The 144179-nt window shown below is 41.8% G+C and overlaps 1 protein-coding gene and 1 pseudogene across 3 annotated transcripts; one reads left to right on the top strand and one right to left on the bottom strand.

Moving 5' to 3' along the window:
- Positions 1-37421: 37421 nt before the first annotated feature.
- On the bottom strand, positions 37422-109060 carry SIAH3 (siah E3 ubiquitin protein ligase family member 3). Of its 2 annotated transcripts, none has more exons than XM_081128548.1 (2): positions 108784-109060; positions 37422-43496 (listed from the first exon to the last, which is right to left on the bottom strand). In XM_081128548.1, the coding sequence occupies exons 1-2, from the start codon at positions 108916-108918 to the stop codon at positions 42828-42830; spliced, it is 804 nt and encodes a 267-aa protein (XP_080984674.1). In that variant the 5' UTR covers positions 108919-109060; the 3' UTR covers positions 37422-42827. The 2 variants fall into 2 exon arrangements, with proteins under 2 accessions (XP_080984674.1, XP_080984675.1); XM_081128549.1 differs by lacking the exon at positions 108784-109060 and adding an exon at positions 107601-107722 and having other exon boundaries at positions 42421-43496.
- Positions 109061-122091: 13031 nt separating this feature from the next.
- Positions 122092-124306, top strand: LOC308552436 (calpastatin pseudogene; annotated as a pseudogene). The gene has a single exon. The product of its transcript is annotated as a calpastatin pseudogene (transcript).
- The last annotated feature ends 19873 nt before the right edge of the window (positions 124307-144179 follow it).

Raw genomic sequence — 144179 nt, forward strand, 5'->3', positions numbered from 1 at the left:
ATGACGCACTAGATCAAATGGAATTAACTGACATTTACTGAACATTCCACCCCAAAGATACAGAATATATGTTCTTCTCAAGTGCACATGGGACATTCTCAAAGACAGACCACATGTTATGACACAAAACAAGTTTCTATAAGTTCAAGAAGATTGAAATCCTATCAAGCATCTTCTCAGGTCACAATGGCATGGAATTAAAAATCAACTACAATAAAAACACAAATGTTCAAACACATGGAGGCTATATAACATGTTATTAAACAATGAATAGATTACCAAAGAGATCAAAGAAGAAATCAAAAACTTCTTGGGGAAAAAATGAAAATGAATACACAACAACCCCAAATCTATGGAACACAATGAAAGCAGTCCTGAGAAGGAAATTCGTTTCACTACAAGCCTACCTCAAAAAACAAGAAAAAACTTCTAATTTTCTAACTCTACAACTAAACGACTTAGGAAGGGAACAACCTGAAAAGCCTGAAGTAAGTAGGAGGAAGGAAATAGTAAAGATCAGAGCAGAAATAAATGACAAAGACTAAATAAATAAATAAAAATACAAAAGAGCAATGAACCTAAGAGCTGGTTCTTTGAAAACATAAATAAAGATTGATGCACCTTTAGCCAGACTTACCAAGAAACAAAGAGAGAGGGCCTAAATAAATAAAATCACAAATGAAAGAGGCGATATAACAACTGACCCTGTAGAAATACAAAGGATCATAAGAAAATACTATGAACAACTATATGCCAACAAACTGGACAACCTGGGGGTGAAATGGACAAATTCCTAGAAACATACAATCTTCCAAAGCTTAATCAGCAAGAATCAGAAAGCCTGAATAGGCTGATAACAACTAATGCAGTAATCAAAAAACTCCCAGAAAACAAAAGCCCTGGACCAGATGGATTTACAGGCAAGTTTTACCAAACATTTAAAGAAAAAGTAACACCTATTCTTTTCAAACTGTTCCAGAAAGTTCAAGAGGAGGGAAAACTCCCAAGCTCTTTTTATGAGGCCAGTATTATCCTAATCCCCAAACCAGATAAAGACACCACAAAGAAAGAAAATTACAGACCAATATCCCTGAGGAACGTAGATGCTAAAATCCTCAACAAAATATTAGCAAACCAGATCCAGCAATACATTTAAAAAATCACACATAATGACCAAGTGGGATTTATCCCAAGGATGCAAGGCTACTTTAATATTAGCAAATCAATAAATGTGATACATCATATAAACAAAACGAAGGACAAAAATCATCTGATCATATCAATAGATGCAGAAAAAGCATTCGACAAAATCCAGCACCCATTTTTGATAAAAATTCTCAGCAAAGTGGGAATATACCTCAACATAATAAAAGCCATATATGACAAACCTACAGCTAACATCATACTCAATGGTCAAAAACAAAAACCTACAGCTAACATCATACTCAATGGTCAAAAACAAAAACATTTCCCTTAAAAACAGGAACAAGACAGGGATGTCTACTTTCACTACTCTTATTCAACATAGTACTGGAAGTCCTTGCCACAGCCATCAGGCAGGAGGAAGATATAAAAGGTATTGGAAAGGAGGAAGTAAAACTGTCATTATTTGCAGATGACATGATATTGTACATAGAAAACACTAAAGACTCCACCAAAATTCTACTAGATTTGATAACTGAATTAGGCAAGGTAGCTGAATACAAAATTAACATCCAAAAGTCAAGAGAATTTTTATATACCAACAATGAACTCTCAAAAAAAGAAACTGAAAAAACAGTACCATTTATCATTGCAACTAAAAAATAAGATACCTAGGAATAAACTTAACAAAGGATGTAAAAGACCTGTACTTGGAAAACTACAGGACACAGAAAAAAGAACTAGAGGAGGATATAAACAAGTGGAAGAATATACCATGTTTATGGGTTGGAAGAATTAATATCATTAAAATGTCCATACTACTCAAAGCAATCTATAGATTTAATGCAATTCTTATTAAAATACCAACGGCATATTTCACAGATTTAGAACAAATATTTCAAACATTTATATGGAACCAAAAAAAACCCTGAATAGCCACAGCCATCTTGAGAAAGAACAGAGTTAGAGGGATCACTTTACTGGATAGCAAATTATACTACAAAGCCATTGTAATCAAAACAGCCTGGTATTAGTACAACAACAGACATATAGATCTATGGAACAGAGCAGAGACCCCAGAAATAAACCCATGGCATTATGGTCAGTTAATATTTGACAAAGGATACAAGAGCATACAATGGAGTAAAGACAGTCTATTCAATAAATGGTACTGGGAAAATTGGACAGGTACATGCAAAAAAATGAAACTATACCACCAACTTACTCCATACACAAGAATTAATTCGAAATGGATGAAAGACTTAAGTACAAGTGGTGAAACTATAAAAATCCTAGAAGAAAACATAAGCAGTGAAGTCACAGACATCTCACATAGTGGAATTTTCACTGATACATCTCTTAGGGCAGGAGAAACAAAAAATTTTAAAAAGGGACTACATCAAACTAAAACATGTCTGCACAGCAAAAGAAAACATCCTCAAAATACAAAGGAACCCCATGGTATGGGAGAACATATTTGCCAAGGATACATCTGATAAGGGGCTAATTTCCAAAATGTACAAAGAACTCATACAATTCAACAAGAGGAAGGCGAAGAATCCAATTAAAAAATGAACAAAGGACCTGAATAAACACTTCTCCAAAGAGTACATACGGATAGCCAAGAGGCATATGAAAAAATGTTCAACATTGCTAATCATCAGAGAGATATAAATTAAAGCCACAATGAGGTATCACTTCACACCTGTCATAATGGCTACCACCAACAGATCAACAAATGACACATACTGGCGAGGATGTGGAGAAAGGGGAACCCTGGTACCCTGCTAGTGGGAATGCAGACTGGTGCAGCCACTGTGCAAAACAGTATGGAGGTTCCTCAAAAAATTAAAAATGGAGCTGCCATTTGACCCAGTGATTCCACTTCTAGGAATATATCCTAAGAATCCTGAAACACTAATCAGAAAGAATATATACACTCCTATGTTCAGAGCAGCACAATTTACAATAACTAAGTCCTGGAAACAGCCCAAGTGCCCATCAGTAGATGAGTGGATAAAAAAGCTGTGGGACATTTACACCATGGAATACTATGCAGCTGTAAAAAGAAGGATTTTGTACCCTTGGGACAGTATAGATGGACCTGGAGAATATTATGTTAAGTGAAATAAGCCAGGCAGAGAAAGACAAATATCACATGATCTCACTTATATGTGGAACCTAAAGAACATAATAAACTGATGAACAAAATAGATTCAGTGATATAGAAGCATGGAACAGACTGACAAATCTTAGATGGAAGGTGGGGGTGGGTGGGTGGGGAGAGATTAACTATAGAATTTATGTGCATATATACATTACCCACGGACACAGACAATTGTGTAGGGAAGGCCTGGGGTCAGAGTGGGTGGAGTGGAAGGAGTTAATAAGGAAAAAGGGGGACCTCTGTAATACTTTCAAAGATAAAGATAAATGAAAAAAAGCTGGGATAGCAATACTCATATCTGACAAAAATAGACTTCAAAATGAAGTCATAACAAGAGACAAGAAAGTCACTACATAATACTAAAGGGATCTATCCAACAAGAGGATATAACCTTGGTGAACATATATACATCCAATATAAGAGCACTTAAATATATAAAAATCTTCTGGAGGACTGTAAGAGACAGATCGACAGCAATACAGTCATAGTAGGGGATTTTAACACCTCACTGACTTCACTGGATAGATCTTCCAGACAAAATATCAACAAGGAAAGAGTGACTCTAAATGACACACTAGATCAGGTGAATTTAATTGACATATACAGAACATTTCACCCCAAAGCTACAGAATATACATTCTTCTCAAGAGCACATGGGTCATTCTCAAAGATAGACCACATGTTAGGACACAAAACAAGTCTCTAATGTTCAAGCAGATTGAAATCATATCAAGCATCTTCTCGGATCACAGTGACATGAAATTAGAAATCAACTACAGTAAAGACACTCAAAACTTTCAAACACATGCAGATCACATGATCTCACTCATATGTGAAATCTAATGAACAAAAGAAACTGATGAACAAAATAGATCTAGAGACATAGAAGCATGGAACAGACAAATCTCAGAGAGAAGGTGGGGGTGGGAGAGTAGGTGGGGAGAGATTAATGAAAGAACTTATATGCATATATACATAACCCATGGACACAGACAATAATGTGGAGAAGGCCTCAAAGGAGGATGTTGGGTGGAGGGGTACAATGGGGGGAAAAGGGGACATCTATAATACTTTCAACAATAAAGATAAATCTTAAAAAATAATATAAAATAACAAACCAACCCTATAGCTCTATATGTGTGTTATGATCAGTAGAAAATATCTTAATTTTTTAGACAAAATAGATTTATGTACTTACATATCTATTCAATACCCAGGCTAGAAACCAGAGACCTGCACAAGAATGTTTTTTTCCTTTTCTCCTTCATGTGATAAATCATCGAATTTTGCCAGTTTTTCCTCCTCAGTGTTTCTTGAACTTGTCCCTTTCTCTTTATTTGTAAGGCAACTCACTACCAGTGTGGGCCCTCATCATCTCCTGCCTAATCTATTGTGGTCAAATCCTAAATAAATCCATTTTTCACACTGCAGTCAACATTTACACCATGGAATACTATGCAGCTGTAAAGAAGAAGGATCTCGTACCCTTTGGGACAGTATGGATGGACCTGGAGAATATTATGCTAAGTGAAATAAGCTAGGCAGAGAACGACAAACATCACATAATCTAAAACATTTAATAAACTGATGAACAGAATAGATTCAATGACATGGAAGCATAGATCAGGCTGACGAATGTCAGAGGGAAGGAGGGGGGTGCGGGGGAGAGATTTACCAAAGAATTTTTATGCATATATGCATAACCCAAGGACACAAACAATGGTGGGGAGAGGGACTGGGGAGGAGGGTGGGGACCAGTGGAAGGGGTCAATGGGGAGAAAAAGGGACATCTGTAATATTTGGAATAATAAAAAAATAAAAATAAAATAAAATACAACTCTGACTATATCATAACCCTCTTCCAAAGCTTTTAATGGCTCTCTATTCCTTTTTGTGGACCTTCCTGACTAGTATGCTGGGTTAGGTTACAGGTATGCAGAAATATTAATCCTTTTAGCTCAATGAATAGCCCAGTTGTGAGCAGTCCCATTTATTTACTCCCATAATCCATGTAGATATCACTTACTACTGTTCCATGATGTGAAAAGTCTTATGGAATAAAATCCATGGTTCTCAGACCACTGTCCTCTCACCAGCTCTACCTCCTGCTACTCCCTGACTTGTGCAGTAGCAATATGGAACTGTCTTCAGCCCTCTGGGTGTTAATCTTTTCCCATGCAGTTCTCCATGTCTAGAACATTCTCTCACCTCTTTTGCAATTCTTATTCATCCTTCAAGACTCCATTCAAGAATGATCTGCTTCAGGAAGCCTCCCTAACCTTCAAAGTTAGGCTGAGGGGCCCTCTTTTGTGTCTCCCTATCCCTGATCTTAGCATTCTTTTACCAGATCACTCCCATATTACCAAGCAGTAGTTTGTTTTTGTGTCTGTCTCTCCTTCCAGTCTGGGAGGTCCTTGTAGACAAAGTTAATCATCTATGAATTCCTACCAGCTGGCACAATGCCTGGCACACAGTAGGCACTCGGTAAATAAGAATCCCAAGGGGAAAGATGGAGGACAGCTATGATGCTCACTTATCTGCTGGCATCTTAGCCAAAAATACAATGCTTTCATGTCCTTTGCTAATGGGGTCTGATTTAAATTGTCCACCAGCAATAGATTTTGAGGCATTCAGCCCCAAATATCAGAATGCTAAAGTCAGTATTATAAAAAACAGATATAGTTGAACATGCTTCTCTAACTCTCAGAAGTCTTCATTGCTTTTGACAACAGCAGATAAGAAACATGTCACCCCAAGCACAGAGATGGAGAAGTGAGAACTGCTGCATTAGAAAGAAAATTGCCAGACACAGAGATGCACTGTGGTTTATACCACCACCTCTGAAGCCTTGAAGATTTAGTGTTGTTTTAGTTGTTAGGGTTTGTAGACTATTATTGCGAGTAAAGAACCATTTCCAAGATTATACATGTGTAAAGAGATAGGTATAGAGTAAAAATTAGAGAGTGACACTGTCAGTTGTAAAGACCAAAAGATTGTAAAAATCTCACATCTTGATCTTGAAAACACACACACACACACACACACACACACACACGCATACATCACATGAGTTTGGAGAACAATCTCCCTTTAGAAATCTGATTTGTTGGAGCCCAGTCACTGTAGAAATGTTCACCCAGGGCTGTAGGTTTAGAGGTCTTCAACATGGAGATATGCTCTACAGGCATCATTAGTAGACACAATGGTTACGTGTCACAATGGTCACTTTGCTTCACTGACCATGTTGGTGGAACAATGGTCAGGGAGGAAGGCCATGATGCTTCTGGATATTTGAGAAAGAAGAAGGACAGAGAAGTTACAGCAGTAATTTTCAAAATGAGGCCTTTTTGTTAGGGAGGAATTGTATCTATATTATTATATACTACTGGAAGATATAATCAGAGAGCATGTCTGTACATCATCTGTTAGGGACAACAGATCCTTGCAGTGTTAGCAAGGGAAGATGTGATCATCACAGCCTCACTCATTTGTCTCATTTGGGGGAGCTCCAGGGGCTTGCCAATATTCACATTCAAACTAGCTACGCATTTTCCAACATTAACTAATTTTGGTATCCAAGAACTGATATACTACAATGTAATGAAAAAATCTGTCTTAAATAGAGAAAATGGAATGTGGCACTATGACAAAAAATGTTACTATGGTTGTGAGGGGAGAAATGACCTGCAATCTTATTCTAACCCTAAACTTTACCACAAGCTACCAAAATTCTGCTATCTCTGTGCTTGTATACCTGATAGAGACTGCCCAGACACCATGGCTGACATCTTTCAATATGTAAATAGTTTTGATGATATGTGTATGCATAGCTGAATTGAGTTATCATTCATCATAAAGAGCTACAGTGCAGCAAGCTAGAGCACAGTGTATATATAAAAATATATAGCATATATATGCACACATTTTATATATGTGTATGTGTGTATATTTTTTTCAAGAAAAATGAAAAGCATTATCTTAAGTTCCAAAACAAAGAGAGGAACTGACCAAAATATATGTTGTGAGTTAAAAAAGCATTCTAATGAGGCATATACCAATGGGCTTGCATTTATTCAGTTATTAAATAATTTATCAAGTATTTTCTAAACACCTAACTATGTTCCAGGCTTTGTTATAAGTACTGGGCATTCATTGAAGAGGAGGACAGACATGGAGTTTACATTCTAGTAGGGGAGACAAACAATAAACAAGTAATCACATAAGCAAGGTGATTTTAGCTAGTGCTAAATGCTGTGAAGAAAGAAATAGGAACTGAGCCGCTAGACTGGAAGGAGTGGCTGGTGGTTTTAGAAAGGATCGTCAGGAAGGGCTTCTTGGAGACTTCATAAACAAGGTCTGAGATGTGCAGTTCTTTAGTTGTATTCCTCTGTTGTTATACAGAATCCCTATTCATGTGATGGGAAGGTGTGGGGTCGGGGGGTTCTGTAGTCATATAGTGTCAGCCTTCTGATGATCCTGGGCTGTGATCTTCACTAGTGCTTCTTAGTTTTCCTCTCTTTAGGTGGGATAGGATGACTAGAGGGGACTGGAATTGGATATGTCCCTTCTCCAAGGTAGGTTAAGCTCTGATAAAACAATTTCTCCTTTGTTAAGGAGAACAGATATTCTGGTGTCTTTCAAATTGGCTACTTTCCTCTCCCCCTGCTGGAAGCATGAGGGGATTTTTCTCTGATCTCCATTGTGAAAATATGGTGGAGCCCCTAGAGGGAAAACTCACAAAAGTGTGAGGGTCCTCATGACTGGGTCCCCCTGAGAAATGTCCACACTGGGCCTCCAGCAATGCATCAACCCCACTTCCGATTTTACTGTCCCAGAACCAGTTCTCATGGAAATTTCAGCTCTAGTAAGTAGTTATTCTCTGTAGCCTCTTTTTTGTTTTACCAATTTAGGGGGCAGTGGTTTTGCCTGCAGTTCTCTGATGAATCTAAGAAAAGTTGTTAATTTTCCATTTGCAAATATTTTTTCTGTGAGAATAGGTGGGAATGCAACTTCCAAGGTCCTTACATCCTGGACTGAAAACCAGGGGTCAGAAAGCCTCTGAGATATTTGAGCTGAGACCTAAATAAAGAGAAGGATCTGCCATGTGAGGAATCAAGGGAACTTTTCCAGGCATCAGAATGGCACATTCCAAGGCCTTGAGGCAGGACCAACACGGCATGGAGACCAGTGCGGCTGAGCTGAGTGGTGAGACAGAAGGCGAGAGGAGATGGGCTCAAGGTGGAGGCACAGATTAGAACATGGAAGACTGGAAGGTCTTACATTTTAAATGGAAATATTTGTCTCCGAGATATAAATAAAAAAGATTAAATAGCATGCTCCTGATTACTTCTGCCCATACTATGGAGATAGAAAATTTACAGTGGATATTCCCCACGTCACTTCCCTTTTGTATTTGTCCCCTAGCACACTAACGTGACCCAAACAAGCAGAATGGAACAGGACACTTATTTGCTAATGAGGATCCCTCATTCCAGTAAAGGAGCATGTGCAAAATCTGGGTACAGTATGGTTTGCAAGGAAGGCAAAGAGAGTTCCCTGGCTAGGCCTTATCTTTGAGGGTGACTAGAACTGAGTGTTGGGATGGTGGAGAGCCCCTCTTCCTGCCCCTTGCTTCTACAGATGAGTATGCTGTGGCCTCAGGAAGTTGGTTAGGTGGCTGCACAGGAACAGGCTCATTCAGGTAACAACATCATGGCCCTCAGATTAGCCTGTCCTGTTGTGTTGTGTGTCCTGTTGTCTGTCCTGTTGTGTGTTTGAAGCTTCTGGCTCCAAACAAGGAAGCATAGGAGCCTTGGGGCGTGCCCACAGACTCCACCTGCTCAATCTATTGGAGAGCCTAGAGAGAGCTTTGGTCTCCACAAGTCAGACCTTGCAGTCTGCTGAAATCATCTTTATGGTAATTTGGTTGTCCTGCTGGCAGAGGATCTCCTAACCTTGACTAAGCACTCCTTAAAAAGCTGAATGCGTTTAACAACCTGGGTTTATACAAAGCAGCACACAAGCAATTGCCAGGTAAATTTGATGTACACAAAGACTAGATGCAGATTTTCAGATGAGAAAAATATTTTACTCCAGAAGAGTAGTTTTTGTTTTCTTTCTGAATTATTTGAGTAATGGCCCAGGGCAGGGGTGGTGTGGGAGGTGTTCTGGCTCTCTTCTATTTGTATCCTGCAGACTGCATATCACTGAACACTGTTTTAAGTGTTCTGAGTGGCAAATCTTCTATCTATAACAATCATTTTGCAGACCAATTTTAGTTCTTGTAGTTGCATATTTAAGTATTTATTTTTCCATTTTAGTTCTATTATTTCTATATTCCATCACTCCCCTTTGTTATGTTAAACTTTTCTTCAATATTTAGAAATTCTGACATTCTCTCTTAAGTATGTCCTTGCACTATAGATTTTATTCCTTTGAATTTTCCTCATGATCCACCCTCCCAATCTGGGACCTCAAGAATGTTCGCATTAGCTTTCCACCTTCTTCCCAATGTAGGAATGCGGGGCTGGTGGGGAAATGTGCAGCTGCAACCTGCAAGACAGTCAGCTCTCCAAGAACACAACTAAAGTCTGATAGCTCAAGGGTAGACTTCTTCCTTGCCTTTTCCAGCTTCTGGTGGCTCCAGGCATTTCTTGGTTTTTGGCCACATCACTCCATTCTCCACCTCCATCTAGAGGAGGAGAAGGAAACTGATGTTCTCTGTGTCTGAGTCTTCTCTTCTGTGTCTTATGAAGACTTGTCATTGGAATTAGGGCCCATCTGGGGAATCCAGGATGATCTCATCCTGAGATTCTACCTTAATTATATTTATAAAGATCCTTTTTCCAAATATAGTCACATTTACAGATTCTGGGGGTTAGAACATGGACATATATTTTGGGGGCCACCATGCACCCCACTACAGTGGTCATCTCCCTCTTTCTCTCTCAACTTGCTGTCTTGGTTTGAAATTGCCACTATTTAGAAACACAATTGAAATTTAAGCACTATACCTCTAGATGGCTCCTATTAAAAAGTAAAATATTCCTGAGAATGGTCACCTGAATATATAGTGCCCATTAGTACAGGGTAAAGAGCAGGGTCCTGGGTGAAGAGGACAGATGAGGCCAATTTTAGTAAAGCAGTAAGAAACAGGAATGGCCTGGTACATGGGGGCACTGTGAAGTTTAGGACTGAAATATGTTTAATTGAGGAACTTGACTACCAGCAGACCAACCTATGAAAGGACACTTTGAGAAGTTAGGGAATCAAATATGGGGCTTAACATTCTTATTATTGCATCATATTTATGCTGGGCTCACCTTCCTGGGCTCCATAGGGAAATTGACCACCTTCTTGCTCTCATATATTTATTCCTGGATCACCCCATAGCAAGTGTAGAGTCTGCAGCAGAACTGAGTTGGACTCTTAAGCATGAACAGGATGTCAGTAGCCATTTAACCCATCATAAAACAATCTATGAGCTGAAGGTCACATACCTAATGAGTGGAAAAGTCTATAGGTCCCTAGCCCCCAGGTGAATGTTTCCCCTACTACATTTGGTTATCTCTAATGATTTCAGTGGATTTTAAGAACATGTTTCATGTATACAAATCTTTCTGTTAGAATTGGAATTTATTCAGACAACCAAATGACATCATAAAATCTCAAATTTGTAGCAATCCCAATGGTGTATATTGCTTGCTCCCCAGGGATTATGCTTTTGAACTCCCTATTGTTTCTTACCTATAGTTTATAAGCAATATTGTAATGAATAAATAAGTGAATGTATGAATAAATAATTTAAATAACCTTTTCCTTAATGTAAGAACCCAGGGTAGCAAATATAGCTCAGAGGAATGGAAGTCTCATTTCAAGCCACTTTATTTCTGTTGATAAACAGGAACCTCAGATCTACTAATAGAACTGTCCTTGCGGTTTGTTCTATGAGGCTGCATAGAGCATTGGGTAATCATTTGTGTTCTGGAGCCAGAGAGAATAAGTTCATATTCTGGTTATTCCATTTAATTTGCTGAGGGTTTTGGGCCTAATTACTTAACTACTCTAGGACTCAGTTTTCTCATCTGTAAAAGGTGGTAGGGGGCAATAATAGTTGCTATCTCTTAAGGCTTTTGGCAGGATTAAACATAGCAAACTTAATGGGCTTGAGTTTTCAGGAAGTGTTCATTGTTATGACTTCTCTCAGGAGCAATGCTATTCACCAGGGAGTTGGTCAAGATTAGATGGGTTTGAAGGACAGGAAGTATTTGGTCAATACAGGGCTCTCTGCACTGGGGTTGGGATAAAGAGGTAACAATTCTTTAAGGATCCAGTTTTGCCAACCTGGCTCTCCTCTTGAGCATTTCCTCCCTGTATTCCTCCAGGCTCTGAACCTGTCTATGGCTTGCTCTCCCTGGAGACCAGCTTTATGTGCAAAAGTATTACAATGAAATCTATCAGTAGAAAGATTCCCTCCAGGCTCTCCAACCACATGGTGTGGCACTTTGGTAATTATGTGTGTTGTGTGGAGTGTGAGGCATTATACAAATAAAAATGCCATAAACTTTATAAAAGTGAGGATGAGTATGGAAATTATTCATGATGGCAATAATTTCCAAATGCAAATTGAACAGTTTTCTTTTGATCCTGAACTATGGCAACAAGCTAACAGGGATCTTTGATCCTTTGTAAGTGTCTAGAGAGATTGTGATATCTCCAGGATGGGATAATAGAGACTCATCAAGACTTCTAGCTTTAGGAAATTGTTTAATCTCCATTCTCAGTGGCTGCGGCTTTGAGGCAGCTGTGACTGAAAGGTCCCAAGTGCTATTGAAAACAGCTCATCAGTTCAGAACAAAGCTGATTATGTAAATTGTGCATTAAGATGCAGCTCCAATTTAATTTTACTCTGTAAATAAATATCCCATTAACACCCATCTGTTGAAAGTCAGGTAAGGCATTCTCCAAGACTATATGGCTAGGGCCCCAGTGAATACTCCATAAATGCTGACAGGGGAGGGATTAGGACATCCAAACTCACTATGTAGAACTTTATTTCTTCTTTAAATGGCAAGTCAGCTATAAAATCAATTTAGAGCAAGAAGAAGCTCTGATTGGCCAAGAAAGATACTGCATCTATTTCTGGTCCTGCTCTTTTGAAGGCACATGAAAGCTTTCTCTGATTGCTGTTGCAGAGATCAATAATGATTATGGCTTGCCAGTTCCCTCCAAAAATAAAAACATTTCAGCTGATGAGAAGTGAACACTAAATTAGCACCAGCTCTTTTTGCTTCAGGGCAATTTACCCAGTCAGAAATGCCACTTGTGAGAGTTGCCTGTGCCACACGGGCGCAGCTTCCCTCCAAGTCTGCAGTGGTGGAAAATCCCTCCCTGCCTCTAGAAACAACCAGAACCGGCAGCAGGAGTGCAGGGAGCTGCCCTCTTCTCTCAGTTTCTTCTACCATAACTACTCATAGCCCTCCAGCTCTAGGTAAACCTTTTGATACTTCCATGGTAGCCTATTAATATCAGGTACTCCCAAAGGCATAATACTTGGTCATTATTGGCTAATATTTTGGTGGAAATGAATTGCCAATCTGCTGCCAAAGGGTAGGTATGAACCTGCTGTGTTTCTGGATGGTGCTGCTGGTGGTGGTGACGGTGTGGGAAAAAGGTGAGGATTGGGATTAGCACAGGGCTGGGGAGAGTCCTGGTAAGACCCATGGTGGGCTACATACTCTAAACCTCCAAGGCACTGTTTTCCAAACTGTTGGTCACTTTTTCTGTGTAACTGACTATTACAGCTGGCTAGGGGCATCCCTGGAGGGTATGAAGCAGAAGACCTTCAACTGAGACTACTATGCCCAAGGCCACTAATATAAATTATGCTTTCGTGCATATTGCAAAAAGAAAACACCTCTGAACAGAAAAAAATTAAAAGGTGCCTCCTCTTCCCAGTTAATTAAACCTTGAGTCAAGGCCATGGATTTAGAAGCAACTGGTACATCTCCTCCACACCCCTCTCCCTAAATTATACCCCTTCAGAGGCCTGGTCATCTGCCCCACCTTTTGTACCAAAGGGTTGGGACTGAAGCTACTTCTTCCCCTTTTGTTCTTCCTGTCTTTTTAAAAAATATGTTTTTATTGATTTTCAGAGAGAGAGGAAGGGAGAGGGAGAGAGAAAGAAACATTGGTGAGAGAGAAACATCAATCGGTTGCCTCCTGCATGGCCCCCACTGAGGACTGAGACAGCAACCTGGGCATGTGCCAGGAATTGAATTCTTGACCTCTTGGTACATGGATCCACACTCAACTACTGAGCAACACCAGCCGGGCAACTTATTCTTTCTTGAATCTTTGGTACTTCTTGATACACAAGGATGCTCAATAAGTATCTGAATGAATGAATTTTGTTAACTTTCACAAAACAATTTCCTAAACTGTTTATATTTTTAATAGCACTGTGACTAAGAGTCAGAAGTAGCCTATGTGTCAGCCTTTGTGCTGCTATTGAAGAGCATCGAGTCAGTCACTGACATGCTTCTTGGTGAGAGATCTTCAAGAAATCAGTTGGACATGTATTTTGTGATACATGTGCATGTATATCATTTAAAAATGTAGATTTTATTATTATTCAGGTATGGTGAAGTCAATAGATTAGGAGATTACTACTACTGAAAAGACAGCTTGTTACTAATAGTTCCCAAAAAAGGGGGGGCATGCCATACCATGAAGGGCCACGCAGGAAAGCACCAGGGTGGGTCAGGAGCAGAAGGACTGAGGGGAAAATGTGAGCAAGATCCTTTATTGTGGCATCTGCAGGAAATGCAAAACATGGCAGGTTAAACAGGTTTAGGATTGGCTAATTTGAATAATTTCCAAGGGTTCTGGTATACAGGTACTGTCCCCAGTTGTTTGATAACTGACATTGAAGGATTAGACTCAGTGTGTGAAAGCTCAATTGGGAAATGATGGGGTGTGGTCTTTGGATGGCTTAGTTTTATAAAAGTTAATAAACAGAGACCTCATTTAAAATGGAGCTGAAAGGCTAAAAGAGAGAACTCTCTTATATACATGTCACTCAATGCACACTACTGACCTTAACAGGAATAAACATACCTTGGATCTTAGCCAGGAAGTGATACTACATTACCACCTCAGGAGGAAGAAAAGATTCCTCCTTGCCCAGGAACAGCTCAGCCAACGGGAGACTGCAGTAACACAGCCAACGGGAGATTGCCCTAACGCAGCCAATGAAAAGTCACTATACTTGGAACTTTCAGTTTCCTCCAGTGGACTCTTCCTTTACAACAGCCTTTTCCAAGTCCATGAAAGGGTGTTTCTTGCCTTTGTTTTCAGACTTGGGAGTGGTTCACCGTTAGCATGTCCCAAATTGCAATTCTGTGTTGTTCCTGAATAAAACCATTTTGCTGTGGACAGTTTGTATATAAAAGAAATAGTAAAAGGCATTTACTATCTCTAGGAACTATCTAGCTGTTCTAGGGGCTGTCCCTCCAGAGTCAGCCAAGCCCCAGATATCAAAGTATCTGAAATATAGGAAATAAAAAGGCATTATTAATACATATATAAAAGACCCCGCTGAGTTGAAAGGTGCCATTTCAGTCTCTCAGGGCCTAATAGAAAACCAGGACTTAGATGCCCTTTACTTGTAAGTGTTAAAAAGTGTTTTTTATCTCTTGTCTGGGGTATTGAAGGCAAAAATGCAAGTCCAGAAGTCAGAGACCTGAGCTGTATCTGAGCTATTGAAGTGCCATCCCCAGGAGGAACCCTGAAGAAGAAGCTCCTGAATCTTTGGATGAAAAGCAACAGAGCTTTGTACCCTAAAAAGGGTAAATGTTACTGAATATAAATTTTACCTCAATCAATCTGACAGAAAAACATAAATGAATAAACAGAGCTACCCTAAACTTTCCAGGGATGAAATAAGGGTTACTTAATTTTCTTCCATTTCCACTTGGGCGAGAGACAAAACTGGAGGAGGTGAGTGGGACTGAGGATGCAGGGATCACTATCTGCCAAAACTTCCTGGCATGGATCAGGCTGCCAGTGCTTCCCATCCTGAATGCCATGTGATGGGCCCCTAGCACCTTGGAGAGCAGCTGAAGGGCTATGAAGGGAAGCACGTGGTGGTGTTTGTGAGCACAATGAGCTCTTGGAGTTCCTCCAAAGTGTAGGATGTTTTGGTGACAGATACTCAGAAAGTCAAGTGGGCCTGAATGTTACCTGAAAAACGTCAATGCACCATTTGGTTATTCCTTGAGCTTCGCTACAACTCAAACTCATGGTCATTTTACAAAATGGGACAATAAGTACAATCAGAAGTTAAAAATGTGTCTAGAGATATTATAATCTTATACTGAAAACAATATATGGGTGTTCTCAAAAGATAGCATGTCAATAGAAACTGCTTGCACGCAGAAGTCATATTACATTAGGATGTTCTATATGTAATGGAATCCTTTACTGGATTATTTTATAAAGTGAAGAATAATTTTTGAAAATAAAATAATTATCCTCTCACTTGCTTACCTTGTAAAAGTACTGTGTTGAGGGGAAAGTTTGTTTTTTCTGAAAACTGGAGATGTCTCTAATGAAACGATTCTGAAGTCTCATCTATCTCATCTATTGAGCCACCCATCTCAAATGGCACTGGAGTTTAATTAAAGAATTTAAATGTTTAAAAAAAATTAGTCTCCATCTCAAAAGGTCTCAACATTTCAATTTGTCCTACAGAATGGGCGATCTGTGAATATTATGCTGCAGAGAGAACTTTAAAAATGATGGTATCTAGAGCCAAGGGTAATGGACACTTATCACCAATAGCTAATAGTGAACACTGGCTTTGTGAATCATACAGCACCTGGGCTGATGCATGCGTGCCGTTGGTGCCAGCGTGGTGCTTTACAGTGAAGTCTGCCAAGGCGTTGCCATCTGAATGATTGCAGCAGAATGGCTAGCAAATTCTTTGAGACTAACTAAAAAATATATATTAAAAATCTGTATTTTCACTTAAAATACTTTTTATAGTTTGAAAAGATCCTTTAGATGTTTATTCAGATTTACCTGTCTAATTAAAAAAAGATATTCACTGATGGCTTGAAAAAGTGAACTAATGATAATGTTAACAATTCATTGACAATATGAGGAACTGGTACTTCTATAGTGCTTACGATGTGCCAGGCATTGTTCTAAGCCCTTTACTTGTACTGATTTGTTAATTTCTTACAACAACCCTATGAGGTAGATAGCATTATTTTCTCTTCACAGATGGAAACAACTGAGATTAGGCAATTTGCCCACTAGTCACACAGCTAGTAAATGATGGAGTTGGGATTTGAACCCAAGCGTTATAGCCCGAGTGCATGCTTGTAATCCTGACATGATGTTAAGTGGGAGGACTGGTGGAAAGGCAGTACTTCTTTGCTCCAGCTAGTTACTTTCTTTTCAATCTGTATTGCTATCTACTGAGTATCCTATCCTATAAGGAGTCACGGCATATATCAAGTACAGAAAGTCGTTCCTCTAGAATTGTAAGAGTGTCCATAAATTCAAATAGGCTTCAACAGTGCTTTGGGATCTTCATACTGCAAATCTCCAGAAACAGAATTCCTCTTAGAACACCGAAAATCTTAGCGATCCATAATTCCTCATATTTCTGGCAAAGGCTCCCTGTTATCTCAAAGCTCCCATTTTTTCACTTGTTCCTGGTTCAAAATCTTGGTTGCTGAATCAATCAAATAAGCTAGAATATGCTGCAGTAACCAAAACTTCCAAATCCCAGTGGCTTAAAACAATAAAGTTTTATATTTCATGCATGATACATGCCCATAGGTCATGGGTGTGTAGATAGATACTTGCATGTTATATGCCTATCCCAGGTTTTCAAGGGTCTCTGTTCATAGCAATCATTCAAAGACGCAGGAGAAAGAACAGTCACCATCTTGAAGTCGACAGTTGCCATCCAGAGAAAAAGAATGTCCTGGAAGTTCTTGCACCTATAATTAAAGATTCCCCCTAGAACTAACACATTATACATAGGTCACAACTGGCCCATGGGCCCCCCCAGCCACCAGAGACCAGGAAGTGCAATCCCATGTGCCCAAAGTGAGGTAGAACAAACAATAATTGGCAAACAGCGTTAATGCCCTCCATGGGGCTCAGTGTGAAAATCTATGAGAAAGAGGATTTCAGAAAGTGCTCAATATACTAATCAAGGTCTGCTGAGATCTTGGTAGCACAGAACAGGGATCAGTGCCAAGCTTTAACTGAGTCTGACTTAAATACATTAGATTAGAAATCATTCAATTTAGCTGGTTGTTTTCCTGATTTCAGTGACTGCACCATCCATTTTTCTCTGCTTCCCTCCTTCCCTCATCCTCCATTCACCTGCCAGTCCCAAGATTGTAATAGTGATGCAGTTAAGTTGGCACAAAGCAAGGCTTCAGGGCAGCTTTTATTCATAGTGGTTTAAAGGGTTGAATGAAACCATGATTACAAAGGGTGAAGAATAAGAATATATTTGTAAACATTTTATGTGCCATCCACTGATTTTGTTTTCACAAGAGGGTGCTCCATGGAACTCCTTCCTTACCCCTCACTCAGTAGAATCATTTAATTTTGCCTGTACTATTTTTGGTGTGTATGAGATGCCACTCTTCAGCAACACATTAACCTAGAGCAGAGGAGGTAAGAGACCTGTCACTACTTCTCAGTTTGACTGATTGTGGGGAAAAGGCTGAACTGCAAACGTGATTGATCTTGGTGTGTTCTCCACAAGAAAAAAGAGGAAAGGGAATTAATTTTGGAGATTTGGGTTAAAGTTTTAGTGACACCACTTATTGGCCCATGTCTTAAGCAGATCTCTTTCTTCATCCTTTGTAAAATAAAAAATTCAGTGTCAACAATGGCTCAAAAAGTTTGTCTCTTTAAGCAGACATAAGAAAAATACTAGCCTGCCATGACCTTGTCTTTGATTCTGAACTGTTAGGAACTGTAGTAGGATTATTATGGCAATGAACCCATAAGAGCTCTGCTTAGGTTCAATACACAGAGCCCAGGAGACACCATGTGGGCATGAACTTGTCACCCTCTCCCCTTCAAAGAGCCATGGTTAAAGTATTTTGACCTGTGGTTCATATTTAGGGGGTCAATAAATAAATAGAGATCACTAGTAAAAAGACCTTTCAAAGTAGACTGAGGTGGGGTGGGGCCTGATATTGTCATGTTATTGAGTGTAAAAAACCTGATTTTAAAAATTAAGACACCTAAATGCATCAAAAGCAAGAAGGGAAGAAAGTTCAATTAAAGTGATTACTTTTATTCCTTCATTATTAAAGAGAAACACACAACAGTGCTGGGTGATTACACTCCACTGCATTTTTTTTTTTTTTTAATATCTCTTTATTGACTTCAGAGAGAGGAAAAGAGAGGGAGAGAGAGAGATAGAAACATCAATGATGAGAGAGTCATTGATCGGCTGCCTCCTGCACGCCCCCAACTGGGAATCAAGCCCGCAACCCGGGCATGTGCCCTGACTGGCAATCGAATCTTGATCGCCTGGATTCTAGGTCAACGCTCAACCGCTGAGCCACGGCCGGCAGGGCTCCACTGCATTTTTTAAAAAATCAAATTTTATTTAAATAAAATTAAGCTATATTTATTGTTTTCTGTTTCATTAGAGTAAAAAGTATGACAATGGTATGTGGTCAAAACAGAGACTCGTGAGTTCTAAGTAAGTCAGTAAATCACCAAGAATCACCAAGAAAGAAAGATTCTTCCATTTTATTAGAAGCCCTAAATATTAAAACTGAAATTGGTAAGCCAAAAATCAAAGTAAATGCATGTTGAGTGGTGGGAAGAACACCAAATTTTTGAGAACAAGTAAAGGAGGCATTTCTCACATGCCAATTGTTTCTGATTGAACTCTATATGAGTGGTCAGCAGTCCCTGCTCATATTGATTAAATGGCTTTCTGCTTAATCAACTCTCCATCAGTTATTATCTATGCTCTCACCTGTCAGCCACAGTGAATAGTGAAATGGCATTCTCTGGCTCCTCCTCAGGCCTTCACAGCTGACATAAAGTTCTGAGGGTGGTAGAAGAAGACCCCAACCTTTACAGAGGTTGAGAAAATCTCCTTATTGGTGGCCAAGTGTCCCCATTGTAAATGTCCCCTGGAAATCACACTCTTTTTTGGGATACTGGCTTATGTGAACCTGATGTGAAAGCTTTCATCCCATCACACCTGATGTAGGAGCAGCTGTTGCCTGTGGTGAGGAGGCAGATCCAGGAAAGATGTGGATAAGTTGAAAGCTATTTCTGCTCAACAGCAATATCCTCTGCATTAGCACTCATGGCAGCTCTGGGTGCCAAAGGGGGAAAATCTGGGGTCACTTCCAGTCCCATGACTCCTTATGAAGGGTGGGTTGGAGGTGGTCTCACGCTACTGACACCTTCTAGCCACTCAGTATATCACTTCTTTGAGTGGAGTCCAAGTAGACCCATGCTGCACTGGATGAGATCCTTATGGGTTGAGTTATTGAGAGTCTTCTATGTGGTTCCAAAAAGCAAGGACTACATATGGAGGTGGTTTCTCTCAGTGAAAGTGATTGTGGTGGTTTTAAAACATGGCCACTAGTTGTTGGACTCATCTCCTGTTGAGAGATGGGGTCTATGTCCCCTCTCTTATATCTGAGCAAGTTCTGTGACCATGGTGTACCAATAGCGAAAGATGAAGTGATGCTATGTCACTTCTAATGTTAGGTCATTAAATGTCATGCAGCTTCCACCTTGTTTGTGGAAACACTTATTCTTGGAGCCCCAAGTCACCATGCTGGAGAGGCCACATGGAGGCCTTTCAAATGACAGTCGCAGCTGAACAACCCCATCCTTCAGCCTTTCTAACCCAGGCAACCAGAGCTGAGAGTGGGTCCTCAGGCACTGGGCAGCAGCTGTGCCCTTTCCAGGTTCCTGACATATAGAATCCTTGAACATAATCAAATGACTGTTGTTTTGTGCCAATAGGTTTTGGGGTAGATTGGCAGCAACACATAACCAGAACAGTAGCATATGGGAAATATATCAGCTTTGGAGTCAGTTATAGGTGACTCCAAATGTCAACGCCCACTTGGCTAACTCTGTGACCATAGATAGGGTCTGATACAGCTTTAAAGTGGGGGAAATCACCTGTATTTCAGGTTGATGTGAGAGTTAAATGAGGTAATAGCATGTATTACATCGTTTATAAACAAGGCCTATCATGTATTAGGCATTAGCAAAATTCTTCATTTTCCTTTTCTTTTCTTCCCTCCGCCTTGGGAAGAAGAAAACAGTAACTGGTTCTGTCTGTGTTGGAAATGTGAGAATTACACATTGTGATCCCAAAGTGGGTCACTCTACATCAGGGCTGACAAGTCTTGTCCCAGTGACCTGCCTGCCTCCTTTAACTCCTTTAGACAGGGCCTGCTCTCTACAAATTTAGACTAGCCCGGGCCCTGGTTCAAAGTCATTAGTCAATAAGTGTTGAAGAAATGTCTACAAGCAGGAACCTGAACCTGTCTGTATGGCTTCATAGTGAGTTAGGGGGTGTACAGAAATTGTGTCTCTAAGAATTAAGCTTGACTTTTAAATGACAGCTATTAACAAGACCCAAACTTTGACACTCATCTGCCAGAGGTCAAATCCTGGCTCTATTCTTTATTGGCTGTGTAACCTTGGGCAAGTTACATAACCTCTCTGTGCCTACATTTCTCCATCTGTCAAAGGGGAAAAGAATGATGCTTGTTGTGATGAGTAAACACTATGCATAAAGCACCTACAGCAGTTCCTGGCTCATGGTAACCCTATGTTATTGCTCCTCAAATTATAGTCCTTGGGACCAGGAACATCCACATCACCTATGAGCTTATTAGAAATGCAGGAGTTTCAGGCCTGAACCCAGACTGATCAAATCAGAATTTGCATTTTAACAAGATCCACAGGTGATTCATTTGCTTATTAAAACTTGAGAAATACTGCTCTAATAAACCTTAGCTCCTATTATGGTGTGGAATTGGCATACATTTGGAAAAACATCTTCCTAAAAATTTTCTGCAGCTCCAACCTTCAGGGTTTTACAAAGTGAGATGGCCTTGGGGATTAGGCCAAATGAACAATGCCAAGAGCCACCATACACATGTTCAGTAGCACCCTCTTCTTCCCTTCCCGCTGTACCCCACCCTTCAGTATTTCTCCTCTACTCGCTTGCACTCTAATGCACACCTTGCCAGGTGGCTCCTGGTTTATTCTTGGGCCTATAGTTCAGGTGTGGTTTATTGACCAGTGCTCATTCCAGGTAAAGGAGAATAGTATCATCTGTAGGATCCCATCCATGGATATTTGCTTTACATTCGTCGGGGACATCCTCTTTGTTACACTTGTCAGTGCACCTATAATTTTATCTCAAACTATGAATCCATTAAAAAAATGTATTCCTAGTGTAAAGCTTCAGACAGCCTCACAGTTAATACCTCTGCCACTGTCATGCAAAAATAACCATCGTGGCTTATTTGTGAATTGGTTCTTTCAGTAATATACACCTCTCTAACTACATACATATCACTGGGGACAGTTATGCAAATGGTTTTTGGAGTGAAGGTAATCCTTGTAAAATTACTACAAGATGACTTCCCATTAAAATTTTTATTAATACTTTAAAAAGCATATTACTCTAATACATTTCCATTAATATAGTCCAGTATTTTAATAGTCTTGTCTGCATTTAATACTTTTGCATTTTGTGTTTTAATACCTTTGTGCAAGACAAAGCAGTACAGAGGGACTGAAATAGAGTAAACATCCTGACGGGGGTTCTGCACACCTGTCCCATTCCCACAGCTCACTAACTCTAAAACTAACATGGCAATAAAAGCAGAAGAGCCTTAGAAAAGATTTGGGGAAAATGTCATCTGGGAAATCAGCAGGTTCCGCATCAGGGGCCCTGTGACCCTGTGTTGTCATGTGACGGAGAAGGGCCCTCCAAGGCTGGGAATGCAGTTTCTCCCATGGCATGGTGGTGGTGGCTGGGTCTTCCCCAGGAGCAGCAGGCAGGCTATGGCCACGGCGCAGCTCTTTGGACCTTGTGAAAGCCAGAGAGGCATCGTCCACTCCTGCGTGGAGGCACTCTAACGCCCCCCTGCACCATGGACCCTGCGACGCCTCCTCTGCCTCACATAGCCATAGGTTCCTAAGACACTGCAGATGCCAGATATGAAATGGTTTGAAACAAAAAGGGAGGAAGGAGTGCCCACCTCACCAAGGCACCTGTATTCATGCTGCCTGCTTCTCCTGTTGTGGTTTAATGATTCAGTTGTGGCAAAAAAAGCTGCATGTCTTAATGTCCCTAAAGGAAGTCATTCAAATCTGCAAAACCCCCACCCCAGCCCACAGAAATATGAAGGTTTTTCTGGGCCAAATTATCTCCCTTAGTACAGATATTATTATTTTAATATAATGAAAAAATGCAGTGACATAAAGGGCTTACAGTAGCTCCATCATTCATCCTTTCAAGCCATGCAAGTATATTTAGTGAACAAATAGAATAATCAGAGAGCCCGGGACAGGCTGCTCCATTATTCAGGTTATTAGGGAATCAGAATGGGCAATGTTGACTTTCTTATTATAGCTTTCCAATTAGTGGGAGGGCAATGGCAATAGCCCAGCTTGGGGTCTCTAAGGAGATGTCTGAAATTCTACATGCAGCTTAAAGGGATAGAAGGAGTTATCAAAGCTGTGATGTGTGCTAATCTTCCCCTTTTCACCAAGGGATTAGGTGGAGAGTTGTGGATTTGCAGTTTTAATCAGAGGAGCTGCTGGAACTTTTATCACAGCCTCTGAATAATGCCCGTGCTCCTTCTCTTTCTGATGGAGCAGGTCACTGGATCCTTTGTGCACAGGATTTGGGATTACCAGGGCTTTCTGGAACTGGCAGCCGAGAGGTCAGCTGTTTCCCACTCTGAGTCCAACGAACCTTTCCTCCATTCCTGGCTCTGTGACACCCTGTACCTCGGCCAAGAGTGTGATTGAGTACACCATACTTGGCTGGACACCTCCTGTGCTCCAGCCAGTCTGGCTGCTCCCCCTCCCCCCAACTGTGCCCACTGTCTTCCCTGGAATGTTCTCCTTACCCCCCTCTTAGGCCATCACACTTGGCTGTCTCTTCTACCTCTGAGGAAGCCTTCTACATGCGTCTCCTTCCTCTCAAGGCTCTAGTAGTCTGTAAATATGCCCTTTCTTCTTTAAAATAAAAAAGTGTGCTAAGATGTGATTATAAGAGCAATTTATTTTAGAAAATGTTAGTAATACAGAATATAATACAAACTACCATATAATTTTGCTACCCCCAAAGGTATTCATTTTCAGCTCTTTAGCAATGGTTTTCATACATGCATATTCAGTTACTTCTGTCACTTGACAGTGCTGTGAGCTTTTTCTCACATCATTAATTTTTCTACAGCATCATTTTAAATGGCAGAGTAGTGTTTTATTATGTGGGTATCTTGCTATAGTTTTAAAACCCATTCCTTATTTTTGGCCATTCAATGTTTTTTTAGAATTTCTCTCATGTAAACTCCCCAGTGATGAATATGTTTGTACATATCTATTATTATTGCCCGAAGGTAAGTTCCTAAAAGTGGAATTGCTTAGTTGCATGCCTATTTTAAAGGGCTTTCACCAATGCTGACATTGTATCCTCTGTAATTATTGTTCCAACTGCCTTGGGCCCAACAAGCAATTGAATTGTTATGACTGCTTTCTAGTTTCATGAAGTAAACCTGCAGGTTCCTGAAGCGTGGAAACCGTACCTTCTCTTCGTGTCCCTACATCAAATACTGGGGACTAGGTCTCTTGTCCATACCCAGCCAGTAAAGTCTGGACCAGGTTAGGAACTCACTCTTAAGGGTGTGCAAAGTGCAGGGTCAGATCTGGTCTTTATTTACAATTCTAATATTTTCCTTCATGGATTTTTTTTTTCATCTGTTTTGATGTTTTATAAAAATATTGCATTAAAATATTCTTTACCTTTTTCTCAATCCTCACCCGAGGATATGTTTTTTATCAATTTAAGAAAGAGAGGAAAAGGGGAGCGGGGAGAGAGAGAGAGAGAGAAACAGGGATGTGAGAGAGAAAGACATCGATCAGTTGCCTCCCTTACTCGCCCTGACAGGGGATAGAACCTACAACATTTTTATGTACTAGGTAGAATGCACCAACCAACTGAGCCAGCCAGCCAGGACAAAATATAGTTTATCTTGATTACTGATTTTTTGGCATCCCCTTAAATTTTGCACCTGAAGTGAATGTCTCACTCTCCTTACTCTCTTCCTGGTCCTGTGCAAGCTTACAAGGTCTTCTCTAACCCACTGCCACTTGCAAGGCAGGGCCTTGCCCTATTGCCCTGAATGAGCTGACCAGCTGCAGAGCAGTCTGTGTTTATCTGGTGCTCTTTTTGCAGTAGTGAATGTGTCTCATCCCTTGTAGATAGATGCACTTGATGAAAATGACAGTTCTGAGGTTGGAGTCAGCTTTGGCCCCATGTGTTGCTTTTCTACAGGGTGTCTGATGCTCCAGAAGAGAGAATGACTGATCTAAGACAACAGAATGAGGGCCATGCTTCTGGGTTCAGGGCTTTCCATGACCAGAAGTTTAATTTTGGCCAGGAGGTTTAGTAGCGCCCCAGTGATCCTGCCTTAATCCTCCTGCTTTCTAAATCCCCAGGGTATCCTGCCTCATGGTCTCCATAATAAATTGATAATAATTATGATGAAACAATAGACATTTATCAAGCACTTCCTGTATGCTCAAGAGAGCACAGCCAGGAGAAGAAGGAGTCCTTATTTAAACTCAAATCACCTTGCCATGGCAAAGTGTTTACACGCCATGGCTCTGGGTTTTTAGCCCTACTGTGTTCTAATTTGGCTATTTTCAAAATGGGTGACTTTGAGCAAATGACTTAAGCCACCCTAAGAGAGTCCCAGTCTCCTCAGCTATAAAATGGGAATAACATGAGAGCCCATTTTATAGGTAGTGCTTTGCAAATAAAGTACCAAGCCCAGTGTTTGCACACAACAGGTGATAATTCAACATCAGTTTGTCAGAGGCAGTAGTGATACCCCCAAATTGGTTCTCTCCTTCTTATAGAGTACTGGAATCTTCCTTTTTTTTTTTTTTTTCTGGGCATATGGCTATGCTGAATAGTGACTCCTCTTCCCAGCACCTACAAGCTAGTGTGGTCATCCTAATTCCAACCCTTTAAAGAATCATAGGCTTAATTACAGTGTGGAAGGGGCCTTAGGAATCATCTCTCTTTATTATATGATGTGTGGTTTGAGGCCCAGAAGACAGCCATCACCGGAGACTATTCAGAAATGCAGAATCTGAAACTCTACCCAGCCTGTGGAATAAGAACTTGCATTTTTACGAGATCCTCAGATGATTCTTGAATAGCCTAAAGTTTGAGAAGCAGTTATCTAATCCAATGCTCAACTCTCTCTCCCTCCCCAGTTTACCTCCTCTCCTACCTCTTCTATTGCACACTGTCTTCTTTGAGTGTTCACACCTGGCACTCTTTCCGCTCTCCTATCTCTTTGATGTCCACATCTCCCATGGGGCAGAGGAATAGGATAGATTGATGCCACATTCTTAAAAAGTTGCTTTTCCTCTAATCTAGGTTCTCAAGACGCTCCTGCCTTGCCTCACATTCTAGACGTCTCCAGTTTGCCAGGCTGGGCTTTGACTTATATAAGAGTGGTTACAGCTTGTGTGGAACCATGGTTACCAATCTCTTCAGTGACTACAGTGTTTCCAAACCCACAAGAGAGGAAACATGTCCCTGGTGGGCCCTAGAGGAGATTACTATCAAGATAGGTGGGTCTTCTGTTAGGCATGGAGAGGGAGTTCAGGTGAACCAAAGAGCTAGAATAGTTGAGTGACAACAGAATTGGGCCAATGTCACACCAGCCAATGTTTAAATCTACCAACAGGGACCCAGGATACTACTAGAAAGGCCAAGAGGTGAATCATGTGGAGTTACCTTTCCAGAGTTTGCAGAAGTCAAGCTGTTTTTTTGCTTTATTTCTTTGTACTTAACCTTTTGCACCCTAGTCTTCAAATTCAGCTTGATTGAAAGTAGCAAATGTTAATTAAGTGCCTGCTATATGCTGGGCAGTGTGCAGGGTTGAAGAAGTGATGGTTCTGGCCTTTCTGTTCACAAATAGAGACAGACATTTGTGAATATCTGGAATGAAAGGGGACCCGAGAAGGAGTTGGTATAGACCCAGAAATGACCGGGGAGACAAGTCCAGCACCTGGGAAAGTGGCAGACACCTTGGCTGTCCATCCAAAGGCATAGGTCTTGCTTCTTCCTGGCTAAAATCAGCCTAATTTTGTTCAAGTATTGGGAGATCATGGGATTCAAGGGAATTGGATTTTTTGTAGCTTTGACTGCCTAAACAGGATAATGAAGAAAAAGGATTTTCACTTTTTCGTAAACATCACTATTGGAAGTAATCATATTCCTTTTTCATCTTTTAAAAAATATATGTTTTTATTGATTTTTTTTAGAGAGAGGGGAAGGGAAAGGGAAAGAAAGATAGAAACACTGATCAGCTGCCTCCTGCAGGCCTCCTAATGGGGACTGAGCCAGCAACCTGGGCATATACCTGGTTGCAGGTTCTATCCCTGGCCCTGGTCAGGGCACGTGCAGGAGGCAACCAGTTGATGTGTCTCTCTCACATCGATGTTTCTCTCTCTGCTCCACCCTCCCTCCCATCCATTCTCTCTAAGAATCAATGGAAAAAATATCCTTGGGTGAGGATTACCAAAAAAACAACAACAAAGGAAAGAAAAGCAGCAGGAGGAACTTCATTGTGATGGCTTTACATGCCACACTCAAGAGTTAAAATTGCCTTTCAAGTCAGTGGGTGCCATTGAAAATTTGGAAGGAGGAGAGTAACATGGTATGGTCTGATGTGTGCTGTAGACTGATCATCTTTCTTGTGGTGCAAAGAGAATGATACCATTGTAATTAACCCAGTTATTAATTAACAGGAAAGGAGCAAAGGGAAGGCCAGATAATATAGGCATGCCATTTGCTAGAAAGCTGCAGTTTAACACTCTCTAGGTTTGTTCCCCACAGATCCTGGGGGATGGGACTGGGCAAAGAAAGAATAGACACATGTCCAGTAAGGTCTGAATGACATAGGAAAGGTGGTTACATGTCAGTCACACCTGAAGCAGGTCATTGGACATAATAGGCATGGCCGCTGCAGGGGTACAAAATCTGAGATACATCAGCTCCTGAAAAAAGTGAGCTCTTGCTGTTCTCTCCTGCCCTCTTCTCTCTTGTTGCTCACACCTGACTCATGGCTTTCGGGGCTCTCATGCCCTGATTTGCCTACACACAATGGACTAATGGACTACAATTAGTTTGATGCTACGTTGGATGCAGCTCCACCATGGGTCAGAAACTCTGAACAGTGGCTTTGCTTTTGGCTCTGCTGGATCCTCAGCTGCACATTTTCCAGGACTGGTTTAAGGGAACTAGGACTTTGGAAACCGAGGGATATAATCCCATGCAAATAAAGCTTTCTACCACATCTCATCCTTCCGTGGGGGCCTCTGGAAATTCTTATTCCAGTGGCTCCCCAAGAACCCCATTCCCACTAGCAATGGAGAAGGGCAGACTACAAAATTCCCCAACAGCAAGAGGATTGGAGGAGCAAGAAGTTGGAGATGCAGGGAATGGGGTAGGGGATGGGTGATAATTTTAGTGTATAGGTGAGAATTTGAAAAGAAGCGGTAGGTCTGGAAAAGAAAGTTAAATACAACCTCTAAGAGAGAGCAATATTTGTCAACCCCATCTGAAATGAAGTTCATGAATAATGTAACCAATTTACTCTCATAATTTCAGAGATTATGATACACTAAGTGTAATATAAAGGGGAAACATCAAGAAAGTCATTTACAATCAAACAGCATGCACTTCACTATGAAGTAGTCAAATATTTTTGCCCGTACTAAATTCATTGTGAATTCTACAACTGAAAATACAACATAATATAGTGTGTGTGTGTGTGTGTGTGTGTGTGTGTGTGTGTGTGTAGAGGTAGATGGGGAAATAAAGGTAAGGATTGTGAATTACAACTCATTTGGTGTGTGTTCTATTTTAGAACTTAGAGAATTATATATACCCTAGCCAAATATTACAAAATTTGTTGAATTAATAAAAACAATATCAAGATTTTTTCCCCCCTCAAGGATTTTAAAAGGCATCTAGTCCAGTGTTCCTGGTACACATCATTGCCACTTTATTATTATCAGTTGAATCTAGGCATTGGTTGGCCTTCCAGTAAAACAAAGATAACCTAGTTAAAGGATACATTGGCAATTTAATTATTGTTTTCCAATGATGAGGCCAAAGGATCAGAGTCAGAGGAGGCTTCTGTTGGGCTAAGTTACTTTGAGAAGCCAGTGGGCAGATTGCAGACATCACTCCTTCATTTGGACATGGACAAAAAAATGTGATTTTTAAAAAAAGGTCATCGGTGTGGCACCAGGATGGAAACCTATGTAGGGTTGAGTTGTGAGATTAAAATACTTAGAGGCTGATCTTCAGAGCTCACTCAAAGGCACCACAGACCTGAGCCCCTCCCTCTGTGCCTGCTGTAGAAAAATTTATCTAATTCTATTTTACATCTCCCACCTGCTGGGCTTATTACTTTGATTTTCTACTATTCATGCAATTGTTTAGTACAGCTGAATCAAGCTGACATTTTGATAATAAACTCTAGGATGGGGCAGGCTTTCAAATTTGGTATCTTTTTCCCTAATCTGGTTTCCATTGATTCCGAGAGTTGTTGGAACAGCAGTGGCTCTTTTGCAATTCCCAGGCAGGGACTAAAAACACTCTCTTTGTACAGAGATGACTTAGATTTCTCCACAGCTTCCTCTCCTGTGACAGCTCAGGAAGCATAAATGGGTTGGGGGATGGGGCGTGTGTCCAATGGAAATGTTTTGTAATTTCAAAGCAACCAAACAAAATAGATCCTTCAGAATGGTTTTATTTTCTGGGATGACATGGTCGTGGGCACACAATCTCCTCTTCCTTAACCTGAGTCTGTAGCCTTTCGCATTACCTCATCACTAGCAGAAAATAGGATTTCTCACATACAGATGGTGAAGAGAGAAGAAGCTAGCCTGAACATTAGGTAGAAATTACTTGTCAAGTTTGATCAATTCAGAGAAAATCCAAATCCCCTTTGAAAAAGCACAGTTGATATGGGAAGATTAGTGGAGATGTCCTTATAGGTCCATTGTTTGGCTAAATTGTCTGCATATGCAGCATATACGCTAAATGAATGAAACATTTGCATCTAAATGGTCCATAAATAATTTGATTCTGCTCCAGACAGGGCAATAAACAAGCCCCCTCCCCCAGTTGGACTTGTGAGGTGTGTGTGAGTGTGGACTCCTTTCTTACTGCGTTGACAGTGCTATTATTTGACAAGGCACTGGGGAAGGAGTGCATGAATCCATTAACGAGAACGAATCTCCATTATAAGCTGAGATTTGAGTGAGTTGGCAGAGAAATCTTTCATAATATGCAGGGTTTGGCCTTTAGTTCTCTGGGCAAAAATTTTATAAAAGAAATTAGAAATCAGAGTTGCTGCCACCAAAGCAAGTCTGTTTTGTACATTGGGGACAGTGCGAGGTGTTAATTACCATCTGCTTGCTGCTTTTTATGGGAGCTTTAAGTACCTATGCCTCCCATCCAGCACCTTGATGGATATTTATAGCATGCATTTGGATGTGGGGCCCGTGATCTACTTTCGAATTCATGCTCTGAGGACTTCAGCTACTAAGTGGACACATCTCGGTATTAGGATCACCCTGATCTTCTTCCTCTCCATGTCCAAACTGATGAGTTCCAGCTCTTAATTTGGAAGGCAGGGAGCTTAGCCATGGCACTGACAGTTGCCAGTTTGCATTTGCAGTTATGTCATGCCTGTTATGTCAAAACTGTGACTTTTTATGGCCTCCTTTCATGAGACTTGTGATGTTCTGTTCTTTTAAAGGCTCCCAGGGGAGGGTATACCTTGATTTAAGAAAGCTCAATCTCTTAAATCCAGCTTCTGGTGAAAGAAATATAGAAGAACAATTATTCACTTTGCAAAAGGATTCACAATAGGATTCCTAAAGTAATAAATAGTATATGTGGCACTTAGTGTGTGATTTAGTTCATTTTTCAGAATGAATCTATTGGCAGAATGCAGTCTACTTAAAGGGTTTCAGTGCTTCTTCAGAATATATGCAGCTTGTTCCCAAGCCCACACCAGCACGGGTACAATCCAGAACTCAGAGGATAATCTCAGTGGTGCCTGTGTCTACTCCCTAGTTTTGTTCCTGGTACTCCAAGCCTCTCATTCTTTACTATGACAGCATAGCTTAGCTTGCTAGCTCTGGCTCCAATTCCCTTTCAGGTTGCCTTTCTGAGCAAAGAGCTAGAAAGCTAAGACGTATATTTCTATTTTCTCTGGCATTTAGGACTCTTGGTATAATTTAGAGGTTTGATCTTCTGGCAAGCACAGTGACAGGGAGGAAAAATACTGTGCCTTCTACCCTACTGAGTTCTTAGCTAAGAACCCTGTAATAGTAGATTAATAAGAGAAAAATAAACAGAAGTTTATTAACATGCATACCTTATGCATACATGGAGATGCCCAGAAAAAATAAGTAACTTTCCAAGGTGGCTTAGAATTTAGGATTAAATAAAAGAGGAAGGGGACACAGGCCTCCTAAGAAAGAGTAAATGATTTTAAGGAAAAGCGAATGGGTCCTTAGAAGAATAGATGGGAGGTAGGACAGTTTGTGACAAAATTTGTCTGAGTGTGGCGTCGACTTGTAGTCTCCTCTCCCGTGACAAGTCAATCTTCCCTGGTTGATGAAATCACCAGGGAGGGATCTATGATAGTTGAGTTCCTTCTGGAGGGTCTGTCTTTAGGCAGATAAGGGAAGTTCAAGAAAACCTCTCTCTGCATTTGCTGATTTTTAAGTGCCTACAACTCAACATAATCAATATACCAAAGTGACATATTTTGGGGTGACATGTCCTGAATTTCAACAATCACATTTTGGGGTGGCATGTCCTGAACTTCAACAGTCATATTTTGGGGTGGCATGCCCTGCTACCCTTCCCTGTCCTGAGGCAGCTGGGGCAGAGTTTCTGACCCTAGAGCCTGGTCCCTAGTATCAAGGTATTGAGCAGCACCAGGCCGCAGCAGTGCCATTTCTGCTAGAAGAGTTCTGTGCTGTAGCTGGGTGTTGTCCCTCGCTGCTGTCCCTGGCTGTGTGACTCTCTGGCCCTCCTGTGAACTTCCTAATTTATTTTTTGCTTAACTAACTAAAGTAGATTTTATTGTCCACAACTAAAAATCTTGACTGACATACTCCCTTCCCCGTGTGTCCTGAATGGTTCACATTCAGGGTTGCTGTGTATAGCTGTGCAGATTGGGCTGCACAGCCTCATAGGGCACCTTTCACGTGGGCTGAACAACTCTTTCCCAATTGCTGTCCTCTTGAAAGGCTGTTTTCTGTCCCTGAGCTTTGCTTCTTCCACTGCCTTGGTTTGGGCCTCACTTCACAGCTTATTAGTAGCCACACAAGTACGAAGAGAGAATTTTCCACAAAGATCACAACTCTTTCAGCCCACATGACCTTCTGCAAGAGATTAAACCATGTTTAAGCTATACTTTCTTCTGTCTAGACACTTAGAATAAAATTTCCAGGGCTAGGTGTTTTAATCATGTGTTTTATTTTCTATATTCTATGATAATGCTTTCACATCTTGGGGTCCTGAGGAACTAACTGGGAAGGGACTGCCCCTTCCAAAGTTAGCTAGCTAATTCCTAGAGATGGCAAACAGCCTGCTGCGAGCATGCCTTTCATATGCAAACCAACCAATCCCGAATTCATACCCCAACCCTCCTCCTTTTATCAGGCTTCTGAGGTCCAGAACACCATTCCTGCCCTAAATCACCTCAGAGTTGAGTGTGGGACAAATTAGAGACCATCTTTGTGGCCTAGAGCCCACTGAAATGATTCAAATACACATGAATACCCCCACAATAGAAGCTTTTGCCATTGACTCTTTCCCCTCACTGCCCCCACCTCCTGACCAACCCTGCTTCCTATGTGACCCTGTGGCATGGCTTATCCTCCTTCCTCTTGGGAATTGTAATAAACTTTCTTTCAAAGGCAGTTGTCTTTGTGCCTCTTCTTACCACACTTGATTAAATCAAATCCTGGGTACATCTTAAAACACTGGGAAAGAAGATATTTGAGCAGCGCCACAGAGTGTCATATTACAGTCTTTTTTCTCTTAGGATGAACTGGATTTCCCAAGACAGAGCCCTTGTGTTTTCACTGTCTTCTGCTTCAGGGAAGTTACTCACAGAATTCTCCATTGGTGCACTCCCCCTCATTGTTATAATTAAGCCTTAATGATGAAGTTATGGGAGGTCACTGACTCTCGGACTCAAAGTCCCCTTCATTATTTAGGTCAGAGAACATAGGGGCTATCACAAAGAGAAAGGCTCTCTGTGGCCTTCTAGAATCTCTAGCTCCTCTAGAATCTTGGAGGTGAACACATAGATTAAGATTCTAACAGAACTCTAACTTCATTCTCCTATTTGGTGGAAAGCTCAAAATACCTGTGTAGTTTATTGTTGCTCTACCAAGTCCCTAAACAATTACAGAATTTTAGAGTGACAAAGGACTCTGGGATTGTTCTTTTCATTACTCATTCCTTCTTCATTTAACCTTCTTCCCCTTGAATGAATCCCTTCTATCATTTCCAACATTTGATCATCCCATTGAATCTGTGTGAATGTTAATTGTTTTGTGTTCCAGTCCTGGAGTTGGCAAATCCAGTCTGCTGCCTACTTTAGTAAATAAAGTTTTATTGAAACACAGTCACACTCATTCATTTAGATATTGTCTCTGGCTGTTTTCACACTACTATAGAAAGTGTTTGGCAACCCTTATTCTAGCAGATAAAATGGGCTGGTAGTCTTGGGCATTAATTCAAGTTCTTCAGGGACAATCTAAAGTTCTTCTTCTATGAAGTATTCTTTAACTATATCAACTGCCAACAAGCTCCTCATCAAACCATGTCAGTTAATGATTTCATTAACTCTGTATTATGTAAGGCTGTATTACATAAGCCTTAATCCTGATGTCATGGACATCAAGATTGCTGTTGATAGACAATTGTCCATGACTCTCTCATGTGTCTACACACATAAGCATGAACAACTAATTTGCTTCAGAACTATCTTTTCAGTAATTGTTACTATAAGCATGGAGACGGGAACTCTTTTTAGAGCAAATTCATTTACATTTCTGTATAGTAAAGATGAGGTATTCCCTTCCCAGAAAGATTGGCTTACATTCCAAGGTAAAAACAAAAAAAAATTTCTCTCCCTAGAGGAGAGGGTAAGTAGGTTTGCTAGCAACCCCATATAAGATTAGAGTCTCCTAATCTCAGGGTTTCTCTCCTGCAATGCAGCCCCCCAACACTGTGCACAAGCAAAGCCTGGCCCTCACTACCTCATCCTATTGGAATTGGGACTCAGGGAACTTGCACCAAATGGTCTTATTGTACCCTGGCCAGGTGGCTTAGATGGTTGGAGCATCCTCCTGTACACCAAAACATTGTGGCTTTGATTCCCAGTCAGGGCAGATTCCTAGGTTGTTGGTTAGATTCCTGGATGGGGCACATGAGGGATGCAACAGATCAATGTTTCTCTTTCACATAGATGTTTCTTTCTCTCTCTTTTCCTCTCTTTCTAAAAATTAATGATAATAAAAAAAAATCCTTGTGTGAGGATTTAATAATGTTCCTATTGCTGTAAATAATAAGCTAAGTACATTTGACCTTATTGTCTTCTTACTGGCCAAGTCCAACCTCAGCTACTGGGCTGCTGCTTAGGAACTGCTGGGTGCTTGACAGTTGCTTGATGCCTGTGTAAGCACATTTGCTTTGTCTCCCCAAGTACACTGAGAAGTTCTTTAGGGGAGGGGACCAGAACTCCTCTGCCCTTTGTATTCCTCAGCAACCCCAACATACAGTAGGCATTCAATAAAATTTTGTCACTCAAAATACCCTTTCCTGAAGCATTCTTCGTAGTGGCACACAGAGACTTGGGACTATTTCTAAATTGCCATGACTTCCTTCTGCCCAAGTGCCCTTGAGACTTGGGGATCTAAAGCAATTCTGGTCTTGTTTTAAAGCAGAGGCAAGTTCCGGTTCACCATTATCCACCCAGAAAACAAGCCCAGCATGAATGTGGCTGTGGGGCCTAAGGAAAATGGTCCTACCAGCCCCGAAGCCAGAGGTAATTGAACATACTCTTGGTTCCCCAGATTGGGGACAGAGTTAGCAAGGGGGAACCCTCCCTCCTGAGTGACTGCTCGAAGAATCAACTTGCATCCACAATAAAACGAATGTACTTTATGGACTCTTTCCTCCTAGGTTTGCCAGATTCAGCAAATAAATACCCAGGACACCCAATTTAATTTGAATTTCAGGTAAACAAGAAACCCTTTTGTAGTATAACTATATCCCAAAATTTTCACAAGATATACTAACATTTTTTGTTGTTCTTGTTTATCTGAAATTCAAATTGAACTGGGTGCCCAGTATTGTGTTAAACAGGACTGTTCTCTGCTTTCTCCCCTCCAGAGCCCATTTCCCAGTTGAGTCTCACCCACAGGGTATGGCCTCTTCTTTAATCCAGTCCCAGCAGTACTGGCTTTTCTGATTCTTCTTTTCTACAGAGCACCCTTCCTGGGGTGGTCGGGGCAGAGCTGGATGTTTAGGAAGTGGACACAGACTTTCAGGAGAACTTCCTTGAGTTTCGCTGATGGGCCTAGACCTTATGTCATGGTTTGCGGGAAGCAGGGCCATGAGGTAGGTGGTGAGCTCACCTTTGAATGATCTGGAAGTACTTTGATGTATTGAGGTGCCAAATGTCCTGTTTAATTGTGTTTTATTTTCAAATCTGTAATTCTCAGAATTGTCTGTCAAGTCAGATCTGAAAATCAAGAAACGTCTATCTCTTGTGTGTTAATGAAATTTGAATTAGAACCCAGGAAGAGGCAGAAAGAATAGAAAATTCAATTATCTCCTAGCTAGGTGGTAATCCATGCCCCAACTTTGATCCTTAACAACTGCTTTTCCCACCGGCCCCCTTGCAGAGGGTATGCAGAGTATATCTTGTCTACTTCTAGGCTGATAAGAAACTAGGTTAGTGATTTCCTCCTCTCTTACCCCATAGGCAAGGCTTACGTGGGGCTTAGCTCTGAGCTGCTGGGGAAAGTGGCTTGATAATTCACAATCCCCACGGAGAGAGCTGAAACATGACCCCTGCTCAGGCATTCTAGGGTGATTTGCAGGGGAACAAATGCCTCCCTGGGGAGTTGGTAGATAAGTCCCTGTCAGGGCCAGGGGCAGAGATTGAAATATAAATTATCATCCCTACCTGGCTGGGATTTGCAGGATGAGCCCCTGCTGTGCTCACAGGAAAGATTTACTCAGTCCCTTCAGTGGCACTGGGCTGCGGGTTTGTCACTATGTGACACTCAGCACTGAGGACATTCCACATTGGCCTCTGTCAGCCAGCCCTGGTAACGGGTTGTGTCTGAAGAGCTCCAGCATTCTGCCTGCCGCTGCCCTCCACCTCCAGCCCCAAATGTCGGAGGAAGAGAGTTCTCTCTGCTGCTTGGTTGTAGGGAACCCCTGCTCAGCTCCTTTCTGCTATTCTTTTTGGACTCTATTTCCTGCGTCTTCATCGGACTGTAACTGTGGCCACTTCCATCACCTCCTTTCCCGCCTTCCTCCCTCTTGCAGAAGGACCAGCTCTCTTTTTCATTTGACTTCATCTGTTCCTTTGTTTTCTGTCGCCCCTTTTCTCACCAGCATGCTCAGCTCTGGATTTGAGAATCTAATGGTCAGCCTAACATACCCGCAGCACAATCCCGTGGGGAGAGTGTTAAAAATCAGAATCCCAATACCTCTCTGGACCTCCTGAATCAGAATTTCGGGTTCTGGGGACCAGAAATCAAATACTCTGGATAATTCTTAAGTACACTAAAATTTGGGAACTAAAACTCTAGATTTCAGAGTGGAGCCTGGACTGGGCCACCCTCCCTACCAAACTTCAGGAGGTCAGTTTCTCCCTTCCTTCAGTGGAGTCTCTCTCGAGCACTGGCGACCTCCACTGCACATCTTTGAGGGTATTTTGAAGGTAAGAGCAAATATCTGGGGCACTGTTGGGTGCAGGATTGTCCCAAGAGAGGGTATGGCCTGAAAACTAACCTGGCTCATGAATATTCATGCTGGTCATTTGTCAGCATTGATCACTCAGATCAATTCAAGGCATTCTCTATAAGCCTTCATGAGAGCAGGAGACAGGCTCTGGGAATAAAAGGTTGGGAAGAAGATGGAGGTTAGAATGAATTGACAGGCAATAGGATTAGAACTCTTGCTCAATCCCTATCTTTCCAGTAAGTAACAGTAGCCTGAAATTAAAGAATTAAACCATGAAGGCTCCCTTGACAACTGATCTGATAGACCCAGAAGTAAATTTCAGGGACACCGTCTTCTGGCAGAGGCAGGGGACAGCTGAGATAAGGGGCACGGGAGGAAGGGGGGCTGGAGCAATAGCCCGTTTCTTTCTTTGTAATCCAGTGAGAGAGGCTTGGTACTTCTCAGGGCAGCACCACATGCTGAAATAGTATTGGGAGCAAATTAGTTGCTCAGGCTTTTATTCACCTCCAGTAGCACTTTCTTTCCTACATTCAATTATAACTTTAAAGTGGAGGCAAAAATGAAAAGGGGAGGAAGATAATGAAACATCAGTCAAATGTGGCAGCCGGCAAATTTCTGATAATTGTACTTTCCCTCGTAGTGTTTCATTTCTATTCCCTCATGTTGCACAGTAGCCTGTGGGGAGAACAAACCCCCAACAATAACATAGAACAACTCCAAAGGGTTCAAGGAAACGATATCAAATGCAATTTAATGATGTTTTACATGGGAGACAGGGTAGAGAGAAAGTACCATTCTCAGTTTGCTTCTTGTCTTTAACAGCATAAGAAAGCCTAGAAATTGTATATACATCAATTTAGGCTGATAAAACGATTCTCGATTACCTTTCTCTTTATTTCGATACCTTAAAAAGAAAGGATAGAAAAGGGAGGGGAGTATTTATAGTACAGCATTCAAGGTAAAATATTTTCATACAATATAGGAAAAGGCAAACTCTAACCCATGTAGGTAACCCATGTGACAGCCTGATTTAGGGTGGGGTGGGAGAGGGGGGAGAAATCAATGCTTATCTACAACTCATCTCTTGGACCTCTTTTCATTATTTTTCTTGACTGGCCATTCTCCAGTTTAACACAACAGAGAACTCAACCAATTTTCAAAGGAAAATTTTGAACAAATAACCTGATGGTTTAACAATCTACTAGGAGACTCTGCTCTTATTCTTGATGTTATTTATAGCTGAACTTTAATATATTTATAGCTGAAATTGGATCCAAGTGGAAACTTCAACAAGCTTCACCTCTTTTATGTCTTACATCGAAACCACTGGCATCAGAATAACTGATTCACTTTTGAGCTTGGAGATTTCACCTGCTTCAAGGAACTCAGCCTACAGTTTCCTGTGACTTTTATCCTAGTGGAACCATGCTCTTAATTTAGAAAAAGTATTGCTCTCAGTAGGCTATGAACTGTGAACAGGGTCCTTGTCTGATTGCAATGAAGTGAAGTAGCCAGAGTAGCAAGGTAAGTGCTGGGCTCTGTTCTACATGTGACTCTTCTCTTGACTCACTCCCATTCTGCCCCCTCAACTTTGTGCTATGTAAGGGTCCTACTTTTGTGGTCACCCATTTTATATGGAGTTTGAAACCACTGCTCTCTGTGCCCTTCTCATGTGTTGGATATTTTCAATCTTTCATTTCAAAGTAAAATATTTCTTTAGATTGGGTTTTGGTCTACATGTAAAGATAAGAAAGATGACCTATAAGAACAAGTAACAGGGGATGCCAGTGTTGTAGAGCTTGGTTTTACTTTTTGGATTGGGGTGGCCAATAGGCTGGTTTGTGGAGCCATGATTTTTCTATGAAAGTCATCAGATAAAATTTGCCACACTAACAGCAATAGAGAAGGGTCAGGAGTAGGGCAGGGAATGTTCTTGAAACAGCTTAGAAGCCTCAGAGTATCTTCTCTAGAACAGTTTGTATTTTATCAACAATTTGCTGTTTCACTGGCTTGGTTATCAACTGTGTCCCTGTCAGTGTGGCCACTATGATCTTCCTAAAGTCTCCATTTAAAGTCCCCACCCCACTGTGTGTATTAGAGACTTCTAGGTACTAGTGTGCTGGCTACTCTTTAATGACTGGCTCTCTGAGAGGAAGAAGTCTAGTCTATAGCACTTGCCAATTTCCTTGAAATCATGGTCAATTTCAAGCTATGTCACTAAACATAGAGTTGGGAGATGTGCTGTAGGGCGTCATTATATAGTATGTTCACCATACAGATATGATAGATGAAAATAACCTCTAGAGCACAGAAAATAAAAAAGTAGTGAAATAGGAAGTGATGAGTTTTGAGTATTATCTTTGTTTTATAACTTATTTAATTCTAAATTTATGTAGTTTACTTTTTAATAATGGCTGTGTTTAACATTTGTTTCTCAAATTTAAAAATTTAACAACTGGTATACAAGCCACCTTTAGCACATCATTCTGTCTTGGTCTGGGAAAAGAGAAAGGGAGAAATAAAAGGACATATTTAGTACTAAAGTACTAAAAGGCGTCTATGCCATTCAGACTTAAGATTGATCCTTTTGAGCTTTGGGTTCATGAATTTATTGAAATGACATAGTTGATATTGGTCAGAAGACTGGACATTGGAGCTAGACATGCTGGGTTTCAGGCCCAGCTCTACCATTTGCCAGCTGTGCGACCTTAAACAAGTGTTTAACCTCTCTTAGCTTAGATTTCTTGTGAGTACAATAATGTACTTGCTTCATAAGGTTGTTATGCGAATTAAATGAGATAATAATATACTCTAAGCAGTTGGCCCACTGGGTCACATAGTAAACCCTCAATAAATGGTAGCCATAAGTATTATCATTATTAACCTGATCTATTTCTAAAATGTCCACAGTAGCTGTAGTGATGGGATCTATCTCAGATGCAAGATCATGCAGAAGACAATCTTCTTTGTGTGGCCTGATCTTCATTTCTGCAACAACCATTTATGTAGGGTCAGCAGCAGGGGCAGAAATGTCCTTCTCCCCACACCTTTTGAAAAAATTGTCCTCACAGATGCCTAAAGTTCAATTACTGGTAACTTACTTCTTGCTGTTAAGTGCTGCTGTCTCCCTAGGCCTACTTTTAAAATTCAAATGCTCCTTAGAGGGTGAGTCATTAAATCAGCACCTGGATGGAAATGAGGCAACCAGGTCCCAGGGCTCTGCACAGGACAGACTCTGGGAAATCTAAGAATGAGGAGCCTGGAGTAAGTGATGGGATACATGAGGGTTCCCACATGCCTCCTCCCTGCTCCCTCTTCCAGGTTCACCAGTTCTTCAAGCTGAGATGTCTCTAAAGGCAAACCTCTTTCCCTGCTTCCCCAAGTATCCCAAGACCAAGACCCAGCTGACCCTCAGGCCCACAGTCCACCGATGAGGTGGGAACATTGCTGAATATTTTGGGTCAGTCTTCCTATTAAAGGAAAGCCAAGTTTGAGGTTCCTTTACCGGGTTCTAGTCATGGTCCCAACCACTTGATGTGTGACTTTGGAAAGGTCATTTCATGTCTTTGAACTTTGAATTTTTAGTATATTGAGGATGCTGATGAAGATTAACCTGAGACTCAAATGAGGGAACGCTTTGCAATGAAGAGCTCAATGCAATGTGCTTTGTTGGTACCAATCTCTGTCCTTATTCATTGTTTTCAGTTGGCTCCTTTTGCTTCCATTCTTAACATGTGAATATGGAGAGAAGGCCTTCTTGGCAGTACCATAGATGGACAAAAATAACACATTTTTACTCTTTATTCTAAAGTTTTCCAGGTACTAAAACTATCAGTTCCTTTCTAGGATCACTTATTCATAATAGTCTTGTGAGCAATAACAATAGTGTGAAGTTACTCCCGGTTTGGCTCAGGTAACTTGGCACAAGAAGGCAGAGGTGATGTTTGAGGGAGTCCCAAAGCTCTGTGGACACTAATTATGTTCTTATTGAGGTTTTTGTTTATTTATCTGGGCACCTGATACTACACAAATGCTATTAAAGTGGTTGAGTACCAGAAACCAGGGGAGGAACTGTGGCTTCCAGAGGGAACAGACTTGCAGGCAAGGAGGCCTTAGTTTCCAGGTGAGAGCCTAGAGATAAAGCAAGGGGCCAGGTGAGACAGTCTCTCCCAATGCTGAGTAACTGGCCCCAGCTTGTTCCTGACCATTCATGTGGCCTGAGGGGTAAAGCTGGTGCCCTGGTGGGATGTTCTGACTGTGTTAAGAGAAAGGAGGTTGCAACCTGACATTTGCCTCTGTCAGTGACACAATACTTATTGGCCCCCTTAAGGCTGTAACAGAAGAAAACCTCAGCCCCAGGGTCCCAGTAATCACTGTGTGACTAGAGGAGGCTTAGTTACTAAATCTTCTATTGATTGGCACCACCCTTTGGTGCTTAGGGTGTGGGTTGGTGGCACAGGTGGCTAGAGGATTACCTGGTCACTAAGGGAAGGGTGTTGTGTTTTAGGGTTGATTATTTTTGGTGGGTTAAAGACTGCTAATGGCCAGCCAGGGCAAACTGCCTGAAACTAAGTACTCAGTTGGAGGCCTGCCAGGATCCAGCCAAGGTGGCTGGGTTGAGGGATTGGAGCAGAGATAAATATTTGGTTGGCGAAAAGCCCACTCAGTTCTAATGAGCACTGTGTGGGGCCTGGGTGCCATGCTTCTTCAGCAACTGAAGAGTGGCCAAGGGGAGAACAAAAATGACAAAGAGGAGGGAGAAGAGGGCCTATGAGGAAGCTTACAGATATTCAACCTTGAACAGAAGAGACAACGTTGACTAAACATGCTATTTTCTTCAAATATATGAGAGATTTCCACAGATGTTGACAAATTGTTCTGACAACTAAATAAGAGAAAGCCATGTATGTAGAGGCAACATGATTTTCATTCACACTGCAACAGGGTGCCAAGTGCATACTTGACCAGCGATAACATATGTGTACTGAATGGGGCCCTTGGAGCACTTTAGAAAGTAAAGAAAGGACAGAGGACCCTCCCCGGTGGATGAGGCACTGCTTCAGTCCTCCAGGTCAGAGGACCTGGGCACAGACTCCAAGTTCCTTATGTGTGATGGTGAGTCCTGGTTCTGGTTTATAAGGTACCAAGAGCACAGTGGGTTCTTTGCATGATACAAAAGTGCTCCATACTAGATTGATGGATTTATAATTTGATAATAAAACTCTCTGAGGAGAAAACACCCTCCCAGAGGTGGGAGATTAATTTTATCCTTTGTTTTTTCAGCTGCTTCTCTTTCCCCACATCTTTCCCATCATTTTGTATTACTTGCTCAAAGGAAGGCAAAAGAGATTCTCAAGAAAGCACCAAAAATGTGAGGACTTTGATTCCAGAGCAGGAAAAGATGGCACAGGCTGCGAGCAAGCCCACGGCAACCTGCCCAAAGAGGGTTCAATGTCTGCCCCCTTCCCTGAACCCTGGGATCAACCAGAGGCTCATTGTGTGGTGGCGCCTTCAGCCTGGTGCCCTGGCCTTCCAAAGAGACACCATCTCCTTACATCCAGCAGCAGAGCTCTGACCCTAAGGTTCCTGGGAAGGTGCCAGAGTTGGTTCTTGGTCTGAAACGTATCTCTGAGCTGGCCAGGGCCCCTTCCCAACATGCTGTTCTCACACACTTCAGAGTTAGCTTGCCCTGAAATAGACTGAAAAGAGAAGGAAGAAACAGTTTGGATACCAAGTCTATTTTCAACCCCAACAGTCTGCTTTGTGGTCGCGGTGGCTTTTGCTCATTTTGAAAGCCAGGGAGAAGGGAATTGAGGGTTGTGGCTAATAACCATTCTGATTGAGTCTAATTTAAAATGTTCTATAAAACTATTCCAACTAATCAGGACAAACATCACACAAAGATCTTGAATCACAGGATGTTTACATAATATAATGTCCAAGGCAGACAAATACTAGATACCACCGAGTACCTGAGACAAAAAAGAAAAGAAAGAAGGGAAGAAGAAAGAAAAGGAGGGAGGGAAGGAGAACAAAAAGGAGTGCGGAGTCCTGGAATTTGGAGATCCAAAGGGCACAGGCAGTTTCTTGGTGGAGGGGCTGCTGTGTGTGAGCCTCTGGTGGCCTCTTGCTTCACATCTGGGCTTCTGAGGAGCAGACCTCCGTTGCAGTGATAGCAATTCCAATGGCAAGGCTGCCATTGTCAGAGAAGAGCTGGGCCAGCGAGGTGTTGAGGATAAGACAGTCTCCGTCAGTGATCACCGAGTCCACACACTCAAGGACAGACCTGGGGGTGGCCTCCCATTTGAGACGCCGATGGTTTCTGTTGAGCTCCAGGCGGTAGGTGAAGCAGTCGGCCTGGGTGGGGGTCCCAATCAACATCATAGTGGCAAAGAACTGGGGATGCCCTTCGTGCCTCTCCTGTTTCCTAAGCACCAGCAGAAAGTGGTGGCCGAGGCAAGAGTGCATGATGATCCAGTCAGCAGGGGCAGGCAGGTGCATGTCCGTGGCCAGGAAGACTATCTCAGCTCCCTGAAGGATATCCACCCTGTGCATCTGCCGCAGGTGGGGCACCACCACCTCCAGGTGGCCTTCCCACTGGCAGGAGAACAAGGGGCACATGCAGGGTGTCACCTGAGTGGCATGCAGCTCTGCCTCTTGGTGGTGAAGGTGGTGAGGGTGGGCATGGTGGCGGAGGTGGTGGTGGGAACGGTGGTGGCGGTGGTGGTGGCTGAGGTGATGATGGGGACGGCTGCTTTGCTCTGGCGCACTCTGAGTGACGGTGCGACAGTTGGACACATACTGTAGGACAAAGAGAAGAATGTTAGTGGGGGTGAGGTCAATCTCCCAGCCTGGCTGAGACTCCCTTGGTGTTTAAAGTGTTAAAAGCAGTGTCTTCAGTGAAGGTAGAGAAAACTTTATTTCTTAAAAAATGAGAATTGCTGGACTGTTTCCAAAGTGGCAGCACCATTTTACACTCCCATCAGCATGTATGAAGGTTCCAATTTCTCTGAATTCTTGCCAACACTTGTTATTACCTGTTTTGACAAATATTTTTGAGACAAAATTGTTTTGAATGTTTTGCCAAATTTAGATGCTGAAACATTGTAAATCCTTTCTGTCATTTCATTTCAGAACCTAAATTTACCCAATTAAAAATTAGAAGGTCTTTCAAAAAATTCTATAAGAAGAGATTTTCCAAATCTAATGGAACATTTTTTCGAAGTCTAAAAAGAAAAATGAGAGACACAGTGAATGCTTTGGGTGGTTCAGATTCTGCAAACTCAGTCCAAGAAAATGCAATATTTATGCCTTTCTGATTCTTTAATAAGATACTCAAACAAATAGGAAATTTCTCCCTGAACACGCAGTATGATGGCCATTAGTTGTATAGAACTAAAAAAAAATTTTTTTTTCTTTTTTGATACAGTCCATATTTAAATGCAGGCACTGGAGGTCAATGGATTATTCCTCCCTATTTTATCATTGCTGTTATTTTTAAAACACAATTTTAGTAAGTGCCCATTTGTCTTTTCAGTGCTGTCAGGGCTTGTGCTGTTTTGAGTGACCTTTTCATGGATTCTAAGGCAACTGGTGGGACACAGAACTGGTTATATGCAATAGAGCCAAGGTTCCCAGAGAGGAAACTTCACCTGGGACTCCTGGGACTTTGTCCCACCAGGCACATTTCTGCTCTGAGCCAGGCTCACTGCTCTGGAGCAGCTTCCCAGAGCCTCATCACCAGGCAGTCTCCACCCTGAGACTCTCCTAAGGTTTTGTTCCTCATAGCAGTGTCCCCACAAATGCCCTTAAAAACACCAGGAGCTGTGATGGTACCTTCTGATCAGGTATCAGTAAACATTTATTGAGCACTTGCTATGGCCAGACCCTGAGGGTGCTAGGAGTACAGCCACGAGCAAAATAAATACCATGTTTCTTGGCGTGGGTATACAGACATGAGTATGTGTATAATAATTGTGGTTTTCACAAGGGTCCTCCTTATGACACAAGGACTGTGATTCATATTTTTCAGATGAAGAAACAGGCTTCCTGTAGTAATGTGCCTGAGGTTACAAAGCTGATAATTGAAAGACTGGGACTCATTTTCACACCTCCTAACTCTGAGCACAGCAGCATCCACCCCCTTCCCAGTTATTATTCCCTCCTCCAGCTCCCTCCTCCATACCTTGAGTTCTTTTTTTAATTTTATTATTATTATTAATTAGCCTGCAGGATCTAGGCTGTTCAGTGGAGGCAGCAGCTCTGCAGTGCCCCAGGCAGGAGGCCATCACATGGCAGCCTTGCTCTGGGCTGCCCTCAGGGAGGGAGTGTCCCTTCCACCCTACCTCCCCAAGTCCTTTCTAGACTTCAGGTGCTTTTGGGCACTTGCCTCCTAACCTGACTTTGCTGTATAGAGGAGAGGGCAAAGGTCTCTTTCACACTCACCACCACTGCTGCCAGAGTTTCTGTCTCCCTGGGCTCAGAGTGTGGCTAATAGCTGAGGTCTGGCTAACTTCCCTTTCATTAGGGCATGCAGTGGACACACACACACACACACACACACACACACACACACACACACACACACACGGCGGATGGGATGTCACCCTGGTGGTGGAGGTGACCTGCAGGCAAGTGGGGGCCAGACTAGCTCTGTTCTCAAGTTGTTGGCCCAGCTGCCAGTTTCTGCGTCTCCCTCTGCGAATGCCACAGACCCAGAGAGTGAGCTACAGTAGCTCCTGCCTGTCTCTGGATGGCAGCTACTGAGCATTCTGCTGTCGCCCAACCTGAACACCCACCAGCCCATGAAGGAACAGGCTGTGTCCCAGAATCCTGCTAACACTTACCCATTAGTGTTAAATATAGGGAAGGAAACCAGTATGCAGCATTTACTAAATATTAGGTACTGTGGAAAGTAGGTATTATTTGCATAATTATTACATTTAATTTTTCATAGAAAAGATCAATTTCCTTTTTTAGAAAAAATAAAATTAAATCTGGCTTAGTTCTGCCAGACAGAGAAAGACAAATACCATATGATATCACTTACATGTGGAATCTAAAGAACAAAATAAATGAGCACACAAAATTGAAACAGATTTATAGATACAGAGAACAAACTTATGGATGCCAGAGAGAAGTGTTGGGGGGTGGGGTAAAATAAGTGATGGAATTAAGAAGACCTAAATGGTTACAAAACAGGCAGGGGGGTGTAAGGTAAAGAATAGGGAATATAGCCCTGGCCGATGTGGCTTGGTTGAGCGTTGTTGCATGCATTGAAAGGTTGCTGGTTCAATTCCCAGTCAGGGCACATGCCCAGGTTGTGGGTTTGATACCCGGTCAGGGTGTGTACAGGAGGCAACCAATCAATGTTTCTCTCTCTTACTCCCTCTCCTTTCCTCTCCATCTAACATCAACTAAAAAACCCTACAAAAAATAAAGAAAGAATAGGGAATATAGTTAACAATATTGTTGAATTATTTATGGAGCCAAGTGGACATTCGAATTATCGGAGGGAACACTTTGTAACTTATATTAGTGATTTTCAACCTTTTTCATCTCATGGCACACATTAACTAATTACTAATATTCTGCAGCACACCAAAACATATATTTTTTGCCAATCTGACAAAAAAATAGGTATAATTTTGATTCATTCGCACTGGACGACTATTGTTGTGTTGGCTGTGGTCATTTCCTACTATAAAAAAATAATAATAATAAAAATAAATAAAAATCTGGCTTAGTTCCTACCTACCTGCTGGTGGCATGTATCATTTAGTCAATGAGTGAGGGTTGGGGTTGGGGAGTTCTTCCTATTCGTTGGGATTGTACAAGTCCAGGGCTCACACACTCCATTGGCCAGGTATGAAGGACCATCCCAGGTCCTTCCTCCAGTCTCAGGTCTTGCAGAAGGTCAGCCTCTTCTGCTGAGCTCAACCAGATCTCATCTTGGCTTCTCACGGAAAGCCCCAAACATAGTCTCCTCTCCCAGCCTCTGAGAAGTCCCTCTCTCTCAGTCTTTACAACAATCATGAAAGAAACATATTGTGTTTGTCTTATTGATGAAGAAACTGATATACAGAGAGGCTGAGTCACATGACCAAAGTCACACAGTTTACAAGTGGTGCAGCTGGGAATGGAGCCCAGATCAGTTAAAGGTGGTATAAATCATAGACTAGGAAGATCACAGTCTGGATGTCAGCAGACTCTGGTTTGTTTCAGTTTACTTGTCCAGCAGTGTTGATTAAGTCAGTTTCAGCCATCAGCAAAACATTTATCTCAGAGGGTTATTAGGGAATCAAATGAAATAATGCCTGTCAAACAGCTTTAAAACCACATCAAGTATCACATCAAGATGGCATTTGTGCCCGGTCGGGCCTGGCTCAACAGTTGAGCGTCGACCTAGTATCCAGGCTATTGGGGTTCGATTCCCAGTCAGGGCACATGCCCGGGTTGTGGGCTCGATCAATGACTCTCTCATCATTGATGTTTCTATCTCTCTCTCTCCCTCTCCTTTCCTCTCTCTGAAATCAATAAAGATATATTTTAAAAAAAAAGAATTAAAAAAAAGATGGCATTTGCATTCAGATGTGCTTTTGGGTAAAGACTTGGCAGCCTTCTGCCTCAGTCCATGCCTGCTTGTGTCTCTCTTGGTCTACTGAGTTTTGCACCTGGGGGGTACTCTGGGCTGAGAACAGGCCAACATGAGGGTCTGGAGACCTCAACAGTGAACTTGACCTGGGGCCTCCTGTCCCAAAGCTGACCCATGACAACAAACATTCTGAAATTCCCATCTCAGAAACGATCTCTGGGCAAGTTATTGTCAACATGTCCTTTTCCAGATACTTTTCCATCTTTTCCATCCTATTCTGTGTAGCTAACATCAGAGATGTGAAATCAAAAAGGTGGGAAAGAAATACCTTGATCTCTCTTCTCTGCCCCCAAACTCTTGCCAGGGTTTGCCATTAACCGAACCCAATCAGAGCCCAGAGATGCACTCAGCAAGGGTAGGCTCCCTTTGGAAGTGGTGCTGGGTGAGGTGCACGGGTGGAGAGGGAATGCCCACCTGTATGCAAATGTCTCCATTCTTTCCTCTGTGATGTTATCTGACCGGGCTAGCCCTCCTAGGCTAAGATTTGATGAGGCTGATGGAGGGGGTGGGAAGGGTAAAATTCCCACTTACAATTCACTAAGCCATTCAACAAAGGAATATACACTACCAACAATATGCAACAGGCTGAGAATGCCGAAAGATTCTTGTTCGTGCTTCAGTAGTTCACTATAATTATGTATAATATAATAAAATGCAAAAATGCAGGATGCAGTGGGGGATCTGACACTACAAATGGGGGAGGTAGCTGTTCTAGTTAGTACAAAGTGATATTTACACTGGGCAAAGTGTGCAGGATGGATGCTCTAACAGAATAGGCAAAAGGTTTGCTGACAAGGTGAATAGCAGGTTAGAAGGAGCCAGGTATAAAAGAATAAGGGATAGTTAAGAAACGACAAGTTGCAAGTGGCTAGTAGATGGAGGCCATGGTGCTGGAGAACAGTCAGACTGTATTGCCCAAGACTTGTAAGCTGAGGTGAGGCACCAAGGTGGCATCCAGGCCCAGTAGAAGTCAATAGAGGGGCCCAAGAGATACAACTTCATGCTTTAGGGAGCTCCTGCAGGCAGTACCAGCAGAAACTGTTCTAAGCTGGAGCTCAGGAAGGGGCCAGTCGCCAAGTCCCCACACTAGCCCAGCTATTGGATCCTAGCAATAGTCATTGCGCCTAGACTCTCCTATTGCTTCCTTGTGGCCTCAACTTCCACTAGCCTTTTCCTTTGTTAATTGCTGCAGGGTTTAACAAAGCAGCCGGGGTTGTAATCTAAAGTGACAGAAATGAATGACTGCAAATAGAATGAGACATTACGAACGCATGGAGGACCATGTGCTTGTGGTGCCCCAGGAAGGCATGAAGAATAAAAACAGCATTATTCTTCATTTCTTCCTGCTCCATTTTCTGATGCTAAATATGTTTCATTTAAAGGATCTTTGGATGAGAGAGGTCACAGGGCTGCTGGCAGGGAGAAGGAATTCTTTTAATTGGCAAAATGCTAATCGTTTTGGAAAATGAATTCTAATCTTTCCATCTAATACAGTGGATGTGTGAGTAATTACTTTCCTTCACTAAACTGTTAGTGCAACATTAGTGATTATGCTAATTAAAACTAATGAACTCTTACAGACTGATAAACCCCAGTCAGTCCACAGATGCTTTCCTTCCATTGGCTGTATTTAACTTCCCACTTGGAAGAAAGGTCTTGAATTAACCTTTAGAATATTGTGCAAAATTGGGTTTAAAAATGTTGGGCTTTATGGACTGCATATAATTCTTTTCCCAAGCATTAGTGAGACCATTTCCACTGAGGCTGTAATTGAATTTAAAAACACTTTCTTAATTTGATCAGCCACACTCCCGTGGTTGGTAATGGCTATCCCTCCAAATCCTGGCGTCCAAAGGAGAAACCTGCCCTGGAAAATCATGTGACCTTTTCTCCAGCGTCTGTTCCCTGTACTTAGAGGAAGACTTTGCCCTTCAACTTGTTTCTGGGAACATGGCCATGCTAATACATTTCAGCTGAAGGAGGACTTTGTGCCCAGTTTCAAAGGAAAGGTATTTGCTCTGAGTTTGCTTGGGCCCTTATTTGTGAGAGTTAATTAACTGGGGTTTCCAGTGCTGGGTGAAAGGCAGTGATGCTATGGATACATTCACACACAGAGAGACAGAGCAGATGTGTGCAGTGATATTTCAGGGCAGAGTAAGTGGGATAAAGTCAGGCCTGAACCAAGTTGGGAATCAGGTTGACTAAGAAGAGAGAATAATTGTAACAGCTCCCAGGTCCCACTCAGCAATGTTAGAAAAATCCTCAATGTTTCTGGGAAGAACAGTTAAGGCTGAAGGCTGAGTGTTGCCCACTCCACTTTTCTGGAGTGGGCAACAGTGGAGAGGCTCCCCACCTCTCTTTCTCAAAATGTAGCATGACTGTACATGTGCCCACAAAACCCAGGAGGACTCTGAAAAGCTTCCAAACAGTTAAGAAATAAGTTACATTGAGATAGGAAACAACAATGGTGTTTTTATCACCTGGGATAGGACATCCTCCTTAGAAAGTGTATATTATGCTCGTTTCCCCCAGACTTAGTTATACTTGGTTCACAGATGGATGAGGTCTTCATGTAGACAGTGTGATGATGTCTATAATTTTCTTTAAACTGCTTTAGTGGAGAGAATGTGATAGAAATGTGTACACTTTTAACCTACACTCTAGGGGCTGTCAATTCCCTAATCAGGAATTTACACTTTGAGGTGATCACCTAACATTTTATTGAAAAGGCCACACTCCAGAGATAACAACGACAATTGCCTCAATTAGCATCCATATTTCTGATCCACACCAGATGCTGCTAATTAACATTTCCACTGAGGGTTTCATTGGTGTAAGTTTATTTTTTTTATTTTTTAAAGAAAGGCAGACTGCCACATGCAATGCCTCTTTTGGATATGTCTGGAATCTTGGAAGCTTCACTGTCCTACCTTCTACAAATGGACCTTTAGAGCTTGTTTGGAGGTTCTAGTAGGGGAGTGCAGCTACTGATACCCTTGACTGAAGAAGAACGGTCCTCTCTTCTCGTGGGAAGGTCATCTTCTTCCACCAAGCACACAGCTTGGTGAGGGACACACATGGGGCAGTTAGGGAAGGAAATGGACACCCACTTCATCAGCCAGATCAGTGGAATCAACCCTGACAATCAGTAGGTGACAGATATAGCAGCTAGATTGCCCTCACATCCAGTAGACTTTTTTTTTTTTTTGCCTAGAGTGTAGTTAGTAGTTTGTTAATCAGCATAATAGGTGCTAGAAATTTCTCTGTGATGAAATTCATAGTTTTCCAAGCTATGAAGATTGCTTAAACTATTTCAGAGAGATTCTTTCCTCTAGGGATGGGCCCAGAAGCTTATTCCCTAAGTATTGATGTATCTGTCCATTAAGTCAAGGACTTATGTTGGTCTCATGTCATCTCTAAGGGTATCAAAATCTTGCCTCTGATGTATCACTGCATACACAGTTCTTTACTGCTGATCAAAATTATGTGAACTGAACAAGGAGATATTGGTTGGCAAATACACAGGAGCCTTGAGTTTTGGGTCAAATATGTATTAACTAATTAGAAAAGAGGGAAATGAGTATTAGTGGTAAAAGAGAAAAATAAAAATTTGGGGGGACAAAACTTTTTTAAAAACAAGGTCCATGGGTAAAAAACTGTAAAAAGGGGTCCATACAGATGTCTACACAGACACCAGCCCTCCTGATCAAGCTGGTCACCTTATAAATATAGTCCCTGGCTATGTGAGGGGCTGGGAAGGAATATGTGGGTGACATTGTGAAAACAAAAACTATGACTCAGTCCTTGAGCTCCCAAGGTCCTTCTTTAGTTCCTGGATCCTGGTCCTTGGCTGCCCAATGTTGGCTGACTTACACATGAATAGTTTCCTGCCTGTTGAGCACCTTCAGGATAGGGACTCATTGTTCACATAATCCCACTGCTAGTACAGTGCTCAACATACAACCAATGCATGACACATATTTGCAACACTCTTCGACACACTAGTGACAGCTTCATCTTTGAGGATCATGCTAGTTCATTTCAGGTGGGTCAACCATAGTCCTAACTGGTGTTGTCTGTTTGAGCCCATCAGCCCCTGTAAGACAGGGATGCTGCCTGCCTCCCTCCCTGCCCTATGAGTCAAGCAGCAGTGAAGATCTGTCCATACAATTCACTACTTATTTCAACTCATATTGAAAATGACTAGTAAACACGAATTCATGGCTTTCTCTTTTCAACTAGGATGAAAATCATGGAGGGCAGGGGCTGTATTCAGTTTTCCTAGTGCCTAGTTTAGTGATGGGCAAATTCAGCACTTTGCAGTCTCTGAGGTCTAGTAGACTCTTGCTAAATATTTGTTGCCTGAGTGAATGAATGAATGAATGAATGATTTATAGATGGAACCTTGTTCTGGACCATATCCATGGAAAGGCTGTGTTTAGTTGGAGGCTCTTTCTTTCTTGGCTTCTATAGGAGTGTGTGTGTGTGTTTGTGTGCGTGCCCATGTCAGTCCAAGGCTGTGGGCTCATCAGGAAGGTTTCCTGGCAGCTCCTTACCCAGAGCCCAACAGTGATAAAACATAGAATATTCATTGGGCTCTGACTAAGAAAAGTTGCAGATGCGTGCTCAGTTGCCATCATAGGAAGTCAAGTAAAAGGTTTGAAGAAGAAACTTTTCATGTCAGAGAGGTACTTTCTTTGCTTTTACTTGTTACAGAGATTACGCTAAGCCTCAGGTATTCCCTTTATCAATAGCAGATGGCTTCTTACAAGTTGTTTGGGATGCTCAATCTGTTGGATCAGCCCAGAAAATTTGTCTACCTCCTAGATTGATCTAGACTCACTTTCCCTTCCCACATGTAGCAGGACCATTGACCCAACAAAAGGCTTGATGCACCCATACTTCTTTATTCATTTCCTGTTAACAATCACCAGGAAGTAACATCAACCAGCCTTCCTCCAGCTATACCCCTTCCCATGAGATGAGGTGCTAATGGGTTGTGCCCACCCAGATAAGGCCCCTGAACTGGCCCTTCTAGACACCATATTCCAGATATCCCAGGTCTTGGAATTTCCTACACAATGTCTCTGAGTCAGTTTCCCATAGCCCATGCTGTTCCTGGGATCCAATATCCAGAAGGTGAACCATTAGACATGAGGTACGGTCAATGGGTAACTATTTTGAGGGGCTGTGAGCAGAGCTTGGATGTGTGGCCTACAATGTCCAGTTGCCTTTGCATGAGGTTCATCATAGTGTAGGATTTTGCCTCATTTGGAAGAAAGTGAAACATGTCATTGGATGGGGGCTGTCACCATCCAGATCATTATGAAGGGATCATTTTTAAGGTAAGAAGGTAGAACATATTTTAAGAGTCTCTTACCTTGATTTTTACTTGTAAGTATTTAGACATACAGTATATGGACTTCCACTTGCACTTTTGCCTTGAGCCCTGCAAATATGAGGGGGAGGTCTGCAGTGGAACCACACAGTCAGAGGGATGCTGCACCATTTTCATTTACTCTTTGGCTCTGCCTTTCATTTCATCCACGAGGTTTTGAGCATGCTAATAAGTTTTATGAATCTTGTAGATGAAAGATTTTTTTCTTAAAAGCAACTTTCTGTGTAGTCAAATTTTTATATCTGCAATTGTTAAGTGAAACCAAGTGACTATGTGAGCAGTTTGAAGCTTAAAATTTAATTAACTGAAGATGCATTAACTATGATCATCTTTGCAGGATGACTTCAGGACTGCAGGTTTGGGGTGGCAGTACTTGAAGGAGGTGTTCCTAGAGTGCTGGGAGCACAACATCAGCCAATCTGGACAACCTCAGGTTGTGGTTAACAGTATTGCTCAATAACAAGGATCACTATGGTAGGAGTCAGTGCTGTAACCTTAGAGAGGCAGTGGTTTGCTAAAAATAGTTACATATGCAAATACAAATTTCAGAAGCAGATGTGTTAGCAAGCTATGCATGGGCAGAGGTGTGTCCTGGATAGTCTGAGACATTCTGATGGCCAGGTTACCCAAGGCCTCAGGCCATCTTTGTTTGTCTGGTTCTTTAAGGACATCATCACCAGGAACTCCACAAATTCTGCTCTCTCTATCAGAACTCTCTACCCTTTCTATTCCCTACCCCAAGAGCACACTGTGGCCTGGCTAAATCGTACTCCTCCTGGGGTGTTTCTTACTCTGACTAGGTCAGGTATGTCTGTTATATATTTCCTTTATAATATGCAAACACACTAATTCAATGTCCATTTTTCCTGCTGGACCACGATGTGAGCTCCAGGTGGATGAGCATTACATCTGTTTCTTCCCCACTGTATCATCAGTATCAGCAGTGTTTGGAACATGGTAGGTACCCAAGAAATATTATGGATGGGCTGAATAAATGAGTTTCTTATTGACTTGTCACCCCAACACAATCTAACCACGTCTCAGCATCTGACTGTGACCACCAAGAGCAAGTCATTCTCATCACTTTTCTTGACTACTATGATTAGCCTCCTGGATTATCCAGATAGGCCCTAAACCCAATGACAAGTGTTCTAAAAGAGACAGAAGAGGAGGAGACACAGACACTGAGGAAAAGGCCATGCGAAGACAGTGGTAGACAATGGAGTGATGTGCCCATAAGCCAAGGAATGCTGGGAGCCACCAGAACAAGAAGCAACAAGGAAGAATCCTCCCCTACAACCTTCAAAGGGGATATGCACATACCAACACCTTGGTTTTGGAACTTTGGCCTCTAAAACTATGTGAGAATAAATTTCTGTTATTTTGAGGCACCAAGTTTGTGGTAATTTGTATGGCAGCCTTAAGAAACTAATACAGTACATGAGTCTTCCTCTGTCCAGTCTTGCCTTTTCTCACTAAATATTTTAATGGTTTTCCACACATTCAGAATGAAACCCAAATGCCCTATGATGACCATTAAGAACCAACATACTCTGGCCCCCCGGCTAATTCTCTGACCTTGTTTTGTTTTGTTTTTTTACCCACACTCCCTCACTCCCTCGCTCACTCTGTTCTAAGCACACTGACCACTTGCTATTCTTTGAGCATGCTGTCTACACCTGCCATAAGGCCTTTGCACTGTCAGTTTCCTCTGCTTAGAACACTACCAGGTGCCCACATGACTCATTCTCACACTTTATTCCCATCTCTGTTCTGTAATTACCTTCAGTCTGAGACTGTCCTTCACTTACTTATTAAAAAAAAAAAAAAGCCTCTCCCCATACCCTGCTTTATTTCACTTCATAGCATCTATCAGTACTAAAGTAGTCTCTCTTTATCTACCAGGGATATGTTCTAAGACCCCCACTGGATACCTGAAACCTCCGATAGTAATGAGCCCTATATATACTATGCTTTTCCTATACCAGTGGAACCTCAGTTCTTGAATTTAATTCCTTCCAGAAGCCTGTTTGAGAAGTGATTTATCATTTTTTCCCCATTAGAAATAATGTAAATTGAATTAATCCATTCCATACCCCCAAATGGTTCCCTGTTTTAACCTTTATCAATTGCCTGAGATCACTGTTTCATGAGCACTTTCACACCCTTAGCAGCATCAACACTCTTGATGGCCTCTTTATGTTTTAAAATTGTGCTAATTGTGGTATTTTTCTATCTCTCTCAAAATATCTGGAATTCCCCATTTAATATTTCCAGACTATGGTTGACAATGGGTAACTAAAACCACAGAAAGTGAAATCAGGGATAAGGGGGGAGGCTACTGAATATAATCATATATGTGTGTGTGTATGTGTGTGTGTATATATGTATTAGGTCATCTATTATTCTATGTACTATCTTCCTTACTACAATATAAGTTTCTTGGGAATAGGAACTTGGTTATGTTCACTGCTATCTCTAGAACAGTATCTAGTACCAAAAAAAAAAAAAAATTTTTTTTTAATATGGAATGAACGGATAAATTCCTCTGGGTCTTAAACTTTTTCGGCTTAGAGGACCTGAGTGAAATATACATGCCACCAGAATGCTGGTTTGACTATTCCCATTCCTCCTCCCCACACTTCCCCATTAGAGTTTTGGGCAACTCTGACCTGGTGGATTTCTCACAGCCTCTAATTGCTGATACCATGGAAATGCTGGTGTTAGTAGGGAACTAGGTAGGCAATGGAGAACAATATTTATTCATGTGTGTCCTTGATCCAGGGTGTGTCTGGTTTCCTACCTGAGGACTTGCCTCTGACCTAGATGAGTGAAGCTGGGAATGGCCTCACTGTCAGGAAACACTGTCTACACAGAGATATGGTTGTGGCCTAGAGTCCTTCCAAGGACCCATGTGATCCCCATGCCCAAGTCAAGAGCAGAAGACCAGATCATTTCACACAAAAGACCACCATCCAACAGCAGGCTTAATTCCCAGTGATTTTCTTTAGCAAATTAGACCTTCCTATAACCCTGTCCTTAAAAATAGGAAATGTGCCCTTTGACCAAGAGGAGATGGAAAAACAGTCCAGCAAAGTAGGAAGAAAACATATTTTTAAGTCAGACAAACTAGGATATAAATCCTGGTTTTGCTACTAAAAGCTGTGAGACTATGGACTAATAACCTCTCTATGCTTCAGTTTTTTCATCTAGAAAATGGGAATTGATCCAGAGACATAGAAGCATGGAACAATCTGATGAATCTCAGAGGGAAGGGGCAGGGGGTGGGAAGAGATTAACCAAAGACTTTATATGCATATATGCATAACCCATGGACACAGACAATAGTGTGGTGAAAGCCTGGGGTGGGGGATGGGAGCAGGGTAGAAGGGGTCAATGGGGAAAAAAGGGGATGTCTGTAATATTTTCAACAATAAAGATAAATTAAGAAATAGAAAAATAAAATGGGAATTGTCTCATAGGGTTGAAGAGAGGATTGAATGAGATACAAAGTGCATTGTGTAATAATACCTAGCCCATAGTATGATATCATCATCACTATTATATTATTTTGTTATTTAATAGCTAGCTGATCAAGATGTCAGCTAAGGAAATTCACACTACATAATTTCTAGGCTCATATAGGAATTGGACAAAATCACAGAAATACCAAAGCCCTTTCAAGTCTCCTTTAAAGCTCCCTGACAACTCTCACTCAAGACCAATGTTTCACTAGTAAAAAGCTTTTTACTGAGTATTTCCATTTTATCACCAGCTAATAGATGCTGACTGCAATGTACAGTGTAATTTAATATATGTAAAGAGTGTAGCTTAGTGCTTGGAACATAGGTGGTGCTCAAGAAGTGATTGCTATCACTAACATCATTATCATCATTGTCATTTATTAGCATTTTGGCCAGTGCTGTGCTGCTAGAAAGTTTAGGCAATCCTATGAGCAGGTCTGGCCACTGCCCTCCCAGCACCCCCACTAGTGCACTCCTTTCTCCTCCAGTGAGCATCTGTCTTTCAGGTCTCTCACCCATGGTGGCAGGGCTTCGCAGCACTTTCCCTTAAGGCCAACTTTCCTTGTTTAGAAGCCACTTCATACTTCCTGTATCTTTAAAATGTGTTTCCTGAGAGAAGTTTGTCCTGTGCTTCTTTCTACTTCCTCAGAGCCTCACACACTGCTCATTGCTCCGTTGGCATATGGCTATTAATATGTAGTTGACCAATGAAAATTTGGTAATGGTAGTAATATTCATGTTGATCTGAACCATCACTATAAATAACATCTAAGCAGTCCTGTATGTGGAGGAGTCCCTGAAAAAACAAAGGCATGGCCATACCAGAATGGCAAAAATGAAACAGATCAACAATACCAAGTATTGGCAAGGATGTGAAGCAATCGACACCTCATACATTGCTAATGGGAATATAAATTGGTACAACCATTTTGTGACACTTTTCTGGCAGTATTGACTAAAACTAAATATATGCCAGCCTCCTTGGTTCAGCAATTCCACTTCTGCGCATACACCTGTTGGGAAACAAGTCTCCATTGGGCTTTTGTATTTCTGTCCATCTTGCAAGCAAGGCATTGAATGTCTTTGTTCCATACTATCTTTTCCAGGATGTTTGTATAGAGAACAGCCTTGAAATAAAGAGACAATGTCTCCCTCTGGAGCAAAAGGTAGATTTTCTTACAGCCTTGGGACACAGAGATCTTATTTCTCTTCAGAGCTAAGGGCAGACATCTTACTGTCCACTATAAAAGATTTGGACTCCCTAAACTTTTATAATGCAACCTACTGTGTGTGCAGGCATCATCTAGCCCTCTCTGTATTACCCAGTGTGAATTGGGTCCCAAGGAACAAGTGCAAAAATGCAAATACTCTGGCTGCTGCTATTGCTGAGTAACAAACTGCCCCTCATCTCTGACCCAGGAGTCTCATGTCCTCCACCAGCATCCATGAAACTGGGGTGAGCCTGCAAATAGAGCAAAATCTCATACTCTTTATAGTTACATTCAACACCCATCAGAATGGACATTATGAAATTAAAAAAACACATACACATGAATATTTATAGAAGGATTAACTCATAATAGCCAAAAGTCTAAAAACCACCTAAATGTCCTTTGGATGGATACTTTGTGGTATAGTCACACAATGAAATGCTACACAGTATAACAAGATAATGAACTTGAACTACTACTAAACACAGCAACATGGATACATTTCAAAAACATGTTGAAAAAATAAAAGCTAAACACAGAAGAGTACATACTTAATAATTCTATTTTTATGAAGTTCAAAACATGCAATGGTGACAGAGGTTCACACAGTGGTCTTCTCTGTAGGGGCATATTGACTGGGAAGAGACAGGAGGGAGCCTCTGGAGGGCCAGAAATATTTTAACTCCTGATTTAGGTGATAGTTACATGGATATATCTACATATATAAATAGAGATATGTATATACATATATATGTATATCCATGGAACAATACCCTAAAGATTTGTGCCTTTCACTGCATGCTATACATAAAAGGAGAAAAAAGAGAGAGGATGGTGTATGTGACCATTGTCTCCAGATCACTATTAAATGGTCATATTGTACCAGCCTTAAGAACCCTAGAAAGTCTTTTCTTTCACTTTCACATGTGCTCATTTGACCATCTATTGATCTGGTTGCCCATGATGCCAATAACTAGGGGCACTGGAGGTTGGGAATGAGAATCACAACAGCGATAGGTCCTGGGTATCCAGGGAGAGTAAGAGTCACCTGGGCTTAAAAGGTAGCTGTGGCTGACACTCCCAGGGAGATACAGGGCCTCAAAGCCAGAGGAGAGGCAGTGAAGATATTCACAGCCATGCCTGGAGTGGTGCAGGCCTAGCCCTCTGATTCTAGGGGCAGAAGGCTCTTCTCTGAGACTAGAGTGGGAGCTAAGGATTGAAACTAGTACCACAGCATGCCAAGGGCTTAGGGGAGGCTAACCCCTGACTTTGGTGCATGTCTGGGTGAATAAGTGGCTCCTTCTTTCTCTACATCACAGCCTTGAAAAGCTGCTGACAGCTCTGAGTAAATCCCCATAAGTGAGGTGGGGTCAGGTGTTTTATTGACTCTAAAGCTTTCCCAGTCGCTGGGTACATATTTAATAAAAACCTTAGGCTTGGGGGGAGATGTGGAAAGGCAGAAAGAGAATTGCTACCCCTTGGGCTTGGGAGGTTATCAGTCTGGCCAGTCCCTAATAACTCATTCATCCAATATTCATCTTTAAGTTATTACAGTCACTGTGTGTCTCTAAGGAACACATTTATTAGTGTCTGCTAAGATAATTAGCCCAAATGTACTTCAAGGCAATTGAAATTGTGTCAATAAGTGTATCTCTTTCCAGAATTCACCATGGCTACATTTCCACATTGGTCTTGTTTTGCTCACATTTCCCCCATTGGAGGATGCTCACTTTCTACAAGATCTCAAACTGGCCCAAGGGGAAGGAGATTAATTTCCCAGGCTCAGCGGTCTGCAGGCCGGGAAGGTTGCAGCCCACACAACGCACATAGCTTGGGTCACTTCTGGGACTGCAGCAGGGGCTGGCCTTGATTCCTCTCTCTGCTGCTCCCACAGTCTAAGGAGTGTTGTAGAAGAGAAAGCACGTGCAAACAAACCGACTGACCTAAAGCACTGGGTTTTATGCCCTGTACCTCCATAAATCCCCCATTGCGGCCCTTGGAATTTCACAAGCAGCAGAACTCTTTTTGCTCTTCACCGAGAGAGGGCTGGGCCTGCAAGCCTCAGATATGGCAGCGTGTGCACGAATTACCCAGATGTCTTGTGGAAAGGCAGACGGATTCAGCAGGGCTGGGCTGGGGCTGAGATCCTGTGTCCCCAACCAGCTCCCAGAATGCCCAAGCTGCTGGGTCACAGACCACATTTTGAGGATTGAGGGGCTCGACCAGATATTCCCCGACCACTTCCATCCTCCTAGGTATCACTTTTGGAATCAGATTTGCAGTTCTGAATGACAGACATCCCTCTTACCTCTCTGATTCTTTTACAACCTCCTATCCTTGCGGGTTTCAAAGTACTTTCATAACAGAGGGCTGCCCCATCTGCAAGACATCAACCTGACTTGTCAGTCACACGGAGTCCTCATGCCCAGGCAGAGCTTTGAACACAGACCAACCTCACAGGAGGGGTTGGGGGAAACATAACTCTGAGGGAATTTTTAAGTACAGAATGGGAAGTTGGTTTATTTTCTTTTTTTCACAATATTTAAATTCATTTTTAGGAGAGAGCTTAGCTTTAATTAATAAATTCTCTATTTTTAATGGCTGTCTGTAATCTCTTACTACGTAGTTTAATTGGGTTTTCATGTTCAGAATTTAGAAGTAACTTTCTCCTCTTAGTTTTAAGTAGTAATAATACATAAATAAACAAATACCACCATCTTTGGGAGCATCTATTGATTTCTGTACCGTTCTGCTGTTGTGCAGTGAGTTTTTTCACTGATTCACTCACTCATTAATTCAACAAATATACATTGAGCAGTTTCCATGTGAGGTGCTGGGGATTAAATGGTGAACAAGGCAAACGTGGGTCCTACTAGACCTGACTTTTCTAGTAGGGGGAGAAGATGCTTTCAGGGGTCAGGAAGGGAGTTGTAGGAGAAATATCAGGGTGGTATACTGTCCAGTGTTTTGCAGAGGCCTGAGCACAAACTGCCCTGTCCTCTCTGTTTTCCTTCTCTTAATGTCAAACCCATAGGAGGGGAGGGAGGAGAAGGAAGGTGCCTTGGATGGGAGGTGAAGAAGGAGCTAGAATCCACCTTCAGGGGCTGGTTTCTGTATAAAACGCCTGTAAAGGGAGGAGAATTTGGAAGGGCTTTGTTCTTGTCTTCATATCTCCCTCCATTCCACAGCTGCCAAAAATTCTTCTGTGAATCTAATATCAGAATATTCTGGAAGGAAGCCTTTTTCCATAAAAACACGGAAAGGACAGGTCCTCAAGTCCAGCCCTGCTAATGCACCGGCCTCATGACAAGGACTCAGAAGGGATGGAGTCTCTGCAATTTCTCCCCATGACTAGAACTTGGAATTCCCATTGCATTTGATCCTGGCCAAGCACTTAACAGTAACCCCCTGGTTCATCTTCACAAGTCTTGATCGACAGACCTTAGCCTAGCCATTAAGGATAGGATACATTTCCTGTGCTAAGAAAGGCAAGTGAGGCATAAGTAGTCTAACCCCACTGTGTGTGATGGGGAAGGGGTGGGCCCATGGCAATGAAGACTCATGAAGAACTGAGATGTGGTAACAGTTCTTCCACGCCTTGCAAAACCAAGAGCAACCCTTTTTACTTTTCTAGGCCTTAGTTTCCATGACTGTAAAATGAGAATGATGGTCCCTCTCCACTCCTAGGGGATACGAGGAAGAGATTAAAATGTGTTTCAGCCCGGCAGGCGTGGCTCAGCGGTTGAGCATCGACCTAGGATCCAAGCCATCGGGGTTCGATTCCCGGTCAGGGCACATGCCCAGGTTGTGGGCTCGATCAATGACTCTCTCATCATTGATGTTTCTATCTTTCTCTCTCCCTCTCCTTTCCTCTCTCTGAAATCAAAAAAGATATATTAAAAAAACTGTGTTTCAAATAGTTTGGAAGAAAGTATTATATGAATACAAACCACGGAAGGGCATAAACACAGTTGTCCTGGCTGACACCTGCTGAGGGCCTGTGCCAAGTACATTACACCCTCAGCTCATGTAATCCTCCTCTGGGCGCCAGGAGGTGGAGACTATTATCACCAGCAGTTTGCATACGGGGAAACTAGGGTGCAGAAAGAATGAGGGTCTTTTCTAAGACCTCAGGGTTAGCAGTGGTGGAGCTACATTTATCTTTAGGAGTCTGGCGTTAGAACACAGAAACTGAGCCCCCCAGAGCTTCCTGCCTCCTCTCTGTGTGTGCAGCCGGAGCTCAATGATCTGCCTGTGGATTATCTGCAGCTCATATTTCATTTCATTCCAAGCCGACTTTCCCCTGCCATCCAGTTCAGCTCATTAGCTGGCAAGGGAGCTCAGGGACTTAGAACTAATCCTAATATTAAGTATGGAGCAAAGCATAATTAGGAAGATAAATCTTCTGGGGGAAAAATGTATGTAGCATATTCCAAAGTCAAGCATGGGTGGTTTTGCCCATCTTCTAGATGATCTACACCACTGTTCTCTTTTTCTAGCACAGATAACTGTGAGCTGATGATGTAAAAAATTTTAAAAATATGTTTTTTTCTGATTAGGAGGAAATGAATTCTCATCACAAAATTTTAAGAAAATTCTGAGTAGTATAAAGAAAACTAAGAATGCCACTATTCTGACAGTACCAGTATTAACATTTTGGTGAGTACTTTGTTCAGTGCCTTTTGACCATAAATACCTAAGTATTATATGTATAGTTTTGTAAGCTGTTTTTTCCACTTAATAACTTACGGAACAATACACATGAAAAAAGTGTAGGTTAACGTTATCATTTTTATTGGCTCCTTTAGCCTTGGAGAACTCAAGGAGAGCTAATATGGATGTAGCATAATTTGTTTCATTCAGATCTGGCTAAGAGAGGCACAATTGCTGTATGCATCCAATAATTTATTAGTAAATTTATTTGGCAAACTTGCCAGATAGTGGGGATAAAAAGAAAAATAAGATTCAGTTCAGATCCTCAGAGTTCACTGTCTTATCTCAGAGTCTCTTCATCAATTTCTTTTGTGGCCCCATCTCATTGTCCTCTGTTTCCCCCTCCTCGGTGTGCATGTGGTCCAAGAAGCAGCTTTGTGGCTGGAAGCAGTCAGGCCTTATTTACCGACCCTCCCCCACTTCTAATCCCTTTCCTTTTTTTTTTTTTTTTTTTGCCTCTGGGTTTAACAGTAGCATAAAACTAATTTATAGCTCTTGCCAGGAAGAGGAAAAATTTTCATCTCAGCTCGTCATGCAAAAAGCACTAGCACAAATGAGTAATTGTTGACCCGTGCTACCTATTAGAGATTGTGCTGGGGTCATCTCGAGTGTTGTTTTAACACAAGAAATTAAGGGCTCTGGCAAGGGTTTCCACGAGGACTGAATCAGTAATGAGATAGGACATCACCTTTGTGGGTGACCTCTCCTGGGGTTCTGTCCAAGGCTGGGAGGGGGATGGGACCTCACTTCCATAACTATCCCATAAGAAGGGCAGATCCTGCCTGCATTCACTTTTGATTGTAGGCTCAGGGCCATTCACTACCCCTCCCATCCCCCAAGGATTTTTGTCAATCAGCATATGCCTGTAGGGCAACTAGAATATGCTGGACACTGTGTGAACTACTGTCCATCCACATTGCTGTTTTGTCCACCAGGAAGCTCACCAGCACCTGTCATAAAGCCATATGTTTCTGAAATAAGAGTGCATGGAGTGAAGCAGGCTGCCTTCCTTTCAGTGTCAAATGGCTTGAGTTGTAGGAAAAGCTGTGCAGGGGGTGACCCTTGAAATGGGTCAGAAATAATGGATGAAAGCAGGGTAGTGGGGGGATGAGAGGAGAGCACTCCTGGAGGATGGGGACCAGCTTGAGCAGAGCAAGGAACTACTCTTTTCATGGACTGGTAAGGCCTCGACAGAATAATGAGAAATCAGGCTGGGTAGGAACAGTGTGACCAGATTACAGAGTGCTTTAAAAGCAAGATGGGGGAGGGGGGAAGAGATTTCACAACACTTTTGATTGGTTTGGCATCCTGGATATATGACTATGATACATAAGCTCCACTGAATATGATATGCCTTCTAGTAGGAGTGACTGAAAACTACAATGGAAATATGTGTGTATAAAGCCTTTTAAACAGATATTTAATAACACATTATACTATTCACTGTGATGCTCTCTCTCCAGTCAAGAACTATTACCCTGAACCATCATAGCATTTAAATTAAAGGCACTGGCAAGGGCCCTAGTGTCTCATGTAATTTTCATCCCTAGTGTCTCATGTAATTTTGACATAGGTAAGGTCAGATACATTTGTCGCCCAATTGACAGCATGCGCTGATTCATATTTTCCATATTCTAGGCCTTGGTCTAGGCCAGTGGGTGAAGACACTAGAGGGGCAGCAAGGCTGAGTTTTCATGCGGATTCTGCCTGTCCATGCTGACTCTGGGAGAGGCAAGTAGCAGAAAGGGAAAATGCTTTTTGAAGAGACTGAGACATTATCTAAGAGAATCAACTAGAAAATTAGTACAAAGAGTAGGAAAATTCAATAAAGTGGCAGGGTAATGGGAGTCCAGTTTTTTGTGTGTTTTTTTCCCCAGCCAGTGAGCCCTGACCTAATGGTGGGGTGGTGAAGTTATAGAGTGAGGTGGGGTGAAGTGGGGAAGGAACTACTGAGTGAATGCTTTTTTTGGATCTTTTGGGCAGAAAGGAGAGTGAGAAATGCTTCTAAATTATTAAGCTAATTCTCAGCAAAGGTATTCAAACACTAGATTATGGGGGGACACATTTGCTGTCACCAGAAACCACAGTTTATGTTGTGTGGCAGGCAGTGGAAATGCTCTAGGAAAATGCAATATTTTGAAACATGAGGCCTTGGTGAGCCAGATCTGCATTCAGTATGTTGCCTGCCAAATTCATATGCATTAAGTAAGCTAAAGATGGTGGAACAAAAGTTCTGGAGTGAAACAGTCATAGACCATAATGCTTGCTCAGTAGCATGTGAGCAAGAGTGACTTAATCTTCTAAGCAGTTTGAAAGTGAGGGCTGCACTTTATACACTCTGCCTTATGCGGGTCACTGGTGGGTATGCAGCAGGTGGTCAGGTAGTATCTGTTGGTATGCCTGAAGCTGGAGTGTATGGATTTAGTTTTATTCTTTCATTCATTCATCAAACTTTATCAACCATCTTCCATGTGCCAGAAACTGTGACAGAACTTGATCATAAAATAATAAATAAGACTTAGTGTTTACCACCTAAAGAGAGAACAGTCTGATGGAGGGATAGGCTGGAAAACAGAGAACTACATGTGTGGTCAGTGCTATGGAAGAAATAATTTAGGGTGCTGTGGGAGCAGAGGAGAGACAAGGAGAGCAATGTGGCCAGGGAAAGTCTTATGGAGGAGATGATAGCTGAGCTAAGCCTTGAGAGACAAGTGGGGATTATCTTGTCAAAGAGTAGGAGAGAGGAAAAGGAGATTCAGGTAGACAAAAAGCAAGAACCTGTGCAACAGAATTTAAGGCTACATACAAATAGTTCAGCAATCCTGGGAGGTCAAGGTGGTCAAGGTAGGTGGGAATGATGAAAAATGACACAGAAGAGGCCACTCAGCTATGGATGTCCTGCAAAGAAGTTTGGGTCTTATCATGAAGGCTTTGGTGGGCCATCAAAAAAATTTAAGGGGAATGGGGAGGAGGTTGACATAAACAAATTTCTTACCAAAAAATTGCCAGGTAGATGGAGTGGGATGTGATGAGGGATATAAAATTAGTAGCAGTTTCAAAATGCATATTTAAATCTAATCACATACAACTCCTTTGTAGAGACACATATAGTTGTACACTGAAAATAGATTGACGGTTAAAAAGTAAATTATGGTTAGAACTTTTACAGAGTGGTTTATATATTACATTTAAAAAAAGAATCACTATATTTTATTTAGGTGAGTTCATTATTACTATTAATATTGCTATAAGTACATATTAAAACAATCTATTTCTTAAAAGCAAAGACTCCTTTTACATTGCAAATACTCTATCATTAGCTATAAAGTTGTATGTTCAAGTTTTGTGTAATATATTAGGTATTTTTTAAATTATATTTTTATTTTGAACTTATTTTAGACTTAGAGAAAAGTTGCAAAAACAATACAGAGATTTCCCATGTACTATTAATACAGCTTCACTTAATGCTAATATCCTGTATAAACATCATGCAATTATCAAAATCAGGAAAACAAAATTGGTACAATGCTCTTAGCTAACTATGGACCTTACTCAAATTTAAGACTAAGCTACTTACCCATGTTTGCCCAGGAAATTACTCTAAGTGAATGACAAAAAGTAGAAGAAATGGGCTAGTAAGTAGGTGGAACCTCTGCCAAACATCCTTAATGGGGAATCTGGGTTTAGTGTGCAGGATCTAACTTCTCGTCACACATTTAAATCCTTCTGTTGGGGCTAATGTGCAAAAGTGAGACATACAAAGAGGTTTCCTTTACCCCGAACGAACAATTTGAGTCATTATTAAAGGACAGTGTAGAAATATGAAATGAGAATCAGCTCAGAGAGAGGAAGGTTATAGATATTATAAAACACTGTTTTGCTTCAGCCTATGCAAATATATGTCTACTTTCTCTAGAGGAGATGAATTAACAAATGTAATCTCAGAAGAGATAGAAAATTTAAACATATCAATTGCTAGGAAGTAATAGAGAAAACCATTACTCCTCTCCCACAGCCCTCCCAAGATGCAACCACCAAGCCCAGATGGTTTCACAAAGAAATTCTTTACCACAACTGTTACCAGATCTTTACAAATAGATGATCCATATCCTACTTAAACTGTTAAGCAGACCAAAAGGAGGTCTTATTTTTAGAAAACTATTTTAATACTAATAATAAAATTTCATAAAGATAACACAAAAAGAAAACTATAGGCTAATATCACTTATGAATACCAATGTAAAATTCTAAATAAATAGTAGCAAATAAAATACAGCAGCAGCATATTGATAGAATGATATCTTTGGCTAGGAAGTGATCATATCGGGAATGCAAGGGTGATTTAATATTTAGAAAGCTATTAATATGATTCACCATATAAACAGATAAAATAGCCCCTGGCCAGGTGGTTCAATTGGTTGGAGCATTGTTCCCTACATCAAAAGGTTGTGGGTTTGATTCCCAGTCAGGGCATATACCTAGGTTGTGGGTTTAATCCCTGGTCAGGGTGTGTATAGGAGGCAACAGGTCTATGTTTCTCACATCTGTGTTTTTTTCTTTCTCTGCCTTCCTTTCTCTCTAAAAACCAATAAGTATATACACAGGTGAGGATAAGAATTACATAATTATTTTCCTTGATCTTGAAAAGACATTTGATAAAGTGAAAAATGAGAGAAAATTTCTGCAGATTGTATGTCCAGTAAGTGACCTATATCCAGAACATATAAAGGACTCTTACAACTCAACAACAAAAAGACAAATAACACAATTAAAAAATGGTGCCCCGGCCAGTGTGGCTCAGTTGGTGGGGCATTATCCCATGCACCGAAGGGATGGTTCAATCCCCAGGGCACATGCTCAGGTTGTGGGCTCGATCCCCAGTGAGCAGGGGGGGGGGGATGCAGGAGGCAGCTGATCTTGATGTTTCTCTTCCTCTCCCTCCTCTTTCCTGTCTCCCTCTCTAAAAGTCAATAAAAAAATCTTCAAATAAAGGTAAAATATTTGAACAGGCATTTCTTAAAAGAATATACTTAAATGAGTAGATAAATGAGCTTGCTTCTTCCCATGACCACATCAATATTACAAATAAATTACAGAACCATGATCATTGAGAACTGCCTAAAGACTGGCTGAACAGAAATCCTATAACTAAGGATATACAGAAGAAGCCATGTTGAGATTGGTAGGAGGGGTGGAGATGTGGAATGGGCAGGTGCCACACCCACTGTCTGGCAGATAGTAAATGGGAAGGAGCTGCAAAGTGATCTGTAGGTGATTGCCACCTGCGCTGGGCTTGGAGGTGCCTGAGAGAGACTAAGCTGTAAATTGAGATCAGTTGCCACTATTGCCAGCTTTGGGCCACTTTCCAAAAAGTATGAAACCCACTTCCAGAGGCTTTTCCACACAAACAGCCTGTCTCAGATTGTGCTAGGGGCTTGCTTAAAATTTCTCAAAGTTTCACAAACCCCAATAAGCAGTGTCTGGTGTCAGTGGGCTCCGTACCTTTTGGTAAGTGGCCCCAAGCTGGCACTAGTGGCAGCTGATCTCAATTCACAGCTGAGTCTCTCCCAGGCACCTTCAAGCCCAGTACAGGTGGCAATCATCTGCAGATAACTTTGAAGCTCCTACCAGGCAGATCCAGGCTGAGCACGAGCAGCAGCTGACCTTGACCTGCACCAGGACACTCCCAAGAGCCTCAGGACCAGCATACTTAGTAGCCAGTTTCAGACCACAAAAGAGCACCACCCAACCACTTCCACAAATGACACACACAAAAGGCAGGCTCGGCAGGTACTAGAGGCTACTAAAGCAAATCCTATTCTTTGGGGTCAGGCCTTGCACAACAGTTTATCCACTGCAGTCATAAGCATTCCTCACAACCAGCCATCCTGAGGGTCAATCCATCCTGGCATTTCAACAGAAATCAAGGCTCATCTACAACAGGAGGATATACACAATTCACACAAGGGACACTCTTGAAACGCCTGGCTTAGAGACTGTGCCTCTGGGCCCCACAGGACAACTATTACGTAAGGCGACCCTGCTAATACCAGCAGACATAACAGATTTACCTAATGTATAGAAACAAACACAGGAAGTCAGCCAAAAAGGATAAGACAAAGAAACATATCCCAAATGAAAAAAACAGGACAAAATTTCAGAAAAACAATGAAACAAAATGGAGACAAGAAATCTACCATGAAGTGCTCAAAACAGTGGTTTAAGACTGCTTAATGAACTTAGGGGAAGAGTAGATGAACGCAGTAATACCTTTAACAAAAAGATAGGAAACATAAAAATGAACCAGTCATAAAAGAGAAATACAATAACTGAAATAAGACTACATTAAAGGGAATCAACTGTAGATTAGGTGGAGCAGAGGATAAAATCAGTGATTTGGATAACAAGGTAGTGGAAAACACCCAATCAGAACAGCAAAAAAGAAAAAGAATTTTAAAAAATGAGCACAGTTTAAGAGAGCTCTGGGACAACATCAGGTGGATCAAAATTCATATCATAGGGAAACCAGAAGAAAAAGAGAGCAAGGGATTGGAAACTTATATGAAGAAATAATGACATAAAACTTCCCTTAACCTGGTGAAAGACAGAAATACAAGTACAGGAGGCACAGAGAGTAACAAACAAGATAAACCCAAAGAGGCCCACACCAAGACACATCATAATTAAAATGGCAAAGATTAAAGACAAAGAAAGAATCTTAAAAGAAGCAAGAGAAAAGAAATTGTTTATGTACAAAGGAACTCCGACAATACTATCAGCTGATTCCTCAACAGAAACTTTGTAGGCCAGAGGGATTGGCACAAAATATTTAAAGTGATGAACAGCAAAGACCTACAATCAAAACTACTCTACCCAGCAAGGCTATCATTTAGAATCAAAGGAAATATAAAGAGCTTCCCAGACAAGAAAAAACTAAAGAAGTTTATTACAACCAAACCAGTATTATAAGAAATGTTAAAGGGACTTCTTTAAGAAGCAGAAAAAAGTTCAAATATATAAATAGTAAACTTGTAATAACTACATACCTATCAATAATTAAATATAACTAGATTAAATGCTCCAATCAAAAGATATAGGGTAGCTGATTGGATAAGAAAACAAGACCCATGCACACACTGTGTACAAGAAACCCACTTCAGAATGAAAGTCACATACAGACTGAAAGTAAATGGATAGAAAATATGTTTCATGCAAGTGGAATAAAAAAAAAAAAAAGCTAGTGTAACAATACTTATATCAGACAAAATAGACTTTAAAACAAAGGCTGTAATAAAACACAAAAAAGGACATTTCATAATGATAAAGGGATCAATCTAACAAGAAGATATAGCCCTTATAAACATATGGACTCAAAATAAGAGAACCTAAATATATAAAGCAAATATTGACAGACATAAGGGGAGATATGGACAATAATACAGTCATAATAGGGAACTTTAACACTCTATTGACATCAATGGATAGAACATTCAAGCAGAAAATCAACAAAGAAACAGTGGCCTTAAATGACATATTAGACCAGAAGAATTTGATATCTTTAGAACATTTTACACCCAAATATATTTTTCAAGCACACATGGAATATTTTCCAGGATAGACCACATGTTAGGTCACAAATAAGTCTCAACAAACTTAAGAAAATTAAAACCACATAAAGAATTTTGTCTGATCACAATGGTATGAAGCTACAAATCAATTACAAAAAGAAAACTGAAATAAATACAAGCACATGCTACTGAAGAATGAATGTGTTAACAACATCAAGGAAGAAATCAAAAGTTACCTTGAGACAAATGAAAATAAAAACACAATGACCAAAATATCTACAGAACACAGTCAAAACAGTTCTAAGAAGGAAATTCATAGCAATTCAAGCCTGCTTCAAGAAACAAGAAAAATCTCAAATAAACAATCTTTCCTCACACTTAAAGAAACCAGAAAAACAACAACAAACAAAGCCCAAAGTGAGTAGAAGGAAGGAATTAAAGATCAGAGTGGAAATAAATGAAATACTCTAAAAACATACAAAAAATCAATGAAACTAAGAGCTGGTACTTTGAAAGGATAAAGAAATTTTTTAAAAAATATATCTTTATTGATTTCAGAGAGAGAAAAAGAGAGGGAGAGAGAGAGATAGAAACATCAATGATGAGAGAGTCATTGATCGAGCCTGCAACCCGGGCATGTGCCCTGACTGGGAATCGAACCCCGATCGCCTGGATCCTAGGTCTACGCTCAACTGCTGAGCCACGCCCGGCCAGGCAGGATAAAGAAAATTAATAAACCTTTAAGCAGACACATGAGGGAGAGATTGAGACAGACCGACAGACAGATAGATAAATAAAATCAGAAATGAAAGAGAAGAGTGACTACATCACAGAAAAACAAAGGATTATAAGAAAATATTATACTTCTCAACATAATAAAGGCCATCTATGGCAAACCCACAGTTAACATCATACTCATTGGGGGAAAGCTAATAACATTTTCCTTAAGATCAGAAACAAGACAAGGATGCCCACTTTCATTTCTGTTCAATATAGTATTAGAAGTTCTAGCCACAGCAATCAGACAAGAAAAAGAAATAAAAGGCATCCAAATCAGAAAGAAAGAAGTAAAACTGTCATTATTTGCAGGTCTGCTGATACCATATATATAAAGACTCTACCAAAAATCTATTAAAAATGATAAATTAATTCAGTAGAGTAGCAGGATACAAAATTACTATTCAGAAAGTGGCTGCATTTTATACACAATAACGAACTGTCAGAAAAAGAAATTAAGAAAGCAATTTTATTTACAATTACATAAAAAACCCTAGGGATAAATTCAACCAAGAAAGTAAAAGACCTATACTTGTAAAACTATAAGACATTAAATAAAGAAATTGGAGAAGATGCAAATAAACGGAAGGATATACCATGCTCATAGGTAGGAAGAATTAACATCATTAAAATATCCGTATTACCCAAAGCAGGCTACCAATACAATCTGATCCATATCAAAATACCAATGGCATTTTTCACATAACTAGAGAAAATAATTCTAAAATTTATATGAAACTACAAAAGAGTCTGAAGAACCAAAGCAATCTTGAGAAAGAACAGAGTTGGAGATATCATGGTACCATATATCAAACTATATTAAAGGCTCTGGTAGTCAAAACAGCATGGTACTGGCATAAAAACAGATACATAGATCAATGGAACAGAATAGAAAACCCAGAAATAAATTCTCACTTATATGATCAATCAATCAACCTATGACAAAAGAGGCAAGAATACACAATGGGGTAAATATAGTCTTTCCAATAAACAGTGCTGGGAAAACTAAACAGACACATGCAAAAGAAAAAAATTGGATCATTTTCTTACATCATATACAAGAGTAAACTCAAAATGAATTAAAGACTTAAATGCAAGACCCAAAAATAAAAAAAAAACTCCTAGAAGAAAACATAGGCAGTAAACTCTCTGACCTTGCTCTTAGTAATATATTTTTTGATATCTCCTCAGGCAAGAGAAACAAAAGAAAACATAAACAAATGGGACTACATCAAACTAAAGAGTTTTTGCACAGCAAAGGTAACCATCAACAAAATGGAAAGACAACCTACTGAATGGGAGAAGATATTTGCCAATGATATATCCATTAAGGGATTTATATATAAAATACATAAGGAGCTCATAAAACTTAACACCAACCCCCGCCCCCCAAAACCAATAATCTGATTAAAAACTGGGCAGAGAGCACCTGCATAGACATTTCTCCAAAGAAGACATTCAGATGGCCAATGGACATATGAAGATATGCTCAATATCCCTAATCTTCAGGGAGATGCAACTTGAAACCGTAATGAGATATCATCTCACATCTATCAAAATTGCTATAATCAATAAATAAACAAGTGTTGGCGAGGATGTGGAAAACTTGTGTGATTGTGCACTATTGATGTGATTGTAAATTGGTGCAACCACTATGGAAACAGTAGGAAGATTCCTCAAAAATTAAAAATAGGACTACCATATGACATAGCAATTCCACTTCTGGGTATTTATCCAAAGAAAATACAAACATGAATTCCAACAGATATATGCACCACTATGTTCATTGCAGTTTTATATTAAATAGCCAAGATATGAAAGTGACCTAACTGTCCATTGATAGATGAATGGATAAAGAACATATGGTACAGCCCGGCTGGGAGTGGCTCAGTGGTTGAGCGTCGACCTAGGATCCAGGCAATCGGGTTTCGATTCCCGGTCAGGGTACATGCCCGGGTTGCAGGCTCGATCAATGACTCTCTCATCATTGATGTTTCTATCTCTCTCTCCCTCTCCATTCCTCTCTCTGAAATCAATAAAGATATATTTTAAAAATAATAATAATAATAATAATAAAGAACATATGGTACATATGTGCCGTGGAATATTACTCAACCATAAAAAAGAATGAATTCTTTCCACTTGTGACAACATAGATGAGGCTAGAGGGCATTATGTTAAGTGAAATAAGTCAGACAGAGAAGATAAATACCATATTATTTCACTTACATGTGGAATCTAAAGAACAAAATAAATGAACAAACATAGGAAAAACCTCATAGAAACACAGAACATTTTGATGTTTGCCAGAAGGGAGGGAGTTGGGGGGATGATTATAAAAGAGAAAGGGATTAAAATATACAAAATGCCAATTTTAAAAATAGTCATGGGGATTTAAATTATAGCATAGGGGATATAGTCAATAATATTGTAATAACTATGTATGGTGTCAGATGGGTACTAAATTTATCAGGATGATCACTTCGCAAGTTATGTAAATGTCTAGTCACTATATTGTACACTGAAACTAATGTAATATTGTATGCCAAATGAAATTAAAAATTTTTTAAATATTTTAAAAATAAATGTCCAGTAAGCATATGAAAAGATGCTCAATGTCGTTTGCTCTTAGGGAAATGCAATTCAAAATCATGATGATATACCACTTCACACCCACTAGTATGGCTAAAATAAAAAAGATAGGTAACAAATGTTGGTGAAGAGATGGGGAAATTGGAACGCTAATACACTGCTAGTGGAAATGTAAAATGTGCAGCTGCTTTGGAAGACATTCTGGCAGTTTCTCAGAAGATTAAACATGAAGTTACCGTACGGCCCACTCCTAGGTACATACTCAAGAGAAATAAAAACTTATGTTCTCACCAAAAGTTTTAGTTTTATATTCCTAGGAGTATTATTCATAATAGCCAAAGACTGGAGGGAAAAAAGAAATGTCCTTGAACTGATAAATGTATAAACAAAATGTAGTATATCCATTCAATGGAATATTATTTGGCAACAAGGAAGAATGAAGTATTAATAGGTATTACAACATAGATAACACCTGAAAGCACTATGCTTAGTGAAAAATTCAGTAACAAAAGACATAAATTGTATGATTCCACTTATATGAAATATTCAGAAAAGGCAAATCCATAGGAACAGAAAGTAGCTCCATGGTTGCCAGGGGCAAGGGGAGAAGATAATGGGAGTGCTTGCTATTGGATACAGGGTTTCTGTTGGGGGATGAACAAAATGTTTTAAAAATAGATAGTGGTGATGGTTTCACAACTGTGAAGATATGAAAACCAACTGAATTATATATTTTAAAAGGCTTGTGAATTATACCTCAATAAAACTGTTATAAAAAAGAAAACCAAATAGAAACTTTCTTAACAAGTAAGTTGACATCGTTTATAATGGGTAAATGATGTCTGGAAGAAGTCAAGAATGTTCACTGTACTATTATTATTTAATATTTCACAGAAATTAGCCAACTGAATTTGTTAGGAGAAAGAAATACAGGTATAAAAATTTGGAAAGGGAAAGATCTACTCAGAAATCATTATAAAAATTAAAGAACTCAGTAAAGCACAAATTTCACAAATATAAATGAATAATTTTTATATATTCACACACAGCAAATTATAAACATTAAAAACAACACCTAAGAATAAATTTTATGCCCGGCCGGGCCTGGCTCAGCGGTTGAGCATAGACCTAGGATCCAGGCAATCAGGGTTCGATTCCCAGTCAGGGCACATGCCCAGGTTGCGGGCTCCATCCCCATTTGGGGGCCTGCAGGAGGCAGCCGATCAATGACTCTCTCATCATTGATGTTTCTGTCTCTCCCTCTCCTTCTCCTTTCCTCTCTCTGAAATCAATAAAGATATATTTTTTTTAAAAAAAGAATAAATTTTATAAAAAACATTCACATGCTATGTGAAAAAAAAAGTATATAATGCTACTGAAGAACACAAAGAATTGAATAAATAAAAATTACAATCTATTCATGAATAGGATGGTTCAATATTATAAATATGTTGACATTCCATAAATTTAACAAGATCATAATAAATATGCCAATAGGTAAAAAATAAGCACAATTAAACAAGTTGATTTAACTCATTTATATAAAAAAAATAAAAATACAAGTATAGTCAGGATGTTACTGAAAAATGAATAGTAGTGAAACAGACTGGCTGGCCACATTTTAAAACACAGAATAAAGTTACAGTATTTAAAACAGTGTGATTCTGGTGCGTGAAAAAACAAGCAGATCAATGGAACAGCAGAGTCCAAATACAGTCTATGAGTCTATTTAATACATTTAGTAGAGCAGAAAGTAGGCATTGCATATCATTCAAGAAAAGAATCTCCCAGCCCTCCTAATGAGTTTTAAAATCTGCACCCATATTCATCCAGAGAGGCATAGATGTAAGCTGAGAGAGAGTGTTGTGTGAAGTCAGAACACAGTAGCGACCTGCTTGGACTGATGACCAGAGACCAGATGTCAGCAAGAACTCTTTCGTGGGTAATCAGTATGGATCAATGACAACAGCTACAAAGAATGCCCACCAAATGCAAGCATTGACAGTACATGGGCACAGTGTGCATCAGCACGCAATATCTACTTGTTAACATTTCAGAAATTTTGTGAGCTGACGGTTAAACACAACCACTATTAAAATTAAATTACGTAAACTGACAATTGATAAATTATATTTAAAACAAAGGTAAATAAACTAATTACCTATTAATTATTTTACTATCATATGTGTTCTTGAGGTTATTTACATATGTATAAATCTGTATTTGTATTTTTATGTATGGAATAATACTAAATAATGGTAAGCATCTCTTTCTCAACTTCATGTACAATGTCATATTAGTAGCTTGAAATTAACCATGGTGGAAGTATTTACATCATGGAAATTGGCAAATGCTGAAAATTAGGGCTAGATTTCCTAGTTTTATTTTTTTTTTATTATATAGAATAGACTAAAGAAAGTGATGGGGAAATGTTAAAAAGGCAAATTAAATTTAAAAGTGTACCATATATGTAGCTGTTACTTTGTGTTAAATAGCACTAACAATTGAGAAAATATTATTTTAGTATTCTAAAATGATCTGATTCAGCCAAAAAGTCATTCATGTCATTAATGAGTGATATTCTGACATTTACCTCTACTGTTTCACTTTTATTTTGTTAACATAAAAGGAAATATCAACCAACATTCATATGGAAATCATACACATTCATCAATGATGTGGTGACATCTCATTGTAATCTGATTTTGTCAAATGATAGCTGAATTGCAACCATAGGTTGGTTATGGGTACAAGCAGAACCAATGAAGGCATTCTGTGTGGTTATATGGGATTTAAAATTAAGAATATTGTATATTCTATTATTCTTTTAAAATTGTGTCACACATCCTTTATATTAGTAAAATTTACAATAAGGTTATGTACATATGTATATGCATACTTTTTTCCCCAGAGTTTATTATTAAACATCATTTCATAGGCCCCTCAGAACTTGGACACAGCTCTGGGCAAAAGTGGGGAATCTTCAACTTGGCTAAGATTAAGTTTCTACTCTTGATGGAATGGAAACCCTAAATATATATTAATCCAGTCATGGAGAAAAAAATGTTGCATTTATTACACACCTCAAATTATGAATATGTTTAAGATTTGTACCCATTTTTCATCTGAAAGAGCTTAGTTGAGCAAGGAGCCTCTAAAACCACAGTACCCTCTGCTTATGTCTTCAGTGGCATGTCTCACATGGTGAATGAATGGGCTTCCAACCCCGTTGTAACAATATTGATGGTCCCTTTTTGATTCTGACTCATAAAAGAAGTCAGTGAGGGTCATGAGTCTTGAAGAGGACATAAATCCTAAGACTGTCCTGCATAACCTTTGACCTTTCAGTGGCTGCTGCCTTAAGGCAATTGGCTGAGCTGCTGGGAGTTAGGGTGGGGGGAGTGGGGATGTTGCAGGCTCCATAGAACTGAGACCTTTAAATGGACTCCATAATTTCCATTCCACACTTAAGGCTACACTGGAAATTTATAGACTGTGGTTTGAAAATCATTACAAGTACTAGACACTTTTTTGTATGTGTGCCTGCAGATCTGCAGAATGAGAATCTCTGGATGTTGTGACAAATGCCCCAGAAAAATTGTATATGCCCATTAAAGATTGAGAGCTATGCCTCATGGAGAACTTGCCAGGCATGGCTTCCACTCATGGGCAGAATCAGCTGCTTCATGACTGCAAGGAAGTTTCAGACAAGAGTATCAGTAATTGGGACCATTTTTCTCTAGCCTGGCCAAGACTCAGGTCAGGGAATAATGGGCTGAAATGAAAAGTGCCCGAAGTACTTATCCAAGAAGGCCCTATCTTCATACTGACCTAGTAAAAATGTTTACAATATAGTAATTAAAAAAAATCAAGCCAAAACTATATATACATAATGCTATTTAGTGTTCTTCTTACAAAAATATACAATCAAATGTATTGCATTAAAAATTTGTTAGAAGCACAAACACCAGATATTATTCATGGTTATCTTTGGGTGGGATTATAGGCAATGTTTTCTTCGTGATTTTCTATATTTTATAAGCATACTTATAGAACACATACTAGTTTTATAATTAAAAAATAAATGCTATTTTTTTTTTTTTTTAAATTCATTTCAGAGAGAGGAAGGGAAAGAGTGAGAGACAGAAACATCAATGATGAGACAGAGTCACTGATCGGCTGCCTCCTGCACACTCCCCACTGGGGATGGAGCCCACAGCCCAGGCATGTGCCCCTACCGGGAATTGAACAGCAGTCTCCTGGATCATAGGTCAATGCTCAATCACTGAGCCACGCTGCTCGGGCAAAAAATAAATGTTATTTTAAAAATAGCATGTGCGCTTGCGCACACACGTTGGGGGGGGGGGGAGAAAGCAAAGCAAAAAAAGAACAAAAATCACTTCCATTTAAAATTTCTCCTACCAGCAGCCCAAGCCCAGGGCTGTCACAGAGCCATGGGCTCCCTATTTGTGCCAGTCCAGACCCACAGCACTGGAAGTTCCTAAACCAGTGCAGAGTCCTGGGGCAACACCCTAAAGGCACAATTCAGCAAGGGTAGCTGGGAAGACTTCAGCTTAGATCACAATGGCCCGCAGCCAACGTTCTAGATCCTCCCAGGAAACTAAGGTCTGTGTCCTCCCCCAGGAGACACTTGGGTCCTCAGGTTGCTCAACCTTTCCTCCATCTTCCATGGAGGTAAGAAAAGCAGGCCAAGCTCTGTTCCACATGCATCAGGATGCTCCATAAAGGCTAGAATGGATGGATGAACTTCCGCTTCTCATGGGAGTCAGCTTTCACACAGTCCACAGGTGAGGAATGGTTTGCACCAGGAGCTCACATATATCTTGACTCTAGTGTATGGTGTCTGGCTGATATTGCTGCTGCAAACCACTCTGGATATTTAAAATCCAGGGGGCATCTTTCAAACCCTGCTACCAGCAGTTGGTGTTTTGTGGCTTAGACGTGAGGCATTGACGTGTCCTGGAATCGGAGCAAATTGCTCTCTGGAAATAGAAAAATGCTATGACAGGGAACCAAGATACCACTGAAATTTTAGCCCAGAATTTGCCTGGAGTTCATTGATTTCTCTACTCTAGGCAAACTCTTTGAGAAACAGTATGCTGCTATACTCAGGTGACTAATGGGAGTCTAGAATTGATTATCAACTCTACAAGAATGATTACTTTGAACAAAATCTACTCCTAAGATTTGGCTGTGCTTTGTCACTAGCAAATCAATTCCAAGCAGCTCTGGAGATATGAAGCAACAAATTTTCCCTGGGAACTCTGGTTTGTCATCTCCATGGACCCTTAGTTAGAGCATGGGCCTGCATGTACAGTGCCTGGAAGGGCCTGGGACAGAATTTCCAGAAATCAGGCACAGAGTCAGAGAGAAAGAGCATGCAGTTTGCATGCCCACATCCTTCTGCTTGGCTTCAGTGGAAATATGGTTGAGGAATTAGTCTGTTATACCCAAGAGAGGTAAAATAGGGAAGAAGTTAAAAGCATGACTTTTGGAGATTTGGGGTTGAGTTCTGGTTCAGCTGCTCATTTGCTGTGAAACCTGGGAAAAGTTACTTAACCTCTTTGAGGCTTATCTATGAAATTAGGACAATAACAGAACTTCTGTCCTAGGGTGATTTTAAGAATTAAGAGAGATTCGTGTACTTTAGCACATTGCCTGGGACAAAGTAGATGCTAATCAGTGTTGGTGGAGGTTGATGATGATGATGATGATGATGATCTGAACTTAGTGAAACAGGACTATTTGGAGGAGATGAGGGGTAGTAGGAGTTGGTACTTTGGCCATGATGGAGGCAATAAACATTTCCTGAGAAAAATCAACGTTTTTCAGCCTAACTAGATTTTGAAAACTCTGTAATTAGGCTTTGTTGATAGGGCAAATATACTACCTGGAAAAGCACTTTTAATGCCCTCTAAATGAAACCTTATGGCTGACATTTTCTTTGCATCTCAGGAAACCAGGATCTTAGGCTATGAAGTTGTGGTGTGGGACAGGAGATAACTGGTCTCCTGCTCCAATTTCTCTTTCCAAGGGTCCCAGGGCTGCCCTCTCCTGGAGTTTGCTGCTCTTGAGTTTAACTTCTGCTCTGCATATATATCAACCTCTACCAATGTAGGGCTCAGAGGTCATTTTGGAGAGAGAGTTTTCTAAAGGGATGGTGATTTGGTCTCTGGGGAGCCAGAGAACTGTTAACCTGTTGTGCTGTGAGAAGGGTTCAGGCCTGAGCGGGACCCCTATGGGAAGGCTCCATCTAAACTTTCCGAGATGCCTCAGCTGCTGATGGGGAGGGATATATCACCTGGGCCTGGGTACTAAGGACACATTTAGAGAATGGGAACCAGACTCTCCCCATGCACTCCTTTTAGCCCAGAGCCGCTCATCCAAAGAACACCTGTCAGCACCAGTTGGGAAGGAGGAGAAACAGGTAAATCGTGTTGGAGCAGATGTGGGGACTTCTGAGGAAGTGCTGCCAGTGGAACCTCAAGCTGTTTGATGCCGACATTTGGCCTTAGGGTTGATAATGCAGGGCCACACTTGGGAATATATCCCAAGCTTGCTGGTTTTCATTGGATATTCACTTCCATGAATTCTTTTTGTCGCCACCCAAACCCCAAGAGAGAGCACAGACAAGCCCTGGGTGCCCATTTTATAGACAAGGAAATACAGTCAGAGAGGTTGCACGACTGGCCTAAGGCCTCACAGCTAGGGCATGGCAAGGTGGAAGCCAGGATGTAGTCCCATTCCTAGTTTATGCTTTTTTTTTATCATCTGAAAGAAGTTAAAAACTGCCTCCTGAAGAGTTCTCCTGAGGACTCATGGCACTTTGTGAACAGTGAGTTCCATTAATCCTCAGTCAGCCTGGAGCAGGAGGTGGCTGATATTGTAATGATTATACTGATCATTTATCATGACATACAATCACTAGGAGCCTGGGGAACAGCTTCCTCAATGCCATGCTTTTTGTGACATATGTAGATATACATATATATATATATATATATATATATATATACACACACACCCACACCTACATCCATCAAAGAGCAACCAGGTGAGGCAACTTTCACTGAGTGCTAAGAAAAGGTGAGGTCCCAGCACTAGTAAGCAGGACTTTCCTAGGATTTTCTGATGCTCTAATGGCACAAAAGCCTTTGCAGCTCACACTCACAGGGAGTTAACACAATTAGAGAAAGCTTTGAGTGTCTTCACAGGCTCAAATGCTGGAAATGTGAGGCCGCAGTCAGTTCTAAGGAGCAGAAGGAAGCCGGAGAACTGAGGCCCACCCAGGCCTCCTGGGCTCCTATGGGGGCTGCTGGAAGTGGAGGGCACCCGGTCCTTGCTATTGGCACTGTCCACACTCAGAAGCAAACTGGCCAGATCCAATGGGAGCGTGGTGAGCCTGCCCAGGATCAGGTCCTGGCACACGACTGGCCTCAGCTCTTTACTCTGTGATGCTCTCATGCAGCTGAGAAGGAGAGAAGTGAGGGTGGAAAGGAGGCTGTTTGACTTCCTAGTGAGTGAGAGGAAAAACCCTGGATTTGGAGTTGGGGAATCTGGATGCCATGCTCTGAATGTTTGTGTCCCCCCTCGCCCGAATTCATATGTTAAAGTCTTAATGCCCAAGTGATGGTATTAGTAGGTGGGGCTTTTGGGAGGTGCTTAAATCATTAGGTTAGAACTGTCATGTATGGGATTAGTGCCTTATGGAGGCTCCAGAGAGCTCCCCTGCAAAGGGTCCTCACCCAATCATGCTGGCACCCTGATTCTGGGCTTCCAGCTTCCAGAAATGAGCAATAAACTACTCTTTATAAGATGAGCAGTCTGTGGTACTTTGTATTAGCAGCAGAACAGACTAGGACACTAGAGAACATTGTCCCTGGGGTCTTGCATCTGAGGCCTCTTTGGCCAGCTTTGTGACCACAAGCCTTTCTGTCTAGCCTTACAGAATCATTCATTCATTCTTTCATTCACTCATCTGTCTTATTCAGTTCAAGCTGCTAAAACAGAATACCATAGTCTGGGGGGCTTAAACAACAATTTCCTAGGAGGCTGATCCTGGCCCCCTGGACCTTTGCACATGATTTTCCCTCTTCCTCTGCCCCAGGTCAACCCAGACTCTCCCACCAGGAGACCTGCTGTTCCTTGCCCTGTTCTTTGTACATATATATGGGTACCATATGACTTGAATTATGGTCCCTCAAAAGATGTTGAAGTCCTAAACCCCAGTGCTTGGAAATGTGACCTAATTTGGAAATTGGGTCTTTGCAACTGATCAAGTGAAAAAGAGATCATTAGGATCAGCCATAATCCAATATCACCAGTATTCTTACCAAAGAAGGAAATTTGAACATGGAAACAAACATAAACAGAGGAAAGAGGATGTGAAGACACAGGGAGAACGCCACCAAGGAACTCCTGAGGCCACCAGAAGCTGTTAGAGAGGACAGAGATCCTCCCTCACAGCTCACAGAAGGAACCAACAGCGTCTACACCTTGATTTGGGACTTCTAGCCTCCAGAACTTTGAGATGATAATTTCTGTTGCCTAGCCCCCTAGTTTGTGTTACTTTGTTACTACAGCCTTAGGAAATGAATACAGGTACTAATATCCCAATCATAATGTATTAGATTTATTTGGTTTCTTGTCTCCTCAGCTAAACCATCAGCTCCATGGACCATATTGCCCCAGGACCTAGTACAGTGCCTGACATGTAGTAAGCAGTCAAAAAATGTTGGTTCCATTAGAATAATTAGACTTTAAAGTAGAAAATCACCGGGTTGAATTTTAACTATTGTTCTAATTAACTATAACAAAGATGCAAATTACCAGCAAGTGTTATTTCAGTGGTTTTGTGGCCCTCTTAATTACACCATCACCTAGCTGTGGCCTCAGGAAATACCTGTGCATTATTGGGTTGACAATCAATGAAGTAGGGTAGAAAGGCAGTGAAGGGGGATTCGCTGCTCAGCAAACTGGGTAGGGAGAGAGAACAGGAACAAATGCTCACTATGAAATATATGGAGGTTCTTTTTCCTGGACCAAATTGATTCCTGGTTCTTATTTTTCAGCACCACCCTCCATGAAGCATGGCTGAGGGCCTGGGGAAGAGCTGGCAGTGATATATGAGGGCTACCAGCAGCCACTACAGGGAATGCATCATACCCGTGTGCTCCTAGCTTGGACTACTTGCCTCTGCTCTTGGGGCATGTGCTCCTGGCTGCAAGGGACTCAGGGCACCCCAGAGAAGTCTGGCATCTGGAGCTATGGGTCCAAGCTCCCCAGAGTTAACTCTGAGACCAGCCCAGCTGCTGTGACAGGGCACTTTCTGAAAGCATTGGGGTCTCAGCTCAGACCTGTATAATATCCTGCTCTCATAATTTGGGAACAATGAGCAGGAAATTTGAAATTTTTCTGAAATGTGATTTGGGAACCTGTTCTTCAACTCCAACATAGATTTCTTATTTCCCCAGTAATCATTCATTATTTTCTCCCATATAGTAGGCAACATACTGGTTCATGTGAAAACACACCGGGCTAAAGGACTAATGATTGCCTCTGGGCCATGAGATTATGGGTGATTTAAATTTTTAATATTGTTGATTTCCAAATTACCAGCAAGTGTTATTTCAATGGCTTTGTGGCCCTCTTAATGCAAATGAATGTGTATTTTTTTATACAATCATACAAAGCCTCCATATCCTCAGTAATAGATGACAAACATTTGTTGTGTATAAGCTGGGTGTGCAGCAAGTGTGGAAGATAAAAACTCATTCCTCTTCTGAAACAGGAAGAACTGCTTTTAAAGCTGCCTCCATGGCCTCCAGCCCCAGCCTTAAATATTATCTACGGTGGATCTATTTATTGTTTTTATTAAAGAACAAACAAAGACCAGAGGTCGAATGGTCTTCCCTGGAAGTCTATGTTTGGGTCACCCTGGAGAGAAGCAAACACTGGGGCCTCTTTTAATGCCCCTCTGGACAGACAGCTCCTCCTTAGGTGAAACTGGTCCGTTCTGCTATATATTAAAGCTGTTAGTTCTTATTTGAATCTCAGTAGAAGGTGGGTGCCTTGTTCCATAATAGTCCTGGGTCTACTTGCATAGTAACGTTACAACTCATACTTGCATGATGCTTAAGAATGGCAGTCTCTCAGCTTTAACTGTGTAATTGAAATTGCCTGAGGAGCTTTTCCTACTCAGCCCCACCCCAAAAATGCTGACCTAATCTGTGTATGGTGCCTCACTCCCTGGCCCCCACTTCTGGAGCCCTGTGAAACCTCCCCCAGGCGAGTCTAACATGCAGCCAGCACTGAAAGCCTCTCCTTCCCCAGGAGTGTTTAAAGCACTTGTCCACTATTTCAGCTGATCCTCAGAACTGCTATAGGCAAGGTGAGTCTGCCCCAGTTTCCCAGGCAAGCCTTTTTATAGCCACTACTTCAGAAACCTTAAGTCTTATTCTACCCCTGAAGTTTTTCCAATTTCCTTTTCTTCTGTGAAACCTACAACTGATATGCCTTCAAGCTTTAAAATTCTACAATTATCTGAATGTATACTCTGGGCCCTAGAGAGCTTGGTCTATTCCATGATTCCCCAAGCACTGGAAACATTTGGGTGTTAAACTTTTGCTATCTTCTCTCCACCAAACATTATCCTCCCCTCCCCTTTAAGGCAGAGGCTGACAGAGGCAAATGCCCACAGGGCACGCAGGTACCAGGAAAGTTTATCTCTGGTGGTTTTGTCTTTTAGGCGGTGGTGCTGACTGGTATAAAAAGAAGGGTGTCTGTCCCATAAAGGCCAGGGCTTTGACCCATGACCTTAGGCAAATTGCTTAAACAGACCTGAGCCTCAGTTTTCTCCTCTGTAGTATCACTGGGATGATGTGTTTATGGTTTACCTAGTAAACCCTACAAAGTTCAGAGATACACTTTCTTTCATTTGATCTTCACACTAACTTAGGGCAAATTTTAACATCCCATTTTACAAACTAGGCAAATTTGACTTAAAGGGTTTTAAGTGGCTTGTTCAAAACTGCACAAGTAGAAACTGGCAGAGCTTGGTTGTGAAGTCGATTCCTATTAGTTCCCACCCCTTTATTTTTTTTTACTTTTCCATATTAAGTTCCATAAAAGTGTCAATATGTTCCTCGCCTCAAAGGGTTATTAGTAGGATTGAATGTGATCAGTCCCAGCAGCAGGCTGGGCATCTGTCAATAAAGTGTTGCTATTACAACAAGTATTAGCAGAGGAACCATAATTTTCTTACCATTTTCTTCCTTCTCTCTCCCATCTCTATAAGCTGACACGTTTGAGCCTGACCTGATCTAATTAAAGCAAATCTTTGGGGCTGGGGCTCAGGTTTCAGCATTTTTTAATTTTTTAAAGCTTCTCAATAAACCTAGGATGCAGTCAGACTTGGGAGGCATTGGTAGAAAACATCTAGTGCTAAATTTCTCTGGACTCCCCAGACTGCATCTTAGAGCCAGCACATAAGGAAAGTGGTGTGATGTGATTGAAAAGGTGCACCTACTTGTAAAGGTGCACTGGAGTCAGAAAACCCAGCTTTAAATCAGCTCTACCACTTACTAGAGAAAGGGACTTATTCTTCCTGTGCCTTGGATTCCTCATTTATTAAAAACAAAAACAGAGCGACAGGTCATCTTCTACTGTCTCCATGGCTGGGCTGAGAAGCAAATGAGAAGCCTAACTTGCCCTGATGTGTTCACATTACTGAGTTCCGAACGCTACGCAAAGGTAACGTGGTACAACAGTTTTAGAGGTGCCTAATATGTTTATTGACTTTCATGAGACCTTACTGACCCATCTTTTATTCACCCTTAAATATAAACTGGGGGAAATAAATAAGAAATATAATTGCACCTCACAGTTCAGGACTCCCCAGGCATCTCACATTAATAGGTCTCTTCAGCTGTCCTCTAAGTGCTAATAATTCCTGGGCGTTTTGATGGTAGCACTTTCTCCCAGAGATGAATTGACCCCAGCTAAGAGCCCGGCTCCTCCCCAAATCTCATTACAATCAGCCTGATGGCAGACACATTTTAGAATGTAACAAAATTGGAGCTTTTAAATCATTATCTCAACTCTGGGAGCATCGCATTAATGAATAGGAATGAAAAGGAAGAAAAGATAGGGAAGGGAGTGTGGCCTCTATGCTTGAATTTCCCCCACACGCCTCACCATAACACACGGGAAGGAAAATTGGTTTCAGCAAAGCCTGAAGCCCAGCTCCCGGCCAAGGAGGGGGGTGTGCTTAGCATCACCTCAAAGTGGAGGGCGTTATATCTGAATTGATCCTTTCACCTTTGAAAATTATTGCTCCAGGTTACCCACTTCTCCCAGCTCACCTTCCTGCCAAAGGTAAAGGTAGGGAGAATTTAAAAAGTCAGTGTCTTTATGAAACATCTTGGTGAGCAAGAAGTGACTTTGGAGGCAGCATTTTCTGCTGCTGAACTAATTTCCTTCTTGCTGCTTTCCCGAGCTTCTGAGCTTACTCATCAGCTGTTCATTCATTCCACAAACATTAGTGCACACCTGTCATAAGTAAGGCACCAGGTAGGCCCTGCGGAGCATCCAAAGATGAAATCTTTCTTCTACTTCCTACTTATCTCCCAGGTCAACTCTGTTTCCTACCACTCAGCCCCCTCTTCACTGTGGGTCCTGTCATTTCTCTTCTGGATATCACAATGCCTCTAATGTGATACTACAGTCTCACCTCAGTAGTCCTCACCTCTCCCCATTCACTGCCTCACCAAGGAGTTCTCAAGTGCCTAGGGCAGGGACCCTTTTCAAAGTCTCTTTGTGTCTGCACAGACCCTCCCTTTTCCCCATATCACACCTGCTCCAGCCACACACACTCAAGCCCTAGGCCTTTGTCATTCTGCTGTGTCCATAGACGGCCCTTCCTTCTGCTCCCTTCTTGCTACTTGGACTCATCCTCTAAGACCCAGGTTTCCTCCAGAGGCTCCCACACATGTAGGCAAAGCCCAGAGCTCTCAAGCACTCAAAAGTCCTCGCCTTCTTCCCTCTGGGCCTCAACATCCTAGACCTGTGGCTTTGCTTCTCGGTTTCTCCTCAACCTCTGCCTGGAAGGCATTTTCCCCTGAGCTCTGCAGGGCTGGCTCCAGAACCATTCTTTTCATTCAGATTCGAGTTTATTTACAGAAGGCTTTCCTGGATGACCTAGTCCACAGAAGCTTGTTTGAATTCTCTGTAAAGCATCTACCATTACCTGATATACTTATGTATTGTTTTTCTTTCTCCTTATAGATTATAAACCCCATGGGATCAGGGATTGACTTATCCCATTCATTAGTATATCCCCAGAGTCTAGGACAGTACTTGGCATATAGTAGGTGCTCAGTGAGTATTTGAATGGATGAATGGAAGGATGGATGGATGGATGGATGGATGGATGGATGGATGGATGGATGGAGGGATGGCTTTGTCTGAAAGTTGAGCTCTTTGAGGGCAGAGATGCTCTTTATTTCTCTCACAGGGCCTGGGATATTCACTTGTTCTTGGCAGGCACTAGATAAAGGTTTGGATGTACAAATGCTCCCTTGAAAGCTTCTAGGACTCTGTGTCCAAGCTTATTTCTTATTTTGAAGTTGAATTAAGAGAACAGCATTAATTTAACAGAAGTATAGTAAGGAAGGCACATTTAATATTTTTGTGAGACTCAAAAACTGCTATCTCAGCTCACCTAATATAAGAACAGTCAAAATCTCTTCTCCATCCCTGCTGAGCTTCCATGTGGAATGAGATTAGAGCCAGGACTTTATCATAAGGAATCAAATGCAGCCAGGACCAGGCCTCTTTGGAGGCCAAGGTGAAGTCCACAGTGAGAGCAATAAAGGTGTTTTTCAATAAGCCAATTTCAACGGTGTGTTCTAATTCCCGAAAGACTGAATCCAGTCCATTGTAATGCCTGACCATGAAGGGGAAACCTGCTTACCATGCAGAAGAGTCAACACCTAGACCAAGTGTGGCTTAAAAGAAATCAGTCGGTGAACACAAACGGTATTGACAAACAATTAGAAGGGAGGAGAGAGTTTTGGACAGAGCTAACTCATTTTGTTGCATTTAGAAAAATTGTACTTTAAAAAAGTCCATACATTTAGAAGTTTTATTAAGTAAACAATAATATAAATGGAGCCACTTTAAAATGGAGCAGGAGCTGCCATGCCATGCAAAGGAACTGCCTTGCATGTCTTATGCCTCAAATCTTTGGAATGTTAAAACGGCAAAAATAACCTTTGGACTGGGCCTAAACAACCTTGTTTCCCAAAGAACTGTTTGGAAAGATAGCAGAAAGCAGATACTATGATTACTGGACTGGTGACTACTGGGCTAAAAATTAAAACATTGTTTAGAATTAACATCACTATGTCATGTTATCTGCACCAATAGAAATGCCTTCTTTCTATTGATGTAATTGTTCTTCTTCCCTTTCTTATAAACACCCTTTGCCTTTGTCTCCTAACTGGAACATTATTTGGGCTCCTGTCTGAATTAATGATTCCCAAATGCCTATTCTTATTGATCTTAAATAAATGCTTATTTGCCTCTCACCTTAAAAGACCTTTTTATTTTTAGGTTTGAAGTTTCAAGTATTATAATAAGCAATAACTTACATAGCTAATTTAATAGTAGTTAATGCAGCTAATCTGATAACAAACCACCGATTGAACACTGACTCCTCTCACCTTTCCCACAGCCCTGGGAGGTAGAAGTGTTGATCTCACCCTCTATATGTTGAGCAAAACGAGGTTTAAGAGGATAAGTAACTTGCTCAAAGACATAGAGTTGGCGAGCCCAAGCTGACTGCCTCCAAAAACTGCTTGTGTATAAAGTGCACTAATCTTAGTGTGCAGCTTGGTGGATTTTAACATGCACGTGACCCAGTAACCCCACCAGATCAAGATATAGAATACTTCCAGGACCCTGGGTGCTTCTGCATGCCCCTCTCAAGCATTCCCCCTCACACCCCTCTCCAGGTAACTCCTCTTCTGACATCTATCTCCATCAATTAGTCTGAGGCAAAATCATCTTGCTTGTTTCTCTTTCTGTATTTTATTTTTTCCTCAGAGAAGACTAAAGGATGCTTCCCTCTCTGAGGTCTGCTAATAAATAATATATATGTATATTCCCTATTTAGAGTAGCAATTTCCTTCTATGTTCAGAACACAAAACCATTTCTAATGATTCCCCTTTTGGCAAGGACATTCTTCCTCTCTGGCTGAGTACAGGCCAGCCTCTAACATTAGGGAAACCCAGGGCAAAGACCAAATAGAGGCCCACAGACCATTTGTCTAGATGTTTCAGAGTTACAACCTAAGCCAACAGACTGTTAAATAAAATACTTTTTTTTCCTTCCTATTGTGATAAATAAACATCTTCATAACATGTTAGAAGGCCAGTCTTGAGTTTAGAGCTCAGAGTTCCGGAAAATGGTAGTGGAGACAGTCATTCATGGCTCCAGGCTGGACAACCTACCCCACTTTTCTTCCCATTTCTGGCTCCATCTCATACCTGATATATGTCTGTGGCCACCCCAGCCTGTACATCTAAGTTCTGTCCACAGTCTCCACAAAAATAAAGCCTTGACTACCTGCTAGGCCTAGGGGCATGCATACTGGTGGCATAGTGAACCCTTGGGAGGACAGATCTGCAGAAGACAAGCTCTGTGTGCCAAGAGAGAGGCTTGGAAAGGGAAGTGCGAGCTCAAGGTAGGGACATTCACTTGGGGCTACAGATTCTTCACTCCACGGGGTGGGACACACCTGAGGAGGACCAGGTGAGACCTGCAGAGCTTGGGCTTAGGATATCCCCTTGTCTGGCCTAAGGGTGGCTCCACAGAACTGAGATCACCTGTCTCAATCAAGAGACAATTCTCTTCATCCTTAAAGTCACTTCATCCAGCATATATGTATTTACTGAGGGCTATTACTGGCAATGGGACAAAAATGGAGAGATTGAACAGACACTGTTCCTGTTTTCACAGTAGTTATGTCTCGTAGGGGAGTCAGATGTCGTTCAACTATTCCATCACTGGAGGTTGTATTTTGAAGAGTAAGAGCATGGGTTTTTGAGTGCATATAGCCAAGGAACCAGACCTAGCCTGGATGGTCTGAAAAGGATTACTTTGGGTAGGCAGAGGAGCATTCCAAAGGCCTACTGGTGGAAGAGAGCAAGGTGAGCAGTAAGGCTGAACCAGCCTCAAGTGGTTGAGGGTGAGAGAGAGAGAGGTGTGGGCTGAAGCCATCTGAGCAGTGTCCTTCTATCCCCAGCTTTGTTCAGAGACTTTGCCTTTTTTTTTTTTTACATGAAGTACTGTTGTTTTTAAATATATATAATTTTATATGTGTCTCAGAAAAATTGCTATTTTTAGTATTTTTAAAAGATATGTTTTTATTGATTTTAGAGAGAGAGGAAGGGAGAAAGAGAGAGACACATGGATGAGAATCATTGATTGGCTACCTCCTGCACACTTCCTACTGGGGATTGAACCCACAACCAAGGCATGTGGCCTGACTGGGACTTGAATAGGCAACCTCTTGGTGCATGGGACGACACTCAACCAACTGAGCCACACTGGCCAGGGTTATTTTTAGTATTTTTAAATGTATAAGCCATTGGCATTAATTACATTCACAATGTTGTGCAACCACCACCACTATTTCCCAAAATGTTTTTATCATATCACCCCAAAAAGAAATTGCCATTAAGCAATAACTTGCCATTTTTCCTTCCTCTTAGCCCTTGGTAGCCTCTAATCTATGTTTCATCTCTATAAACTTGCGTATTTGAGATATTTTATGTAAGTGTCTGGCTTATTTCATTTAGCATCATATTTCAAGGTTCATCCATGTTGTAGCATATATCAGATTCATTCCTTTTTATGACTGGATAATATTCCATTGTATGTACAGACCCCATTTTGCTTGCTCATTCATCTGTTGATTGACACTTGGGTTGTTTCCACCTTTTGACTATTATAAATAATGCTGCAGCAAACATTGGTATACAAATACCTGTTTGAGCCCATTTTCAATGGCACATACTCAGAAGAAGTGGAATTGCTGGGTCATATGGTAATTCTGTGTTAAATTTTTTTAAGGAAACTCCGCACTTTTTTTTTACATCAGCTAAACCATTTCATATTCTCACCAGTAGTGCCCAAGTTTTCCAATTTTTCCACATCCTCAACCAACGCTCGTGATTTTCCATGGACTCTGCTTTTATACTAAGAGCATCAGATCTAAATCCATTCTCAGAACCTACTCTGACCATTCAAGTCTGACAAGCAATCTGGGGAGTCCTCATTTGTGGGGGGGACTTTCAGGGGTGTGCCTTCCAGTTAGTTGAAAGAATTCAGAGGAATCCTGTTCAGCATCTATATCACCAATGCCAGCTAGAAAGTAGGGATGGAAGTGGGAAGAAACTGGATAAAAATGAGAGAATTTGGTACCTCTCCCATGAGGTACTTGTTAAATAGGTTTCTTTTGAAGGTTTTAAAAATCTCTCCGTTAAGTGCCACTCTCCGTAGCAGGCCTTCAATAAATAAATATACACTCAAAGCAGAAACTCAATAAGTAGACACATGAATGAGCAGGTTACTGCATCTTCTTCCCCCCTCACCCATTATCCATAGCACTTTCAGTGCTCTGAAGACCTGGCAAGGGTTCTACTTCCTCTGAGGCCCTCAAGCTCCTGTCCAGTAGAGCCAGCAAACCATCCTGGGTCTCTTATGGTACTGAACCACTGCCTGCCATGACAGTTATTCTAAAGGGTGTTCATAGCTCTGCAACAAATTACAAAAAAAGGGGAGGCTTGTTGCCTTGAGTCTTTTTTAGAACATGGCAGGGCTAAGCAAACAAATATAAGGATGAGACAAGGGATAATTTATCCAAATACTACTTTCCACCCACATTTTGATTTAAGGCCACAGAACACTGCCAGATATTTTCTCATTTGATACAATAAGCCATTGAGACTGGCAGGGTTAGTGTCTCTCTCCACCCAGGTTTTGCAGGAGGGGACAGATTCAGAAAGGAGAGGTAACCTGCTGAAGGTCAAAGCTGAAGTGTCAGGGAGTAGTCTGCCCAGCTACGACTCCCTCTTCCCCAGTGTGTGATGATCCGCCCTTGCCTTGCTGCCCCCAAACCTGCTCAGGGCCTTGGGGCAGTGCTCAGCCAGGCTTTTAATAGTCAATCAAAAGTTTTCTTGAGGCGTCTGCACGGACTTTTGGCTAGTCTTCTCAAAAGCTGTTCTTGCAAAATGCTTTCTTATTTTCTTGCCCAATCAGTACTAAGGTAAAAAAAATAAATAAAAATAAAGGCCTTTCATTCTCTTTTTTTCTATGCCAGCCAGCCTGGTGAAGCCTATTTCACTCCTGAAATTCAAATTGGAAACTGCCTTCTGTTCTCATTAGTTTGGGTTGTAGCAGTCATTATATTCTAAACAATTAATCCCTGAATGCCAATTTCTTACTAGAATTATCCTGGACTCAACAACTGGTTTTCTTAGCAGCAAGGCTGAAGCAATTATTCCTGGCTTTTGTAACTAAACATGCTGTGCTTGGCACTTTACAATGTTTTCATTATCATTGAGTTATCAACATTTATCTCTATCAGGGGAAAGAAAACTCTGTCCAATTGTGAAGGCTCAGCAATCACATAGACCTGTTTACTGACATCAACAGGCTCCCTGGGGCTCCTTCTTTTTGCTTGGAGAAAAGGAAGAAAACCCTGGGCCCCAAGCCCTCTGTGTTCTGAGACTGGGGATTATCAGAAGTAATGGAAAACCAAGGGCAAGAGGAGGTAGAGGGTTCTCAAGTTACAGGGCTACCTGGGAGCTCAGGCCCAGGACTGAGACCCTGTCCTTGTCTTTGTCCTAGAGGGGTCTGTCCCCTAGGGCTCTCAGTTCAGTGTCTGTGTGGAGCAAAACCTTCCTTCCGAAGCTGGGCTACCCAGAATCAGCCCTAGGAATCTGGTAGGGTCTGTGGGATTCCCCTTTCCTTCCAGCAGGGAAGGCAGGGCTGCTCTGGGTGGGAGACTCTGGGACAGGCAGGCAGCTCCACCCACCCTGGGCTGGAGAGGCCTGCATACCTTCTTGTGCATTTACCCAAACTTAGGGTTCTGGACAGGTGGCACAAGAGAAGACATAGGAGGAACTCTGGCCAGCTCCTGAGTCCACTCATGATCCTGGCTCATCACTCACTGCTGTTGGCTGTGATCACACGGCTTATCTTCATTCCTCATCTGTAAAGCAGTGGCAATAACTGCTATATTTCACAGGGATTATTTTGACAACTAAGTAGATTAATATTTGTAATTAGAACAGTGTATCTGGCACACAGTAAGTGTGTTGATAAATTTAAAAAGAACATGGAGTGGTGCCTCAAGCAGACACTGCAACCCCTTCAGGAAGGTCCATGTTCACTCCTTGGACAACAGAAGAACAGAAGCTTTTGGAACAAGATTTGAAAATATACCCAGTAAATACACCTAAAAGATGGGGAAAAAAATAGCAGACCCAGTGCCTGGCAAGGCAAAGAAGGACCGCCTGAAACGATATAAGGAACTTGTCAAGATAGTAAAAGCAAAGAAAGCTGCTCAAGAGTAAGTACTAAATGCAAGTAGAGCCAAGAAATGACTCATACAATCTTTGTTATGTGTGTATTCTTATAATAAAACTCAAAATACTATAAAAAACAGAAAATAAGCAGGAACTTTCCTTTAACAACTAAAGGGGCTTTTTAATGTTCTTTTATCCCCTTTAGGCCTGAGAGCCCACAAAACAGACTATAAAGACAGAAAGAGGAAGACTGATTCCCATCCCCTAAGCTATAAAGCCCTGATTCATTTGAACGCACCAGCAAACCAACTCCAAACCCATGTTTCTTAAAAAGTCAACCTGTGGCACTATTGTGGGAGTGACTGTTTCCCGGGCTCTCAAAACGTGGACCTTAAAACATTTCTCAACAACATGTAGAGAACTAATCTTCAGATGATCAATTCCTAACCAGTTAAAGTTGGAGCAGCTATATATTAGGTAGATAGAAGCCAAAATCACTAAATTCTTCTTTCACTTTTCACTGCATCACTGTCAGGACCTATGGACTAAGTGTGCCTCACATCTGGTAATGATGATAACAGCAGCAGCAATAATAATATCTATCACCCATGTAGCATTTACCTGTGCTAACCACTGTTCCAAGCAATCTACTATATTAACTCATTTAGTCTTTACAACAACCCTAGGAGGTGGATAATATTATTATACTCTTTTTACAGATAGGAAAACTGAGACATAAAAAAGCTAAGTTACAAATCTAAAGTCACAAGACTGATAATGGCAGTAGTTGAACACAGGTAGGGTGGCTCCCGAGTCCAACCCTTGGTATCACACTACACTTTCTTGTATCATTGACCCCAACTGTGAGCCCAGGCCCAGTCTAGGCTCAGAAACCCAACACTGTCTTTAGACAGGAGGGGTCTGGGGGGTCTGGGATAAGTCTCACTGCTTGTCTAGCTCTGGCTTTGTAACCTGACTGTCTTCCTCCTAGAGAGTTTCTAGATAAGAGCAGGCTTCCCAAGACAGGCTCCGTCTCTTTCCGCGTCCTTGAGCCTCTGTTTTGACAACATGCTCGGTTCTCCCACTTCCTTTCCTTGTTCTCATGGACCAGAGCCTTCCAGTTATTAACTAGACCCACATTTACTAAGTGTGCACTATGTGCCGGTCATGTACACTAGGCCTGGGGACACAGAGGCCTTGGGGGACTCACCGTCTGACGGAGACACAGGTGTACAAATAACTGCATAGAGGGAAAGAGTCTGAGGGCCGTGATTAAATCTATAAAGGGGTTAGTGAGACAGAATGAGCAGGGCCTGAGTCTCACCCAAGAAGCCTCTGCAGGATTCACAGCAGAGACCACCGGGCTGCTTCCTGCTATTGCCTTTCCCTGACGCCAACCAGTTGCCTGGAATTTTTGCTGATGGTCGCTCTGCAGTCACCACATCCTGCCTGCTTGAACATACATACCCATATGACCTCAGAGAGTAAGAGGGAATTGTATTTGTCATATTTTCTTTTCAAAAAATTTTTATTAAATTTATTGGGATGACATTTGTTAATAAAATTATGTAGATTTCAAGTGTACATTTCTATAATACATCATCTGTGTATTTTGTGTTAACTATCCCAAGTCAAGCCTCCTTCCATCACCACTTATTCCCTGTTTGCTCTCTTCTACCTCCCCCAACCCATTTCCCTCTTGTAATCACTATATTGTTATCTATGTCCATGAGGTATCTTTTTTTTTTTTACTTAATCCCTTCACCTAACCCCTTTTCCACCCAACCCTTAACCCTCCTCCCTCTGTCAGTCTGTTTTTTGTATCTATGAGTCTGTTTCTAGTCTGTTTGTTAGTTTATTTTGTTCATTAGATTCTACGTATAAGTGATATCATGTGATACTTGTCTTTCTCTGACTGGCTTATTTCACTTAGCATAATGCTCTCTGGGTCCATCCATGCTGTTGCAAAAGGTAAGATTTCCTTTTTTAAAAAAAATTTTTTATTGCAGTGTAGTATTCCATTTTGTAAATGTCCCACAGCTTTTTTATCCATTCATCTACTGATGGGCACTTGGACTGCTTCCAAACCTTGGCTATTGTAAATAACACTGCAATGAACATAGGGGCGCATATGTTCTTTCAACTCAGTGTTTCAGGTTCCTTTGGATATATTCCCAGAAGTAGAATTGCTGGGTCATAAGGCAGCTTCATTTTTAATTTTTTGAGAAAACACCATACTGTTTTCCACAGTGGCTGCACCAATCTGCATTCCCACCAACAGTGTATGAGGGCTCCCTTTCCCCCACATCCTTGCCAAAACTTGTTTATTGATTTATTGATGATAGTCATTCTGACAGGTGTGAGGTGATATCTCATTGTGGTTTTCTTTTTTTAATCCTCATCTGAAGATATGCTTACTGATTTTGGAGAGAGGAGGGGACAGAGAGAGAAACTTCAATGTGAGAAACATCGATTGGTTGCCTCCTGTATGCACCCCAATAGGGGACTAAACCCACAACCTAGGTATGTGCCCTGACCAGGAATCAAACCCATGGCCTTTCGGGGCTTGGGACAATGCTCACACCAAGTAAGCCACACCAGCCAGGGCTCATTGCTTTCCCCAGGCTGATGCCATAAGGCGGGAAATGCTCCATCCAAGAAAGATGGTATCTGCGGTGTGTAGAGGGATTCAGCACAGGGATCCGGACAGCTGTCCCTTCAACTCTCTCCCCAGAGCCACAAACCCCAGTGTCTCCTCACACTATTCTAGTCCCCTCCACTCTCCTTCCCCCAGAGCCCAGGGTGAGTGGCAGCAAATGAGATTTTTTGTGCTGGCCCTTTCAGAGGATGCCTGTGTCTCTAGCAGCCTCCTGTCTATCCCTGGTGGACAGAATCCCGGCTGATTTTCCCAGCCAGATGTTATGTGGGTGCCTCTTCCCAGCTCTGGTGCTCTGGGCTGGGAAGCCTATGGTGGGATTGGGATACCATGCTCCTGAGAGGGAACCTTTGCAGCTGAGATATCCCTCCAGAACCTCAGCCGCTGTCAGTGGGAGTGGGACCAGCCCTTTGTGCATCTCGGTCCTTCCAACTACAGTCGAAGTGCCGTCTTCTATAAATGCTTGGTTATGACTTCTGTTAAGCTAGTTTTTGGCTGGTTATTCGGGTTGATTATTCTATATTTTAGTTGTATTTTCAGTTTGGTCCTGGGAGGAGGGGAGTGTACCTTCCACCTATCCGGCCACCATTTCGTTCCCCGTCATGTTTATTTTCTAACGGTTAGAGAGCGGCGGGTTCCAGCGCCCCCTGGATCACCCAGCCATCCGCTGCTGTGAAGCATCACGCCTGTCTAGCGCTGTGCCCTGAGCCACCATAACAGCAGCCCTGCCCTCCCAATATTCTCCTTTCTCCTCCCAGATCCCTTTGGGAGATCTGAGGTATAGGAAGGAATCCACCGTATTAACTCTACACCCAGATAACAAAAATAAGATGCAGCCAATTTTGAAGACTCATCTGGTGGCTTTGGATAAGGTAATTGAGTCATTCCGCATCTGGAAAGTGTGTCTCTTCTCTGCATGGCAGGGTTCTCTTCCTTTCATAATTCCAAACTCTCATCCCCAGAGATTTCCCTCTAACCCACTAATCAAATAATGTCAGAGGTGTTCCCTGGAGACTTCCTTACTTAGCATGGAAAACAAATGAAAAGAAAAAGGAAGGCAGGAAGAGAGAAGAAGGGAAGGCGGGAGGGAAAAAAGAAATCAGTGTTTACAAGGGCCCTACTACGTGCCTGGCACTGGTCTAGGTGCTTTTGCATATAGTTGTCACATTTGCTCCTCCTTAACTTCACATGTATGTCTTATTATAGACAAGGAAAACGAAGCTCAGAGTGGTTAAGTAACTTGTCAAGGGTCACAGAGTTATAAATATTGGAACTAAATTTGAAGCCATATTTTAGTCCAAAAGTCATGATTGTCCCAGTAACATTGAGAGTTGTTTAGAGCACATAGGTAGAATTTCACTTTTCTGCTAAATTTCTGTCACCTATGGTTAATAAATTATGTCCATACAATTAATCTACTTGCATTCTCCATTTTACTTCCATTTTGTTTACCTTGTCACTCCATCATTTGGTGTAAACTGCCCCAAGCCCCTTTTGAAAAGAGGCAGCATGTGGATAAAGCCAGTGGTAACGACCCATCGCTGCACACCAAGGTCACCTCAGAGAGAGGCAGAGAGCAGTGTCACCTTCTCACCTGACAGACAGAGAAGCCAAGATTAAATGACTGTTTCAGACCCCACGGAACGGAGCCAGACTGCAAATAAAAGCTTAGCCTCTTGGTTCTGAGAAAACTTCCTCTGCCAAGTATTTTCAAGGTGTGGTTAGTAAGTGCCTGGCAGCTCTCCTTTCTGCCTCTAATTTCTCTCGGGTTCTTAGAGAGTCTTGTGTATCTGGCACTTGCTTCAGTAAGCATACTGAGAAGGGTCCAATTGGCTTTTATTTAATTACTATAAACAGATGTATCACTTTGGCTTCAATGAGGCAGCTTCTTAATGTGCTCATCAGCTCTCCTACTTGTGGGAATGCCAGGCAGAGCATGGACACAGCAGAGGTGCCTATGGTGCCAGCTCCTGCCCTGTTGCTCTCATGCCAAAGCCCAGGGGCACTGTGATGAGCAGGTGTCATGGGGGACTTGGATGTCTGAGGCACTTTCCTCACAGAATTCCTTTCATTCCTTCCACTTTCGTGTCCTCTGTGAGCCCTCTACTGCACTGTGTGACTTTTTCCAGATGTCAGGACTGCTGGATGAGCCTTAACTCCAGGCTTTACTTTGGTGACTTCCCTCCACAGCTCCTGGCTGAGTGTTTAGACGTTCTCTGATGTCAATATAAACCCTGACCTGAATTTCTTCAGCTTGCACACCGGAAACAAACCTCACAAACATCATTGTACTTTCCTTCAACAAGCTCCCCTCTCACCTTGACACCTCCCTCTCTCAGTTCTTCCCACGGCAGTTTTGGAAAGAGAAAATGTTTGAAGGGCATTAGGAGAAAGGTTTACCAGAAATCAAGGTAAAGGCTGAGTTAAATTAGGTAGAAAATAGTCATTAAAATTTTTTCCTCTTTGCTTTAAGAAACCCAATTTACTAATAAAGTATGACTGCTAATGAGAAAGGAAATTTCAAAGGCCTATGGATCTCTCAGAGAACAGGTACAACATGGTAAGAGCCATGTTCTCTTAAAGGACAATTTTGCTTTGTATAAAAAGATTTCTTTCATTTTTTTCTTTTCTCAAAGGAAAAGTGACCCATTTAATGCTATCCCAATGCTTAGAGAGCACTTGCATTTCTGATGTCCTCAACCAGCTCCCATTGTCATTGAGAAGCGAGTCAATCACATGTCCCAGATTTGGGGGTCACTGCTAGTTTCAGACGGTTTGTCCACCTGTCAAACCATGTAACCCATTTTTTAAAAAGTCATAGGGCACAAATTTCCTTTTCTGCAGGGTAATTTGAGTTGAGCTTTTAGGTAAAATTGTTGCAAAGATTTTCCTTAAGTATTTCATGAAAATCACAATTTTGACTGAGCCTGAATTTGGATAGTTGGGCTCTTCATAGAAGCTTCCAGACAACCAATCCTGTGATGAAGAGGGAGAGACAGCATAACCTAGAGATTAAACGCACCAGCTTAAGTCCACCAGTCAATGGACACACCCTTGCATGAGTTTCTTAATCTATGCCTCAGCTTCCTCATGGGTAATATGGGAATAGGCTGATGGCTTTATTCTGAGGATTTTTTAAAAAGGCAATTAATTCAGGTAAATTACTTAGCATAGCACTTGGCACTTAGTAAGGGCTCAATAAACGTTAGCTAATAAAACATACACATACATAGTCTTCATTTGGGTTCCCCCAAAGTAGAGCCTGAGATAAGGCCCTGGATGCAGGAGTTTATTTGGGAGGTGATTCCAGGAAGCAGGAGGAGGGAATAAGTCACTGCTGTAGGCCACAGGGCTTGATTCCATGGACAGCTCGGAGAAGCCTAGAACATGCCTCCCAGGGTTGTCCACCAGCACCTGGAGCATCTAGTGCGTGTTTGATGTATATACACACAAGGGTGAATAAGACAGAATGCCAGATCAATGCTTTTAAATGAAATATAATATACTCAATATTAGACCTATGGCCGAGCAAGTTGGCTCACTTATTTGTTGTGAAAAGAGAACACTAAAGCATGGGGTACCAATAAGTGCTTACAAGCACAGGATTTTAACTTAAAAAGATTCTGCCACAAAGAGCTGTGTGACATTGAGCAAGCTCTTTCACCTTTTTCTGCTTTAGTATCTGTAAAATGGAGAATGATAGTAATATACCACTTCCTAGTGGGAGTCAAATACATAGCATTTAACACAGTTCCTGCACATAGCATGCCTTCAATAAAGGGTAGTCATTTTTCTTATCATCATCATTATTATTGAGTGCATAACTGAGACAATAGAAAACTATTGTCGTAGGGTTTCAGGATGTGTAGTTGGCTTACCTTAGTATAAGTCACAATATACTCCTATTTATAGAAAGGGAACCTGAGGTTCTGAGTGGCTGCTTGCCTCAGACTTCCCAGCACATCTTTGGCGGGGTTGTAGGAGCTAGAGCTAAAGGGCCGGCCATAGTGTCTGGTTACAAAGCTGGGCAGCTGGCTAGACTTGCTGGCCAGCCTTTTGTAAAATCTGTTATTGATCTGCATTTGGTTCCATCTCTGTGGGACCTTGCTAATGCCAAGCTAACCCCGTCTTCTTTCTCCAAACACCATCTGCAGTGGCCTTTCTCCTCCATAGAGGACATTCTCTGGTTTTATCTGCAAGGCCCTGCCCTATCCCATCTGCAGGCTGCTCTCTCCTGGCTGGAGTTCCTTGTGCTGCAGCTAGAAACAGCCCTGCAGCACACATCTCCTTACTAATCATGGATGTGTGATTAAAAATACATTACAGGACCAAGAAATGATTGAGATACAGGATCTTGTGAGGAAAACCGACATTTCCAGTTAGACCACAATTCTAAGTTATCCGCAAGGACCATGTTCTTGGGCTGAAAACATTAGGCTGGTTTCAAATCCATTTTCTGATGGCTCTTTCATCCTGGGCCAATGGTCAAGATAAAAATGTAGCATTTTGAAGCAGAACTTGACCCTTCCTGTTATTTAAAAGTCTGGGGTTATGGCTTTGTGGCTTTGGTGACTTCACTTGGAGCCTCATCCCTGTCTTTGCCAGCACTAGACACACAAGCAATATTTGCCTTTTCAATGCTCACTGTTGCCCCATTGGCTTACATCCTGGCAAATTCCTGAGCACAAGGACCCCTTGTGAAGATGTCCAGCACTGCCATGGGTCATGTTATAAAGGCAGTGTCCCCACCCCCCAGCAGTGTGACACAGATGGAGCAATGGATTCTGCCCCTCACCAGCTGTGACCTTGGGCAAGTCAATTCATCAATTGGGCCTCATCTGCTAGACCACAACCTAGAACTAAAGAATCACTCTGGTTATCTTAGCTTGAACCTATTACGCTTCAAAATCATGGGCACTCAATGACAGGGCCATTCCCTCTCTTGTCCCCAACATCCAGTTGGAATAGGAAAAGTTTGGTCACCCATGCAAGCTGGGCTAAAAACCCTTGGTCACGTCCTGTGCATCAGATAATATCTCTAAGGGACTCCACTTAATAGTAACATGGCTACCATTTATGGAGTATTTATTATGTGCTAGGTGCTATGCTAAACACTTTATGCACACATTATTTCATCTTCACAATAATCATTTCATAGGTGAAAAAATGCAGGCTCAAGGAGGTCAAAGACATTACTCAAGGAACATGACAGCATTGGATTCAAACCCAGATCTGTCTGACTCCAAAACCCATACCCTGGAGCCTCAACTAAAATGTTACTATTCTTTCCTAGGCCTACTTTCTCCCTTACCTCTGTCCTGAGACCAGTGGTCAGGCACAGACTGGTTGGGGGAGAAGGATCTTGTTCATTTCCAGTCTTCCTCAGTGCTGGGGATCAGGATCCTCCATCCACTGGGCTTTGCATCCTGTGATCCTGCACTGCTATTCGGAGATCTCTCAGGGTCCAAAGAAGTTGGCATCTCAGAATTACCATCGTGTGTGTGTGTGTGTGTGTGTGTGTGTGTGAGAGAGAGAGAGAGAGAGAGAGAGAGAGAGAGAGAGAGAGAGAGAGAGAAAGAGAGAGAGACAACTCAGATTGGAGTGCAGGGGACTCAGGCCCATGGCCTAGCCTGGTGCTTTTTTAAAATTCTCTGATGACAGTGGGATCCAGGAATTCTTTCTTGCCTCAGCAAGGTCAGAGCATCTCTCTCACCCTTCCTTGATTCCAGGGACTGCAGCCTCCACTGAGCATCGACCCCCTCTTCATCTCCACCCCCCTCAGATTGAAGCTACTTCTCAAGGTAGAATGAACTGAAGGGCAGAGAGAAATATCTAGTCTCCCAGGAGTGTGTGGTTTTTGCCCACCGACCTCCACCTACCCTGCTGAATCTCTCAGTGGTGTCACTCAGACTCAGATCCACAGCCTCGGGATCAGAGCCCCCTCACAGAGCCACTTACCCACGTGCTCACTCATCTGCTGCTAATGAAAAGAAGTCATGCATAAGTCATGAGGGGCAAGTTTCAGGCTGGGTGGATAAGGGGACTGATCTGAACAGCTGGTTCCTGCCTCTGTGAATGATAGGGGACCCCACTCTTTAGCCTTTGTCCCAACATGGATACCCTATTCTCCTGAGGTCCAGCCCTTCTCCCATTGGGCTGCTGGGCTCATAACCCATGCAGGGTTTAAAGTTTTCTTTGAGATTTAGCATTAAGGACAAATCTGACTTTTATGTAAGGTAAGAAATTGTTCTATTCAAAATTCTCTTCAAGGCCAAGGGCAATTTACATTCCAAGGAACAGCAAATACTGAGGCTTGTAGAGAGGGAGGTGGAGAGGCAGAGAAAGCCAGCCTCTCCCAGGTGGGATTGTGGGGAGTGGACACTAGCTTCTGAGCAGTCGCATTCATTGTAATGACCTTGTTGACAATAACTGCTCTTTACTGACTCTCCTCTATGGCAGACATTTTCCTTATGTGAGCTCGATTAATCCTAACAGCACAGCCACCATAAAATGCAAGCATTATTTTCTCCTTTTTATAGATGAGGAAATGGAGCCTCTGAGAAGCCAAGTCGTTTGTTCAAAGTCACAAATCAGCAAGTGGCACAGTCTGGGTTTGAATTCAGGACAGTCTCTCCCAGAGCCCAGATTTTCCCCCACACCCACTGTTTCCCTCCATGTTGGTCTGGTGGATTTATAAAATATGCACCAAGACAGCTGAAACTAATACAAAATAATATTGGATATCAACTGTACTTGAAAAATAAAATTAAAATAAATAAAATAAAATATGCACCAAGGGCAAATATAAAGCACTATGCTTTTGACTATGTATCTTGTTATTATTTCATTTTCAATATATGATGTGCATGCATCCATCTAAATTGTATTATTTTTAAAAGAATTTGAAAAAAAGGAAAGAAGATTTGTGGAGGAGGTGGGGAGTAAAGGGGTGATACTGTAGAGGTTCCAATTTGCTAAGAAAATGTGGGTCTGGTGAAGGTGAAATGGTTGAGTGCGGGGTACATCCCATGGGGTCATACTGCTGCTGTCCAGGGCAGACTGATGTGGCACCTGAAGAGAGTCCCTCTGGTTTTCTGCTTCCAGAGAATGTATCCAGGCAAGGGCCATCTAGCTAGGGCTGATCTGAAGGCATCCCAGGACAGTGCAGGGAATATAGGTCTGTCACTAAGAGACCTACATTTTGGTTCCAATTCCGTCAGGAAATAAGTTAACTCTGCAAAAGTCCTGTAGTGGGTTGAATGGTGGCCCTCCAAAACATGATCACATCTTAATTCCTGGAACATGTGAGTATTACCTCGTATGGCAAGAGTGAATATTATTTTATATGACTAAAGGTGTGATTACATTAAAGCTGTTGAGAGAAGTTTATCTTGGATTATCCAGGTAGACCTTAAATGCAATCACATGCATTCTTATGAGATAGACACACAGAGAAGAGAAGGCAATGTGACCACAGAGGCAGAGACTGGTGTGATGTGGCCACAAGCTAAAGAACACATGGAGCCACCAGAAGCTGGATGAGGCAAGGAAAAGATTCTTCCCTGGAGCCTTGGAGGGAGCATGGCCTTGTTGTCACCTTGATTTTGGATTTCTTGCCTCCTGAACTGTGGGAGAATATATTTCTCTCGTTTAAAGCCACTCAGCTTGTGGTAATTTGTTATAGCAGCCATAGGAAACTAACACAAGTCACTTCCCCTCTCTGGACTCAGTTCCCTTGACTGTAAAGTAAGAGTTAACCCCCCCAGTTCTGACATTCTCCTGGTCATTCCCTAAGCTGCATACCCCCTGGGAGGACAGGCCTCCATTCTCTAGATTTACCCCTTCCATGTGACATTAATGTCTAAACAGGTCAAATTTTCCCCTAGGGGAACAGAGCTGGTCAAATCAAAATGACTTTGTTAAGGGTAAAATACCTTCACAGACAATTAAATTTTTTCTTACTGTTAATTGCTTGAAAAATAATCAGCCTTACCCCAAGGAAGCCATCCAAATAACTCTGACCTCTTTGTGCATTTCAAAGAAAGTTCTCAGTACCTGCTTTCTAATTTCTTCCAAACAGCCCCTGCAGCTTGAGAGACCATGGTTAAAGAAGTTCCATAAAATTTGCTTTGGGACTGCTTGGTAAATGTGGTACAGAGATAATCGACTCACCTTCTCAGCTTCAGCCTTCTCTGCAACTCCATCACTGAAAGTTCACCAAATGACTGCGTGGGACTAAGGGCATCCAGTTATGTGACTCAAGAGTCTCATTTGCAATTACCATTAACCAGAAAAGCCCCATGACTGCTCTGTGCCCACAGAGTAGAGTATCATACAATATTCACAGAAACCAAAGGGCTGGAAGAGGTTGCAGAGAAAGCCTTTAGAATTAAGCTCCTAGAGTGAGCACCACTGGCTCTGGCTTTTCCCGTATCCTTTCTGCCCTCGAAGGTGCTAATGAGCTGTGAGGAGGCTCCAGCCTGGACAGCAGGAGGAAGACGGTGTTATTTCTAGAGGACTCAGAATGAGACCCCCTGAGGTGGCTGTGTCAGTAAGAACTGAGTAACCTACACAATTAAACAATCTTGTTGGAACCTTTAACTGCTTTGACAAGGTATTCAGGCTGAACACTCCAAAGCTCACCTCTGAATTTCTAAAAACAATGCTTAGGTCTTTAGCTCTCATTCAGCTGCTTACTGCACTGTGTCAGGCAGAGTTAGTGAAAGCCCCAGGGCCCATGGGACTTGCAAAGATTATTCCATAAACAGTAGGGGCAATGTTTGGCTTTGCCACACTTTCCTCCTTGGCTCCCTCCTTTGATGATCCCCCTCCTCCATGCACCCCCATCCCCACTTTCAGTCACTCAACACACTTCATCCACATAGGTTGGTCTGTGGATGAAAAGCATGTGGACGCTTCAAGTAATGGTATTAAAATGCCCTAATTTTCTATTTAGTATCTGTCAGGCACTTAAAGTCATTATTGTCCCACATCCCCCCCCCCCCCCCATTGTGTGTGTGTAAATCCAAGGTTAACAGGTTACAATAAAGAAGAGCTCTGGGAAGGCTGGATAGAGGCATGAATAACTTCCCAGTAGAGATGGAGAGGCTATGCTCTCACACTTGGATGCTGGGAGGGCACTATAGTCTCAGCAATGATGCTGACCCCAGTAAGGGCCTTTTGGAAGTTTGTCAGAAAGCATCTTACTAGTCTACTTTCAGAAACTGGTTTATCAAGGGCTGTGGTAAGAGGAGGAAGTTACCCTGCTGGCCTCAGCTCAGCTACTATCTGCTTAGGAAGGGCTGAGGACTGACCCCAGAGGGACTCTGGCTGTCACTACAGATCCTTCCCTGGAAATGCCTGAGTGCAGGGACTGGCCAGTCCACACCTCAGAGGGCACCTCTGGAGCTGGGGAAGAAGAGGGAGGACTGCCCAGCACAGGGCATTATAGACGCAGCTAGAGTGGATTGGAGAGGAGATAGGAGAGAAAGGCATTTTGGATTTGGAAACAAGCAAAAGGCAAGAGGAAGAAAGAAGTGCCAAATCCAGACCAGGAGCCAGAGCCCTCACTGGCGCCAGCCTGGAGCCCGCTGGCTGCATTTCAGTGACCTCTGTGAATGAAGAAGCAGAGGGCAGCCAGCCAAGAACACTGGCTCCTTGGCAGTGGTCACTGTCATGGTGTAGGAAGGAGAGGTAGGGGGCATCCTCTGTGCAAGGAGCCCTCCCTACAGGCAGAGACAGACAAACAAACAGACAAAGGGAAACACAGAGTGTCATTTGCACTCTACAGAGACTGCTCTGCTATAGTTCCTTGCCCTGCCTGGGACTTGCTTAAAGCAGAGGCTCCTCATATTCCAGGCCAGCTACACCAAACATCCCTTTTAATTAAGGTAGGAAGTAAGGGGCGTAATGACTTTAGCCAGGGTGTCTACATTCCTGGGAAGTCTTCTGCCTTCCATTTAGAAGGAAAGGCATCAGCTTTGAAGGAATTCCAGGTTACTGAGTAATCGCCATAATAAGATTAAGAATGAAGGTGACCTATACAAGCATGATAAATACACAATTTTCTCTGCTCAATAAGTGAATTTTGATTATAATTTAGCACTTGCCTCAGGTCCTAAAATACAGTCAGCATTCGCAGGAAAGCTCAGGAAAGGACAAAGTGCAAAAATGCTTCCACAGAACAAAACAAAACAAAAAACACAAGCTTCCTAGCCCTCTTATGTAGCTACATGCCACCTAGAAAATTGAAAACAAGGTTGTAGTCTCTGTCCTTAGTCACCATTCTGTGTACCAGCGTGTCATACAAAGTGTGGGGAAGCACCACAGATCAATAGCTATTCTGGGTTAACATTGCCACAGCTTTTTTTTTTTCTTTAAAAGAATTTTTCCCATGTGGATCACAGCTTATTATATCCCAGCCATATTTCTGTGGTCTGTTTATGGAAATTAATGCTTAGGAGGAGCACTTTTCTTTTGAGGTTTTATGCACTTTTTAATATAAATGATGATAGCAGCAATGCTCCTATGGAACTGGTCCTTTAAAAGCTCTGCAGCCCGGCCAGGCATGGCTCAGTGGTTGAGCATCGAACTATGACCCAAGAGATCGAGGTTCGATTCCCGATCGGGGCACATGCCCGGATTGCGGGCTCAGTTCCCAGTCGGGGGCATGCCAGAGGCAGCCGATCAATGACTCTCTTCACTGATGTTTCTCTCTCTCTCTCCCCTTCTCCTTTTCTCTTTCTGAAATCAATAAAGATATATTTAAAAAAAAAAAAAAAAAAAAAAGCTCTGCAAATTACTGTTAGCCCTCAGGTTTGAAAAGCAGGTAAAATTGACCCAATTTGCCACCTGGATCATGGAAGAGCACAAGATGTTATCTAAGCCTCCAAGGAGGTAACCTGGGCTAAAGAGGTCTCTCTGCCTGGCACAGCCTCTGTGAATCCTGTTTGTTCTGCTGCATTCCCTGGTTGCATTAGCAGCACTCAACTGGCTTTGCTTACCTGCAGTGAAGCTCATCTGAGCAAAATCTCTTAAGTGGTTTTTTATGGAAAGTGAAAAGCCAAATGAGAATGTATTTGAAAAAGTGAGGCATGGAAAATAGCCTCTCAAAGCATATGTCACCTATATTTATGTTACTGCTTATATGGTTTCTAAGTTGGCTAAAGTCTTTAAGTGACAACTTCTGAAGTTCCTAATTAATCCCTACATATTATGTGCAATAACATAATTTTTTTTGAAGGAAAAAAATCTAGTATCTACATCCACATCTAGTATCTCTTTTCAGCCTCACAGAGCCATGGAGGAAACAGGATAGGTATCTGTATGTTCATTTTGAAAGTTAGGAAAGGTTCAGAGAGGTTGAGTCTTGATGTCACTCAGCTAATCAGAGCAGACCCACAGCCAGCAACCTGACTCTGGACTCCTGGGTTTCAGCTGCAGGACTACTTGTCAGTATCCAGGCATACATCACTGAAAAATACACACAAATGCATTTCAGCCCACCCCACCCCACACAGAGATCTGAGCACCCCTCTGTTCCTCCATCAGCAGCAGTAGTCAATGAGCCATATAAATTCAAACTTTGGAAATGCTAAATCTCATAAACAATTGTTAAATGTATTAAAATGCAAAACAGGAGTAAACAAAATTTCTTGCCACAGGGAACTAATGTAAAGTGACAAAATAATGGGAGTTTGAATGAGTTCTGAAAAGTGGCCATGAAATGGAATTCAGATTCATATTTTAATATGTACACCATACACTTGCTTTGCCAAGGATGACGGCCGTGAATTCTCATTTACAAAACTCAGCCATAAAGGAAAAAAGAAATAGTGAAATGAGGGGAAAGAGAGAGACATCAAGAGCAAGCACAGGGACGAGAGAGGGAGAGATTGCCTGAGATGCTGTTAGTCACAGCTTGGGTGCCACAGCAAGCCAGTTCATCACAGCGGGTGCAGAGCAACCCATCACCCCTCTACCCAGGACTGGCCTGACAATGGCCCCAGGGGCCCCAGGCAGCTGCCCCTTCTAGGGACTTGCAGAAATTGAGTGGTGGTGTTGGAGGCATCCACCAGCATTGACCTGCAGTGATCCGACTGAGAAGAGTCTAACTCTTTACAGGAGTTTATAAAGTGATGAGCAACAAACAGCACCCTTCCTGCCCAAGATCAGTGGTCAGAATGACAGACATACCCTCACAGAGATTATTCCAGCGCTCTTCCTGCAGACCTTCCCCTTGTCACTCAGCCCTGGGTACAGTGAGGATGGGAAAGCAACTCCCAATGAGTCCACCATTTATTTTAGCCGTCAGTCCTGACGGCTGTTTCACATTTGGGGAGTTCAGCCCTGCCCCCCCCCCCCAACTACTGCTATGCTTTCCCCGACTCCCCACCGCTCGCTAGTGGCTCCTGATTCATTTCCCCATCAGTCTTGGCCGGGATGTGGTGCGGTCCTCCAGGATCCCATATCTTGGCTGTTCTTTTAAAGAGCATTGACCCGAAGGCACAAATGCCGAGGCCTCGGCGCCAGGAGCGCAGCGGGGCGGCCACAGGCGGCGCAGCAGCCGCAGCGGCGGGGGGGGGGGGGCCGGCGGCGACTCGGGGCGTCACTGCCCCTCCGAGGCCCACGCGCCGCCTCGGTCCTCGGGGCAAGGGGCGGGGAGCGGGGGAGGGGGCGGGGGCGTATCTAGCTCGCAGGCAGCAAAGACGGCAAATTCCCGTCTCTCTGACTCTGTCTCTCTGTGTCTCTCTCTTTCACACACACACACACACACACACACACACACACACACACACACACACACACGCGCGCTCACTCACTCAAGGAAAAACACTTCGCAGACTGAGCCCCCTCGCCGACTCCCAGGTCCCTGTCTGGGTGTTTCTGCCCCCGTTACTTCAGCAGCAGCCAGAGGGGGCTCCCCAAATCCATGTGCCTACCAGCTTTTGCAAACACATGGAGCAGACTGCAATTTGGGTAACTTTTCAAATCCCGTCGACTGAACACTTGCCCACAAATATTTGAGGGGGGGACGCCCCCTCATCCCTCCACCTCCACTTCTGACCCCCACCATGCTCTCGGGCTGACTGCTTGGGGGAAAGAAATGAAACAGTCACTCCAGTTGTTCTGGCCACTCGGGGACACACACACACACACACACACACACACACACACACACACACGCTGCCAGAGAGAAGCACCGAGCCCCCTGGGGAGCCAGCACGAGCCAGCGAGGCAACCGAGTCCCAGACGCGGCGCCAGCGCCAGCGAGCCAGCCTCGGCCCGGAGCCCCGAGCGCGCACCGAGGGTCACTGACGCCCCCGAGGGAGGACTCGAACCCGCGCAGCGCGCGTACCAGCCCTAGCGAGCAGCTCACCTTCAGGTTGTGCGTGGGGTTTACGACGCAGACAAGTTGGCCGGCGGCGGAGAAAACCCGTTTAGCCTTGTAGTGCTGAAAGCGGAGGTGAATGAGATCTAACACAGCTCCAAAGCACTGGGCGAAGAAAAGCATCACAACTTTTGGGGGGTCGTTGGCACAGGAAGGCAGCGGAGGCAGCTGTGGGTCCTCGGGCTCTGGAAGGCGCGCAGCCTCTGAGACGCGGGGCTCCGGACCGGCTTAGCGCCCTCGGATTCATCATCAAAATAAGACGCTTAGAATCTTGCAGCAGCGAGGCGGCCAATCAAAAGGACAGAAGTGTTATCCTGGAGGTGCAGAGACAGCCAATAACAAATGCCTCCCCTGCTGAAACTCCCCGATGAATCGAGCCTGGCGCAGAATGTATTATTGAACATTACCATAGATCAGCACATTGCATTTATCTTGTGATTACAGCCAACCATACATAATGCTGGGGAGATAGGCTGACAAAATTGATTGCTTAATGTGTCTCCATTTATTAATTGACTTAATTTAACATAAGAGCCTTTCTTAACGCGCTGGCAAAAACGTAAAACGTTTAAACCTCCAAATAGTAAAACAGCCTGTTCCAAAGTAGGCAGATGGATAACGTAGATCGTGGCTCCACTCAACAGAGCTGCTTGGGAGAAAATCAAATATTACAAGACTCCTCTGATTCCAGATAAGGATTTGGCAGGGGAAGGAATGAGCATCTTTTAATCTTGCGCTCTCTCTGCAATTTGGGTTTCAGCCCCCTTGAAAAAATCTTACTCTCCACTCTGTATAAAAAGAAAGAAAAAAAAAAGAATCCCGCACATACACATATGTATATATATCCATAATACTGTAATTACTGACGCCTGAAAATATTAAAGCATAAAAATGCACTGAGTATGCTTCTAAAAATAACGAAATCCCTCATGCGTGAATGCATATACACAGGAAAACCTACACAGAGGAAAGTGGCTTGTAAATCAGCAAAATAATTACAGATGCAGAGGGTCTTTTCTTGTCATTCATTTGCATATTGGTGGGCAGCAAATAACTAAATTGGTGGATACGTTAGAACAGAGATTAAGAACACACATACCACATTATCTGAGTTTGTCTGCAAATGCCAGCAGCAGGTTTCTGTGCTGGAGCAGCAGAGGGCATTCCAGTCCTCAGACTGCTCCTTCTCTTTTACCTCCCTGGGGAGGGAGGTAAGCCCACCCACAGGTTCTGGAAGAAAGGCTCCTGAGCAGCACTTGAGGAATCACAGTTCTTGGGGATAGTCAGCCTTCCTGACTAAAGCAGGAGAGTTGGGTGTTGTGTCTCCCCTCTTCTTTGGTTGTTTCTGTATTGAGAAGTCAGCCCAGATCCAGCGCGCCTGGGTGAGAATGGGCCTTGCGCATGAATTGCACTCAGAGCTGTGAGCCCATTGCTCCTTCCCAAAGGGCTCTCACTCTTTACCGGCTACAGTGCTAGGGTTGTAATGTATGAAAGTGTACATATATCTGGAACACCTATTCTGTGACTTGGTCAGGCAATTAAATCAATAACAGATTAAAATACAGGAAAAAAATGAACAAGTTTACTGAAACCAGGACAAAGCCCCAGTGTTAGTTTTAACTTGAATTTTAAATCAAACCAAATGTTTTAAGAAACAAATAAGCCAAGCACCAATTAAAACAGAAAGTTTGTACTTTCTAAAATGCACTGGCACAAACCTAGAAGGTGACAACATCTGAACTGATTAGGACCTCATCAATATGATACATTTATAGGACATGATTCCCCGCACCCAATCATTAAATAGTTTGTAAACAAGGTTGCTGACCCACAATACCAGCATTCGCTCTCTAAAGTTTTTATTTTCCAGAACAGTCAGCATTTTAGTATTCAGCTGAAAAGCATTCAAAGTTTTTTTTATTACCTTACTTTTTTTAAAAGAGAAAAGTAAGATTGCAATTCCATAGATTTCTTAAAAACACATCTCATAATTCATAAAAGTCCAAACCTCCCTCTCCTTCATCCTTTGTTAGGATGGAACTATTGTGTTTTTGTTTTTCCCTTTATGCAACCTCAGACAGGTTTCTTAACCTTGCTGAAGCTCGGTTTCCACACCTGTCACAAAGGAATAATAGAAATTTATTTCTCTCAAGGTCATTGTGAAGACTAAGACAAAGTATCTAGAAGTACCCAGCACAGTGCCTGATCCAAAGCAGCCTTTCAATAGAGTCTAATGAGCATCTTGGTGGAAGGGTGATTATTTGGCAGTATGTTTTTACTTTCTGCTCCATGGAATATTTTCCCCCACTGATATTCATGCTATCATCCAGGGCCATGGAAACAGAGGGCATGATAAGTGTGAACTTGGCTCCTGCTTTGTTCTTAAGGGTTAGTGTTCCTGATGTTACCTAGAGACCTGGCCTGGAGTGAGGGCTGAAGGGCGAAGGAGTGCATATTGACATCAGTGGTGAGAAGAGTGCCACCGAGCTGCTATTATGGTTTTGTTTCCTTGGTCTCAGACTTGACCCCTTGCTCTAATTCTGTATTCAAAACTGGTCTATGTCACTCTCTTTTAAAATAGTTTTCTTTTTAATTAATTGAATTTATTGGGATGACACTGGTTTGCAAAACCATGCATATTTCAAGCGTACAACTGAATAAAACATCAACTGCACCCTGCATCTTGTGCCAAGCAAAGTCTCTTTCTGTCCCCATTTCCCCATCCTTTGCCTACCTCCACATAGCTCCCACCCCCTTTCCCTTTGGCTATCAGCACACTGTTGTCTAAGTCTATATGTTATGCATGTGTTTTTTGGCTACTCCCTTCACCTTCTTTTCATCCAGTCTTCTCACCCTCCTGCCCTCTGACAGCAGTCAGCCTGTTCCCTGTATCCATGCCTCTGTTTCTATTTCATTTATCAGTTTATTTTGTTCATTAGATTCCATATACACGTGAGATCATATGGTATTTGTCTTTCTCTGACTGGCTTATTTCACTTGGTATAATAATCTCCAGGTACATCCCTGCTGTCGCAAAGGGTAAGGGATCCTTCATTTTTACAGCCACATAGTACTCCAATATGTAAGTGTCCCACAGCTTTTTCATCCACTCATCTACTGATGGGCACTTGGGCTGTTTCCAGATCTTAGCTATTGTAAATAACACTGCTATGAACATCGGGGTGCATGTATTCTTTCTGATTGGTGTTTTAAGATTCTTACAATATATTCCTAGAAGTGGGATCACTGGGTCAAATGACAGGTCCGTTTTTAATTTAAGTCTGCGTTCCCACCAGCAGTGCATGAGGGTTCCCTTTTCTCCACATCCTCGGTACTTGTTTGTTGATTTATAGATGATAGCCATACTGGCAGGTGTGAGGAGGTATCTTATCGTGGTTTTAATCTGCATCTCTCTGATGATTAGTGATGTTGAGCATTTTTTCATATGTCTATTGGCCATCTGTGTGTCCTCTTTGGAGAAGTGTCTATTCAGGTCCTTTGCCCATTTTTTAATTGGATTGTCTTCCTGGTGTTGAGTTGTACAAGTTCTTAATCTATTTTGGAGATAAATTCCTTATCAGATGTATCACTGGCAAATATGTTCTCCCATTCAGTGGTGGTTCACCTTTTCACTTTGTTGATATTTCATTTGTTGTGCAAAAGCTTTTTACTTTGATGTAGTCCCATTTGTTTATTTTTTCTTTTGTTTCCCTTGCCTGAGGAGATACCAGCAAAAATATTGCTACAATAGATGTCTGAGATTTTACTGCCTATGTTTTCTTCTAGGATTCTTATGGTTTTGTAACTTACATTTAGTTCTTTTATCCATTTTGAGTTTATTCTTATATAAAGTATAAGTTGGTGGCCTAGTTTCATTTTTTGGCATGTACCTGTCCAATTTTCCCAACACCGTTTACTGATGAGACTGTCTTTACTCCATTGCATGCTCTTGCCTCCTTTGTCAAATATTAATTGATCATAAAGAAATGGGTTTAGCCCGGCTGGGCCTGGCTCAGCGGTTGAGCACCTACCTAGGATCCAGTAGATCGGGGTTCGATTCCTGGTCAGGGCACATGCCTGGGTTGCGGGCTGCAGCCGATCAATGACTCTCTCGTCATTGATGTTTCTATCTCTCAATCCCCCTCCTTTCCTGAAATCAATAAAGATATGTTTTTTTTTTAAAAAAAAAAAAAAGAAAGAAATGGGTTTATCTCTGGGCTTTCTGTTCTGTTCCATTAATCTATACCCCTGTTCTTATGCCAGGACCAGGCTGTTTCTATTACTATGGCCTTGTAGTATAGTTTGATATCCGGCGTTGTGATCCCTCCAACTTTGTTCTTCTTTCTCAAGACTGCTGTGGCTATTCAGGGCCTTTTCTTGGTTCCATATAAATTTTTGGAATACTTGTTCTAGATCTGTGAAATATGCCATTGGTATTTTAATAGGAATTGCACTGAATCTACAGATTGCTTTGGGTAGTACAGTCATTTTAATGATGTTAATTATTCCTATCCATGAACACAGTATATGCTTCCACTTATTTGTATCCTCCTTAATTTCTTTCTTCAGTGTCCTATAATTTTCCGAGTACAGGTCTTTTACATCTTTGGTTAAATTAATTCCTAGGTACCTTACCTCTTTTTGTTACAATAGTAAATGGGATTGTTTTCTTAGTTTCTCTTTCTGGTAGTTCATTATTGGTGTATAAATATACCACTGATTTCTGAATATAAATTTTGTATCCTGCTACTTTGCTGAGTTTATCAATTAGATCTACTAGTTTTTTTGGTGGAGTCTTTAGGGTTTTCTATGTACAATATCATGTCATCTGCGAATAATGACAATTTTACTTCCTCCTTTCCAATTCAGATGCCTTTGTTTCTTCTTCCTGGTTGGTGGCTGTGGCAGGACTTCCAACACTACATTGAATGAAAGTGGTGAAAACCGACACCCTTGTATTGTTCCTCATCTTAAGGCAAATGCTTTTAGCTTTTGCACATTGAGTATGACGCTGGCTGTAGATCTTTCATATATGGCTTTTATTTTGTTGAGGTATGTCCCTGTATTCCCACTTTGCTGAGAGTGATATTTTTATCTTGCATCATGTAATTTTTATCCTTCATTTTGTTTATGTGATGTAGCCCCTTTTGGGTGTACTCCTTGTGTGGCTAGTTGGGTCGAGCTCAGGTGTGGTCTGAAGCTCACCACTAGTTGTGTTGGTTCCGTGTTCATGCAGGTGGGGTCCAGGTTCAGGTCGATGTCAGGCATTGTGTGTAACCAGCCTTGGGTTACCTGTCTGGACCTACCACACTGTTCATTGTTTGTGGCTGTATCTACTGGGCCTGAGTGTTCATGAGAGGGGTCAATCTGTGTATAAGGGTGAGCTTCCTCCAGCTTAGAGCTGGGGGCAAATCTTTAAAAGGACTAAGGCTCCCTGAGGTAAACGTCCACTTGTCAGCTACTCTGCTTCCCCCTGAGGTTGTCTGGTCTTCTTCCAGAGCCTTCTGAAGAAAGACTGTAGAGCGAGCCCAGACTGGCAGCATCCCACAGACCCTTCTACAGGTTGTAAGCTCGGTAGGGTGGGGCAACCAGGGTCAGAGGGACAAGGCTAGTAGGTCCCCTACTTGGGGGTCATGCAGTCAGGAACTCAATGAGGGGAAGTGACCCCTTCTCCAGAGCCAAACCACTCAGTCTCTGCCAAAGTCTTCAACTCTAGTTCCTTCAGGAAAGGCATGCCACAGGTTCAGGTTGAGTGAAGCCAGCCATCCCCTCTGAAGGAGAGTCACCAGGCTCAGGGGACAGGTCAAAAGAGTCTCCCATTGGTGGTAATGCTGGCCCATCCAGCAGGAGGAGGCTAAGCACTTTGTCCTGGTCCCAGGCAATAGCTTTCGAGGGACTCACACTTTGAATATCCCAGTTCTGAGCTGCTCTCTCTTCTATCTGTGGAGCTGAGCCCAGTGGGGTGAGGTATCCAAGACTTGGCAGAGCAGATCCAGTCTCCTATTGGAGGTGGTGCCCTTCCCAGGGTAGCATGGGATGAGTTCGAAGGGGAGATAGCAGTTGCCCCCCCCCCCCCCGTGGTTTAGCCACAGCACTCATTTGTCTGATTCCTGGACAAAAGCTTCCCCAGGAGACATGCTCTGAAAGTCCCAGCTCTGCCCGGCACTCTGGTCCCCCTGTGAGGCTGAATTCAGCAGGATGGGGCTGGCCAAGTGATTCAACAGTTGGTGGTGGGGTCACTGTCTGTGCATGTGAGGTGGGGGAGATCAGCCCTCTTTCCAAGGCCACATAGCTTAGTCACTGTCTAAGTATCTGTTAAGAGCCTCCCCAGAAAAAGAGGGGTCCAAAAGTCACTGCTGGGTGCAGTCAGCAGACATCTTTCTGCAGGACTGAGCACATTAGAGTGGCCTCACCAGCAGAGGGGGATTGGGTAGTGCACTCCCCAGGCTGGTGCTGTAACAAATAGGAGTGCTTGTCCCTGGGAAAGTGGTATCTGGGTCTCCCAGGTGGATTGAATTCCTACTGATTTTCACCACCACATGCTATGTGATCACCTCTTCCCATCTCTGTTGCTCTGAGTTGGGGATGCCTGTGTGGGGTTGAGATCCCATGTTCCTGCGAGGAAGGAGTTTTGCAGTCAGGATATCCCTCCAGCTTCTCAGCTGCCGCACCTGGGTGCAGGGGCTCTGCCCTTCTTAGCAGTTTCTATGTGGCTTCTTCTATAAATCCTTGGTTATAACATTTCAGTTCAGCTAGGCTTCAGTTGGTTATTCCAGCTGATTGCTCTATAATTTAGCTGTAAATCCAGTTTGGAGCCGGGAGCAGGTGATTGTAACTTCCACCTACTCTGCAACCATATTGGAATCTACCTCTTTAAAAATATTAAGCACATCCATCTGTTCTCAGAATCAGTCCTCAAAATAATCATTCATTGAGAAATGTCTGGAGCTCACCTTAATAACAGATGTGCATGCTTAATGTCCCCAAGATAGGAAACACAAACTAGCTCTCAGGTAGAGATTTAGAGTTGCATCCACCTCTTACCACTAAGCTGACCCCTCCACAATAGCCATATCAAGCCCCTCATGCTACCCCATGTTGCCTAGGGCTCCCCCTTTACCTCCATGATAACCAGGTTTACATTTTATCTGGACTAGAAAGTCTCTGGGATTGGTAATGAGACAAATTTGGATTCAAACCCTACATTGCTACTTACTATTACTTTGAGCAAATGTATCTCACTGATGTTTAGTTTTGTTGCCTATAAAATAAAGCTAATAACTCCCTTGAAAAGTAATTTAAAGATTAAATGACGCCCGGCCAGGCGTGGCTCAGCAGTTGAGCATCGACCTAAGATCCAGGCGATCAGGGTTCGATTCCCGGTCAGGGCACATGCCCGGGTTGCGGGCTGCAGCCGATCAGTGACTCTCTCATCATTGATGTTTCTCTCTCTCCCTCTCCTTTCTTCTCTCTGAAATCAATAAAGATATATTTAAAAAAAAAATTTAATGAGATAATATAGGTAAAATGACCAGCCCAATGCCTTGTTTTCATAATAACTTGAATGAGAAGCTACTATCATCACTATTATCATCTTTGCATCAAAAATAACTTTGTCCAAGTCAACCCAAAGTACTGGTGAGAGTGCTGAACACCAAAATTCTCATACACTGCTGGAATCCACTTTGGAAAACTATTTGGGTGCAACTATTAAAGCTAAACATGTGCATGCCCTATAAGCCAGAAAGTTTACTCCAAATACCCAACATCGATGTGAGCACGTGCTCACCAAGAGACTTGTCCTAGGATTTTCATCCTAACATATTCCTAATATAGTTTCATAGCAACTATATTCACAACTATTAAAAACTGGAAACAATCTAAGTATCTGTCAACAATAAAGTAGAAAATTACATTACTTTTTCCTCCTTTTCTTAAATACTACATAAAAATGAAAAAAAAATGAACTATTGCTACATGCAACAATGCAATAACATGGATGGATTTGGGGGTAAAGAAACCAGACAGAAAAAGAGTACATGTTGTGTAATTTCATTTATATGAAGTCCAAGAACAGAAACAGTAAATACATGGTATGAGAGATCAAGAGAGTAGTAACCTTGGCAAGGGTTATGGTTGAAGGAGGCACGAGGTAAGTTTAAGAAAGCTAGATATATTCTGTTTGTTTGTTTTTATCTGTGTTCTAGTTTCATAACTGTTGTGGGTTGAATTGTTTCCCTAAAAACAGGTATGTTGAAGCCCAAATCCCCGGTACCTCAGAATGTGACCTTATTTGGAAATACAGTACAGAGGTAATCAAGTTAAAATGAGGTAATTAGTGTGAGCTCTAATCCAACATGACTAGTATTCCTATTAAAAAGGGGAATTTGAATATAGAAACATACACACAGGGAGAATGCCATTTGAACATGAAGGCAGAGATTGGGGCACCAAAGATAACCAGCAAACCACCAGAAGCCAGGAGAAAAGCATGGAACAGATTCTCTCTCCCAGCCTACAAAAGGAACCAACCCTGCCGACACTGATCTCAGACTTCTAGTCTTCAGAACTGAGAGACAGTAGATTTCTATTGTTTAAGCCACTCATCTTGTGGTACATTGTTATGGCAGTCCTAGAAAACTAATACAATGAATATGTCCATTTTGTGGTAATTCTTCAGGCTGTGAACTTAAGATTAGTGTAGTTTTCTGTATGTAAGATATATGCATCAAATAATACTAAAAAATGTGGGTGAGCACGTAATTGAATTTGGAAATAGTGAGGTACCTCATAAAGGTTTTAAAAGTTTATTAAAGTAATCACAAAGGGAAATACTTGGTTATATAAAATGTTACACTCTGTATGTCAAAATAATGTCTAACCACTGAAATGGAAAAAATCCAAAATATTGGGGGATATATTTGCAGCAATTATGACAACAAAAAAATTGTATTCCTACTAAAGAACTGTTGTATATGCATTTTAAAGAACTAAAGTTATATAGAAGAAATAGACAAAGTATCTAAACAGAATACACAGAAGAAAAAATTAAAAGCTTAATGAATAAATGAAAAATGTTCAATAGAATCAGAAACCAAAGAAATTCTAATTAAAACAAGATATCACCTTTTACTTGTCAAATTGGCACTTTTTATTTTTAAACAATAAAATCCAGTGCTGATGAATCTTCTATGAGACTGACTTCTCATTTGCTGGTGATAAGAATAATAACAAACATTTAAATGCTTGGTGTATTGTACATAAAACACTATGTTAAATACTTGCCTTGTGTACTCAAGTATATCTGTAGTCAAATACCCTTTTTTTTTCCCTCTTCACAACAACCCCATGACATAAATATTATTTTGTTCATTTCCATATAAGGAGACTGTGGCTCAGGAAAACTAACTTGTCCAAGGTCACTCAACTAGTAAATGGTAGAGGAAAGATTTGAACCCAAATTTCTCCAGTGCCAGATATTGAGATTTATTGCCTCTGAAAGTGTAACCTGTACTTTTTTCTTGAAAACAATTTGACAATATGCATCAACTACCTAAAAAGGTTTAACAACTTTGACCTAATAACTAAATTTCTAAGAATCTGTTCTTATGATACAACCAGAAATGTCAACACAGATATAAGTACAAGGATGTTCATTGTTATATTGCTTAAATAGAAATAGCCTACATGTCCACAATAGAAGTAGACTTAAATAATTTAAGGTACATCTATTCACAACATGGAATAAATTATGGCTATAAAAATATATTTCTGGAAAAAATTAAAAAGACATACACATAAAGATGTTCATTGTAGCATGATTTATAATAGTAAAAGACTAGAAACCTTCACATTATCCCTCTGTAGGGGACTAGTTGAATAAACTATATACATCTATATAATGGTGACTGTTAGCCATTTAAAAAAATCATAATTATTTCCAAGTACTACTATAGAATGAATTCAAGTTATATTGGTAGATCTAAAAAATATGAAGAATCTTGCACTTAACATGCACTTATTTATCTTAGAACGGGGATATATATTTATTTGTTATTTATGTTTTAAAAATGGGAGAATAAATAAAAAACTAAAAACAAAGTTACTTGGAAGGGAGAGAAGGGAGAGCATGGAGGGGGCAGAATTGAAGCTAAATTTTTCTGAATTATACCTTATTTATAGTTTGACTTAGAAACCTTGAAACTATTTTATAAAATTATGGAATAAGATTGAAATCCCCAAAGTAAAAAGCAAAATAAAACAAGTCAACTGTTTGTCCAGTTGGTGGCATATGCACAAAGAAAGGACAATTTTAAGGGGCTTTGAACACAGAAATATGAGTATAAATTCTCAGTAAATTATGCACTAAGGACACTCTAAGGACAAAAAGAAGTTTAAAAAATTTAACTACTTTTAGTAGTTATATTGTTGGTAGTAGTGTTTTAAAAATATATCACCACCTTCAAAAAGTAGATCCTACTCCCTCGTCCTTGAATATGAGCCAGATTTATTGATTTATGTCTAATGAAAAGAGTGGAAATGATGATGACTTCTGAAGCTAGATCATAAAGGGAATTACAGTTTTTCCCATTGTTCTCTTGGATCTCTTGCTCTGGGGCCTCCTTCATGCCATGAGAACATTCCATTAGTTCTCTGAAAGACCCATATGGAAAGGAACTAATGTCTTCTTCTAACTTGCCATATAAATGAAACACCTTGGAAGCAGACCACTCAGCCTCAGTCAAGCCTTCAGATAACTGCTGCCCTGGTTAAATTCTTTACTGTAACTTTATGAGAAACTTCCACCAGAACTATCTAGCCGAGGTGCTCTCAAATTCCTAAGCTACAGAAATCGTGACATAATAAATGCTTCTGTTGACTTAAGTCACAGTTTTAGGATGGTGTGTCATGCAGCAATAGATAACTAATACAGAATTTTTACAAGGAGTAGGGTGCTGCCATAATAAAACCCTAAACTTTAGAGTGGCTTTCGAATTGGGCAGTGGATGGAAGCTGAGAGTATTAACGAAAGCCCAGAGGGCCTTGAAAAGACTGCTAGTAGAAGCCCAAGGTGAAGAAAGACTTATTTTGAAAGAGTTTGTGAATATGTCTTTGTCTCAGTGGGTTACAACAAGAACCACAGAACATCCATGAAGTTTTTAAAAGAATTAAATTGGCAGAAATACCACAAGTTTGAATTGGAAGGGGCACAGTCAATATAAAATGACAAGAGGCCTTTGGATCCTGAAGCTTCTATAGGCGGGAAGCAAGCTGAGAAAACTATTCAGCAGAAAACAAAGGTTACCTTTCATGAAAAAGAAAGAATGACCTAGAGGGTGGAACCAAGAGCTCAGGGGCTGAAGCTGAGAGCTATGAAGACTCATTTTTAAGCCTTGCATTTTAGTCAAAGAACTTTCAACATTTGCCCTGATGGATTTTACTATGGGTCTGAAGCTCTTTTGTTTCTCCAGTTTTCCTCTATTTTGAATGGTGTGGAGGGTAGTCCATAGTATTGTCCTCTGCTTGTCCCACCATCATATGTTAAAGTGTGTGTGTGGGGGGGGGAGGCACATAACTTCTCTCTTTAGATTATAGGTGTTCAGATTGTGAGGAACTGTACTCAAGGAGCTGTACTCTAGGTCACCTGAGGAGTCTCCTCTGCACCTGAAACTGATGTAGGTAACATGATCCTGGACTTCAAGCTGATGCCATGAAATAATACTTTTGGAGAGTCTTTGGAAGGGATGAGTTTATTTCACATTTGCAACATAAATAAGTTGCAACCAGAGAGTGGAAAAAAGTAAGTCCTCATATTCTTTGACATTCCTCTTTTAGTGGGTGGAGACTAATTCTCCTCCCTTTAAATATGAGTCAGACAGAATGAATTAGTTATGACAACAGAATCTGATAGACATGACAATGTGTGATTTTTGAGGCTAGATAAAAATATTGCCGTTTATACCTTGCTCTCTTGAATTACTCACTTTGGGGAAAATCAGAAACCTCACTGCAAGAACCCTCTAGCAGCCCTCAAAGAGCAACTGAAGTCTTCTGTCAACATCCAGCATTGACTTGGTAGCCAGGAAAGTAGGCCCCCTTGGAAGCAGGTCTCCAGCCCCAGTCATACCTTCGGATGACTGCAGCCCTAGCTAACATATTCTCTGAAATCTTATGAGAGACTCTGACCCAGAACTGTGCAGCTAAGTTGCTTCTGATTTGCTGATCCTGAGACACTGTAATGTAATTAGTGTTTATCGTTTCTTTGAACCATTAATTTTTGGGGGAATTTGATATGTGTGTATTGTTGATGAAGCAAATGAGTAATTATGTTGGTGTCATTGATGTAAGAGAAAGGAGCCACAAGTGTAAGATTGATGAATGCAAATGGCAATAATTGCAATGGTGTATTTTATGTTAAGGAGCAGGCACAGGAGGAAGAGGAAGATGATGATGATGAAGAGGAGGAGAGCAAAAGCAAAGTTTCTTACTTCTGTTCACAGAAAAGACCTTGAAACATAAGTACCTTAAAACACAGATTGTGACTTCTATATAAACAAACTAGATCTCCTTGAAGAAACGGCTAGTCCTAGATCTGAAGCAGAAGATTTTTAAGATGAGTCTGGAACATCTTATCACACCAGAGTGTAAGATGCAATTAAAAAAAAAATACTAGAAAGGAATTGAGGGCTATGTGAAGACACTCTCACTGGGCAATTGGAGCATGATTAAGAGTAACAACTGCAATGGATTAAAAAACATCAAATATGTTTAAATCCATGCGTTCATAATGGTACTAGAAAAATGAATTAGTCCCCTTTGGATCATGCTTGGCACTTAATTCATTACATTGATAACTGGCAAATAAAGGAAATAAATTGGGCATTTATCCTGCCTTTATTCATGAACTGTACCCCAGTATAATTGGTGTTATGTACCTTCTGGGACATCTACAACAGTGCTTACAAAGCATACTTGCCAAAGTAACAAACATGAAATCAGATCAACTCCTAGATTTAGCTACTAAATTTTAGGAAATATAGGAGACAGAGGAACATGATAAGTGACAACATGGAGATCTAATTAGCAAAATCCAGGTTATAAGAAATTCTACAGGAAAAACGACCAGGTTCTTTAACAAATAAATACATTGAAAAGAGAAGGGTGGGGGAGAGGAGCAAGCGAGAGAGAGAAAAATAAAGTGGCACAGTGGACAACAAGAGTCTTTGCTGATTCTACTTGAGAAGGAGAAGTGCCTGAGAACGACATGTGGGAAGATTAATCTGACCAGAAAGGGTGTCTACTTCCTCTGCGTCAACCAGAAAGTCTTCCAGCATGAATCCCACAGGGACCAAGTCTGTAAAAACAGAACCTGAAAAGAAGTCACAGTCAACTAAACCATCTGTGGTTCATGAGGAAAAAAAAAAAAAAAGAAGTAAAGCCAAAGGAACACAGAGAGCCAAAAAGCCCACCCAAACATGCATCAGATACAGGAAGCAAGCATGCTCATGAAAAAAAAGGCAGTTTCCAGATCAAGTGAACAGCCAACATCAGAGAAGCCAGGAAAACCAAAGACTAAATCTCAGGATACAGTTTCTGCTGGTGGAGAGAGTGTTGCTGTCTGTGTAGCTGTGGCATCTGACAAGTCAGAACACAAGAAAAAAGAAAATAAATCATTGCCGTCGGCTGTACCAGTTGAGTCCAAACCAGGTAAAGCACCTGGGAAGTCAGGCATGGATGCTGCTTTGGATGACTTAGCAGACACTTTAGGACTACCCGAAGAAACTGAGCAAGATAACGCAACACACGCTGGACCTGACGTTGCAGATCCCATGAGTTCTATGTACATAGAGGAATTGGGTGAAAGAGAAGCCACAGTTCCTCCCAAATACAGGGAACTTTTGGCTGAAAAAGAAGGGGTCACAGGGCCTCCTCCAGACTCTCCGAAACCCATGGGGCCTGATGATGCCATCGATGCTTTGTTATCTGACTTCACCTGCAGTTCTCCTACCACTGGTGGAAAGAAAACTGAGAAAGAGAAATCTACGGGAGAAATCTTAAATCAGCCGGGATAGTGAAAAGTGCTGTTCCACCCCATGAGAAAAAGGGAAAGGTGGAGAAAGACACAATGAGCCACCAGGCACTGGAGGCTCTTTCAACTTTGTTGGGCCACCAGAAGTCAGAACCTGAGCTCGACCTCAGCTCCATTAAGGAAGTTGAGGAGGCAAAAGCTAAAGAAGAGAAACGAGAGAAGTGTGGTGAAGATGACGGAACAGTCCCCTCGGTGTACAGGCTAAAACCAGCCACAGATATGGATGGGAAACCACTATTGCCAGAGCCTGAAGAAAAATCCAAGCCCCCGAGTGAATCAGAACTCACTGATGAGCTTTCAGAAGATTTTGACCAGGCTAAATGGAAAGAAAAACTATCTAAGCCAACTGCAAAAACAGAAGAATCCCAGGAGGCCACCCTGGCTCCTGTGGGAGAGGACGTGCCTTGGGCCTCCGCTTGTGGTGGGCAGCCTGCACCCCAAAGCCCGCCACCTTGAAGGGCGTGGTGCCAGGTGTCGCGGTGGAAGCCTTGGCCGGTAGCCTGGGGAAACGGGAAGCAGGTCCAGAGGATGGAAAGCCTGTGGAGGAGAAAGTCAAGGAGAAAGCCAAAGGAGGATGGCGAAAAGCTTGGCGAGGAAGGAACAATTCCTCCTGACTGTAGATTAGAAGAGGTCAAGGGCAAAGGTGGAAAACAGCGCCTGCCTAAAGAGTCCAAGAAGGGACCGCTTCTGCCTTGAGCGAAGACTTACTTCCTGATGCCTTGTCTAAGGACTTGTTGGACTCCCGGACACTTCACCGCTTCCATCTGGCGGTGCTAAACCCTCAGCCACTGTCTCTGAACTGGTTTCCCAAACCCCAGCCGCGACCACCCGCTCTGCAGGTCCGTCCCCTGCCGCTCTGAGGCGCAATGAAGAGCTCGACGATGCCCTGGATGAACTTTCAGACAGCCTAGGCCTAAGGGAGTCTGATCCAGATGAGGGCAAACCATTAACAGACAAAGTCAAGGGAAGAACTAAAGCTGAACATAGAGACAAGCTGGGAGAAAGAGGTGACACTGTCCCACCCGAATACAGACATCTCTTGGATAATGATGACAAGGACAAAGCAGCAGAGCCACCCACAAAGGAACCAAAGAAACCTGCAGATGGTCAAGACCCCCCTGATTCCCTCTCGGATGATTTCAACAGCTGTCCTTCAAGTACAGAGACCTCAGAGAACACAGCAAAGGACAAAGACGAGAAGACTGCTTCTAAGGCACCCAAGAATGGGGGGAAGCAAAGGATTCTGCAAAGGCAAAGGAGGAAACTGCCCAGCCAAAAGCTGATGAAAAAAAATACAAGTTAAGTTCACAATATTCGGTATCTGCATACAAAATCTTCAGCTGGTGGTTGGTGACTTCTGAAGAACAAAAGGCTTTGACAACACGTTTTTCTGGGTGGCTTCTGGATGGTGATATTTGTTAACTTTTTTGACATCCTGAACATCAGTTTGTTATTTTTTCCCCAGAAAGAAATTGAATTTGTCTGGCTCACCTGTGCTATTGTACTGAGTATTGCTAAACTTTGAATTTTTAAAAATTGCCTTCAGTTGGGAGAGAAAGGAACTTTATATGTCTAAGACATATTATTTGATAGTTTTCTAAAACAACACACACACACAAAAAGGAAAAACCTTTGCAAACTTTTGCACATTCTACACACAGTGCCTGTAAATCTCATAATTTTCAGTTTGCACTTAATTTTTTGTTTTTATCATTTGGAAAACAATGCTTTAAACATTCTTCAGTGTTCCAATTTCTCATTACCCCCTTCCTCTTGGGCTTTTGAACTGTATTTGATGTCTCTTTAGGTTAATGTTTATAAGTCCAACATAAAATATTGTACATTGGGCACATATCTCCTCTTGGGCTGCTAATAATAGGTAACCTGGACAGACCAGGATGCAACACCCCCCCCTTTCAGGTTAAACTCTTCTTTGCCAAAGTTTAGGACTTCTGCACCTTATAGCCGGTGCAAAACATACTGAGACTTGAATCCAGTCAAAAGAGCAAGATACAGGCTATATATATGTCACTGCATAGCAAGTTCCAAGAATAAAATCTACTTCTTAGAATGCTCATATGGCTTGACTGCTGTTGGTTTACTGTGTTAAGCTGTGCTTTCCATTCACTCCATATAAAACCTGAGGAGCAACTGTTTGCTTAGAACCATTGCAACATTAGTCTTTGCACTGTATAGCACCTAGCATTACGGAAGTTAGGTTTACCAAATACAAAATTGAACTTCTGCTTTAAAAAAAATATCTAGAATTTGAAAATTTGCTTTCCTTCCCCTCACAGCAACTTAAGAACTAGCCTCTGCTGTCCTACAACTTTATATGGTTTCTCAGATCTTTCTGGATGAATTGTTTATGAACATAGCACTGATGTGGATGAGATTTTGATAAATATTTGATTTCATCTTTACTTCCTGGTAGTGAATGCAGGAAAAGATATCAGGTACATATCATACACTGATTTGGAATTTGTTTCAGAGTGCACAGCCCTTCTTAGCATCTGTTTGAAGGTTTTATTTATTAGGACTTAGCTGACTTCACTAAATATAATATCACCAATACTATCTAATGTGGGGTGAGAGACACAAAAATAACAGCACTGCTTATAATGAGCATCAAATTTTGTTAATACTCTACAAATTCTCTTTAAAAATTAAGCATATACCTATGGGTTTTCAAACTTAACCCACTTTATTTATTTTTTAATTTTATTTTTGTTTAAAATATTGCAAATGTCCCTTTTTCTCCCCAATGCCCCCTTCCACCCCTTCCCTTCCCCCTCCCCAGTCCCTCTCCCCACCATTGTCCGTATCCTTGGGTTGTGCATATATGCATATAAATTCTTTGGTTACTCTCTCCCCCTCCACCCACCCGCCCTCCTCCATCCCTCTGACATTCGTCAGTCTCATCTATGCTTCCATGTCATTGAATCTATTCTGTTCTCAAACTTAACCCACTTTAAATGCTGTGTCTATCCCATCAGAGATGCAGGCATTTTTTTATTATTCTAAGTCTGGGAAACGTAAGCCAGTGTTACAGTGACTAAACAAACAGACCTTTTCAAGGCACTGACAAGAAAATAAAATACATGTTTCCTGAGGGATTTTTAACTATATCTAATTCTTTCATTTGGGTATATAAAGTGGGGGGTTTTGTTTGTTAAAAAAGGTAAAACGTTGGACATTGACAGATGTTTGCAAGGATATGGCTGCAGTATTACTAGCTTGATTCATATATAGTATTTTTAAACAACCAAATTCCAAAGATTTAAGAAATGTCTATAAAAGTAAACATTTAAGGTACTCTGAATATGCCTTTTTGTTTCTTAGAAATGTCTTCAAGACTTGGGTGTTTGCTAGTAAGTAATGATGACTTGAGTAAGCTTCGGGATCTAAAGCAGTCTTTTTTTAAGAAAATATCTCTTTATTGATTTCAGAGAGAGGAAAAGAGAGGGAGAGAGAGAGATAGAAACATCAATGATGAGAGAGTCATTGATCGAGCCCACAACCCAGGCATGTGCCCTGACCGGGAATCAAACTCTGGTCGCCTGGATCCTAGACTGATGCTCAGCTGCTGAGCCACGCCCGGCCAGGCTAAAGCAATCTTTTTTCACCCATCTAATTAGGAGAAAATAATTGCAAATATCTGCTTAGAAGTAAATAATAGACAACATTTTATTACCAAATAGGTTTTGCACATTGTTGTGGCAATCTTGTGTCTATTTAGGAAATGGACTTCCCCCAAAGCAAATGAAAGTAGGTTCCTCAGGTGACCAAACCGAAGATCACTGTTTCCATGTGTCATTAATCAAGATGTAAGATACAATTAAAGAAAATATTTTACACTAAAAAAAATGTTTCAAATAATTTTTATAACATGCAAAAATGCCCAGTGTATATTAAATTAGGAAAATCAGGATATAAGATATCAGGATATATTTATAGCCCTGGCCATTGTGGCTCAGTTGGTTGAGCATCGAACCATACACCAAAAGGTCTCCAGTTTGGTACCCAGTTGGGAAGCATGAGGGAGGCAACCGATTGAAGTTTCTCTTTCACATCAATGTTTCTCTCTCTCTCCCTCTCCCTTGCTCTGTCTCTAAAATCAATAAAAAACATATTTTAAAAATTGTATTTATAAAACAAATACATTTTATTTTTTAAAGAAACATACAAAAAAAAACCCAGACAAAAATAGTAACAATGTCTATGGGTAGCAGGATTGTTGGTAATTTTAAAATATTTTATATTTTCCAAATCTGTTTTAAGATGCAAATATTATTTTTATAATCACTGCATTATATCCCTTTTGGAATAAGAGTAAATAGATAAAATTAAAGAGTAAATAGTGAAAAATGTTTATAGTCATGAAAAATAGCAGATTATTTTAAAACTTGTTTTTTTCACATGGTAGCCCTGAGCTTCGGTGCAGTGAGATTCTGTTTTCTACAAGAACACCGAATGATCTCATTGGATTGTAATGTGCTGGTGGGTCCTGTCTCTCTAGCAGCAGGCATATATTTTACTAAGGGTTCTATGAGAAAAACCAGAATCCAAAGGAATGACCCAGCCCTTCTAACTCTGTGATGGGTAGAGAAGTTCTGTTAACCCTGTAACAATGTAAACCTCATGTATCTGAATAATGAAGTCTGACTTTTGGTAGATAAAAACAGAAAAAGGAAGCAAACAGCCTCAACATAGCCCAGGTTGGGTACAGATGGTCCAAGAGCAACAAGTTTATTCTGTAATGTTGCCAAGGCAACAGCAGCTGCTCTGGCATCACAGAGGGTGGGGGGAGGGGGAAGCAGTAGAAATAAAGAGGCAGAATGATTCCATAAATATTTCCCAGGAAAATAGGAAAGAATACTAAAATATCAGATATTTTCTGGGTGTACATACTTCCACAACACTTGAAGTGTAATCAATGAAAGGCAAATGGTATTTTTCATATTGTAATCTACCTAGAGCCAAATAGGAGCTCAGTGTCGCTTGTCACATTGTCATTTTCCCTTCCATGACTCCAAACAACAGTGGGTAGGGCTTTCTCACAGCCTCAATCCCTTGAGTGTTAAAACACATTGATACTTTTTTGTGACAGCTACTGCAGCATCTATTCACATGGCTGAAAGATGCTTATGCTTTTACTGTGTCTGGACTTGAGAGGAAAGATGAGAGGAAAGGAACAGGATTGGTCTTCCTCTTCCTTTCCTCCCCATGGCTCCTGCCTCCAGATCTTTTTATCTGCAGAGGAAGGTGATAAAGGGAAGGGAATGTGGCAGTGAGGAGGGAAAGAGAAGAGCAGAGGAGTGTGATAGAGATGTTTTCACCTAAGGGGCAGAGCCAATAGGCTACCTGCCCCAAAGACAGCCCCTGTAGGACCACAGGGAGCCTGGGAAGAGCTAAGTCAGGGGCTGTTTAATCAGAGCCAGAGCCCAGCTCTGTGTGTAACAGGTCCTGGAAAGGGATAGGACCTGAACATGAAGACAGAGATATGGAAATAATCATTGGGAGATGTTAAGCATTCAAATCATTCTTAATCCAGAGAAACTGAGAGCTCTGATGTGCTGGCTCAGGGAAAGACTCCTTTTCCCCACTGAGCCTCTTTTCACGTGTTCAGAAGCTGAAACAGTCTCTGGGTAGTATTCACCTGTTGAGAAGTAAAGAGAATTTAGAGCCCTGCTTGTCCTTCATTGGGACTGAATATTTTTTCAAATGCCAAACCACTTTTACAGCAAGGCTGGATGGCGTAGAGGTCAAGGGCCTGAACTTGGGAGTCAGGCAAGTCAGATGAACCTGTATCTGAACCCCAGGCTTGCCGCTTAGAGCTTCTCACACTATTTGGCTGGAGTCAAATTTACAAAGCTACAGGCAGGTATCCAGCTATCCCAAGCCTGAGCTTCCTCCTCTGTCAAAGGGGGTGCTAAAGCCAACCTCCTAATGTTGGGTTGTGAATTTGGCCCAGCACCTAGAACATAGCTATTATTTGAATATATCTTTGAAAAATGGGAAGAAATGGAGTTCACCTGTGCTTGCTTCTTGGACTTGAAAATTACACTAGATGAGGTGGAAACAGAGAAGGAGAGGGAGCAGAGAGAGAGAGAGGATTTATTTTAAGCAATGGATGCACATAATTATGGAAGCTGGCAAATTCAAAATCTGCAGGGCAGGCCAGCAGGCTGGGGGGCCTCTGGAGAGAGTTTATGCTACAGTTCAAGTCCGTGGGCAGCCTGGAGGCAGAATTTCTTCTTCCTCGGGGGATATTAGTCTTTTTCTATTAAGGCCTTCAACTGATTGGATGGGGTCTAGGTTATGCAGGGTAATTTGCATTACTCAAGTCTGCTTTGTTAAGCTCATCGGAAAAAATACTTTCATAGAATTATCTGGAGTAGTGTATGACCAAATATCTGAGTACCGTGGCTTAGCCTACTTGAAAGGTGCAATTAACCTTTACAGGGCCCCTTAGGGTACTGCCCAGATATTGGTCCTTCCTCACAAGTCAGTCACCATGACCCCAAGAAGTCTCTCACACAACGAATAGGTTCCACTAAAGCAGTTACTGGCACCTCATCTGTGGAGTAGCTGGGATTATATTTCAGTTTTGTTTTATTTGTGCTGCACCCTTCTTTAGAAGAAAATAAAGCAAAGCACAACCTAATTTAACACCAAGAATTATATCAAAAAAGCAATTTCTACCACAGATCCTGTGACTAATATGCCTTTATTCCAATCTCTTCAATATTATGTGAAAGAGGAAAATATTTAAAGGGCGCACTAGAAGGGGGACCAGAGGTTCAACATGCTATCTGGCCATTTAGACAAGTGCAGAGAAACAGATAATCATATCTGTGTCAAACAACGGAGTGGAGAGGATGTGCCACGACAATCTACATGAAAGTGCAGAGGCATCAATTATACTTGAATCTGGAAAAGGGTTGGGAGCTGAAACCTTGTTGGGGTACTCTAACTTGTTTGGAAGATCAATGCTGTATAAACAGAAGTGTCGCTGCTTTTTAAACAGAAAGCAAGGCATGAGAAAAACAGGCTGCCTGTCTCTGAGGCTGACACCTTGCTCTTTTCTCTGTTTCTTTCTCTTGAGCAAAATTTCACTATGCCCTGACAGCCCATCTCAGGGATTTCTCCCATTTATGGCTGCCTGCCCATCTTTCTTTGTTTTGTGCACACATGTGGTACCGAGCTCTTTCTGTTTGAGGTTGTCAGGGAAAGTACGTGTCCTGGATGGGAATCCAAGGGCAAAGATGATACACAGGATTTGTAAAGGTGCCTCTCTTGGGTTTTGGGGAAGAGGCCTAGGCACTGTTGCTAAAAGTGTAAATCAGTATGATATCCTAGAGTGCAGTTTGGAAATATATAACAAGTGCCACAAAGATGTATGTGTATCTAGCAATTCCACTATAAAAAGTTTATCCTAACAAAATAACAGAAAAGTATGCAAAATGTAGGTAAAAGATATTCATTATGGTCTACTTTAAATAATGAAAAGCTGCAAGCAACCTAAACATCCTAAAGATACACAAGATTGAATAAATTGTAGCCTGTCTTGAGACTAAAATGTTATTTAACCATTAAAAAAGTAATGATACCCTAGCCTCTTTGGTTCAGTGGTTAGAGCATCAGCCTGTGAACTGAAGGGTCCCGGGTTTAATTCCAGCCAAGGGCATGTACCTCAGTTGCAAGCTCGATCCCCGGCCCGGTAGAGGAGCGTGTGGAAGGCAGCCAATCGGTGTGTCTCTCTCACATCAATGTTTCTCTCTGCCTCTCTCCTTTCCACTCTCTCTGAAAAACAATGGAAAAAATATCCTTGGGTAAAAATTAAAAAAAAAAAAAGTGTGTGTATGTATAAATAAATAAAATATATAAAGATATTCACTATATGTTAAGGAGAAAAGTAGATCACAAAATATTAAGTATACCATTAATTCCATTAAAGAAAAAGCACATATATATGAAACATTTTCATAGTCTGTTTTGGCCTCTATAATAGAATACTATAGACAATGTGGCTCATAAACAACAGAAATTTATTTCTCACAGTTCTAGAGGCTGGGAAGTCCAATATCAAGGTGTGGGCACATTTGGTATCTGGTGAGGAACCGCTTCCTGATTCAGAGATGGCAGTCTTTGCACTGTGTCCTGGAGCCTCTTTTATGGCACTAACCCATTCACGAGAGCAGGGCCCAATCACCTCCTAAAGACCTTACCTCCAAATACCATCACATTAAAGGTTAGGATTTCAACATATGAATCTGGGTGGGTGGGTGGGGACACACAAATATTCAGTCTATAGCAATGGATATACACCAATGTATTTACAGTGATTTTCTCTGGGTAGGAGAATTTTGGTTGATTGCTTTATCTTGTTACTTATCTGTGTTTTATATTTTTCTACATTGAGCATAAGATTACTTGTATAATTTTTAAAATAAGGAGAAAAATGCCTTTCTTAGTTATTATTTGTTATTTTATAATCTTCTCAACTTTGATAAGAGGGGTGGGTGCTGTATATTCTTGAGGCCCATCAGGACATCTGGTGAGAAAAATTGTTCTCAGTATTATCTCTGTTCTTTTCTCTCTCCACTGGTATTTTAACATCAGTGTTGACAGTAACCTCTGAGACTGATTTTTTCTCTCCTATAAAAAGGAAAATCCTAACAGACATCAACACCAGATAGCTCTTTCTGAAGTGTTTAGATCATGAGCCAGGGCAAGGTAAAGCAGACATTTAATTCCAGAAGAGGCCCTGGGTCCCATATTATTATAAAGACTGCATTTCTTTGAGGTTTGTCAACCTAAATTCATCAAGAAGGTTCTGGGGTTAATGGTGAAATCCAGAAGTTAGCAATATAAACAAAGGTAGCACTGAGAGACCTGGCAAGTGTGTGTGGTGGTGGTGGTGGTGGTGGTGGTGGTGGTGTGTGTGTGTGTGTGTGTGTGTGTTTCCATGAGCAGGGTTGATATTTTTCTTCCTCTTGGCAGACCATGACATCTGTTATTTTTAGTGAACGTAATGGCAGGGCTTGAAATGATGCCATTTCTTGATAATGCTGGTATGTTTCACCCTGAGTGCTCACAGTGCAGATAACAGCCAGCACTGTTCAGATTGGATGCTGCGGGAATGTCAGCATCTAATCGTGTACCCTCTTCTTCTCTTGGACTGTTGACCTGTAATCAAAGATTTAGTCTCCTGGTGTCACAAATGTTAAGACCACATGAGGTAGTCTCAGGCTCCTTGATCCTGACACTCAAAAAGAAGGCTAAAGGTTACTGTTTCTTAAAAAGCCAGCAAATAGTGAGTCACAATACGGGTAGAAGGGGTGGAGAGTAGGAAGGCCACCATACTGCCCATATATTTGCAATGTCAGATCGGCTTTAGGAGGCTGGGTGGTTGGTGTTCTGATTGGCTGTTTCCCTTTCCCCATTCTCGTGCAACAATGGAGATGGTAGGTTCTTCTCTTCCCACAGCTCTGCCACCTTGGAGCCCTGCTGGCCTTTACCTGCACCTCTCTCAAGGCATTTACTTATCCTGCCTTGTGTTGTAGTGATGCACAAATACTTCTTAGACTCTTACTAGATTGCAAGCTCCCTGAAGGCACTGACAGTTTCTCAATTGGCTTGGCATTGACAATGTTCGGTACCTAGCAGATGTTCAGTAAAAAAATAAATGATTGAATGACTAAATGAATGAATAGCAGGCATTCAGATTTTACTCTCTTCTACTAACAGAGAGAACTCTTCGAGAAAAGCAAAAGCCAATTTTTCAAGCTCCTAATGGTTCAATGGATGTGTGTGATTTTCCCTTCTCAAGAAAGGAGTTGGCTCTTATATCCCTGACATCACCACTTTGATACTTTCTTGCTCTTTTCTTGCCAGCAGAAAAGGTGAATTTAGCCATGAAACCCGAAGGGCTCATTATTCAAGTTGCTTCTCTCCATCTGGGACTCTGCCTAGTCAATTTCTCTTTGCACTCCACCATTAACAAGCTGTCTAATTGTGGAACAGGCTTAGTTTTTCCATTTACAATCTATTAAATGGATTTGTAAAATAAGTCCATGGATATTTATTATTTAACTATTAGGTATACAATACTGAGAGGTACAATACTCATATTTATAGACTTTTTGGATTGAATGAGAAAGTCAAGTGGTTTTTCACAGACTACAAGGAATTGTATAGATCACTTAATCCATCCCTTTTACAAAGAAGATGGAACCAAACCATTTCAAGGCAACATATCATCCTCTGCCTTCTCCTCCTCCTACTCCAATCATCAGCCACGACTTTTACCAACCACCCTGTATATGGGACACTATGCCAAGTGTGTAAAATAAACACAGGGAACTGGTAGATACATATATGCATACCCGCAGAACTGTTTTTTCATGATTTAGTTTTACATTGTAGACTGAAACAGAGATTGTACCTTCCATTTCTAATGTTACCCTAGTATTTTGTCACTACTTTGAAGGACATGGTAACAATATTAATGGAATGTACAACAATTTGCTGGCCCCATGCCCCTTGCCCTCTCCTAGGGTCCAAAGGGCCAGGGCCAGAGGCAAGCTCTGGGTGTTTCTATTAAAGGTGGCCACAGTGTCCCTGATGGAAGTTCCTGGGAGAGGGAGCTACCTCTAATTAGGTAGCACTCCTTCCTTGAGCTCTGGCAAAAAGTGTGAACTACGCATTTCATCTCCTGCACCAGCCATTTCTTACCTGCTCATGCTCGTAAGTCTTTCTTCCCTGAAGAAACTCTACTTTCCCTTGCTTCAGACTTAAATGGAGTCTCAGACATGCTCCAAATCATTGGGCCAAATGTGCCAGGAATCATAAAGGAAAAAAATGTTTCTAGGAGTGAGTTATATACGGCAATGAATTAGTACACTCTATCTAGCTCCTCATTTCCTTCCATTATGTTAATTCTTCCAACTCAATAACCTAATTCCCTGCCCCCACCACACACATTTTTTTTACCCCCTGGGAAAGAAGCTGAAATCAGGATCCATCCAATTTTGTGATGGTCTAAGTACTCCAGGCAATTGCCCTGCAGCTGCCAGTGGCTGTCTTAAGCCCACACTAAAACAACCACGTTTTCAGCAGGCTCATTTAGAGCTGCAAGTAGGTCGGTGGTTGTGTGAGGTATGCATTTAGAAGTGTATTTGTTTGTGGCTGCATGTTCTGGACAAATGCCAAGGTCAGGAAATCTATAAAGAACTGTCCTAATAATTCCTCTTTGATCCGTCTCAACCTGCCTTTGTGTGGCTCAGGGAGGCGCTGCTCCAGCCTGTTGGCATTACTCCCTCACACAGTCCTGATTCAATGCTTATCTATTATTCAATTATTAGAGTTATTGGTTGTGCTCGTGCCTTCTTACCCTCAGGGTGCATTTACAAATAGGATAGGAAAACTCTAAGGCAGCTTAATTTCTGTTATTATCAGGAAGAGCATACTTAGTGTGAAACATTGCCTTTGTTTCATAAAGCTTTTATGGCATATTTATCTTCTCAAACCCTGATTTTCTTTTTATAAGCTACCTAAAAATGTATATATAAATTTTCTACATAAAGTAAGTTAGTAGCAGGAGACTGGGCTAATAGCCAAGAGCCCCAGCTTTTGGGGACAGGGCCACCTAAGAAAAAACCTGATCCCTTCAAGGTGATACTTGGCTCCTGATTATGTCAACATTTGCTTAACAGACTGTTTTCATTCCTTTCTGGTCTTTCTCAGAAGCTTGCTCGCTCTCTTCACTTTGTGGACAAACACATGTACACACAAGCAGGTACACATAGGCAGATACACAGAGCTGCAATATTGTAGCCTCCTATCTATAACATAAAGAAGCATTAACAGTTTACTGGGGACAAAGAGGACACATTTCATGTCATCTCAGCAGATCCTTTTTTGTGGTCTCTTTCAGAGGCTAGAAGGTTCCTCATTTCCTGCACTGTGTATCCCCTGATGGAAAGGAGGGCCCTGAGTGTGTACAAACTGACTGCACCTGGGGATGATCTCCTGTGCACATAAGGTGATAAAGGGTTTGCAGAGTGCCCATAATGTTGCAGAACAACCCTCTTCCCTACCTTGGAAGAGGAGTGCTGGAATGAAAAGGGACCTAAGAACTTAAGTTTTATTATTCTGGCTTTAAATTTTTGATGATTATAAAAAGAACACACAGAAGAACACAAAAGTTCTGTCATTTTTTTTTCTCATGTTCTCTTGTTCCTGTCCTTGTCCTACAACAACCCAACCCTATTATCAGGTGGGACTCCAGCTGCCCCAGCATCACTGCAGAGACCATCTGGAACCCAAATGATTTCTTAGCCTCCTGGGAGTTCACACCAAAGGTTCTGTCTACCAGCCAGGTATTTATCAGAAGCTCTGCTCTACCTTCTTGTGGTTCAGCGTGGGAACAGGGCAGCAGTTAGCTCTGACCTCTCTTGGCAGTAATACCTAGATGCTCTCTCTATTTTTCTTTTCAAGGCTTAAATGGAATGTGTCCCAAAGTTCTCAGAGGCAGCCAGAGCCTGCCCTCCTCTGGTCACTCTCTTGGACCAGCCCAAGGAAGAGGCCATCTGAAGTAGCCCATGTGGGGTTTTGTTAGATGGGCTGGGGTCCCTGGAGTCAGGGTCCCATAAGCTCCTGCTCTGGCCTGTCTTGGAGTCACCATTTGCTAAACTGGGTGTCTACAGGAAAGCCAAAGGGCAGCAAGGAGATCTGGTCTCCCTAGAACAAATGTGTGGTTCACATGGGTGGGAGTTGGCTTGTTCTTCCTACACCACCCTCAAATTTAAAAGCCGTGCTAATGCCTAGCCAGCATGGCTCAGTGTTTGAGCATCAACCTATGATCCAGGAGATCGTGGTTCGATTCCTGGTCAGGGCACATGCCCGGGTTTTGGGCTCAATTTCCAGCAAGAGGCATGCAAGAAGCAGCCAATCAATGACTCTCTCATCATTGATATTTCTCTCTCTCTCTCCCTCTCCCTCCCTCTCTCTGAAATCAATAAAAACATATTAAAAAATATATTTAAAGCAGTGTTAATTCTGAGGCCCCAAAGAGGAATGGTTTGAGTAATTTAGACACCAAAGGAGTGTTCACTGGTTGTCTGTTGATTGTTTCTGCTGCCTCTCTGTAAGCTGGCCATTGACAAGGTTCTCTCTCCATACAGTTTGCTCACACAGGACAGCATCTGAACAAATTGCTTTTCCATGGGTTACTCTGTTCCAGCTCCATTTTCATCTCAGCATTCCTCGTCCTGCAATTCTCACTCCTTGCTGCACCTGTGACTAGTTCCCATTGCTTCTTTATTGATGACACACTTTGGTTTGTCTCTTGGAAACACTTGTTCCACCCCTGAAACACAGTTCCCAAACTGTTACATCTGGCCTTCTTTCTGGGTGCCTGATTCTGTAGTAAAATAACTAGCAATCACTTACTGGTCATGCTTCCTAGAGGAAAAGCTCTGCTGTTGAAATGCAAATGACTTATCAAAAGTGGTAAATCCCTTCCAAGAATAAGGGCTATCTATCTCTTGCCTTATCAGGCTTTGCCAAATATTTCAAATAGCCTTCCTGATCTAGGCAAGGTGGAATGTTGGTATTTATCATTAGGCAAAAGCACTGTTCTTAAACTATAGGTTACCATCCATTACTGGGTTCTGAAACCAGTTTAGTAGTTAACCACTAGCATCAAAAGCAAAACTTGAACCAAATAGAATAGAATAAACATAAAAGTGTACCTGATGTAATAAAGGTGAAATTTTTGTTTAGTGTTCACACACACACACACACACACACACACACACACACACATGCACACATACAAACAATATATAAGCGTGTGTCCTGGGGTGGGACATAAAATGTTCTTTTGCTTATTTTTTAACTTTTATTTTTATTGTGAAATAATTTAAACTCCCAGAAGCATATATACAATTTATACTTTTTTTTTTTTTAATCCTCACCCAAGTATATATTTTCCATTGCTTTTGAGAGAGAGTGGAAGGGAGAAAGAGAGAGAGAAACATTGATGTGAGAGAGACACTTTATTTGTTTCCCCCCCCCCTGCAGGAATCAAGCCTGCAACCCAGTCACATGCCCTTGGCCAGAATTGAACCCGGGACCCTTCAGTCTGCAGGTCAACACTCTAACCACTGCGCAAAACTGGCTAGGGCTACAATTTATATATTTTAAAGAAAAATAAAGCCAAAACCTGAGTTCCCACCACTATAGTTGACAAGAGAGCCAGTACCTTAGAAGCCACCTGTGAGACCTGCCTCACCTCACTGTCTTCCTCCCCTTAGAGGCAACCACTGCCCTGATTTTTATGATAGTCATTCCCTTGCTTTCTTTATAATTCCACCACTCACATATATATCAGGAAAGTACAGCTTACTTCGGCCTGTCTTTGAGCTCTTTATAACAGTTCTTCCAGGATTTGCTTCCTCCACTCCGTGTTGTGTTTGTGAGATTTGTTCCCCACCGGGTGTACAGCTGTGGTTCACTCGTCTTCACTGCTGCCTAAGTTTCTTCCTCTGATCGCACCACAAGGTATGAGCCGCCTCAGCGCTGGTGGGCAGGGGAGAGGTTCCAGTTGGGTGTTCATGAACACGCTGCTGCGAACTTTCTCCCTCGTTTCCTTGGCATGCCTGCGAAGGAGTTTCTCAGGACAGACACGAGAGGGATGTGGGGTTTGCGGTTCCTTCACGTTCAGCCTGATGAGATGGAGTCCAATGCTGGCACCCATTTCCTCCACCAGCCCACATGTGATTTTCTTCAAGTATATTTTTGATTGCGGGTTGTGATCGAAAAAGTTGAAAAATACTAGTGTAAAGACTCCTAAGATAAGAATGGTACTTTTGTAAAACTAAGAATTTTATCATTGTGTGTGTGTGTGTGTGTGTGTGTGTGTGGAGTAATGAGGTGGGCTCCAGGGAAACTGGAGCAGGAGAAAAGATAAAAGGAGGCTCGCGTTTATTGAGCACTTGTTATCGACCATGCAACAGGTACACGTGTTGTCTCTGAATCTTTACATTGGCCTTATGAGATGTGAATACTCCCACTTAATAGATGAATTGAAGTTCAGAGAAAATAAAGAACACACCTAGAGTCACATAGCAAGGAATATTCTGAAGTTGGCATTTGAACCGGGCCTGTCTGTCCGCAGAGCCTGACCTCTCTTTCCCACTCCGGATGTTCTTGCTCGTGCCCCTGCATCTCCAGGCTGTGCTCCTCTGCCCCTCTGGCACATGACCTTGGCCCACAGCTGCACTGACATCACTATGAGGGAGGCACAATTCATTCCAGGACCACATCTTCTGGATAGTGCCCTTTGCCTCCTTCTTGGCATACTCTTGCCTCCCACCCAGACACCAGATGCTTGACTTCTTTCTGTCTCTCATAGTCTCCCACTCTTTAGATGGGTACCCTCTCACTGCAGAGGACTTTATTAACTTTTTCCCTCTGAAAGTTTTAATGTGTCAGCTCACACACAGGGAGGTAAGTATTAAAAGGGATCACTCCATAACTACCCCTAATGATGAAATTTTAGACAATTGAACTGGCTGACCAGAGAAAGAGACTTGCGAAGAAGAAACCCTGACCTGACCTTGGCCACATATTGCCAGAATAAGGCAGGGCTGGAACAGTTAAATGGCAAATTAGTGTGTTGAGTGGCCACCCCAGCAGTTCTTTTGGACTCTCTCTTAAATAGCTCCCGAACTCTCTCACAAGATCAGAGGTGGTTACTTGTAGTCAAGAAACTATTCCCCTTCATTCAAAACAAAATTCAACCTGGAGGGAGATGTGAGAAAGGACATTCATCTATTCATTCATCAAATATTTACTGGGAACCTTCATGAACTGCGGAAGATTGCTAGGCCTTGGGGTTACAAAGGGAGTAATATACAGCCCATTGCCTTGAGGAGTTTGCAATCTGGTGTGAGAGACAGATATGAAAATTACTAACCACAGTACATTATTGTGGTAGCTATTAATGCTACATGCTGAATATTTCCAGCACTCTACTTTCCAGGCACATGGGAAGATTCTGTTTCCTGGCCCTTGTGATTGGGTTGTGGCCTGGTGATCTGTTCTGGCCAATGAGTCACAAATGGAAGGCTGCACTTCACTGCTGGGTGAGTGACTCCAAGTGTTCTTTTCCCTCTTCACAGCAATAAAAAATGCACAGACAGAGGCTGTTTTGTCAGCCTGGATCCCAATATGAGGATGATCCAAAACAGAGTCCCTAGAGACAAGTAGCATGAACAAGAAAGAAACCTGTGTTGTTTTAAGAGGCTGAGTTTGGGGAGCTGTTTGTTACCGCAGTATAATCTACCAGTCCCCACAGATACAAATATACAAGCACATTCATACACTCTCAGTTTTTGAGTGCTTGTTTTGATGTGCCTAACACAGATGGAGGCTTTCTTTTGGTATGAGACATTCTCCTGACCACAACGAGGCCAGTTGTGGGCAGGGAGAGGAGGGGGTTCATTATGAAGATATCTTAGAATGTTCTCAAAGCTCTAACAGTTCATGCAATAATTGATATATTCAGACAGATTGGTCATTTACCAGCAAGTCCCTTGATTTCTATAGTGTTGCTGGAGGTAGAAAACTCACAGTGTTTAACAGACTTAATGAATAGCTCAGGTTCACAATAGAGATCATTTATGAGGCCTTTGGACAAGATAAGGTGGGAGGGAACAATGAGGACCCTGCAGTAAGGGACTCAGAAGTACATGGCCACAGAGCCCCGGGCTCTTGGAAAAGTCAGGTATAAGGGCTTTGAGAAATACTATTTTCTTCCCTTCTTCCAAGAAGTCTGTGAGCCAGTGGGCAGGAACAAGCTCATCCTTGGCCCCTCAGGGTCAGTGTTTACTGTGCCTTTCTGCCCCATGAGTGAGGGCTCACACTCTGGTCCCATTCATTCCCAGGGCAGCAGAAGCAGCTTTGTGTCTGCCAGCTTTGGATCAGAGCTCCCTGGAAAGCTCCTCTTCCTTTCAGCTCCCAAGTTCTATGATTGACATGCTTTTTGCTTGGGGTAAAGCTGGGAATGAAACTCCACAGGCATGAAAAACATAGAACAGAGTTTCACTGAAATTGTGCTTCTCTCTTTTTTCCCTTTTTTTATTTGAAGAAAACAAGAGCCCAAACCCTGCAGTGGAAGATTCATTAAATAATTTACTGCATTTGCCATTTTAAGTGATAATTGAATACAACCACCCTTCAAGCCACCTTTACCACAGAGCTTTTCCTAGCACCTCATTGGAGCCCATCCTCTGTATGAGAATTGACCTTCTCTGGAGGGATCTGTGTTCCCTGGAATGGGTGCCCGGGTAGCATGAGAAGCCAAAAGCCCTTGAATGTTTTCCAGCCCCAACAAAATCCAACTACATCAGTGACACGGTTGTTTAACCACTTTGCAATTCCATGCAGATGAATTTACATTCAGAGGTAAAATATAGAGACATTTAGATGGAAACCCAAATGCTGTTTCAAAGGTAGCTGGAAGACTTACCAGTGTTGTGTGTGGGCCTAAGGTCCTAGTTCAGGGGATTCGAAAGAAGTTTTGTGATCTTTGGGATTTAATAGCTTCTCATTCTCTCACTGGCTTTTTGAAATGTATGGCACCTTTTCGCTTTACAGAGTTTATCCGGTAGGAATGTAATTGTTGTGAGTAACAAAAAACCTAAATGGATTTATTTCTTAGTTTAATGCACTAATTGTGTGTGTGTTTTTAAAAACTGGGATAAAATCAAGAAATCACATGTAACACTTTTAAAAAGAAGTTGTGGCAAAATACATGTAACATGAAATTTACCATCTTAAGCATTTTTAAGGATACAGTGCGGTGGCATTAAGTATACTCATATTGTAGTGCTATTGGGGATGCTCTCACACTTGCTCCTTGAGGGTAGGAACCCCTACCCTCAGTAGTCTGGACTCTCTAGAAGTGGTCATAGCAAGATTTTGTTTACTAATTGATATTTCTGTTTGTCTCGTTCCAACTCTCTTGGGATATTGTGCCTTTATTCTGTTAAAATCTCTCCTCCATTTGAACAGTGACTACCATCAAACTTTTTTACTTTAGGCCAAACATCCAGAGAAGTAGAGGGATGACATATTTCTCTCTAATTTATGGTTGCTTTTCTTTACACAAAGGTTACAAAGAAAAAGAAAAGTTATGACGGGAAGGAACCAGCGTTAATTGGATAGCTCTGTGTTCTTTTTGTGCTAAGCCATTTACAATGTCATTCCATTTACTGTTTACAAGTATCCCCCACCAAACTCTCTCTATTTAACAGATCAGGAAATTGTGGCCCAGAGAGGTTAAGTAAAAGGTCACACAGCTGGGATTGAACTCCATGTTCAAACGAATCCCAAATCCAATATGGTGCATTGCCCAAGAGGAAAATAACCTGGTAAGGCAGGAAGACTTTTGGAGGAAGATGGAGAGGGTGAATGAATATGAGAGTAAAAAAAGAGAATGCTTCCCAGCCAGCGTGACTCAGTGGTTGAGCATCAACCTAGGATCCAGGAGATCAAGGTTCTATTCCTGGTCAGGGCACATGCCTGGGTTGTAGGCTTGATCCCTAGTGGGTGGTGTGCAGGAGGCAGCTGATCAATTACTCTCATCATTGATGTTTCTATCTCTCTGTCTTCCTCTCCCTTCCTCCCTCTCCCTGAAATCAATAAAGACATATTAAAAAAGAGAGAGAGAGAATGCTGGTCTTCCTTTTCAGGACGAATCAATACCTTTGACTTTTGATCTTAACAGCACTTACAGGGTCTTTAGCTGGCTAGTCCTCTTTTTTAGAGAGACCTCCCAAAAGGGCTTCCAGACCCTGCCCTCCCCTTGGGGAGTCTGATTATAGACATTACAGATGACTTTGATCACTTGCATCCTCCAGCTCAAAGGGTCACTCAGACCTGCTGGCAGAGTTTCTGACTCTGCGGCAAATTAAAATACCAACTATTTGTCAAGATAGATTTTCTTAACCAACTGTTTCCAAGTGTTGGAATGTCTCTGCCTAGTTGAAAATGCCCCCGGAAAGTTACCATGGCAACCCTTGTCATAGTCAGGATAAAATCCTTAAAAGAGACTTCCAAATTGGTGTGGCCACTTTCAGCCACAGGCTGACACTGGGTTTTGCTTTGTGTACCTATCTGATGGCTCTGGCCTAGAGGATGAGAGTCCAGAAAGAACACTCAAAAGGTACCAAAGATGTGTGAGGCCTCTCCCCCAGCCTCAGGCACAGGTTTTCAGTAGGGTTTTTTGGTTGCGTTTTTGTTTGTTTGTTTTTTAAAAGTCAGGCTGTGCTTATTTTCCCCTATCCTTCCTCCATCTTCTGGGCTCAAGGTCAAACACTTAAAAGCAGATTTATTTCTTAAAGAAAAGTGCTGACATGCAAGTTAGGGACGAGGTAACTGGCTCAATACAGGTAAATAAAAGAAGATAAAAACATTTCAAGGCTTGAAAACTAGAATTGGGTTTTGATAAAGGATTAAGATAATTTTCAAGAGAGCTCAATGATTGGATGTATATGTTTTTCTTCCTTTCTTCCCCTTTCCTCCATCCTCTCCTCTCCTCTCCTCTCCTCTCCTCTCCTCTCCTCTCCTCTCCTCTCCTCTCCTCTCCTCTCCTCTCCTCTCCTCTCCTCTCCTCTCCTCTCCTCTCCTCTCCTCTCCTCTCCTCTCCTCTCCTCTCCTCTCCTCTCCTCTCCTCTCCTCCCCTCCCCTCCCCTCCCCTCCCCTCCCCTCCCCTCCCCTCCCCTCCCCTCCCCTCCCCTCCCCTCCCCTCCCCTCCCCTCCCCTCCCCTCCCCTCCCCCCCCTTTCTCTCTTTCTTTCTTGGAATACAATACAAATGTAAACAACTGTGAGATTTGTAATGTATAATTTTGATACACATTAGTAATTTAGTAGGAAAAATTCCCTGACAAGTGGAATGATAAAACTGAGACACAGGACTGAACAAACATTCTGAAAGTCTCAGCAAATCACAGCCAACTGATAAATCACAGGACCCAAGCTCCCTAACCAAAGATATCTAAGAGCAGATGGTTTAAATCACCTTAGTCGAGGAGAAAGGTAACAAAAAACCAATTAGAGCCAGACTAACCCAAGATAAAGGTGAAACTAACCAGAGATTGACTCTGTCCCCACTATATACTCATTTTGATACATCAGCATACTAAATGACACACCTCTAAATCTAAAGAATATTCTATTGAGATCCTCCCCTGGGACTTCCCCTAAAATTCTGGCCTATAGAAAATAAATAAAACTCTCAAGACAAAAAAGCCAGCATGTGCTCTCCTTTGAGCACGCCTGCCACTATTTTCTCATGAGCAGATTTTGCTTTATTTATCCTTAGTTTTAATAAACTTACTCTCACTTTCACCTGGACTCATGTCTTGAAATTTTTCCTGCATGAGTGAAGAACCAGAAGGCAGCCTGACACACGAAAGGTCCTAGACCCTGCCAGGGCAAGGCCAGCCCCCCAGTGAGGAATTGGTCTGGTAACAACTTTTTGTGTGTGTATTATTTTATTTTGTATTTTTTAATTTTAATTTTTTATTAAATTTATTGGTGACATTGGTTAATAAGATTATATAGGTTTCAGGTGTACATCTCTATGTTACATGATCTGTATGCTGCATTGTGTGCTCCCCACCCAAAGTCAAATCATCTTCCGTCACCATATATTTTGTCCCCTTTACCCTTTACTACCCCCCACCCTCTTCCCTCTGTCTATGAGTTTCAGTTTTACATCCCACATACGAGTGAAAGCACATGGTTCTCACTGACTGACTTATTTCCCTTGGCATAATATTCTGAAGGTTCATCCATGTTGTCACAATTGGCAGTAATTCATTCTTTCTTATGGCCGAGTAGTATTCCGTTGTGTGGATGTACCACATCTTCTTTACCCAGTCCTCTATTAAAGGACTTGGGTTGTTTCCATGTCTTGGCCACTGTGAATAATGCTGAATGAACACAGGGGTGCATATATCTTCCTGAATAAATGTTTTCAAACTTTTGGGGTAGGTATCCAGAAGAGCTGGGTCATATAGTAACTCTATTCTTCATTTTTTGAGGAACCTCCATACAGTTTTCCATAGTGGCTGTACCAGTTTACATTCCCTCTAGCAGTGAATGAGGGTTCCTTTTTCTCCACAACCTCTCCAGCACTTGTTATGGCTTGTCTTGTTGATAACAGCCATTCTAACAGGTGTGAGGTGGTACCTCACTGTAGTTTTGATTTACAGT

The sequence above is a fragment of the Miniopterus schreibersii genome (genome assembly GCF_964146895.1).
Source record: "Miniopterus schreibersii genome assembly, chromosome: 2".
In the NCBI taxonomy this organism is placed as follows: Eukaryota; Metazoa; Chordata; class Mammalia; order Chiroptera; family Miniopteridae; genus Miniopterus; species Miniopterus schreibersii.

Bases quoted from the DNA above. Each gene is read 5' to 3' on its own strand.
- SIAH3 (XM_081128548.1), bottom strand. From the start codon at position 108,918: ATGCTTTTCTTCGCCCAGTGCTTTGGAGCTGTGTTAGATCTCATTCAC. The intron at 43,497-108,783 runs GTGAGCTGCTCG...TTTGTCCTACAG, and splicing joins ACCCCACGCACAACCTGAAG to TATGTGTCCAACTGTCGCAC.